Source organism: Cheilinus undulatus, linkage group 9 (assembly GCF_018320785.1).
Source record: "Cheilinus undulatus linkage group 9, ASM1832078v1, whole genome shotgun sequence".
NCBI classification, from domain to species: Eukaryota; Metazoa; Chordata; class Actinopteri; order Labriformes; family Labridae; genus Cheilinus; species Cheilinus undulatus.
Window position 1 is genome coordinate 38,872,437 of NC_054873.1, and position 135,645 is coordinate 39,008,081.

Here is a 135,645-nt window from a genome sequence, read left to right on the forward strand (position 1 = left end):
AAAATCTTCTGGGGCCCACCAAAAACCCTTATACAACCATAACATGATTCTTATCTTTTATTTATTATATTTTTGTTTCATAAAGAGGGAGTTTCAATGCAAACACTTTGCTTTTAGATACATCAACATTACTCAAAGTTTTTTGTGGGGTCACAAGGTACAAGTAATGAACCCTTGTCCTTTTGTTTTAATTAGGCATCTGCAGAGTCACTTAAATTTTCTTTTCTCATATTTTTCTCTTTAAACATGCTTTGTTGCAAAGCAGACTCTTCAAAGACACCGATTAATTTTTAAATTTAGGACTTAAGCAGCGTAGTAGAATGGTTAACACCATTTTGTTATCAGACAAAAATCTAAAAAAAAATGTAATCAAGTAACTTACAGTACAAAAGTTTAAAATGTGATTTTTTAAAATTTCAGATTTGTAGTTATTGTAAAAAATAAAAAAAAAACCTCTTGAAGCCCACATTTTGCAAAGCACTACTTTAGCAGATCTAGTACTGCTTTACATTAGGTGATCTCTTAAACATCTCAGATTTGCATCTTTATTCTTGTCAGCCTCATAATAAGCCTTTACCCAAATTTACACAATAAGAATAAACAAGACACATTCTACATTTTATTTTTATTTAGTTTGACCACTGATCCCAACATTCTGTTCTCCTTCAGTATGAAGGATAGAGACATCACATGTTCACATGACTGCCATCTATTCTGGAAATACATCAGATTTCAACTCAAATATATTTTTCCTAACCCATAAAAACACACAAAAATTGAATCTGCAAATTGACTAACATGCCTACTCCTTATATGAATGCATGTTTGTAAATACTGGCTAAAACTCAGAATAAAAGCAAATGCACACAACCAATTAACTGCAAAGCTCATGGTTGTATGGCAAACAGGTGCTGAGGGATTAAGTGTTCTCCTAGCCTTTGGTTACACACTACAGTTTACCTGGGAGGTGTGTGTGCTTAGGAGACAGACTAGTAAGGGTTTAGGCAGAAAGAAGATGGCATTTACAGATGAAAAGCTGATTGCAGGGTGAAAGAATTAGAGAACGGTGAGAGACAGGTAAAAAAAAAAAAAAAAAAAAAACAGGGCTATGGAGCTTAAGATATGAAGATCTATCTGGCCTGTGTGACCGTATCATACAGCTGTTTGGTTTTGCATAAGCACAGTACTATCATGTAGATCACGGCTTAAGGAGGCCACATTATGTCATTGTCATTATAGTGTTTGTGTAAGCCAGTGTATGACAACATGCTGTGATAATCAACTAATTACAGGAAGTGCACACAGTAGGCAAAGACTTCATATAGGAGACACATTGTTACCTATAGAATATGAGCAGGAATTCATGTTAAACTGATGGTGAGGAAAAAATGTAGTTCTATTATGTTCATGGTTCTGTGCTACTTTTATGTTTTCACTAAATCAAAAAAGCCAGTCATGAAATATAATCTTCCCTTACATATGAAGTAAGCAATTACTTTAAAATATGTATTTGCCATCTTTTCCGTATGTCTAAATGCCTGTTAGGATGTAGGACACGTTTGAGTTGAAGTTACTGCAAGAGTCTTCAGTTCAAAAACAGAAATTATTGCATTACTCAATGCCTCCCAGTAGTACAATAAATATATTGTACCTACCTTATTCCCGACAATCAAGTAAACCCAGAGCCTTCTCTCTGACCTTGGTTGCTACGGAAACATAACTGCTCTCTGCTTGGTAACCCAGTCTTTTCTAATTGCTGTTGTCTTGGCAACAGTGCAACCAATGTAATCCAGTAAAGGCCACAATCTTGTTTCCTGTAGCAGAACTTACCTTTTTTGGAGCAGTCCCTAAACAAACATTGACTTTCAATCAATCAAACAACAAATGTGTTCAAAAATCTGATATTGTGGTACATAGTTTGCAGCTTTGGATTTACAGTTTTTAATTTTGCAAGGGCTACAATGAAATACAAATACAGAGTGTAAAAATATATGTAGTCTAAGAAAATAAAGGTAAAATGTTATTTTTGTGGACACTAAATAGAAATGAGTGACCAGTTAGGAGGAACACTGAATGTCAATTTTCAGGCTCCCCTTGATAGTTAAACTCAACTTCATTTTGCCTGAGCCTAAATCTCAAGACATACCATAGCCTTAAATTTGCCAAATTGCTGCTCTAATGCATGATAAAGCACCTTGTGTTGTTGTGTCATGTATAGTTGTAGTAATAATGTATGGCTGTACAGACTCCCAAAGCACACCTAGACTTGCCATGACACACCATTTGAAAACCACTGGTTTAAACACAGTCATATAAAGTGTGTCTATCAGAGGTCAAACAGGAGTAGTAGGGAAAAACAAATGCAAGGAAAAGGCCTTGTTTTCAAAATATCTCGAGCAAGCAGATTTGTCTAAGAAGCTAGCTAAAAAGTAAAGTAACAATTTTGAGATATTTGCGCAAATAAATGACAGAGCATCAAAGATGTGTTTTCTCTGTAATAGTGAGCATGTAAAATGCAAATATTGGGGAAAAGATGTGTTTCCAATAGAAATTAACAATATTAAAATCATACATATCCCCCACAATATCAAATCTTTCCTTCATCACTAAAATAGCTGATAAATCAAGGTTATGATGATATAACAATAATCATGGAGAACATTTAATGCTCAAATTTTGAGGTGAATTGAACAAAAAATTGGTAGGGGAGAGTTTCAGTTAGTTTTGCCATTTCTGAGACATAAAGGTGCAAAAAAACTCATACTCAAACACTGTATGTGCATATGATTTGTTATATACCTACATTTTGAAATCTTGACTTTTGCTATAATACCAACATTGAGTTAACATTGCTTATAGATAAGGTTATATCTGACATGAATTCTCCTTTGAAAAGGCTCAACCGATAAATACAACTGACTTTAAAAGACCAATACAAACTGGCAAATGTTGCAGGCCTCAGTGTTTGAACAGAGGTGAGATTTTCTGAAAAATCTCAAAATCTGACCACTGGTGTCAATGGAAAATGATTTTTCTTTTGAACTTATTCTGTGAAATGAAATTTTAACAGAAACATTCCTAAATACTAAGACATTTGTCTTAGTAAGAATGTATGTGTTCTTAACTCTCTTATTCAAATCAGCAATACTAATACACTTTGGCTGAACAGCCCCCTACCTCAGGCCCTTCAAATCCCTTACCTGGTACCATATCGACCAACACAGTATTGTTCTTGGTTGTACTGTGACTGTATCAACATTTCATATCAGTGGATTAGCACTTCAGCTATCTGTCTGAAGGAGACCAGCTCTGCTTTTGCTGTCTCTTGTGGGAGCAGTGAAATCACACCACAACCTGAATGAATGGAGCAAGCTGACAGCACACTCTGAGGTATTAAGGATATAATCCAAATATTGTAAGTAAATATTTGATGTAAGGATATGGATGTCCCCCAGGCTCATAGATAGATGAGAGTTCTCAAACAGAACACCTTTCCTCTCAAAACACAACTCACAGTTTGACATTTTTCAGTATGAAGCAGTTTTCGACATCAAAAGACAGGGGTGTGTGTTTTCTGTGCTCACCAAGACACTGTCCTAAGAGCCTACACCATGTCCAATCAAATATGCAGCTTGACTTTAGTATGTTATACAGTATCTGTGTAGGTGTGTGACTGTGATTGTTTAGAAAGTTTAAAGATAATTTCAGACTGATTTCATACACACTCCATTTAGAGTCAAAAAGACTCTCACACACACAGACACACACACTTGGCTGATCAACAGTTTCGGGTTTAGGTGGAAGTTCACAGGGAAGGCTTTGTAGCACAACAAACGGAAATATTCTGGTGTCACTTGTGAATGTGCAAACACTGATACAGCAGCCCAGCTTACAAGGAGAACACAACAATGGCTTAAGAAACAAAAAAAAGTGTTTCAAAGAAAATATTACCATTGATTTCTGCTCAGAAAGTTTAAGTGTGTCCTGTTTCTGTATTCCTACTAGTGGAGTGAATATTTGTCACTAATCTGCCTTTGATTGTCAGTATCATTGTCTCTGACAATGAGGAAAACAGTCAAAGGTAATGGAAACCACTAAATGTTGTTAAAGAATATTCACTAAGAAGACTTTGTCCTCAAAAACTGGTCCCCTAAGACTGTAATGTCATGTTTTACATACAGAATCACAGCAACAGGTGATCAGAGGTCTCCACCTGCTGGACAAAAACATCAATTGCAACTGTTGCATGGCCCTTTTGTTTGAAACATCAACAATTTAACAGTCCAGCAGTGGAGAAAAGTTAATAATAACAATAATAATAATAATAATAATAATAATAATAATCATAATCATAATAATAATAACAACAACCACTAAAATATATGTCATGCATTGTTGGCTATGTATTATATTGACAATTATACTGATTGATAACATGCATTTTTTGAATAACAATAAAAGATTTTGGGCCATTTTAGTTCAGTTTTCTTCACTGTGTTTAGTGCTCAAGTCAAATTCCAGAAAACAAATGGATTTTCTCCACCTACATTGCATTCAGAAAGTATTCAAACCCAAATGGAAGAAATTTGGCACAACCAGGACAACTCCAAGATCTGGTCACCTTGCCAAACTGAGCAGTCAAGCATTGGTTCCTTAGTAAGAGAGGCGACCAAGAACCCAATGGTCACTCTGAGCTCCAGAGATCTTGTATGGAGATGGGACAAAGTTCCAGATGGACAACCATCACTGCAGCCCTCCACTGATCTGGGCTGACAGCAGAGTGGCTTGGCCTCTCCTCAGTGCAAAGCACACAGAAGCCCACTTGGCTATAATTTTGAGTCTTCTGCTTCCTCCGAGTGGGCTTTCATGTGTTTCGCACTGAGGAGATGCTTCTGCCTAGCCACTCTGCTGTAAGCCCATATCGGTAGAGGGCTACAGTAGAAGTTGTCCTTCTACAACTTTGTCCCATCTCCACACACCTTTGAATCTTTGAAGCTCAGTCAGAGTGACCATCGGGTTCTTGGTCTCTTAATAAGGAACCTTTTTTTTTCAATTGTAATTAGTTTGTAAAAATTTCTAAAACCATGTTTTCACTTTGTCATGAAAGGATAGGCTAATGAGTGTAGATTATCAAGAATGTTTGTTTTCAACTGCATCATCAAGCTGCTACTTTCTGAATGCACTGTATGTGTCAAACTGAGGATGTGTTTGTTTAAAGGGAAAAACAAGAATTATGTTGTTTATATATTAACAAACAACATGTCAGATTAATTCCTTATGTAATCTGCATGAAACTGAATATTTAGAATCAACTGGAGATTTTTTGTACATGCTATGAAGTAATTAAACAACATTAAATGGGTAATTTTTATAATTAATGAATGGATGGTTTTTAGCAACATTTTAATGTTTAAAAACATTATTAGCTATGTCATGTATTTTTAAACAAACTCTGTCTCAAAAGAAAAAAGATATGACATGATTTATTCTACCACACAAAAGCTTGTATTTGTCTTTAAATATTCAACATGGTCTCATATCTGGCAGATTGCTGATTAATTGGAAAATCGAATATTCTTCATTGGCCAAGAAAATCACCTGACAATCCAACCCAACGCTGCATGCTTTTCAGTTACTGAAGGCAGAGAGACCTGGTAAATGATCTCCAGGGAGGAAACTCAGAATTTCGTGAGGCCCATGGGCTGCAGATTTCAGGGGGCCATTGTCTGCAAAGGATATAAATCCAAGTATTGCAAACCGGTTCCGTTTTTTTTATAATGTCATTTGGCCACATAGTTTTGAGCTGCAATGGCTGCAATTCCTAATTTAAAATGCCTTTTTTTTTTTTTTTTTTTTTGTAAAACTGCAAGTCTACAGTTCTGTCACCTCTTTTATTTTATATCCACTGTAACAAATCTACGGAAGAGTATTAGGGCCACTGAAAAAAAAAATTTTGAGACAAATTTTTTTTTTTCAATTGTGAGAAAAAAGTCAGAATTCTGAGTTTAAAGTCAGAATTCTGAGATTAAAGTCAGAATTCTGAAAAAAGTCAGAATTCTGAGATTAAAGTCAGAATTCTGAGAAAAAAGTCGGAATTCTGAGATTAAAATCAGAATTCTGAGAAAAAACTCAGAATTCTGACTTTTTTTTTTCAGAATTCTGACTTTAAACTCAGAATTCTGACTTTAAACTCAGAATTCTGACTTTTTTCTCAGAATTCTGACTTTAAACTCAGAATTCTGACTTTAATCTCAGAATTCTGACTTTTTTCTCACAATTGAAAAAAAAAAAATTGTCTCAAAAATTTTTTTTTCAGTGGCCCTAATACTCTTCCGCACTAATCAAATTGTGTTTCTGACCAAATACGTACAGGTCTCACTGCAAGAAAGAACTTCTTAACTTTCTCTAACATAGCGTTAGCTGGTCTCTCTGATGGTATGGCTTCAATCCTCCCCTTATTCGTGAGTGCTTTAGATATAACGTGTGGAATTCCGCTGAAACAGCGGGCATAAAAAATGGTTTCCTCCAGTGTGCTACACTTTTTGCACATTCTTACTTATCTCATATAATTTTTGTTTATTTAGCAGCAAACAAATGTTTCCATATCATCAGAGAATAATAGAACATGGGCTACAGGTAGCAGATGAGGAGGAGGGGGGGCGTGACGTCAGAGGTCAGCTGACGGGTTTGTTTTGCTTGCTTGAGCTCATAAATACACAGCTCGAAGAAGGAAGTAGCGACATCAAAACATCTGTGATCTAGTTCTCCTCAGCTGTCCGGGTTTTTACCCTAAAACTACCAGTATCGAGTGCGTGGACACTTTTTTCCCTTGTATATATTTCTGTTTTGCTACAGCTGCTACCTTCATTTTCATCCGCTGCCAGTTGGTTGACTTGACGCAGTATGCCTTCAGAGAAAACCTTCAAACAAAGAAGGACATTCGGTAGGTGATCAAACTGCTTGTTTGACTGTTTTGCGCACAGTTCAAACGCCTTACGTCGCCTGTTATATATCGACTGAAATGTAAATAACAATGTTAGGCTACAAGCGGCAGTGTCTGGCCATGTAGTTTTTAAAATTCCAAGTGGGGAAGAGGCTATCGAGTAATTTTGCCATCAGAGCTATTTTACAGTTTTACAAAGGGGACAGAATAGTGGTTTGCCAATGTGCAGTGAGTTAGGGACTATATTCGGAGATGTTTGTGTTGTCAGCATATCTAACGGAATACAGATGTATGCTATAAACATAAATTGTTAGTCTAGATTAAAGTAATGCTATAAATAGGAATGAAGATGGCTGTTTGTTGCAGGCCCTTCCCCTTGGTTGGATTTATGTGCTTATGTGTTGTTGTTAATGCGTGCGTTTGCGATTTTTTGCTTTAAAGTGGTTAAGAAAACAAAGTGGTGTCGAAACGCAGACTGGAGGAGCTGCAGGATTGGGGGATGGGACACTTTAACGGCATAACGAAAATGGGGCGGTTTAAAAGAGGAAACTGACTCATCTGATACACAAAAGTGCGACGTTGGCCCTTACGTTTAGTTTAGTTTTAAAGCCTGTATGGCCTCAAGGCCTTCATTCCGTTATGGCCTCCCCTCTCGCAGATCTGAAGTGTCAGTAGTTTTTTTTGTTTCATCGGCTAATCTATAGGCTTACTTATTTTACTTTTTCATGAAACAAATTTAGTTCATTTTAATGCTTGTTGCCCATGTGCCTTAACTTCAAACAAAGATGGTAACTGTTGCCTGGAAATGTAGACTATTTCCCAGAAAGACCTGAGGTAACCGACTTCCGGTTCGACATCACGTTGTTGGTCCAAATGTGCACAACAGCGTACGTGAGGAGGCAGAAAACAAAGGGAAACATTGTAATGAAAATAAAATGTAAAACTTAGTTAAACTTTTTAAAATCATCTTTGCTTAATGTAACATCAATCTGAGCGAGAGATTCTAACTTTTGGTTAAAACTGTCCTGTTGGCAATTCTGAAACCAAAAGTGTATCTCTCTGAACGTTGTGCCCGTGTAAGCTATTTTTTTGTTTTAATTTTATCGTTGTGTTACTTTGTGTACAGTATAATCTAGGCACACATATTTAAATGATCAAATATTTACTTTCAAAGTGTTTAGCATGTAGTCATTTGCCCTAGAAGTTCAGTTCAATTTCTGTCTAACAGTTCCAGTTTCTAAAACAGGCCTATACATGACTCAACAGATCACGTGGAATCTTCCAGATGTGTCTTGTGTCACTGACTAATTCCTACATTATGATGGAACCAAATATTATTGGGAAAAAAAACCTTAAGAGTTCCCGGCTTCCTCTTTTATGTGTTTTCCCCAAATATGTGGTTAAAAATTATGTAACGGCAGATTGGGATTTTTTTAGTAATGAGTCATGGTCCTTTTCAGCAATTGCACTTTAGTACCACAATAAACCTCGTCTTTTTAACTGTCTTTTGACTTTTAAAGAACTCAAACAGCACCATCATATTGCTTTACCCTCCAAAGAGCTTTTAAGGTTCCTGACTGTAATGCAGTCACAGATAAATGACTGTTTTACAAACCATTAAGAATGAAAATGGTTACCTCAGGAAGAAAGACATTTGACTCTTGATTGGATTAGATTAACCTATCAGTCAGCACACAAGCTTTTTGGCAAACATTTTGCAAGGGCATGTCACAAGACTGGACTGCAGTAGCTCAGTTTCACCTTACCCCTGCATCGGAATGGAGAAGTGTACTTCCTTTGACTATATTTTTAATATAAGCTCACAGTTTTATGTCCACCATTATTATTAAAGCTTTAAATTTACTTAAGTCTGAAACCTGAAGGAAATAATGGAGAAGACTTTCTTTCCCTATTATAAAGTTTAATGATTCATGCCATAATAGTCTGGTTTATGTTGTCTGTACAATGCTCAGTAAGAAAACGCTGTTATCTGTTGTTTATTTTTGGTCCAGAATTAGGTTAACAGAAAAAAAACTCAGGAAGAAGGGTCATAGTCAGCCATAGTCTATCAACAAGCATGTGATCCATCCAGTCAACAGCTGACATGTACACATTTCATCTTTTGGGGTTCACCTTGGAAACCTAAAGCTGAAAAAGTCTTGAACAAAGAATCTTAGAAATGAAGACACATTACTTATTCAGCTGAGTTTTATTGTCTGTGTTGAACAAATCACATTTTTGTATCTGCTAACACATGCTGTATTAATAGGGTAGACCGTATATTATTCAGATTTTTGTCAATAATCTGCTTATCACAGTGTGGTCACAGCGTGAGTGGATTTTAGGAAAGCCCATTATAATTTCACCAGAGTTCATTCTTCCACTTAGCATTTAGTTTAACACATTCTTATGTTTTGGTTGTGTTGCAGACAAAGCCACAGAATTATGTTCTGATCTTTTTTTTTTAGCTTATCTTTCATGACTTAGTTTTAAGGTGAGCCTAATTTAAAGAAAACTTGGATACCAGTTACAGCTGAGACTTTATGGTGAGGTGTACGTTAACAGAGCTGTCAAATCTGATACTTTAATGATACATTTCTTTACTGTAGCTTCTAGTTTTGTATCTTCTGTGTCTGCTGTTTTTTTTTTTTTGACTTGGTTTGTGTTTTTTAATCCCCTGCCTTTTAGCCTTTCTGTCTTGTACAATACTGTTTACTTAAGTCTTTTATTTCTACTTCACAGAACAGCGGGTAGAAGATGTCAGACTAATCCGAGATCAACACCCTAACAAGATACCTGTAAGTTCAGACGTATATTTATTTGTAATGAGCTCATGAACATTAAAGGTTACGCAACAAATCTCTTTTACTAAAGCATGAGTAGCAGAAGTGTATCAGTAGGGTATGTACAAAAGCAGGAAACATCAGCGCCAAAATCTTTTACTTTGTTTTTGGAACCCTCGTTTCTGCAAGGTTCTCTGCATTTTGACTTCTGGTGGGATATAACATTGTTGATCATCATTCATAGATACATACATTTAAACTTTACTTTTTGTGGCACATTTCTGCCAACAGAAATTTTCAGTTTTTCGTATGACAATTGGGTGCAATTACATCTGCTTCTTGGTGAGATGTGAAGGGACCCCTAGTAACCACTAATAAACAAATACAGACCTCGTGTTTCACCTGCTCCTTTTATCCTTTTTAGACAGGCCACCCAGCCATCCATCTGCTGCTGAGTGAAAAGCCTCTTCTCTTCTTTGAAACTGTTGAGTGTCTGTGTGTTTATGTGTGGGGTTAGTCGGTGTACTCCTGGGGTTATAAAATGCCATGTCATGGTAAGAGCTGAGGCAATAGGCAGATGGACTGTGTCACTGTAATGTAACTCCATCCAGACAGCCATGGTGGAGCCTGTGGGGGATGGGGGAGCAGAATACTGTATGGCAGACTAACTCTGGCTCCAAGACCAGGCCCTGCACTTCCAGCAACATATCAGCTGCTGTGTTTAATAGAATTCAGTGCTCCTTGCACTGAACTACATTATAAGATAACCATGTTCATTTTATTGTTACTTAAATAAAGTAATAGTTAAGAATAACCTACCATAAAACAGATATTCTGTTGTAAACTTGCATTTTACACACAGTTAAAATAATATCTTTATGTCTACTTTTTATTTTTTCATCACTTAGTTTTCATAATGTGAATGTTGAGTAGACTGACTATCCTTCAGACAATTCAAAGTTCTTTCAAACAAAATTTCTTATTCATCCTTTTGCACAGTGATGGCTGTGCCTTTGAGAATAGTTCCAGGCTTTAGTATCTTCCCCGAAGGACCTTCCCATAGAGAGATGACCCACTCTACAGTACTACTGAGCTATAGTTCCCCCATTAATTTAATATCAGAAATCAGTCGCAAAAGATACAAATATTCCGCAACCCATGTTTACACTGAGCATTTTAAAAAAATAACAAATATAAGAATTACATGTCCCAAGGCCGTAGATGGTGTTTGATTAGGATGCAAAACAATAAAAGCTACTAATATTCACTTTCAGACTCTTATACCAAGAACATTTTCCTTTTTTTGTCTTAATAAAATAGAAAAAGTTACTAAAATTTTGCATGGTAGTTTTCAGTCTGTTAACTGATAAATTAATCAACTTATTTTTGCAGCTATCATTCAAAAAGTTAGTTTAATTTCCATTGTTAGTTGTGTGTGTTAAGGCAACCCAAAATTTATATACCAAATGTAAAATAAAGCATGGCATAAAGACAAGCATATAAAGTCAATAAAAATTACTCAGGTAAGTGATATAGTGTTTAACTGTCAGAATCAAACAAAGGCAGCCTAATTTGTTTAGCATTGGCACTGCATGGAATTTTCACTTGTCTAAGTGAAGAAGTGTGCCAGTAGTTAGCAGTTAATAAAGTTTCAATATCATATTAGATTCTGGCTTTACATGATGACAGAATCAACATAATCAAACTGTGCTTCACAGGATGCTCATTTTGCCCATAGGTTTTATCATGTGCTAAATGGAGCACACACCTTGTGCCCACCTCTACCAAAAGAGCTCTAACTAAAATTTAAGCGAGAAGCAGAAGGAGCTGATAAATTTGAAAAGCAAAAGAGCTAAAGAAGATGAAAGAAAAGCAGGTGTTGGCTAACAAAAAAAGGCTGAACAACCTTGGTCATATGAACCACGTCGGACCTGGAATTAATGCAAAATAACTTCCAGAATTTGTTAAACAGTAGTGGCTCTCTCTGAGGACAAAACAACAGTTTATTTAATCATTTGAAATTCAGACACAAAGTGGTAGGCTATATACACAACCGTGATTGCAATATGAATCAGAATAACGAATATGATGTTTGCCCTGATTGAGCTGCTCTACTGTGTGCTTCAGCTTTCATATAACATGTCAGAAGACTTAAAATCATGTTAGCTTGAACCAAAGATGAATGAATGGTATACAAGTCAGTCAGCTCAGTCTTGGTCCAGTAAATTTGGACTTCTCATTCACCAATACAATTCAGAAAGGCTTTGACCCTTAATACCCACCCCCACCCCAAATTCATATGCAGGGTTTCATGTTCAAGGTATGAGAGGAAATACTGTTCTCATAAAAGTGCAACCTCCAGAAGAAAATGGATGACTTGTCAAGTTTGTGTTTGTCTCCTGTAGGTGATCATTGAAAGATATAAAGGAGAGAAACAGCTTCCTATCCTGGACAAGACCAAATTTCTAGTACCAGACCATGTCAACATGAGTGAACTCATCAAGATTATCAGGTGAATTTCTCTCTCCTCTCCTGTATTTTCTTTTCTCATACCTTCATCACCCTATTCCTCAATTCTATATTCTTCTACATATTTCTCACTTTCTCTCTTATACTAGCCCCCCATCTTCTTTTTCACCTCTTCTTCTTTGCTCCACCTTTCTTTCCCTTCCTCCTCTTTCTTGACTAAGTTTTGACTTAACATTATATTTTTCCTCTCCTTTCTTCCCACCTGTTTTCCTTGAATTTTCAATTTCACATTTTTCAATCCTTACCTTTTCTTGATCCTGACATATTTCTTTCTGTTGTCCTCTCCTCTTCACTGCCATTTCTTCACTCCCCATTAGGAGGCGTCTCCAACTTAACTCCAACCAGGCCTTCTTCCTGCTAGTTAATGGCCACAGCATGGTCTCAGTGTCTGCTGCCATCTCTGAGGTGTATGAACGGGAAAGGGACCAAGATGGCTTCCTGTACATGGTGTATGCCTCCCAGGAGACCTTTGGTGCTGCCAGGACCACCTGGTGAATAACCTCCCATTGGGCAATTGTAGTTTTTATCCTCCCATGTTTCTTTCCACATACACATCTAACTGTTTTAAATCCAGCATCAAATATTTCCCAGCTCTAATTAGTTAAGGTTCTGTTTCCTGTATCATGACTGCTGTGAGTAAGTAGACTGAGGACCACCACTGTCCTATAGCAGCATAGCACCACAACAGTTGATAAGAGTGGCCATTTTTTAAAGTAGAGGAATTCCCAAATCTGATTGTATCTCAGGTGAATAGTCTTCTAGTGATTGTCTTTGCTTCTTTATTCTTTTTGGTGAATCATCTCTGTTGTCATGGCAACTTGCAGACTGTTGAAAGCTGTTACTTCAAGTGTAGTGGCAACAGGTGAGTTAATGTTAATGTATGTATACATTTCAGATAGTTCTATGACATGAAGGCTCAATGCTTCACCATGTATCGATGTATACATTAGCCAATGAACAAGCCAACCAAAATTATAAGCTGCTTGGAGACAGGTTGCAAGGGGAAGTAAAAGGTGTTTTGGGAACAAAGTATTTAAAAAAAAAAAGGCAAATACCACAGTTTAATGGCTAAACAGCAATATTAGTTTCAGTCAGAATTCTTTGCAGAAAATACAGCATGAAAAAGAGAAGTTTTCTCTTAATCATTACATCTGTTCTGTCATTCATTACCTCACTAGTTCCTTTTTTTAAAATCCCTCCGCCTCAAAGTCTCTATCATCTTCACTGTAACATAGAGATGTAAAGAAACTGCCCCTGCTTCGGAAAGGGATTTAGTTTCAAAAGAAAAAAGTATCAAAGCACGAATAACATTGACATAATGGCTTTCACTATAAAAGAGTTCCTATGAGAATGTAACCAAGTAGACCCTGGAACGCAACAAGAAGCATGGTATGACTGTTTGTGTAGATGAAGGCTGGTAGTGTTTATTGAAAGGCTGATTAGTTGACTGGTTTACCATTTCCTTCCTTTTCCTATAATGTGTATATATAAAGTTCATCAAGGAGTGAAGTATATTAAAGGAGTGAAATATAAAATATAGCGTGGTTAATCAGCTTCATGTCTGACTGTCCCTGTTTTGCCTTTGAACCACAGGGCTGATCACCCAGAGCTGTTTTTTTCAGTGTTACTGCACTGAATTTAACAAGTGCTGATATCATGAGAAATTAGTTGTGGCTTCTTAAGGAAGAAAATGGTCTTTCTATTGATGAACATTTCTGTTCTCACTTATTTTTCTGTTGCAAGTCTCCAGCTCCTCCCATTCTCTTAACAGATCTTGGAGTAGCTTTTTATATTAAAGTATTTTATCATTTTGGGTTTCTTTTATTTAATGTGATTTTATTTCAATGTATTTCATGTCTTTACTCTTCACTGTCTTTTCTGTGGGGTACAAAGAAGACTTTTTCTGACAAGTGAAAGCCACTGTTTTTTATGTAACAGAGGGCTGGAGCATTTGTTACAGTGCGTTTGTTCTGGTCTTCTACTTTGTTTTACATACACATCCACACTCAGCAATATCACACAGCTTCCTCTGATGTATTTATGTTGATATTTTGTAAACAATAAAATGAAAAAATAAAGAATCCTTGTGGCTCCTGTGATACATTACAAAGCACTGTCTTAAAAGTCTTATTTTGTTCTGCATTCAAGATGTGATCCTAATAAATCAAAACTAAATTGATATACTGTGTCAACAGTAACATCGCTAAATAGTTATTTAAAATATTCTACAGAATGGCATTATCACTGTTCCATCTCCAATTAATTGTAATTACAAGAATTTTTCTCATCATGCAAGACCCCACCTGCAAGATACCAAAGCCAATTGGCACAATCTCTGACAATAGTTTAACATTTTTAGGCAAAATGATGTCAAATCTTGCTCACTTCATCCTATGTTGTCAAATTACAACATTAATTTTCCTGCAGGAAATTCTCACAGACACCTGAGGGCATACCAGTGCTACTGAACATGGAGAAAACAGCACTGATGCAAGAATAATGAGCCTCATACATATGGACTCTGGACTTTACATACAGTTATGGACGAAAGTATTGGCATCCCTGGAATTTTTCCAGAAAATACAACAGTTCTCCCAGAAATTGTTGCAATTACAAATGTTTTTGGTATACACGTTTATTTCCTTTTTGTGCATTAGAGCAACACAAAAAAGCCAAAATTGACATAATTTTACACAAAACTCAAAAAATGGGCCAGACGAAATTATTGACACCCTCAACTTAATATTTGGTTGCATAACCTTGGGAAAATAAAACTGAAACCAATCATTTCCTATAACCATCAACAAGCTTCTTACACCTCTGAACTGGAATTTTGGACCACTCTTCTTTTGCAAACTGCTCCAGGTCTCTCAGATTTGAAGGGTGCTTCTTGCAACAGAAATTTTGAGATCTCTCCATAGGTGTTCAATAGGATTTAGATCTGGACTCATTGCTGGCCACTTCAGAACTCTCCAGTGCTTTGTCTCCAACCATTTCTTGGTGCTTTTTGAGGTATGTTTGGGGTCATTGGCCTACTGGAACACCCATGACCTCTGACGCAGAACCAGCTTTCTGACACTAGGCCCTACATTGTGGCCCAAAATCTATTGATAGTCTCCAGATTTCATGATTCCTTGCACACAGTCAAAGCACCCAGTGCCAGAGGCAGCAAAATAACCCCAAAACATCCTTGAATCTCCACAATGTTTGACTCTAAATACTGTGTTCTTCTTTGTAGGCCTCATTCCATTTTCTGTAAACAGTAGAATGACGTGCTTTTCCAAAAAGCTCTACCTTAGTCTCATCGGTCCACAAAATGTTCTCCCAGAAGATTGAGGCTTACTCGGGTACATTTTTGCAAACTCCAGTCTGGTCTTTTTTGGTCTCTTTGTCAGCAGTGGGGTTCTACTCAGTCTCCTGCCATAGCGCTTCATCTCATTCAGATGACCACGTATGGTCTGAGCTGACACTTTTGCACCCTGAGTATGCAGGGCAGCCTGAATTTGTGTGGAAGTTGACTGAGGATGTTTATCCACCATTCCAACGATCCTGTGTTGCATTCTTTTGTCAATTTTTCTCTTCCGTCCACATCCATGGAGATTAGCCACAGGTCCATGGGTTATAAACTTCTTGATTATATTACGCACAATGGAAAAAAGGAATTTCAAGATCTCTGGAGATGGTCTTATAACCTTGAGATTGTTCATATTTTTCCACAACTTTGCTTCTTAAATCCTCAGACAATTCTGGGCTCTTCTTTCTCTTCTCCATGCTTGGTGTGACACAGGTACACAACAAAAAGGCTGAGTCAACTTACACATTCTAACTGGCTTCAGATGTGATTTCTAGATTGCCAGCACCTGTTACTGCCACAAGTGAGTTAAAATGAGCATCACATGCTTGAAATAAAATGATTTACCCACAGTTTTAAAAGGGTGCCAACAATTTTGTCCAGCCCATTTTTGAGTTTTGTGTAAAATTATGTCAATTTTGGTTTTTCTGTGTTGCTCCAATGCACATAAATGAAATAAACATGTATACCAAAAACATTTGTAATTGCAACCATTTCTGGGAGAAATGGTGTATTTTTTGGAAAAATTCCAGGGTTGCCAATACTTTGGTCCATGACTGTATCTTGTAATAACAGAAGTCCCAGAGAGATCACATTACATTTTTTGGGCCCCATTTGAGTTTTGTAAAATCTGATAAAATGCCTAAAGTGATGCTTCTTGAGTCAGTGTCACTTTGGGCCTAAGTTTCATAAGAAAGGAAGCCTTATTTCTCTAAAAAACACATTTACATACATAGCTAAAAATGTTGCGCAAGGTCATGTAAAAGACAAAGGGGGCTTTCATTGGTGGGCTCCATACTGCCATTACCCTTTTACTTGATAATAAATTGTACACAATGTGTTGAAAAATCGGAAAAATTTTATTTCCCCAACAATTTTCTTTTGGTTCAGACAAAACACATTTTAAAACACAATAAGCAATATAAAACCTAAACAACAAATAAACTTAACAGAGCTATTTGAACAGAAATACCCAAAAGAACATTTTATTCAAAGAGTAAACAGCGTGCACACAAATTTAGGGTCATGCCTGGCTTTTCAGTAGACTTTCAGACTGAAAAACAAGCTGAACTTTATGACTAAATAATCAGAAAAGCCTTAAGAAACTGCTTTTTTGGTATGATACATTGTGGCAGTATTTTATCCAGTGCAACTTCTGGATAAACTGTTTCTACGCAGCCATGTTTATTGAGCGTTCCATTTTTGGAAACAGATCAGTGAACAAAAAGCTTAAAACCAAAGTTTTGTCTAGATGAAACAGGTTGTGTCTGCACTTTTTAAAGATTACAATAACAACATATATAATTGCTATTTTTTTTAACAACATTCAGAAGTTCTTAAACTTACCGAATGTTCATTATTCAGTATTTTAAATAAACATGTCCTATGCTGTGCTCTCCAGGAGCACAGATGAAACTTCTTTATCTAAAAGACCAGCTGTCCATATGTCAGGAAATCTCTGGGTCCTGCCCAGCAAATGTATAACTCTCAGTCAGAGACTTCAATAAAGTGTATAACATTATTTAACTTACTCAAACTCTGTACAATTCCGCGGCCCTGTAATTTCTTTGAAGCCAGCAAATTCTTCTCAGTATATCCCCTCAGCCCTGGTAACATAGTTCAAGAACACGTATGTGGGGCATGAAGTGTAAATAAGAGACAAGTCAGTGTACCATCAAATTGATAACTAAGTAGTTTTTAAAAGTAAAGAACATTAATCTGCTTCAACCAGTAACAGAGCCCACTCCTTTACGCCTCCCCTGAAGTGACTTATTTTTTCAAATAACTGTTCAGCGGCTCAACATTCATCTAACATGAAGAGTGAAACATTGTGAACTTGACAGAAAAAAATGGAACTCTGGAAAAGTCAGTCCAGTGTCCTATTATGAGACAAAAGCCATAATGGTTAGTATAGTATTTCAGTACTAAGCTTATATTGTTTTTATTTTTGGGCCATGACTATTTTTATGTTATGTGCAAAATACATTTAATTTCATTAGAAATATTACTTTTTAAAATTTTAGATATAATGTGTTGAATGTTTTATAATAATCTGCAATATTACTTTTCCATATTGGGGTTATCATGTTAATTATCAAGTGCAATATTCCTTTCATAACACTACCATGTGCAAAATTTGTTTTATTATAAAAGTACAGTTAAGTTTAATATTATATAACATTTTTTTCCAGGGTGATGTCCTGGCTCTCCCTGCTTATCTGTCACACATTTGGGTTGTAGTGGCCATTGGGAGCTAAATAGGAATTATATTGATATTTTTTATCAGCTTGCATTAATAATGCTTCAGATAACCTCATAATATCACAGCCATTAGTGAGGTCAATATTATCATTATTGATGTACTTGGCTTCCTTTGTTACTTAACTAATTTATCCTATTAAAGGCACAGTTTCTTTGCATTTAACCCTCAATCCCTAAAAACTGTATCACAAACTTGATGTTTTTGTGTGTTTATTTTGTGATTGATGTTGTTTTGTGTCACTCTTAACTTGTACTATAATATGGATGCAACCTGACATCAGAATTTCCTTTGGGTTCAGAGTTCTTTTTTGTCTTATCTTCTAAGGTCTAAATAAACAGTGTTTGGTTCAAAAGGTCATGATGAGGTAAGAGAGTCAAAGTTATTTTCTTTACATTGCGATAACTACTCAATAGAAATTCAAGTTTTTCAACATGACCTGTCCAAATACACTTGATTGTCTGGCTGATACTTTGTGATCTGTAAGTCATAAATTGGAAAAAATATGGAAGCTGACATTATTCCAGACAAGGTCCTCAACACAAAGAGTAACAACTTCAATCACCCCTGACAATGCCAAAATGCATTCAGTGAAAATAAAACAACTTTTAGTGAGGAATGATTATGAATTTAGATACACCTTGACCAAGGGGATTATGGAATATTTATGGTTTGGTAGTTATGGTAACAAATTAAAGAAAAATCTTAAGAAAATAGTAGTGAATGAGGCCCTTTTTCCTTACACACTGCATACCAAAACACTGTCATATCACTATCCCTGTGTGGAATTTACAAAGCCTGCTATCTTTGTGGTAGCAAAGAAGCATAAAATGTAAACAAACTAACACGGCCCTGACATGTTAATCTGTAAATCACACACACAATCTCCTAATTGAAGCAGAAAAATTGGGCCAAAAAGTCCTGTCATGACCCGGCAGTGTGAAGTGGGCCTTTGGCCTGGCATAATGCCAGCAGTCCTTGCTAGCTACAGTACATCCAACCACAACATTTCCCTCTAGAGGGGGATTTTAGCTCAAGTTGCCGACACTATCCTGCCAGTTTCCATCAAGAACTGCTGCAGCCTGGTCTATTGAGGGCACTAAAAATAAGGATCCTAGCATATCCATCATCTACCATCAGCGACTGTTGAATAACCCCTTATGAGAGCTTGTGTCACCCCAATGCCATTGCTCATTTTTAAAACTTTGTGCAAAACAGAATCCAGTTTACAAAGAGGATTCCAAGTTCTTCCAACTCTGAGGGTTAGCAGCCCCTGTTGAGTTTTTAATCCATCAGCACAGATATACCAGCACTTAACTTTCCAAAACATCCCTCACAGCAGGAATCTCCTTTTCTTACTAAAGCTATCCAGCAACTATGACTTCTTCTAGTCTTCAATAAAAATCAATTTGTCATCCTAACTGTATTTTTTATCAGTCTCCCTCTCAAACCAATCAGACTGCAAATAAATAACAGATTTACCAATTCTTGCAATCCTCATCAAGCCTCACATCTACCAGTCAACAACAGATGGGTGTAATAGTTCTCTCATCTGTGTCCACTTCTTCCTACTCTCCAAATGCAGTGTATCTAAACATACCTTTCATTCTGTATGAGACCTATTGTTTTTGTACCAATGTTGTTTGCTCCATGTTCAGTAGCAGTGTTATGCTATCTTGCATGGCCATTTTTGGAATCAATATATTGTGTCAGCTGAGCTGAAGCCTTCTTCAACAGTTCATGCACATATTGACACACTCTTGACAACGTATACCTCCCAAATTTTGCTGCCAGTGCAGCTGTACAATGCTCCCTACAGTATGTGGTACCATCTCATCCAGTCTGTTTGTGCTCCTTACAAAACCAACCAAATTCTCCAGCTTTATTGTTTGGGGCCCGGCTAAACATACCTCTGAAGCTAACTCTGTCAGCCCACCTTTCATTTCCTTGTATCCAACAGCACAGACATCAATGGCTGACACATTGTGAAAAAAGGGTGGTCATTGAATGGTAACATGTTCAAAAAGGCAGAGTGCTTGATTTTTCCCTCCCTTATCCTTGCACACTCCTGAGCTGGCTATTCTGTACTTTCCTGAATTTTATTTTTTCTCCCTATCCCTATTACTGCATACTTCCATTAACCCACAGCACGCACAACACAAATCCATTTCAGACTTTTGTCCTTATCAAAATGCACAACCGAAATATCCATCTGATCTCTCAATTCCTCCACACCCTGTGCTCCACCAAATGCCAACTTCTTTCACTCTTTGGCTTCCTTGACTTAATCTGTGCATGGTCACTCAAGGGGTGATTTCAACTGTGAGTCTTTTTTTAAATTGTTCTTATTTTTTAAAAAATGTCATAGCCCCTTCTCTTCCTCTCTTTCTTTCTATGGATAGTGTTAGTTGGGCAAAACACTATCTTTGGCTTCACATTTGGAACTAAGGTGCCTTATTTATAAGGAGTAATTGACTCATCTGACCTCTGGTATACACCAGTCTCTACTGGAGTAGGTTTTAGGAGTCTCTATTATAAAATTAGCCAACTTGCTGTAGATTTGCATCCAAACTGTTTCCCAAAACATATAGCATTGTTCATGTTTCTTGAATGCGAGAAGCAATGTTCTTACTTGCTTTCATCAGTTTTCTCATTTGAAGCTAACAATGTGATGTTACACAGTTTTATATTCAGGACAAGTAGAAAGCTATTGACTGAGTGTCCCCATAGCTATTATGATTTCTTTAATTGAAAGCAGATTCTGAGACTGTCTGGTAAGAACATCACCAGTAAAATGACTGCGTGTTTACAATATTAGTTCTGTGGATGAGGCAAAGTCCACTGTTATAAGGCAGTGCAAAGATTACAAATCTTTCCTGTGACTTCTGCTATTTATAAGGGATGAAAGCTAATAAAATTAAAAACCACTGTCATAGCCCCTTTCTCTTTTCCTCTTCTTTTTGCCATCTTACAGTGACACCTTTGCAAACTGTTTACCAGAATTCCAAAGGCGATGAGGTCTTCCTACTGTACCCATAGTATTCTTATTTAGTTCTGCAGCTGCTGAGTGATAGTTTGAGAAAGAACATGAGGTACACTTGTATCAGGAGCAGAGGAGTTCAAATCCACTGGGGTTTCCTGCTATTTATTCCCCTGAGTCTTTAGGGTCGGTGTGAGGAGAGTAATTCAGCCGAAAAGTTCCTGTGAAACACAATAAAGAAATGTAGCCTCTGTGTTAAAGCTTTGCAGGATATAAACAGTCCAGATACATGCATCTGAGTCCTTGTAGCTCTGAAAAATAAAGTCTTATATTGTTTTTTGTTTATTTCAAGGAAAGCCCCTTGAGAAGCATCATCTAATTTTCGAGGGGGTCCTTCTTTGGTACATGTTGAAAAAAGCCTACCTGGGCCTCAAAGTTTAAAAAAAATGTATATATATATTCATTTAATTTGATACAATTATCAGAAATGTTGTTCAAATTGAGGCTCAGTCTGCAGGTGGCTAATTAATATATTAGTTTAACAATATAATATATATTAACTTAGCGTTTAAAAAGCTTTTGTCACCAGTTGCCAGTGGCATGTCAGACTGCATTTTGTGTTGGACCTGTTGTCCAACACAAAAGGTAAGTATTAAGTAGCCTGATATGCTATTAATTTGTATATTTTTTGTATAAAATTTGATAAAAACTCTGTAAAAATCTGACTCTTTCTGACTACTTTTTTTGAATGATACCTTTCACAACTAAACACGTAAAAGTTGATAAAGAAAAAAATTCAGGTTATTTGTTCATACTTTTACTCACCTTGAGGTCCTGACTCCATGGAGGGCTGTTTGCACTCTTCTGCTCTGTGTCCATTGGCACCACAGTTATAACAAGACAGGTTCATTGATGGCCGTTTCTGGCTTCCATTTCCAAAGCTGTGGGACTGGTAAAAGGCAAAGCCCAGCTGCTGGTCATGTGAAATTGGGCTATTGCAATATAGGGGAGGTGGTATCATCATTGGGTAGGAGAAAGGTGCTCCAGTGCCAGAGGCACTTGATGAGGCGACCAGGGGACTAAAATGTAGAAGAGGGCCAAGTGTAAAGAGGGAGGGGCAGGCTGAGAATGACTGCAGGTGATCAGCCACTGCATATCCAGGCAACATCCCATAGGCACTACAGTTACCACGACAACCGCAGGAGCTGCAGACACACATGGACATGTTGTGACCTGGACTTTGATCCAATGAAGAGCCAGAGCAGGAGGAAGAGGAGGAGCTGGAGGTAGGCTGTGATAGGTAGTAAGTGTTGCAAGGCACTGGATGAACTGGAATACTGTTTGCTGTTGCAATGGGAATAAAGCCTCCACCAGACCCAGGGCTGCTAGATAGAGAGCCAGACTTAGTGGAAGGACATGAGGAGGATAAGAAAGAAGAGAAAGAAGAAGAGGCAGGGGAGGTTGGTGGGTAGGAGTAATATCCAGATGAAGAGGGAGATGAGGAGGAAGAAAGGTGAAAGTGCAGAGGGGGGTGGGAGACATGGTGAAGGCTATTAGAGGTAGAGGTCAGAGCAGAACTGGTTTCTACCATTAGACCCATGGCACCTCCTGCCTTTTCACAACAATTCACTGAGTCCTGTATTGTTGTGGAGCCATCCATTTTTTCCAGCCTCACACCAATCCCCATACTGAGCCCTTTACTGAAATTGGCATTGGTTGCAAGATGGCCAGAGCCTATTGGCTTTGTCCTTTCTTCATTGCAGAGTGGAAGAGGCCTTGGTTTACGAGGAGAAGTCAGGATGCGTGCTGGATTCGGCACTGTAGAGAGCAGTGTCTGGGGGTAATTTGCCTGTGGGTGGTAAGGAGACTGTGGAAGGCTGAGGGAGCAGGAGGGAGGAAGAGAGGTTGTTGGATCAGTTTGGACAGGTAGCACCTGGGCAGTCGGGCGGCTAATGCCAGAGGGGCAGCTTGAGGGTAGCACCAAGAGGCAGGATCGGTCCTTCTCTGGGCCAACTCCTGTTGTATCTGGACCTGACACACCTGTAACACAGACGTAGTGTTTTATAAGTCAAATTTATTTTCTTTCCTAACTCCCTGACTGTTAATAAATATAGAAAATGAATCTCTATCTTTTCCTGTTGCACAAAAATCAGACTATGATATCCCCTTGATGAAACTGACAGAGTGCAGTGGTTGGTTTGGAGCCAAGACATAAGCCTATTCCACAAGCCAACGCTCACAATGAACCTACAAATAAAATTGGTAAGATCCCCAGCTTAGTGCACTGATAGCAAAAAAAAAAAAAAAAAAACAATTATTGTGTCTTTTCGAGTAGCAGGTGTTAGCAGTAATGGGTAGTTCAGTGGACCCTATTTTGAGTCACTGTCTAAAACACACAGCAAACCGTGTTCCTGACTACATTTTGATTGTTACAATGCACACAATTGGGGTGGCAAGTGAGGCTCATGGAGCAAAGAGATTAAGTTGCTTGATTACACTGCGCATAAGTACTGTATGTTTCTGATGTAACATGAATTCAAGCAATTAGAGTGGTAACTCTATTACTTTAAGAGTCAGGTACACCTGTAGGTACACCTACATTTTTATTCACAAAGCAGATTTTGGTCTTTATTCCTTGATGGATGAAGCTTCAGCTGGCATATTTAACTTGTCATCTTTCATTGTGCCCCTGACACATGCAGATACACTCTGCATGATGTTGGTGACAGACTGAAGTTATATTTCTCAGATGCATGTAATGTTTCTTAAAAAAACAGAACCTTTCCAAATGGAGAGAAGCCATGAACATTTCTATCAGCATAGATTTAGTAAATACTCAGATCTCCAGAAATGCCAACACATTGTTCAACATCAAACAAAAGTGGGCTTTAAACATTTCTTTGTATTTTCTGCTGAAATCCTTTAATCTCTGATGCCTGCATAATGGACACTGCATAGTGTGTATCATTTATTTGTTTATTTATTGAATTAGCTAAATTAGGACAATGCATAGCATTGCATAATGTCCAAGTCTCTAGATAGGAATAAGCACTGTAGCTACACCTCATCCTAAACCTTACACGTACTAAGTACAAAAATCCTCATTTTTATTTTTTGGATTCAATACAGATACCTCTAAGCTTGATTGTTCAAAACAGTTATATAAAAGATTAATTATTCCAGCACTGCTGCATTTGAGCATGTGTGCTTCCGCATGTATAAAACAAAATGCACACTTAAGGCAGTGCACAAGATGAAGAGTTTGGTGTCTCAGCCGGAGTTTGAAGAGTTCTAACTGAGGCCTAACAGGCATCTACGAGGTAAAGGGGAGCATTTCCTTGTATTCTGACTTTTGTCATGAGACAAAAAGGAATACAAAGATGACAGGAGATGGGGAAAACAAGCACTCACTGTATTTCATTCCCCTGTCTTAATAAAAACTTCATTTACATCTGTCTGCAAGTGCAAAAATACATGTAGCAAACAAAGGAACCTCTTTGGTAAATTTACAGATGAGGACAAAATTATTAACCCCCCCTATAAAAATGTCAGCTGTTCCAAAATATTTTACAAGTGCTGTTAAACAGAGCAAGGGATTTTTAACACAGATTTTCCAAACATCTTAGCTTTATCTTGAATGCTTACATTATTTTACTTTGCCCACAAAATTATTTCACATAAAGTATCAGGGTCTGACTTATAAGCCCCCATGACACTAATAGTCAGTTGTATTTCTTTTTTACTGGATAACAGCCTTTGCAGTTTCATCAAGTCTCAGACATGTCTCCTGAGGAATCCCATCCCCTTCTTCTTTGTTTAATGTTCTTACATGTTTAATCTATCTGTCAAGCTCCTCTGGATTTGATGGTCTTCTGGCATGGAGATTGGTCTTCAGTTCATCTCACAGGTTTTCAACTGGATTTAAGTCAGGTCTTTGTGCAGGCCAGTCAATAACACTGACCTTGGTCTCCTGGAGGTAGTTTTGAGTCGTTGTTAAGTTGAAAGACAAACTGCTGCCCAGACCCAGTTTTGCTGTTGACTGCATAAAGTTTTCTTTAAAAATTTTACTTTTCATGAATCCTTCCACCTTTACCAGATTCCCAGTTCCAGACATACTGAAGCATCCCCACTTCATCTCTTACACTGCCGTGTTTTACTTTGGGGACGGTGTTCTGTGGGTTATAAGCCTCTCTCGTCTTTCTTCAAACGTAAGAAACATCATGCTTCCAGTATGTATAATCCTTCTCCCGGTTTCCTTAGCATACTTAAGTATGGTTTGAAGGTGTCTCTTCGGCACAGTGGCAGTTCTAGACCTACTTTTTAGGGGGGCCAGGCTGGGGCCAGTTGTGTAGTTGAATTAATCATTTTAAATTTTGACTAATTCTGCCCTTGCAGAGCACATTTAATGGCAAATTTAATTTTGTTTGATGCACACACATCACACTTTAAGACACACAACTGTAACCTTACTTTGTAAGTGAATTTGGTTTAAGAAAGAACCAGACATCAAGGTTGCTTTTAAACTTGCATCCTCTTTTTTTTTAGGTTATGACTACAAATATTGCACAGTCCTGAAACCTACGTCTGTGAATGTCTCTGGTCCTGTCATATGGGGAATCACAGCAAAGTGGTGTTCTGGGGGAGCAGGACGAGCTTGAGTAGCCTGAGGATGAGCTGCTGTCCTTTGAGACAGGCTGATGGTGCGACATCGCGTCCACATCCACTTGGAGCTCAACTGAAACACATATCAATCACATATCAGTTTTTCTTTTTATGCCCGGTCTCAACAATTAACTTTCATGGGCAGTGATAAAGTTACATACGCAGTAATAACCAGAATGTGATACCTGCAGTGGAGATCGAAATTGTTGAGTGTCCAATGTGACTGGAAGGTGTCACTCTAGCGATGCTGCTGCATGACCGTTTCTCCATCTTAATCTCCCTGCTGAGAAACACACACGGAGGTTTTATGCATTTTGTGGTGGATCTTACATTCCACCATGCATATTTGAGAGGCAAATTTTAGATCGTAATATAAATGATTTCATTAACTTTATGTTCATAACGCTGACCTACAATTGTTCATGCAATGGCTGGTTTAAAGGCTCAGAACATCTCATCTACTACACTGGAACAGAACGAAACTGGAAAACAACAAAAAAAATACCCAATTTCTGGCATTCATAAATTATAGCCCTCGTTTGTTTTTAATTGATGTTAGTTTGATTTCTTAAATTCTGTTTTGAAGTTAACCTCTCAAAATGTATGTCCAGCTGTTGAAAAGAGTGAATTTTGACAGCAGCTTGTGCCAACCATTGCCAGCAGGGGGAGATGTCTGCCAAGGATCCCAATGGCTCTTATTGATGGCATTAGAAGAAGTATCTCATGGAAAAACACTGCTGGAAATTCCGATTTCTTTGTCTTGTTTAAGCATGCTCACACACTCAAACATGCCTGATGGAAACCTGTTGAAACTGTGGTTGGATATTTACAGACACTCGGTGCAGGTTGATGTATGAGAGAGAGAGTTTTTAGGTTCATGTGTGTTTGTATGCACCTCTGTAGATGCTTGTATAACAGACAAGTCACAGCATACAGGCATATCAGTCTCCATGTCCATGTTTTTGAGTTTTGCATTTCTTTTTGTCGGTTGTCTTCACATAAGCACATCTTATCTCTGCAAGTCGCCAACAGCTGGTTAAACATTGACACCTAACGGCCTATTACTACTCTTTATTTACACTTGAAATCAGCAACTGATCAGTTGGTCTGTTAATGGTTAATTGGAAATAGCAATCTGATCATTTCACCAGACTAGGCCAATGCCGAAAGCCTATATTTTTTTAACATAATTCATTTTTATGCCTTACAGTTAAGATTATATATTTACTTTATGTTCCAACATAAACAACAAAAACAATAAAAATTTTAGCTCAGGGTAAAGATAAAAAGGAGCAAATTCTAATTTTGAAACTCGTCAGGACCATTTTCAACCCGATATTACTTTAATGTTAAAACAATCTTCTGGATTTTCTCTAATTTCATCAACTAAAACTACGGCTAAAAATGTTTGTCAACAGCCTTTTCTTCCAAGATGAAAATTTGACTAAGACTAGCCAAAGATAGATCTGTGATGACTAAAACTGACAAACAGGAAGTTTGGTTTTCATCAAGGTGACTAAAACTAGAAATAAATTAAATTAAGTTATCTGGACATTAGAAATTCATGATATTTCTCCGCTGTGGGTAAGTCTGTCAAAAACAATGCATCTGTATCTCTTTTGCCTCTTAGCAGTAGAAAGCAGGGACCCCAGGTTTGGCAAGGTGCACAGAACACACTACCATGATTTGATACCAGATTCAGGCAAGAGAATAAATGCTTTGACTAAAAGTAAAGACTAAATCTAGCTTATTCCGAGATCTTGAGAGACTGCACACTAAGCTTCTCAGTGTTTTAAAGGACACATAAAGCTCAAGAACTAAATAATTACACTGATTGTTTCAGGTTAATACAACAACTTTTGCAGAAACAAACTGTAGCTGAAATACATAAAAGAAATTTTGAACTTCTTGCATAATTACCCTAGAATATTGACTCTAAACTATTGACTTACTGGTTAAATCTTTATTGCATATTTTTTCTTTCAGTAATTCTTTTACATAACACTTGTTTCTGATTTGCTGATTTTTTAAATCTTTTTTTCTAGTTTTGGAACTTAATCTCTGTAAATAGTATTTACAAAGAGTGATGTGTACACATGCTCTATATGAAAAGTATCACAACAAACTGGCACACATTTCTCCACTTACATCTCTGTTAGCCTTACAAAATTTATTCTCATATAAATTTTCCATTGAACCAGTCTTTTTATCTAAAAAGACTAAGTGATGTTTATTTAAAGAAAGACATCACAGCTTAAAAAATGAACAGCCTCAGTATTATATGCATTGTTTGTTAATATAATTATTCATTGTGGGTTATTGCTAACTCAGTTTTCCATACTCATCACATAATAACAATATTGCAAATTCTTGAAAATAAAAATGACAAAACTTGTCATTTAAAAGCATCATCAATGCACCTCAAGATAAGAGAGTTAGATGTTAAAAAATACAGTATACTCATAGTTTGGGTCAGTGTTATTTTGGCAGCTGTTTCAAGTTCAGTCTTGGTCATCAGATCAAAATTCCTTTTAGTTTTAGTTATATTTTGGTCATTTTAACTCTAATACTAAATGTATTTTAGCTATCACTTTTTGTCAAAACAATTTTTTCCCTGAACTAATCCCATTAGCCATATTGTTTAATTAACACAAATGTCAATCACTTGTATTAACGCATCAATATTTTAATCGATAAAATACTGAAGATAATAGTGACCTCCTTTGAATGCTGTTCAACCTCATCTCTGCCTGTGTTTATGCATGATACGCACAGAGAAATATCCTGGTTTTTAAATGTCCAAAATTTTAGTCTCCTTGACAAATGGTTATCTTACCTTTTGCCAGTTTTGTTTTTCACAACAGTCTATTTTATTTATTATTTTGGCTAATCTTAGTCTTCCTCATGGAAAAATTTAGTCGACAGACATTTTAAGCCATACTTTTAGTCAACAAAGTATCACTGGTTTTGAAAACATAAAATACTAAACACAAACATGAAATAAGCACAACTTACTCTGCTGACTTCTGCAGCTCCAGCTGAGTCTTGAGTTTTTTCTTAGCTCCTTGGGTTAGATCATACTTGTTTAGGTCCTCCTCCGTTAGGGCTAAAAACTGTACAAAACACAGCAAAACAGGGTTACTACTTGACACTCTCCAAACTTACTGAAATCATTTCAATTTTCTGTGTACCATAGCTTGAAAGACAAGTCTTAGCTAGCGATAAAAACATCTCTTGTTTCATTTAGATTTTTACTTTTAGCTTACATACAAGTAGAATATAGGTGCATAATATAATATAATATACCACATGGACCTTAGTTGACGCACTGTTAACCTGAAATTGTTTGTGATCAAATAATTTAAGTAAATATTACTTTAAAAAACTATGTTTATTTGCATTACTTAAGTCATTTTGGTGTATTCTACTATTATAATGTGACTGTAGAGTGTACTCGTTGTTTTGAGTTGAATAAACGTAAAATTTCTATTTTTTTAACTTAATCTTTGGGTGTACTTATAATATCAAATGCTTCAAGGTGTTGAATTCTAATTAGCTGGTTGAATTCAAACTTGTCTTGGCTTGTTTGAAACAAAATTACTTAAAAATCCAACAAAACGATTTCAACTCTATTTTTATGAGCTGATAGAATTCATTTTAGTTTTAGAACTAAAACAGTACTCAAACAGTGTAAGTATTTATTGTCTGTATGCCACTGTTTTAGGTGACGTCTTATTATCAATGTACCTGTTGTTTATTATGTACTGTGTGAGCTTGAGTGTGTTTGATTTTGAAACTGTATTGCTGCCATTTTTGTCCAGGTCCCCCTTGAAAATGAGATCTTTGATCTCAATGGGGCTAGCCTGGTTAAATAAAGGTTAAATCATTTTTGCTATCATTTAAATTATTTGAGTTATTACAAATCTGCAGTTTTCCCATAATGCCGTTGGGCACTAAACCTTTATGCACTCTGTTTGCTGCTGCTGTCTCGGCCAGAACACTTTTGAAAAAGAGATTTTTAATCTCAAAGAGGATCTCTCTTGGTTAAATAAAGGTTAAATAAAATAAATAAATAAAATGCACCATGAGTGAAGTTGCTGTCTCAGTTACATAGGGGACGATGTTATTGTTATTAACGTCTATGAGTGTTAGATGGCACACTGACAATAATGAAATATCAACTACTGATTCCGTGGGTCACTAACAGTCATTGTAGCAAATGGTGGCACAAGTTAGTCCACTTTAGATGAAATGATAACTTCAAAGAACTTTTACAGAGAGTACTATCTGACGTTTTAAAGTAATCAGTTGACTATGATATTTTGAGTTCTGTCAACTTATCAGTGTTAACAGTGCACTAAAAATATTAGATATGGCACACTCAAAGTAGAGGATTTAGCCTAAGTCCTGCTAATTTAAATTCAACTAATTTTGTTTTCCAGTGTACACATTTTGAAAATATTAAGTTGACTTAATTTAATTTTCCAAATAATTTTCAATTAAATCAACTTGTAGTTTAGTGCAATGGACTTAAAATATTAAATTTAATAATTATGCAAAGCAACTGGCTCTGCAAAAGATTTTGAGTTAAATCAACTTGGCATTTAGTTTGTTGTACTTAAAAACTTAAGTTAAATTCACTCAAGTTGTCATTATGCATAACTTAAAATTTTTAGGGCAACCGGTTTCCTCAATCTTTTTAAGTAAATTCAACTCATCTGGGCTTACAGTGTGACAACAACTGAAAGGTGCACACTAAACCAGGACATCCTCTTCCATCTTGTTTAGTATGCTATTCATTGTGTATTGTGGTTGTTCCCCACAGGTAAGACTAGCTGTTTCTCAAAGCCAAGGAAGGATCCCCGAGTGGGGTTTTGGTGCCTGAAAACGGAACAATTTGGAAACAGGCTCCAAAGTGAAAGTTTCTCAAAATGCCCCGTCCCCTTTTGAACAGGGAAAACGACACTTTCTGAAAACACATGCACTACAGCTGCAGTCAGTTGTCAAGCGCGAGTGTCGCAGCTCTCTAGATAAAGGAAGCAGAGTCTAATCTGGGCCAGCAAGAAAATCAAAGAACAAGCCCACTTAGAAGGAACAAAATACCCTCAAACATATTAGCAAAGATCAATAACATGGCTTGTGCATTCAGTGAGCAAAGATTTCCTAATTGTGTTTTTATGATATTCCATGGTTACAAAATCCTCTGACTGGGTGACTCTAGGTCTTATGAAGAAGTAGACACTTTTGAAGCACATTTTCTGAAGATAGAGCAAAGTCAAGGAATCATGCACAAAATTACAAATAATTTATATACATACAGTGCTTAACAAATTTATTAGACCACCACCCAAAGTAAGGTTTATGCCATAACTGTATCATGAAGTGCTCTACTGTGGACTCTTTCATTTTCAGTGGGCTCTCCACGTTTTACCAATTTGAACAGGATTGAGGAATTTCAAACTGAATTCACCTTTTTATACCCAAATTTGAGCCGGCTCACTGGGCTTCTCTGAGAAGTCAGAAATTAATCAAGCATAACATTCCACCACTAAAACTCATTTTTCTGTTCATGAATGCAAGTAAATAACATTTGGGTAAAAGAGCTTCTACATATTGGTGTATTAACCATTGCAGAAACATAAAAAAATGATTTTGGTAATTACCAATGCTGTTAATTTAGGGCAGCTGTGGCATAAACCTCACTTTGGGTGGTGGTCTAATAAATTTGTTAAGCACTGTACATACAGACCAAATGCATAACACATACACATAATCACATTTCTGAAAACAAAAAACAGAATGGAAGGGAAGCTGACCCACCTCCTCCATGGTAAGTTGTTTGAAGACTGGGTAATACTTGTGGAGCCGAAGCCTACGAAGCCAGTCGTGGATGCCACTCTGCTCTGGAGTGTTAGGCTGGGACTGGGATGGTACTTGTATATTGGACTGGGAACGAGACTGGGAATGGGACTGAGAATGTGAGTGGGACACTGAATGGGAATGGGGCAGGTAAATGGACTGAGGCAGTGCACAGGACTGGCTGCTAGTTTGTGTTGGTAGGTGCTGAGAGTAAGAGTGGGACTGACCATGAGTCTGGGGGGAGGAGGAATCACCTCCACAAGCTATGGAGCCCTGAGTGGGAAGGGTGGGAACAGCGGCAGGAAGGAGGGACAGCTGGGGAGAATGATGGAAAGGAGGTAATGCGGGAGGAAGAGACGGAGGGAGGGAGGACATATGAGGGGAAGGGCGAGTCATGACAGAGCTGTGGTTGCTGATGACAGGCTGGACACTGGCCACTCTGTATATCGCCCTGAGATATGAAAGACAGTTCAATGGGGCAGTGATGTATAATGATGTTGATTTTTATGATTACACACATGAGCAAAATTAATGGTATCCTGTTAAAGAAAGAAAAACCCACAATGGTCACTGAAATAACTTGAAACTGACAAAATAACAAATAAAAATGTACTGAAAATTAACTAATGAAAATCAGACATTAATTTTGACTTGTGGTTCATCAGAGTCATTAAAAAACAAACTAATAAAGTTGGCCTGGACAGAATTGATGATACCCCTGGGAAAGACTGAAAATTAATTGAATACAGGGATATATTAAAGGTTACATATTTTACCCCTTAAAGACAACTTTAGATTGGTTTCAGAGGTCTCCAAACCATGCCTTTGAAGATTGTTGCTGAAAAAAAAAAAAACACTCCAGTATTGGATTTTTGCATGTCTAAATAACCCTCAGTTACAGCCCTGCTCAGAACAAGAAGTTTCTATGTCTGTAGTTTTAAATGTTGATGAGCTGTCTGACTCTGCCCTTGACTCTGCCCTTCTCAGGAAATGGATGTGTCTTAACGTATGTGGCTCATCTTGTCCTCCTCTCAGCTGCCAGCTAGTGATGTGCGATACAACTGATTTCCTTTTTGATCCGATACCAAGTAAAATTCAGGCTGGTATCACCGATACTGATCCGATACCGATACTTGCCGTGAATGCTAAATCTTATTTATATTCAGCTATGTATGTAGACTCTCAAAACAGCCAACCCTAAAACTAAAGAATTAATAGTTTTCATACACTTGCCATTTTATATGAAAAGCTATGTGACTCATTGAAATTGCCAGTAAAATACATGATTTAATGAAAATAAAATAAATGTCACAATAATTGCATAAGTTTGTCACTACCTACATTTTAAAATATTCAATTAACCATCAGTCAAAAAAAGAGACTGAAAATAATACAACAGAAATATTTTTATGGATACAATGTTTTTATCTATCTTATTTATAAAATGTTTTTCAGCTGTATTTTTTGTTTGTTTTTAAGCCCACAATGGCTGTTTTATTGCAAGTATTATGTATATTTTAGTAACACCTAGCCCACATTAAATGTTTTACTTTACAGGTAACCTTACCTGATCAAATCTGGGCCTACTGAATGGATGTGAGGGGATCTCAGGGACATAGATTTTTACTCCAAGCTGAACTCATGCAACTGTTTATCGTGGCATTTATTTATATCATTACTAATTTAATAACCATATTTAATAATGAATATTTGAATAGAATAGGATTCCGTAGCTTTAAGAATGCAGGTAACTCCCGTTGTTTGATCATTAAAACAAAAACCTAAGACTAGACAGACATTTATCACTTTCCAAATTCAGGGGCAATGCTACACATTGCCAACAGCCCCTTATTTTCTCGGTCTGTACCTGGATAGTGTCTGCCTGCAGCACCAAAGGACTCAGAGAGTGATGTATGTCTTGCCCTAGCAGCACCTGTCTCTCTCCTCTCCTGCTCTCTGGAACGCCTGATCACATTCTGTTTTATGGTTGATTCTCAGATGTTGAATGGGGTTTGTGGTGTTGCCACAACACTTAGCCGTCTTCCCACACACATCACGTGCCACATTGTTGCTGTGTGTCGAGCTGAAATAGCTCCACACATGATTGCGTTTATGTTTGGCCATGGCTGCCAAATGGACTGAGTGAGCAGTAGCGCGCTGTGAACCTGTGACACTCTTACAGAGCCGTATAATGCATGTGACTGACAGGCGGAAGAAGAAGTAGTTCCTACCAACTGGAAATTATTACAACAAGTTTTTGATAGTATTTTTACTTCACACTGTATTCCTGTTAATGGTAAACTATACATTTGCCCACATTTATTAAATTATCTATATTTATATATGAGAATCGATTCTAGAACATAAATCTCTGGTATCGGAGGGATCGATATTTCAGTATCGATCCGCACATTACTACTGCTAGCTAAGAGGAAGATAAGGAGATGTGGGTAAAACTTTCTTCCAAGTGGGGACGGCCAACCAAACCTGGGGGTGGTCCAAACTCTACACATGACATCATAAGGGGAAAATCTGAGAACAGATTGTTTGAGCACACATTTTCTGAAAGGTGGAGAAGGGGGTCTGCTTCTTGGGAGGATTGTGGACAGGTCAGGGGTACATATTTTTGCAAGAAAAGCCTAAAAAAGTGTATTCTGCATAATATGTGACCTTTAAAATAAGGTAACCTGTAATTTGCATTACAGGTGTCTTGAAACTTGTAATCAGTCAGTCTGCCTATTTAAAGGGTGAAAAGTAGACACTGCTTTTTGATATCATGGTGTGTACCACAATGAACATGGACCACAGAAAGCTAAGGAGAGAGTTGTCCCAGGAGAATAGAAAGAAAAGCATGTTAAAGGTAAAGGTTATAAGACCATCTCCAAGCAACTGTCTCTGTTTGAGCCAAAGTGGACTTAAGGGAAGACAACCAAGGAAGACTCAATGTTGAAAGAAAATCATAAAAATCAAGACAGGAATTTGCCAAAATGCATATTGACAAGCCACAAAGCTTCTAGGAGCTTTTTGGCAAGTCACGGCAGCTCTATGGTCACAGATGCAAAAATTAACAAAGAAAGAAACAATGGACTCTTCTGAAGCTGCCTTCTATGAGCTCTGATCTAAATCCTATTGAACATCTGTGGAAAGAGCAGAAACAGGTAGTCTAGAGAAGGCACCCTTCAAACCTGAGACAGCTGGAGCAGTTTGCTCACGAGGAGTGGGCCAAATACCTGGAATAACAGGTACAAAGGTCTCGATGAGAGTTACAAAAAATACTTGATTGTAGTGACTGCTTCAAAAGTTTGTGCAACAAATGTTAAGTTATGAGTACCATCATTTTTGTCCAGGCCAGTTTCATTAGTTTGTTTTTCAATAAATCTGTTCTCCCCATAATTCAAAAGCAATGCCTTATTTTCATTAGTTTATTTTCAGTTAATTTTCCACTTTTTATTATTTTTTGTCAGTTTCAAGTTATTTCAGTGACCATTGTAGGATTTTCTTCCTCTAAAAGAAGGGTGCCAACAATTTTGTTCAAGTGTTTAAGTGGTAGGAAGGCAAAGAAAGAAAAAAAAAAATCCTACCTGTTGGTGCCTCTGTGCTGAACCATGCAGCCAAGATCTAAAGATGTAAAAACAAAATGACCCTCAGTAACTACACAACATATTCAAAATAAAATTACTTAAGCAATCAAGAATATGGAAAAGAGACAATGCATCAAAAACTGTCATCTTTAGCTCCTTCATTGGCAAGAATTTATCTTGGTTTAATAATTACATTATAACAAGACCTAATTGTGTATGCATTTTCTTACCAAAAAATAAAATTTGTATTAGGTAAGGTAGCACAACATAGAGCAGGATATAGCTGAGGAAAAAAATACAACTCATTCATAGTTGAACTTTTCAAGAATTTACTATTGTTAAAAAAATCCCTTTTCAAAAGCAATCAGTTCAATATGGTACAAATTGTTGGTAATTTTTGTAGCTCTGACAGAAAAGCTTTTGATAACTGCATCCTTCCTGATTTTTTTCCCTATTTGCAAATAGTTATTAGCAAAATTCTGGGGGACACATCCATTAAAGAAATGTACAGCTTTTTGCATGTTTTTAAGTTCCAAAAATGGCAAAAAAGATAGCATCAGATCCATAGAAAACGCACAAAGGGGGAATACACACTAACTGCACACAAAATGCACGCACACTGCCCAGCCGAGCAAACAGTGCTCTGTCCCATTTACATGTATGTAAAAGAGGAAGAATATTCAAAATCCAGCGCAAAATTGCTCAACTCAAATGCAAATCAGCCTCATTACAAATAGCACCTAATCCACAAATGCCAGAGCTAACTGCTGCATGCTAAAAGTGGTGAAATATAACACAAAATTAAACCAGTATTAAATTTTGCATTATTTCTCTGTCCCTCTCTCTCTCCACCTCAGTCAGTCCTTACTGTGTACCCCAAAAGAAACTTTCGTAAACAACACTGCGCTGTGGGACCAAACATGAGCCCCTGTGGTATAAAACAGGTTTAAAAATGAAATACGTTATTAGCTTAATATTGACTCTGCTGCCATGTGTGCCTTTAAGAAAGAAAGAAATTATTTTGTTTGGGAAAAAGAAACATTCAGACAGAAAGTAAGATGAAGTCTTGAGCTTGAGATGTCATTTATTACCCACGCCGATGAAATCAGCAGGGGGTTATGTAAAGGGTTCCGTATCTTTGTTGTTTGTTTCTTTGTTTGTATGTGTACAAGATAACTTGAGAATGGAAAGTCGGATCTTCTCCAAACTTTTAGGGAATATTGGGATGGTGACAGGGAAGAATTGATTAGATTTTGGTGATGATCCGCACACCTGTTTGGTTTTTCTCTGACTTTGAAATTTTGAACACCATAGTAATCAATGAGAGCATAAGTTCCTCAGTGGCGCTGCTTTGGCGTGGATCTGCTGCATTCTAGTTTTACAGTATGGGATCAAACATCAGAGCAGCATGCGTTTATATCAGACACTTTTCAATAAATCAGCTGATAGAAAAAGGTTACAGACAGACAGTCACTTTACAGTGTACTTAGAGGAAGTTTATCTGTATGTGGTATAAGTCTTCTGTTACCACACCTGTTTGATATTGTTTGCCTGTGCTACCAACATGACTATACTATGCTGTCCCTGGCAGCTACTGTCTCACAGTGACAAAGCACTGATTACAGGTAGCGAAACCAAGAGACGATAAAAAACAGCCAGGGTAGACCATACTCTATCAAGTTAAACAACTATTAGTCGAAGCTGTGTTGAGGTTGAAAAATGGGTCGCAGAAACAAAATCACAGTTTAGGCATTAATAAAAATATGAGTAGCATACCACAGAAAAAAGTGATCAGACATTTGGGTTAAAAAACACAAAGAAAGCTTACATTCTAGCCAGGGACAAACTGACAGGCAGGATATACAAATCTGTACAGAGAGATTTTTATTCAGCACACAGTGCAGACAGACCTCTTGGATTATGAACAAGTTGTTCAGTGGCTTTAGAATGAATTATACTCACATTTGGTCCATAATTTGAAAATTATACTGATCAGTTCATCGTTCACCAGTATGAGCATGCTCACTGAATGTGTTAAGTTAGCATGTTCAGCAGGGTTAAACATTCATATTATCTTATTTCCCTGAAGTCTCCTTTAAGTCTAGAGTACACACACCGACACACACACAATGAGGGAAAAAGAAGTGACAAAAACTGTTTCAAAACTGACACACAGACATACACTACACTGGCTGCTATAAATACTCTGAGATGAAGTCACACTCATAGAATCAAACACAGACACACACACAGATGCACTCACACCAACATGAGGTCATCACACTCCAGGCCTTCCAACACAAATACGCCACGATGAATTCCCACACCGGACTAAAATAGACCCTGTCAGCCCCCTCCAACACCTCAAAAACACAAACTCAAAAGCCTACTTGCAGGCGCACTTCTCTCACCTATTTACAACCACAAACCAAACCTCCTGCCCTTTCCTTTAAATCTTTTTTACACCAATCACTCAATTAAAACTCCAAAATCCAGACACAAAGTCAGTCACTGAGCCTGGTGGGACAGAGCCTTTGCTATAGCTGCCCCCTTTCACTGGAAGTTACACCCTTTACATATTCAAGACTGCACTGATCCATAAACTTTCACATAATTTCCCATCTTTATCAACAAGCAGTTAGAGTTTTACTCAATCATTTTGGCTCATTTTTTGAACAGTTTTTACATTCTTTTGACTGCAAGTGCAACTGTCAACATTTTCATGGTACATTAAAACTCAATGGCATTTGCAAAAGGTAGTTAGCCACTGGAAACATTTCATTTATGGTCAAAACCAAGTTTTTGTGTCAGTTTATTGGCCAATGCCACCTAAAGGAAAGGTTATTTTGTTATTATTTCAGTCAAACTAGTTGATACTTTAGTAAATGCCACAACGTCACATCCTTGTGAAAAAGCAAATTCAAAGTCAGCAACAAAATGAAGACATCCTATAACAATGAAAATAGTGGCTGTTGAGTAACATGAAGAAAAAAAATCCACAAGACTTCTTGGAGACTTCATGGACATCCTGTTGTTCTGTCACTCTTATGTTGAGCCAGCTCACACTGTACAATCAGATCATTTACGATAAATGACTAATGCTCACAATGTACTCACGCTGTGGAATCAGATATTCATGCACAACCTGAATGCTCATAGTGTATACATGAAGTCAGGACAGACTGTGACAAATGGCAAAGACGTTTCCTTTGAAAAGTCTCACAGACAGTAACCGAAGTCCAATCTATGTTTTATTTGCTACAAACAGCATTAGTGCTCCCCCATCTCACACACACACAGCATCACCCACAAAGTCAACTAAAAGCTAAAGAACAACAAATATTTCCTCAGCTAGTGCTTGGAAGTCAAGCTCATTTAAGAGATCTGGATCTTTTAATTCAGCACAATGATAAGCTGAAATAATCGGCTCAACTGTTTCAGCTCCCAAAGAGCTCTACATCTGATACCATTTTTGCTTTTAAAAGGATCAGCCAAATTTAGCAATGCCATTACTGAAATAGGAGCATTTATCTATTGAAATTAATCATTATTATTCAACCAAACCATGGATTTCCCAGAACAAAACTCCTTTGAATCAGGTTTGATTTAAAATATTAATGATTTACCACCAAGAGGCAAGGTGTGCCTATGGCCCAGCAGTGTAGAATAAAGATTATCTATGAGGTGAACTTAATAAAAACTAAAGGCTCAGACTACACAATTCTTTTTTTAAATTCAAACTGTTAGACAACCTGGCCACACTACAGGTGTGAGCCTGACCATTCATTGTATGCTGACGTCACCACTGTCTCTGCAACTGTGTGCGAGTTCACAGGTTGTCAAGGGCTGGTCAAAGAGACTGAATCATAACTACAACAGAAACACCATGTGTGGTTTTAGCAGTCTTCTACTCTTTTCAGGGGAAAAACAAACAAGTAACAATTATGGATTGGATTATGGATAAAAATGATGGATGTATCAACAGGAGGACAAAATGAACTGGCTCTCCTTCAAACAGAACTTAAAGTACGCATGTGATAACATAAATAAAGTAAGATGTACACAAGAGATCTCCAGATGGAGAAAAAGTAGGGGCTCACTATAGTAAATAAGGATACAAAGAAAATAGCAAATGCTCTCCTATTGGTAGGTGTCAGAATTGACATCAGGTCAGAATGTCAAAGTAGATAGCAATGCAAGAAAAATTCTGACATGCTAGCCTCACCGAATCGTGGTTGTGGGGCATGTATGTCACACTACTGTTTGTCGTTCATGGCACATCAGGCCTGATTTTTTTACAATGGGTTGGGATGTTGCAGTAAGGCCAAAATCGATCTGCATTTGTCATGTTATGTTGTCATGTATGTTGTCATTCGTTTGTTTGTCCTTATACTATATTATTATATATTTCAACTATGTGCAGTGTTTTCAAGTAACTGAGAAGCACACTATGTGTTATTGCTGGTGCTTTCAATTGATTAAAAGATGTAATCAAATCAATGACATATTTTGTACTTAATCAGCACAATTAGTCACATATGCTGATAATATGAGAAAGACTGCGTTACAGATTACTACATAACCCTGTTTTTTTTTAGTTGATGATTTCTCTTTTACATATTGAATTGAATTGTCTTCTTTCTGTGTTATGGTAGGGCATGACATAACAATACAAAGTTAGAATATCAGACCAATATTTCACAATAAAACAGTATGAAGGACTTACTAGAGCTGGTTGTGAAAGGATATGTTGGGGCTACAGGAGCTGTAGGTGGAGAGGATGGTAATGGAGGGATGCAAGAGGATGAGAGGGAGGGAGGAGAGTTGGGAGAGACAGGCCTAGTGGAGGTGAAAAAAAGCTGGAAATTTTGGTGTTGAAGGACATGGCAGGGTAGAGAGGTCAGACACCTAGTTACAGGAAGACAAAAGACAGCAAGAAGAAAGACCAAAATGTTAACTGGATGTAAGAACTAAAAGACATGCTTTGAATTGGACTAAAATCCATCACATCTATCATATCAATCCTCACATCTACCAGCATCAAGGAAGTGCACTTTAAGATCTAGCTTTCTGATTATTAATGCACAACAATATACAAAGAGAATGAGATGGATCAATTAATAACAGGGAACGATCTTCTGAAAATCAAATTCCTTAACTCTTCTTAATCAGCAAATATCTTTCCTTGGTGAAACAAAACCAACACTTTTCAATAACAAGACAAACTATGGTGGATAAACTAACCTGGGGTCTAGTTCTGTAGACTGAGGAAGGTATTTTTCCAGTCCTTCATCAGGAAATGCTTTTGACAACTTTAGGAGAAAAGTACAATATTGAAAACAACTTTATTGATAAACTGTGTTTAGCAAAATTTGTAATTATCTGTCTGTGCTGATGAAGCCAAGCTTAAAACCTCTATCAAGCCTGACAGTTTTATTAGCTGAATTTTTTTTTTTTTTTTTTTATCAAGGTGACTAAGTCATGTATGGATACCTAAATTCAGAATCTTTTAAGCCATTTTCATTTTTATGTAGAATACACATTATAGAAAAGCACATATTCTGTCACTTTGGCATTGCTTACCTGGGAAAGCAGCTCTGTTATCTCCTCCTGAGTTCTGACAATGGAAGACACTAAACCATCCGACCATCTGGCCTGATGGGGAGTAGGAAGAAGGAAGGGTGAGGAGAAGGAGGTGAAATGAAATGTAACAGAACAGAATAGGTAAAAAAGCAGTTGCAAAGAAATAGAAAAACATGAGGGGATGGTGAGAGAAAAGTATAACCATGAGTCAACTGTGTGAGAATGACTGTTTCCACTGGACCCACCTCAAAGACATATTCACTGATGTCTTCAGATTTGTGTGCCACTCCTCTCAGAACTACACCCTCAATCACCACTGAAAGTAGCAGATTGGTTCAAATTAATACTGATTAATTACAGTTTTCACGCAGGTAACTTTTCAATTCATAAGCGTTGTCCAAAAGTGGTATTTAAAAGAACATTGTGCAGGAAAATTAAGAGTGAAAGCTTTAATACTCATATGCTTCTCCAAATCAGTGAGTAATTCTGACATTGACTTTTACCTTGCTTGTTCTGTAGTGCGTTTTCATACAGCTGTGAATATGATTTCAAATCGACATGTAGACTGAGTGGGAGTGAGGAGGCTCCACTTTCACAAAGGGCCAACCTGTGTCATGCCGCCTCAGCCATGTACACTGCTGTGAAAAAGTATTTGCCCCCTTCCTGATTTCTTATGTTTTGCATATTTGTCATACTTAAATGTTTCAGATTATCAACAAAATTTTAATATCAGGCAAAGATAACCCAAGTACGAAAAGGCAGTTTTTACATGATGTATTTGACTTCACTTATTAAGGGAAAAGCCCTCCAAACCTACCTGGCCTTATGTGAAACAGTAACTGAAGCCCCCCCACACACACCCCATTAAATCATAAATTAACATGGGTAAACAATTTTTTTTGAAAGCTGAGATAAATTACACTAGCGACACCCAGACCTGATTACTGCCAGACCTGTTGAAGCAAGAAATCACTTAATAGAATCTGACAAAGTGAAGTGGGCTAAAAGAGCTCAAAAAACAATTTCATTGGCATCTATCAGTCTGGAAAGGGTCAAAGTCATTCATAAGGCTTTGGGACTCCAGTGAATCATGGTTAGAGCTATTATCCACAAATGGAGAAAACTTTGAACAGTGGTGAACTTTCCCAGGGGTGGCCAATAAAACAGAAATACTCAAACAATAAGAAAGAGACTGGGCAAAATGGTATCCATGGTAGAGTTCCAAGGGCAAACATTTACCAAAACATCTTGTTGATTCCCATTTTCATGTTCGAAAACTCTCCAATATGGCTGAATAAAAACAATTCTGCAAAGAAGAGTGGGCAAAGATTTCTCCACAGTAATGTGAAAGACTCATTGCCAGTTATTACAAATGCTTGCTTCCAGTCGTTGCTGCCAAGGTGGCACAACCAGTTATAGGGTTTTTTTCACATGGGCCAGGTAGGTTTAAATGGCTTTATTCCCTTAATAAATGAAATCTTCATTTAAAACTAACCTTTTTTCTCAGGTTATCTTTTTTTCTAATATTAAAATATGTTAAATTACCTGAAACATTCACATGTGAAAAATATGCAAAAACATATGAAATCAGGAAGGGGCAAATATCTTTACAGCACTGTATTATTCATATGGTTAATAAACATCACATTCGGATGGTGTTAGAGTTGATAAATCAAGCTGGCGCCTCTAAATCACATAACAGACTCATTTCACTGTTTATGATCAATTAAGACGCACAAATAAATCCACATAACACAAATTAGTTGGGTTGTGGTAATCAAGGGCAAACCTTAGAACAGCATGAACCCTTCATATGTGATATAACACCATTCTTCCTCTATTCTTTTTTAAACTTCAGAGAAAGTGTATTTGTTGGTGTATTGGTTGCTTTATGGCACATTCTGCCTGGCTTTGGGTATAAAAGACTGTAAGGAAAACGTTGGGGCATGGTATATACATGCTCTGTGTGTAGATGTGTGTGGGTGTGTGAGTGAGTGTTGGTGACAACTATGTGATGTGGTATGAACATGGGGTAGTGAAATAGTTGAGTATTGTGTTACAGACAGATGCAGGGGACGAAGAAAACAACACACTTGCCACCAGAGGATCTTTGTGCACTGTCTGGTCATTGGATAATTTATATCAAATTAATTAAAATGGAGGGTGATCTGTCTCACTGAAACAATAATCAGTGTTAGTTCAACCTCCAATGCAGAAAAAAGAGAATGAACACACAAGACAGGGATTTCAGCTTTCAGCTTGTTTTCAGGTGAGGACAGAGAAGATTTTCACTCTTTTGCTTTGCCCCTGCTGAAATCCCCTGTGTGATGCATAGCTGTTGTCAGTATAGATTTATGCTTGTATCAAGTTTTTCATAAGGGAGGACAGTAAGCCAACATGCACAGAACAATGAATACCTGGTTTGGTGCGAATCTTTTGTTTGAACTGTGCATAAATGTCAAAACATAACCCCAAAGAGTAACCCACAGTTATATAACTTGTTAGAAAGAAAAAATAACATTATAGACGTGGTTTGAAGCAATCGTTTTTTCTAACACATTATAATTTCAAAATTAAAATCACACTTTAAAACAAATAAAGACAGTTGGTGTCTAGCCCAGCAGACTGTGCACCAAGGTCTTGTAAAATGTATCATCTTCAGGTATGTTACCATCATTTAACTGCCAGCAAGTTCTCTGAGATATACAAGCTTTGGGCCCTATTTTGGTGGCTTAAAACACTTAGTCTAAAGCATATGGCACACACCCATTCAGGGCATATCTTTCTACTTTTTGCAATCTTGATGGCGCACAATCCAGGTGCAAAATTCAATTAAGAAGCTTTTGTTTATAAAAGGATGTGTTTTGGGAGTGATATGAAACAAACTAATCTAAACATCAGCTCTCATTCCCTTTAAGATTAGGTTTGCATGCCGGCTGGTGCTTTGGTGTTATCGTCAGATTTTAGGTTCAATTAATATAGACTGAATTCCAGATGGCTGTTTTAGCTTCTTTCCTTTCCCTGTGCCACTACAAATATAGAAAACATATGGGACACTGTATTAAAGATGTTGCAATGGAGAAAGCGCACACACAGAGCAGAGCCGGTCAAAAGATGACAGGAAGAAAAGTTTCTGTCTCTCAGCTTTCCATCCCATTATAAATCAGAAATATCAAGTGGATAAGGTAAGCAAGCTGTGCGTGTGGGAAAAGATTAGTGTTTGCACATTCTTCAATGCTTCCTTAAGATATCAGAAATACAAAGTGTCACAGACTTTGATTTTAGACTGGGTTTTAGGTAATTAAAGGGGCAGCCATTTTCTACATCCTCACAACAGGATGGAACAACTGGTGTTGCGCTTGACCCCTCCATGTTTTAAGACACAGAGGGGAAAAAACTCTAAATGATAAATTCAAGCACCACTGTATTGATCCTAATAAAGGTCACAGCCAAAAAAATACAATGATTTAGATGATTCTCTTAGGAGGTGGTGAAGACAAAATTAAAATGAAAAGTTATCCTAACAGTAATACCAGTGTGCAAAAAAAGAGAAACACTAAAAGCAAAAATCAATCAGCTATTCGTGTACAGTTTGTTTGTATTTTCATGCTGATCTTTTTTTTTTTAATTATGCAATTTAAAGTTTAGAGGTTGTGGTTGATGATTTCTCTAAGGGATCGCTTATCCTGATATCATGCACATCCTTAAGTGACAGTTCATAGTGCAGCTCCCTTTCCCTTCTCTCTCTTACACACAAACCCACACACACCTAAGCCTAGGGGCAGCATTCTTTAAGCTTAGTTTTAGACTTCAGAGTGCCAGCATGCCATATCTTGTTCGACAAGACTTAGCTGGGTGTACAGCTTAACATTGAGACCTCAAATTCATATACACTCTTGGAGGGAGCTGTTAAGGCAATGCATACTAACATAAAAATAGTCAGATAGAAACAGTGTCATAATTGCTTTTGTAGCTCACCTTTTCCTGCTTTTCCCAGGTGAGTTTTGGTAGGTGCTGCTGAGTCAAGACTCTGCCCAGCAGGCAGAGGAGAAGACAGATGAGAATGAGGTGGCTGCAGGTGAGGGAGAAGAGAAGAAGGAGGGTCATTTGGTGGAGAAATGAGGTCCTGGCTAACCACTTGGTCTTGTCGTCCAGTAGTGACCCCAGATCCCAGCACTGCAACTGTCTCGGCCTCTCTGTCGTGTCTCTGTAATATATGATACAAGGATTGTTCAACAAAAGGGAGGTTAAAACCATGAAGCAAAACTCAGGTGCAAGTAGACAATGCAGACAAACATTGCAAAGACTAAATAGCTTGTTTGCAAAGTGTCCTATATTTTAGGTGATAGGTTTTCATTTGTTGGATCAACTGCAAAAGAGGAAACAAGTAAATTCTGCTTCCATCTATAAAAGCAAATAGAAACAGTTTCCCTGTCTTTTCTTCTAACAGTCACTTATGTGCACAAATACACAATCACTGCAAAATCTAAAAACATCTGGATGACACACTGCAGCTTTCTACTTTTACTGCATGGAAAAATAGAAACACCGAGGACACCTTCCTCCAGGGCTGAGCAAAAAAAAAAAAAAAAAAACACCTTTTGATTTGTGATTAACACATCAGCAAGGTGAGTTTTTTAAAATTCTACCTTATCCTCCTAATGTTAAATAAGTTGATCACTTTTACTATGTTGGCCTTGGCCCCTGCACCCACGTATTACTATGAAGACATAAAATTTTATGGTAATGATGCTTGAATGGGTTCATTGCATACACTCATATATATGGTAAACAGTGAACTGGGCTGTTCATTTTTCAAATAATTAAGGAAACGTGAGCACAGTACACTCTGTGGTCATCGTATGAAATGTTTAAATACAGTGCATTCAGAAAGTATTCATACCTCCTTTCCTTTTTTTAACATTTTTTTATGATGCAGCCTGATGCTACAGTTGTTTAAATTCATTTTTTCTCTTATTATTTTACACTCAGTAGCCCATAATCGTCACATAATACGTCACGTTTTGTTGCTCTGATTGGCCCGTAAAGATGTGACAGACAGAACATTCATCCAATCACACTCACATGAGATTTTTCAAATCCTCTGCCCTTTCCCAAAGGCTTAGTATTAAAGGTTTCCCAGGTGGATGTGTGAAACAAATCCATCTGGCGTGTCAGGTTACCAGAGGTGTTCATCAGAGTTTAAGTCAGGGCTCTGGCTGGACAACTCTAGGACAAGAACAGATTTGTCCCTACTATTGATGCTGCCATCAACATGCTTCACTGTTGGGAAGGTACTGGGTAGGTCATGTGCAGTGCCTGGTTTCCTCCAAGTGTAACATTTGGAATTACCATCAGTACATCAACTCATATCGGATTTATAATCAGTCAAAATAATTTAAATTATATATTTTTTCAAAATTGTTCAGCCTTAGTTTATCTACCAAATATTGTGTTTGTTGTAACCTTGAAGGATTTATTTCTTCTTTATTGAGAAATACATAAGATGAAGAACTGAAAATAACTGAATATGAAATCGCAATATTGGGGACAAAAATCACAATTGGATTATTTCCCCAAGTTGTTCAGCCCTAGTTTTGTGCAGAAGGAATATTGTGGTCTTAGTTAATTTCTATCCAATAGCAGTAGTTTTTCATAGTTTTAGCTTTTGTTTTGCACTGAGGAGAGGCTCCTGTCTAGCCACTCTGCAATTAAGCCTAGATGAATGGAGGGCTGCACTGATGGTTGTCCTTCTAGTACCTTGTCCCATCTCCACACAGGATCTCTTGAGTTTAGTCAGAATGACCATTGGGTTCTTGGTCACCTCTTTTATTAGGACCTTCTCCCCCCCATTGCTCAGTTTGGGTGGATGACCGGCCCTTGGAAGAGTCCTGGTTGTGCCACACTTCTTCCCTGTTAAGAATTCTGGAGGCCACTGTGCAGCAGAAACTTTTTGCATCCTTCTCCAGATCTGTGCCTTACAAAAATCCTGTTGCTGAGTTTTGTAGTCAGTTCCTTTTGACCCTATGGCTTGGTTCTTGCTCTGATATGCATCATCAACTGTAAGGCGTTATACAGAGGTGTGTGCCTTTCCAAATCATGTCCAATCACTTTTTTGACCACAGAATGACTTCAATCAAGGTGAAGATAAATCTCAGCAAATATCCAGAGAAATGAGATAACCTGAGCTATATTTAAGTGTTTTTGCAAAGGGTCTGAATACTTACTGTATGTCAATGTCATATTTCAGTTTATTTTTCATTTCTAAAATTCTGTTGTCACTCTGTCATGGTGTGGCACTGAGTATGGATTAATGAGAATTAAATGGGATATTCTGGAATGCAGCATCAGACAGCAACATTTTTTAAGTGAATGGAATGAACTGTACTTATAATATCCACCTTATTCCTGGTCTGCTGTAGTTATGAATGTGTAAAGAACTTCCAATACAATAACGTTAATAGCAAAAATATGTTTCTCCCAGTGACTTACCAAAGTGATTCGGTGCCAGTGGCAGTGGCAAGTAAATATTGCTTCATTTTTAAAATCAGGTATCACGCTAAATATCATTTTAAGCTGAAAGTTATAAGTTACAGTTTCTGAAATGCCTGACCCCTGTTGCTCTGTTTATGGTACTAATAGCTAGACAAAGTCAAATGTTTATCTAACAATGGTGTTTTAAGCATGCTGTTCACTGTTTGAATGCATCAAGAATTTGATTATTTTAATATTAATTTAATATAAATATATGGGATTTGAGATTTACCAGACTTAACAGATGACCAGGTGAATCATGGTAATTAATAAATTTCACACATTTACAGAGGGACTAGTTGGTGAAATAAGTATTTAATAAAACCCACAAACTAAAGAGAGCAATGTTAAAGCTCTGACTGGCCTCTACATCTTCTTTGACGTATACTAGGTCATGCCCCAACTCCTTTAACAAAGGCAATCATCCCTATTACAATGCAATTACTGCTATGAGGCAAAAACAAAGTTGGCTAAATGGACTAGTGTACCTCATCAGCGGCAATTTCTTCATTTTGTCCTCTCCTGTAGAAGGTGGAGAAATAATAATCCCATTTCATATTTACATATTTGAATCCCCAAATCATTCTAATAAACAAAATTAGTGTCCCATCACAACTCAAATTTCGGTCTGATAGAAGGGACCAAATGTGGCACCTACATTTTACACAAAGTATCATGGGGGGCTAGGAATAAGGTGGATAGCGGCTGTATTATCAGAACTGGACCATTTTTAGTGATTAAACGAAAAGCAAGGAACAACACTAAAGGCTTTTCATGTTGGAAAGATGTTTTCGCTCTCCTCCTGACCTGCTTCAGAATGAGTTTTTCATATTTACAGGTAGTCGTAGGTAAGCTATATACAATCGCTACTGGTGAGGCAATTGCATTAGCGCCTGTTTTATCAGAACAGGGCAACATTTCTTTATCAAAACAAAGAGCCACACTGAAAGCTTCTCTTGGCAGAGATGTTTTCACTCTTCTCTCAACTGACCTCAGTGTGAGTTTTATCCACCAACAAGCTCCACCTTTCGGCAGTGCATGCGTACATCCTCATTTTGTCTTGTTTTTTGTCTGATTGGCTGCTCTGAATATGACAGTCACATTCAATCACCTTCTAAGATTTTTTTTTAAGTCCTACCCTTCCCAAATGTTTTGTAACAGAGCTGAATGTTTCTAAAAGCCTAACTGGGGACAGGAGATGGATACTAGCAATAGCTATAAGCTCTATATGTGAAACATCAGTTACTTTTAGCTTTTTTGTAACAGGCTGAAGTTTTACCATGTAATTTGCATTGTCCCTATCAAATAAACTTTATAAATAAAATAAATGAATGTGACATATATATCCATGCAATGTAAAACAGTCTATCTTGCGTGTCAGGATAAATCACAACAAAGAAGCTAATCAAATGAGCCCTGTGCATTACACTTGAATCTGGAATTTCTTTCCAAACCATCTCAACATTTCACTTATTTGATTAACTGCACCAGTTCTAAAGTTCTGTTGTAAACCCTGACTGGATCATGCCAAATAAAAGTCTTGGAGGAAACTACTGTTTAAAAAATATGTCTTTAGTAGGCCTTACAAAAGAGTCCTTAACTGTAGTATATGTTTAGAGCTGCTCTGTTTTATAGTAAAACCTGTCATTCCCAACCAGTGTGCAGAGAAAAAGAAGGAGGGAAGAGAGGCAGAGTGAGAGCATTTATAACTTCCTGGGGATCCACTGGGGACCGACACACACACGCACACACATACAGGGCAACACACACATGCACACACACACCACAGAGGGTTGATTTCAGCAAAGAGAAATGTGCTGACCTGCACTAAGCAGGAGCCAAGGGCAACAAAACACTAAATACAAACGCTCCTGTCTAAGCTGGGTACTTTCCCTTCAATGCTCACACGTGTTTAAGCAGTGTGTTTCCTGCCTCTTTGTGAGCAAATAAGTATTAGTTTATTTGTGTGTGAAAGTATGGAACAAGGTACAGTCACTGCATTATGTCTAAATCTTTTGATTCCCTCCCCTCTCCATTTGACTGTATTGATAATGTGTACCTGTATGCCTGTACAATATTAGGAAAATGTATTGTACAGCTCAGGATTCACTGAGAACATGATGTGCAATAAGATATCTATGACTTATTGATCCTGTGTCTTCCTGCTTTTATTATGTTACAGAAAAGGTCTAAGCACAAAGTTGTTTACTTCTTGATTTGTGCAAATAGTAAAGTTGTTAAAAAAAACAACTCATAATTCTTTTTCTTCTGTCCTTTCATTATCAATTGATCTAGCATACCTCCATATTGATATAAAATCAATTAGTGCAGCTGACTGCCACACTTTAATTGGAAAACTGTAGCTGTCTCTCAGCTGGAAAGTTAGGAGTTTGATCCCTGCACTCAAATGTTAATTTGTACTAGGCTAGACATTTAACTGTAAAGTCTCCCACTGCTGCATCAGTAGCATGCAAAAGTGTATGGATGCTTATAAATGGATTAAGTAAATAATGATGTAAAATAGACTTAAGCTTGTACAGTGCTTTTCTCAATGTTTTTTACACTGTAGGTCACACCTATACATTCACTCTCATTCATAAACTGATGGCGAAGGAGCTATGGGGAATTTGCCATCAGTTTTAGCTAATTACATTCAAATACATCCATACCCACTTACATGCCACCAACGGAACAGTGGAAACAAATTGGGGTTATTGGGTTCTATATTCACTCATTCATTCTACATTCACTCAAATCACTGTAATTTGAGTAGTGTTTGGGTACTTACATTTTTTGAGAACATTTGAAATCAGTACTTTTACTTAAGTCAGTTTTAACCAGAGTCACTGTTTACTTGAGTACAATATTCTTGTTCTTTTTCCACTTCTGTTGACTGCACAGTGACACATAGCAAGAAAATGATTCCCCATCACATTCGTAAACAGCTGTTGTATAAATCAAAACCTGGAGTGTGGATATCTGGTTAAACATTTCTGAGTTGATTTTAACTCTCAAAGTGTCATTTGAACTACAAACTGAGTGAAATGGCCACATTGACAGTGGATCAACCAGTTAAACTCTGTAAAGAGTCAACTCATCTAAGCTCCGCCCACTATTTCAAATCTGGGAGGATGTGTGGGGGGAAATCCCTATCATGCCCTTGGGCAGTGTTAAGATGTGTTTTATTTGTGATTGTATGTTGCCTGTTGTACAGTGGTTCCTGCTCGAGTTCTGTTGATCATGTTTCTTGTGGATTGTTGTTTTTGATATGATATACATTTGCACCATGGGTGAAGTTATCCACTGAGTTAGAGTCCCCAGCTTGTGATTCTAAATGCATCTAAAGCTTATTCTTCATAAGTATGCATTTCCGTACTATTAGGTTGACTCTCCTCTTAGTTCTTGCCAGTGGAGACCCACCTTGCCACTGATTTCAAGAGTTACTACAGCCCAGTCAAAATATAAAATATTCAACACTTTCAAAAGTGTAGTTTACGTTTATGTAGAGTGAACCAATAAAAACATTTCTAAACTGTTAAATTTAACTTGATATAAATTTAATTAACACGGTCAACTTTGCTGTTTATTGTACTTTATTATAGAGGTGTGACTTAACCTGAACAACCTAGTTACGCATCTATTTTCCTGTTGTTCTTGCTAATAAAGGAAAGATCATATTTTACTGTACAACTCCTGAATAGATACTCAGCGCTTAAAGTAAACTTTAAATTGAATGATTTTTACTTTTACTTGAGTAGATTTGTAGATCAGTACCTTTACTTGTACTTAAGTAAACTTAAACAGTTACTCTACTTTTACTTGACTATAATAGCCATTCACTTTTTCCACCTCTGCCGAGGACACTGCGACATGTGACTGCAGGAGCTGGGGCTGGAACCCACAACCTTCCAAATTGTGAGACAGCTAACTCTACCTACTAAGGCACAGTCACCTGATGACCACTCTACATGGTAGTTTGTGAATGTAGGTCACTATGTGAGAACAGGTAAGTGTGACCTGTGGTTTTCAGAGTTATCAGACAACTAGAAATGCTTTAAACATGTTCCAGTCCAAATGAATGTACTTATGTGCAAAAAACCACACAGAATAAACAGTATAGAACAAAATTTGTTTTTCTTTTTTAATTATTGTTGTTTATGACACCTTTTAGGGCACACATTCTAATAACCATGACAATGGCATCATGTATTACAGTTAAGACCAAAATGAGAATTGGATAAGGTCGTAATAAAATTTCTTTCAGTACAAATGCAGTGCAGTGATACTGTGTAGATGGATGAAATGCTAATTGTAAGACAGGGCTAACGAATCGGTCAACCACTCATTACTGATTTTAGCGATAAAATCACCAAACTAGATGTCACATTTCTGAGGTATAAACATAGATCTGATGTCTATTCTCAAAATGACTAAGATGTGTTTTCTGCCAAATTACCAGCAAGTTGCTTTGCTCAGACAATGATGCCAATGATGCCACCACATATTCTAACCTCTCTTGAAACCTGTGCACAATGTGCTCTCAACTAGACACCAAAAATATCTGAATACTCCCAACACAACAGTGCACAAAATATGTAACATGAGGTTTCAACCTAAAAACAGAGATAAGTTAACTGTATTCTAAATTAAAACTGCATAGATGCGAGACAGCATTCTTCATCTCTTGTAGTTTAACTGGTGTTCAGCAGATGAAAATAAAACAGTCTCACTCATTAAATTACACCTCTAATGCAACATTTCTATTCAAAGAATTCACTGGAAATATCTCGCACAGTAAATCATCCAGTGATCAATTATGTAAGAATGTCATCTGAAATTACTTGTTTCTGAATGGTGTACATCTTCTTCTCAATTACCATAGTAATTTTTCTGAATTGTTTTTAATATTTTACAACTTTTCTTGGCATTACATTTACAAGATGACAAAACACAACAACGGGTAGTTTAAAAATATCATTTGGCCTTTTTGAAAACTATCTTGGGCTTGCTCTAAATGCACAAAACTGAATGAGACAGGAGACTTTGGCTGTTTCAGCCCCTACCTTATGCCAGCAGCTGCAGTGTATGTGGCAGGATTGGCTGACAGGCAGAGGCAGGTAAGAAGAAATGGGATCAGGCAAGGAACAGGCAGTGGGGGGCAAAGAGGCCAGTGGCAGGGAAGCAGGCTTGTCATGGCCATGGTGATGTAGCTGATTATAACAAATGGCTGCTTTATCATTGTTAGGGCCTGCTGCTGAAGCCTCTGCTCCTCTTGCTCCTTCACTGCTCACCTGCAACCATCAACATGTTCAATATAATACTAAATCAGAGACAGCTACATTAAGAAGTGACAGCTGTGACATTATATGTTCTTTTAATCTCATTGTTTCACTATAACTTCAAAAGTTTATTGATTACAAAGCAGGGAAGCCACCAGGCCTGTCTTCAGGCACACTTGCTTGAGTCAAGGATTGAGTTATTATTTGCTCAGGGCATATCTCATACTATCTCTCAAACTCAAAAAACTACCAACTAGTTTCAACCTTCACAGTGTCTTTATTAAGGCTGGTTACCACTACACTTTTTCACCTAATTTTTGACTCAAGCATGTGTGCCTGAAGGCAGCCCTGGTGGCTTCCCCTCTTTGACAGTGAATGCTTCATTCTTCAAGAACACCTGGCTTTTGCCTGGAAATCACCACATAACCAGAGCACATGGTAACATATCTTCTTTTTCTCAGGTGTTTTTTTTTTTTTTTTGTCTTTTACCAAGCCTTGTAAAAGTATAAATAGTCAGAAAGCAATTTCTTAATCGTGGTTATGTTTGAATTTCTGTAATAAATCACAATTTGTTGCATTTTGAAATTCCAGTTTAAAACATTTAAAACAATTGTGTTTAATTTGGGAATTTTGTACTGGGTAGGGTAATCAACTTCAAGTTTGGATATAAACCTGCTTTTATTTTGAAAGAAAACAAGGAACTTTGAGTAGATAGAAGATTTACATGAATGCTAAAGACTGACATGAACTTAACACAGAAGATGGAACTTATTATTATTCAAAGAGGAAATAATGGAACAGTAAAAATGTAAGTTTTTGATCCAAGTTGAAGATGACATCTGACTTGTCATCTGAGCTGTCTGTGAGTTTTTCAAATTGACATGAGACATTAAAAAGCAGATGTGTACTTATTGAACAACAACGTGTAGGGCAACGTTACAGTGGCTTGACCAAAGTGTGCCAATAAAGCATGCAATTAATCACGGTTTAAAGACCTTAATGATCTTTGTTAATGCCCTAATGCGGACAGACTTAGAGTTGAGTGATTTGTGCTACTTCCATCAGTTTCACAGATTCCTACCTCATGTGTTGTAGGGTTAAAATTAGATGTTCTTGACTTTTCTGTTTGTAACCTATAGTGATTTATGCTAAAAGGGTTAGAGTTAGTCCTTCTAACTGACTAAATCTCCTGACCGGCATTGATTTGCAATGACGTACAGAGGAAGTACAATCATAAAAGGCAACATAATGGACTTATTGTTAGCTATGGCAGAAGATAAAGAAGTGACAGGATTTCCAGTGCTACCTTAGTTTTAGTCCTGTGCCATTATTTATGTATTTTTACTTTTCTGTGCATGTATATGCCATGTGACCACTGCAGAGGCACAATATAGCTTGTTAATTTAAGTTTATTTTTCTTCATATACCAAGAATATCTCAGAGCCCCTTTGCTTAAAAAGTAGACCCATACTATTTGAAAAAATGTTTTTTCGGCAATGAAAACTAAAAAAAATGTTTCGAAGATTGCGCAAAAGCAAGAGGGAAGAATAAGAAGTTGCCACAGTTAAATGTGTTTCATAAATGTTCAGTTAATGTTTATTTGATTTGTATTATTTTGAGTATTGTACGTGGCACACTGTCAACACTAACAGTAAATGTTTCACGTGAGTTAAAGCACAGATTCTGCTTATTTCTGAGCCTTTAATTTGTTAAATGTAAAAGAAAAGAAATCAAAACTAGATGACATTTAAAACTACCACTATAAGGTTACAATATTAGGCTATAATAATGTGTAAAGCTGTATTTGTATGTCAGTGCTGGTAATACAAGCATCTGTAGTTTGTCATTTCAAAAGGATTCCACCAAAGGGTGCTTGAAATAGTTACATTGTGCAATTCACAAGCAGTTCTCCCTAAATATTTGACGTTCTAGCTCAAATTTATTCCAAGTATTCTGAAATATTCTATGCAATCTGACAGCTGTATGGCTACTCTTGGTAACCCTGTTGGCGTTTGTGTGTGCTTTCTTGTGGCTTTCTACTTGAGCATTTCTCTCACCTGTAGTATGTCCCGGAGTTGGCTGAGCTGTTGCCTCAAAGCTTGCTTCTGGTGGAAGCTAAAGGCAGGGTGATGAGATGCCATGGTGAAAAGTAAAAGGAACTGCTCATCGGCCCCACCATCGTTAAGCGCCAGGCCGTAATTATTGATCACGGTGTCAATGTGAGTCAGAGTCCGAAAAAGGACCCCCGCTGCCTCCCTATTGTCCGAGCCAAGCAGGGCGAGGGACACTAGCAACTTGCTGCGCACCACCTCGTCCGTGATGTTGGTGAGGCCAGAAAGGTCGGCAGGGTTGTTGGCTTTGATCTCTGCATCCCGAAGGGAGTGGTAATCCTTGCGGGCCAAGTCTTCCAAACAGGAGCCGAGGAAGCGGAGTTCTATGGGGACGCAGAGGTCCAGAAGGCCGCACAAGAACTCTGCTCGTTGGGCAGAGGTGAGAAAAGAGAACCAGCGGTACACCCCCTCCCTTTGGACAGAGGTTCGGCATTCCACCATGCTCATACATCCACTCAAACGCAATAACTGCGAGAAAATTGTCCAACTACACAAAGAAAACTTTTCAACAAGTTTGTATGCGAACGTAATTGCACGGGAGCGTGCAAGCAGCTTTACTCAAGAGGGCCATAAAGTTCGTCCTAATTTGTTAACTCTTAGTTCAGTCAACATCTGATTTTGTCTCTTACTACCTTTGATGTTTTTCACTTGGGCAGGCTACAGACATTTAACTAAAGCGACGGAGTACTGAAGGCCCTTCAGAACATTTATCTCAACAATGGGCCTAGGACGAAGACGTCGTGGTCGGGTTTGTGAAAGTACGGCAACTAGAGGTCCCTCCGCCGTGTCCTTCTCCGCCGGTCGGACCGCTGCCCCTGAGGGTACAGAAACAGCTCGTGTAGAATGACACAAGGAACTGAAAACACTCCGTCACATTCAGGGGTCGCTAATACAAACAAATGCTACTTTTCATTATGAGCTGCCCGTCCTGTACCACACAGCAGAAAAATTCCTTTCCGTTGAGTTGCTCCGTCCTCATGATTTCCATAGTTTGCGCGAGGAACCGTTGGCGTAAGCCTCAGTCACTAGCAAGACGGCCTCGGTTGAAGTTTATAAACAAAATAGTAAAAGCCTGAAGATGCTGATGCTTCCAGTGGAAATAACCTTATTGCATTTTCAATAGCCTACATTACCTCACCAACCGCTGATATGTCAAAAAAAAACCCACTCAGGTATGAATGACGCCGTTTTGATAAAAATCTATTTCTCTTTTCTCGCAACATGTATTTCGTTCCCTCTAATCTGCCTTGAGAGCTGAAATCGAGTAAAACAAAGCATTATCCCAACTCTGGAAGCAGGAACAGCCCACCATACAGAAATAACTTCTCTGATTGGCTGCGAATCCTTTCTATCTTCAAAGCGTCACTTGTGATTGGCCTTAAGGAATATTCTCTGCCTTTCACAGCTCTCCTCAAACATGTATGCTTTTTAAGGGTTACTTTCCGAACCTTTGAATGCTCGATACAGCTTAAATTTATTTCTGTGGTTGATACGACAAAAATCTCGTCCAAATCAGTTAGTAGCTTAAGAGGTTACTTAGTACTGGCATTCATCTTGTTAGTATTACAACAACACCGTTTCTTGTTTGTTTTTTCTTTGTAAAAAAAAAAAAAAATAAGATGATATAGCATCCACGTGCACCCAGACAAGGAATATGCTTGTTATTTCTACCGTTAGCCTAACAAAAAATAAGAAAAGCCAGTTAAAACCGTACATGTATCAGTAAGCCCATTAAAGTGTAGAATTATCTAATATAGGGTTAGTTTGTCCTGAGAGAGGGATGGGGAATGTATCTATATCCATTTGACTACATAAAGAGACATTATGACAAAGGAGATAGCGGTAATCTATGTTAAATATAACCCTGTATCTATATTTATTCCTCACTGTGAAGCCTCTTGGTGATGTTTCTTAGATTGTATCTATGACCAGACGATGGCACCAAATATCCATTTTGAAACCTAATGCAATAGTTCACATGCTGTAGAAGTAATCATGACACCCGAGCTAACCTCTTCAGAGTTTGACTAAGTAAGTTATTAAATAAATAAACAAAATATCGGAAATGTTCATGTTTAAATACTGACTAAATACAAATTGACTCCATGGAGCCTGTATTTGAGAAATACATTTGTAAAAAGAGATTTTTTTCATCTCAAGTTTTTTTCCTGGTTAAATAGGTCAAATAAATAAACATAAATAAAATTAAATAACACTAAAAAAATGTTAAACTGGCTTTTCTCACTCGTCCCATCTCTTCTTCATTACGCCTTCTCATTGAGAATAGTGGTCTGTGGAGGAGAGCGCCGCCTCAGTATACTCCGCATACTCCGCCCCTTTGCTGACGAAGGAAAATTCGGTTAAGGTTGCTATGGTAACCATACCCAACCCTCCTTACCAGACCAGTGCCACTCCCTCTCTGCATCAAGGATGCTACCTAATACGCTATCACACAACACAATACAGTTATGTAATGAAAAGAAAATACACAAAGGCCAAAAATCATTTTCTTTTAAACACTTTCATTGTTTTCTCCACATTACTCAAAAACAAAACAGAGTAACTCCCAGAAAAATAAGAAAGAAAGAAAGAAAGAAAAAGAGAAAGAAAGAAAGAAAGAAAGAAAGAAAGAAAGAAAGAAAGAAAGAAAAAGAGAGGACATTCAAACTATAGAGAGAGCTTGGCATGCTGTAGCATGCTGCAGACTATCAGGGTGGTGCAGGCTATCGTCACCAGGCTGGTGACATACAGCAGGGCTTCAGTTTGGGACCAAAATTAAATGAAAATGTTTTGTTCTGCCTCTGCAGGCACATTATTTGGTTCTCTTGTTATATTGTTGGTAAGCACCAGCAATGACCCAAGTTTGAGTTCCAATCCATATTTAGAGAAACGCTGTCTGACAGAACAAACAACAGCAAGTCTCTGCCCCCTGGAAGTTGTTACTGATGGAACCAGGTTCAGCCACTCTATCCAATCAAGCAAAAGAAAGCAAATGCACAAATGCACACACATGTTCGACCACTCTGATGAGCATTCATGTGCACATATGCAAACAAACACACTCACACACACACAGTGTTTTCTACAAAAATAGATAAATAGTGACTGGTATTTATGATAAAGTCTTTCTTTTTGTTAGTAATGATCTTTAAATTGTGTAGTGCTGGAGTAAAGGCTACAAAATGTGGAAGAGAATCCTCATGCCTGGCCAGTGTTTTCCAAAAAAATTAACAAACATATGTTTTTTTTTCTATCAAATACTTAAAAAGTTGTTTTTTTAATAGACTGCTGTAGTATCACTTACATATATGCAACAAGAGTTTAATTGTGTTCTGTATCCCACACAGATCAATGACGGTCTACATTAAAACTTTTGACTCTTCTTTTATTAACTCTGGCTTTATTAGTGCCAAATACAATTCTCTGCACACCTTTATCAAAATTTAACATGCACATGTGCTTCTGATTTTTTTGTGTTTTGTTTCAGCTTTTGCTCTCAGGTTTAACACACAGCCATAATACTAAAAAAGATATGCATGCATTTTTTTAATCAGCTTTAGCTCAACATAAAAACAAGGCAGTTGCTAACCAGTAAATTTGCAGGTCAAGTTTCGACGAAAGCTGTGGGAGACACAGATTTATCATTATATCACTGTTTAGAGCTAAATTTCTGATGCTTTACATGCAGACTTTGCTTCAATGAATGCATTATATTCTCTTAATACCCAAACTAGTAATACAGCAGGCATAGAGCTTTGCCATGAATTGTCTGTCTTGAACTTTTACCAACTAAGAGGAAGCTTGATAATTTGACTAGTGTGTGGGGGGATAGAGACAGTGTAGGAGGCTAAGACAAAAGGATGTGGATAAACAGTGGTTGTATCCTTATTAGATCTATAAGATCTATAGTTTATGAAAAGCGAGAACCAACAGTGATATATGCACAAACAAAGACATTGCTGCTGGATTAAGTAGAAAAAAGTTGCAAAACCCCATTTACATCCTGAAAACATTATGTATGTACAGTAGCAGAGGTCCTGTTAGTGTGCTCTCAGTTCTTTACTCAAACACACACTCACACATTCTGGTTTCCAGCACAAGATGAAGAGTAAGTGAGATGAGACAGACATCAGAGTGGGGACAGTGTGTGAGTGTGTGCATTTGTGTGTGTGTGCGTGTCATAAATTCCCTGATTCTTATACTGACACTCAGACACACAAAACACACTGTGAGGTATCAGTAACATTTGCAGGGCAGGTGGAAGAACCAAAATTCTGGAGTTAAAATAAGAGGGTCACAAAATAAAGAATATTTCCATCAACATACTGAACATGAGAGAAAATAGTAATAAATAAATAATAAGTTACAAATCTGATTAAACCTATTTGAACGTAAAAGTCTGTCTTGTCAGTCCTGTCTGCCAACAGTGGAAGCAGACTTTTTGCTGTAATGCCAGCTTGGCTCTTATGGCCTGGGGATCAGACCAGTTCAGCCCATTGAAGCTTATAGTATGTGAATAATTGAAGATCACATCACTCCAGTTTTAGACTATATTATCTCCCCTTGGTCCAGTTCACTGGGTTGCTTTACTTCTCTTCGAGCTATACACTTTAGCAACGCATAAAACAGGATCAAGTTTTGCAGGTGTTAGCCAGGCTTAGCTACCTTGAAATGATAGCAGAGCCTCCTTTGGCCCTGGTCTTCCATCAGCCAAAAAGTAAAGGGGAAGCAATCATAATACTCAAACTCTTTAGCTGTTGGATTGCAGATGGGCTGACTCTGAAAAGAGGTGCTGTTGTTAAATAAAAAAGTGAATAAATAAAATTGCCACTCCAATGTTGAGCAGAATCACCATGACAACCAGGATAGAGCTGTAGGCCTGCGTGGGAGAGAGAGAGACAGAGAGAGAGAGAGCGTGTTAATAAGAAGATATTTACATAACGCTCACACACAAGGCTGTTTTCACACAGTCATTGTAACCATGCTGTTAATACACAGTAACAGATATTCATCCCATTTTTTTTTACTAATAATTTTAAATAATTTATAGGGGAAGCACTGTTCCAGATCAACACCCTAGGGCTGGTGAGGAGACAGTGCCTTCCAAGACGGCACTTCAGCAGATGCCTGCTGGCATGTGTTATTAGTGAAGGCCGGCCTTTCTGATTACCTATCCACTCTCCATATATATCAAATTATTTAAAGTATGTTTGTACAGCAAATAACAAAGTGTACAAGACTTACGGTTTCAGCAAGTTAGCTTTGAATAATTTCAAGAGTAACTGTATTGGGAAAGAGATTTAAAAAAAAAAAAAATTAAACTAAAAACACTTGATACTGATATAAAGCTCAACTGTAAAACATTGTTTTTAACAAATCTGTCAACAGTGAATGGTAGGAATTTTTTGCTGAACACTGAACACAGACTCATCATGGACCTGTGTCATATATTACCCTCTTCGATCTCTGTTTAGTAAGATCTGTTGCTTTTGGTTGATACCAGACAGGAAAAGACAAAAAAGGAGGTGCATGTGACCCCAACAATGATTGTTTTTTTCGGTCAGTTTCAACCTGGCTTTGGTGGTGAATAGTAGCCACAAGGCTAGCACTAGCTGGTCCATGTGTTGATTATTACATCAGATCTGAGGATAACCCTTTAATTGGACCAATGAGGAACCTAGTAGTTTCTTTGTGCAGACCTGCTTTTACACTTGGCATTCTACTATTACAAGAGGCTTGTTAATAACAGAATAATTTGATAACCAGAAGAAATACATATCTGAAGATGTCAGATTTATAACTGCATGGCATGAAAAAAAAAAAACATTTGAAAGAGCCAGGCCATCTGTGCCAGCGTCATGACTTAGATTAAGTTAGGGTAATGGCTTCTGCAGTAGTCTGTCTAATGACATTAAAGTAGATAGATCAAAAACTCTAACTTTGAGGACAAATATTTGTATATTGAAATTTATGATTTTCACTTCTGGACACAAATCAGTAAAACTAGGTTTTCCTTCTAGCAGTTAGTATGTCCTAAACTGTAATTTGATCGCAAAATTTAGATTATGTTTAAAGTGGGCACATTTTTTTCACCATTTACCTAAAAACTCTACTACTCTTGTCTGACATCTTGCTTTTTCACTTTTTCTTTGAAGCTGTCTTCATCAACATATCCTTTAGTCTCCTTGCCTTTGCCAAGATGTCTATACTCCAAATACACAGTTTAGACGGGCAGCAGGATAAGTTTGCCTTTAATGCTCTCTATGAAAAAACACTGATTTATAACCATATACATTTGACACTGAAGACCTGCTCAACTCAAATCAGAGAGCAAGAACAGGGGTTCAGAGCATGGGGCAGGTATAACACAGGAAATATTCTCCATTTTCACAGAGCAAAATGACTTTGGAGCAACCATATTAAGGCCAAAAATGTTACTTAATTTGCTTGAAAGCTGCTCTGTTAGTTTTGAATTTGTTATACATACAGTTAAACATGGAGGTCTGAAGTTTGAACTGCTTTGAAGGTTTGTTAGAACAAAAGAAATACTACATAATAACATCACATTTGCAAGGAACACAGTTCAGTCTTTATGTGACACATCAACAAAGCAAACAAAACTGAAATACTGTGAAACTTTTAAGCCACAGACACTTAAGAAAGATATGTCTCTGTTGAAAGAACACAAACACCAATATGCTTTTGCTCCCTGGCCTCACTTCTCACTATCAAGTTAGCTAACTTGTTGCTATTTGCTGAAAAAAAGGTCACACTTTAATTACTTTTCTCTTACTGATAGCCCTAAATGAAATAAAACTTAACAATTTTTCATTTTTTTGTCTTGCTCTTCTTTTCTCAATGCCATTTAATTTGCTGTATAGGCAACTGAGGGTATGTATAAAAAAAGCATTACAATTATAATTTTAGCATCTTCAGAGGATAATACATAGTTGTGTTAGTTGTTGTACATTTCAAGCTGAATGTAGCATGCTATCCCTGGCTTTTTGTGCTAAACCCAGCATATTTATTGGAAAAATACTACATTTGGAATTTAAGCATGCAATGTGTATAATACATAATCCATGTTCTCTAGATGCAGTTTTAAACTGGCTTCTGTCATGTCAGCCTTGAAGACACTATGCTATCCATTAATATTAGTGGCCACCTTTGCTCACACTGATGTAGTCCAAGTCTCCATCAGCATCATAGGCTAAATTCGTGTTAAGTGTCATTGGTAGTTTCTGAAAGCCCCCTTCATTTACTTCATTTACTGCTTGCATCTACAACCAAGACAAATAAACAAGCAAGTTGTCCCATGTTTCTGGAGCTGATGGCATTAAAATGTCATGTTCATGTCATCTTCTTTCTTTACTTCATTTTTTTAATAAAGGCCAAAGCTTCAGTCATCTGGAGAGAAATCTTACTAAGGTATTGTTATGATGATGACTTTGTGCTTTTGTGATGGGAGAGATTTTTCTCCATTCTCCGTGTTGATAAGTGTTTTATGTGTGTGTGTGTGTGTTCAGTTCTATTTTTGTAGAGACTTGATATACATACAGTGACATACAGTAACCCATTGGTTTGTTCTAGAGTGAATTTAGAAGAGATCCACATCAATAAAGTTTGATAAGCTGATTGATAAAAGAATTTCTGGGTAGGTTTGGCTTAATACATTGGTCTCTCTGAAGCAGCATTCTCTTTGTGTATTCGTCTTAGTGTAATTGTGTCTGTGTGTTCTGTGAACCTCCTGAACACGAATATTCTGCTACTATCTGTATATGCTGTAAACCTGCCTAACACAAATCTGCTGCAAACACACAAACACACACACCCCACCTCCAACCACCCTCCATCTCCCTGTCACTGACACATGCCCGCTGATTGGCCACCATTGAAGCAAGGCATAAGCTGTTCCCTAGCAACAGAGTGCTGGTTAACCAATAGGGGGCCTTCTGAGAGGATGGGACTAGTTTGCCAGTCGGCTGTTACTAAGGTGCAGAGAGGATTGCTGGGGTTCTCTCTCTGCTTGTGTGTGTGTGTTGGGTAGGAGTGGGAGTTTGTTCTTATAATGTGCTCAGTGCTCGTCTGTTGATTTCATTCACTACTGCTGCGACCATATTATCATCCAGGATTAGCATGGTCGTGGCTGTTCACCAGCCAAAGTCAAGACGTAGCCAAAAAAAAAATTATTACAACATAATCCCCCTGCTTGCTCATAATGCAAAAACAAAATCTTTCTTTATTTCACAAGGTTAACCCTTGTGCCTCTCCCCTGGATTATCTTAATATGTGGGATAACACTGTGTTATGTCACTGAGGATGGAAAGTATCCTCATGACAGTGAGCAACAAATCCTTTTAGCCAGATCAATGTGTGGCAGTGACATGACAGATATGACAAATGCACCATAGAGCTGCTATCTAGAATGGATGAACAAAACTATGCAGGAGCTCCAACTGTTCAAAGTGGCAACTATCAAAAAAGCTTTATATTACAAGTGAATTAAAAATGAAACAGGCTGCTGATGCTGATGAATCCATGACAGCATTTTCAACAACTTTAAGTGCCTGAAAGCTTGACAGTGTTATTAAATGTTAGCACTCTATTCAGTTTCCAGCAGCAGTTGTATTCTCTTTGAAATTTTAAAGAATGTTATTCAGATATGCAGAGCATGTGCAAAGAAAGTGTCTGTACTTCCATTTCTAATCCAATTTAGCTTGTAAGTCATTTATACTTTTCATACTTTTATTTTTACACATTAAATATTAAAGCTTTGGAATGTAATTGTGAATGAAAAAAAATGCATGGCAATTTTTAATATGATTCCAGAAATGTCTTTCAAAAGAGTAAAAGGACCAAGGCAACAAAAAGCCAAAATGCTAAAAAAAGACATCTGGTGGTAAATCTCACCATTAAAAAAGTAAGCTTGGTTGGTAACATGGTTGGTTTAAAATAGAGCACCCCTGAGAGTCCTTCTGAAGTGAAAATCGTGAGGGATTCACCACGGTGAGAAAGGCTACTCTGACAATTTAACAATAATGTTTTTAGCATAACTGTAAAGAATCTGGGCATTTTATCACGTACACAACACAAAACTAGAAAAGCACTCAGAGAGCACAGACCTCCGCCATTAGCCCTATCTCCCAATAGTGAAGAATCCTTTAACAAGGTTCCTGGAGGGGAGCAGGTTGCCTAGGGGTTAAAGGCGCTCCCCATGTACGCCTGGGTTCGAATCCAGCCTGAGGCCCTTTACTGCATGTCTCACCTCCACTCTTGACCCTGTTTCTGACTCTATCCACTGATCTCCTCTATCTAATAAAGTCACAAAAAGGCAAAAATGCCTGGATCCAGACGGTGATCCGGCTCACTCTCAAAATCTAATTCGCCGATTACTCCCTCCCCGGTGGGGTGGAGACACAGTGAGGCAAAGCATTGGCTTCGCTACGTGTGGAAGTCGTGGCAGAGGGTGAATATTCCCTTATTCCTCCCAGCATTGTGAGTGTTCTCGCTACAATTCGCTGTCTTTCTCTCTGTTATGCTCCGACTCGTGCCCTCGACCGGGCATGCCTGTTTCAAACCCTATAAACTCCACAATGTTGAATAAGTTACTCATGTCCGCCATCTCCTGGTGTAAAGTGGTAACAGTGCAGACTTCTGCCATTAACCCTATCTCCCAATAGTACAGAATCCTTTAAAAAATTCCTGGATCCAGAAGGTGAACCAGATCACTCCCAAAATCTAATCAGTTCTTCCTTATGCCATTTCTGACATTTCCTGAAAATTTCCTGAAATTCCATGTATGACTTTTTGAGTTATGTTGCTAACAAACAAACAAACAAACAAACAAACCAACAAACCCACCCGATCACATAACCTCCTTGGCAGAGGTAATTATTCAAGATGAAGAGAATAAGACAAATCTGCACATAAGGGAAAAAGCCATAAACCAGTATTAGATGGCTGTGATCTTTGGGCCCTTACAAAGCATTGCCATGAAATCAGACACGATTATGTAATGCACCTCAGAAATATCTCCAAAAACCAGTGGGCACAGTTCATCACCGCAACCAAAGAGGAAACTTAATAAAGGAGATCCAGAAACATCAATGTCCTTTAAGGGCCCAAGGTCATTTAAGTTTTACCGAGGAGTGAGAAACTGACCTGTGGACTGAAAAGTCAAAAATTGGAAATTCTGTTTGGACATGATAAGCACCAAATCCTCAGATCTTCTCATCAGTGCAAAGTTGAAAAGTAAGCATCCGTGATGGTGTAGGGGCTATTTGGGGTGCATAGGACAGGAATCTTTTATAATTCTGAAGTACCATTAATGCTGAATGCTATACAGAGGTGCAACATAATGTCAGGTAAACTGCGTCTTTTAAAAGGCAGTTCTGCTTATTTTAACAACACAATACCACATCCTGTAAGTATTACAACAGCATGGCTTGTGCTTTTTCTTTTTTTTTTTTAGCAAGGTCTGGTTTCTCATTTAAAAAAGAAGATAAAACATAAACTTAGAGCTACAAAAGGCACTTCTTTGCTTACAAAATGTTGCAGGTTTAACATATATAGCCTAAATATTTAATGGCTTTTTGTTGTTCGTAGTCGTTTGTGAGGTAAGGGCTTTGATAATCACAATACAAATGTTTTTGTCCTGAAGTTTAGCTTAAGCTTTACTTCAGGTTTCAGACTTTGGAAGTTAGGAAGGACTTAGGAAATTCTAAATAGCTATGTTGAGAGTATCAAAGTCATGATGTGTGTAACAGAGTTGAGTGAGTCGTTTATGTGTCTTACCGAGTTGCATTTTTTTTGCAGAAGGTTATGGTCTTGTTGCTCTGGTGTGATGGGGGAGGACTTTAGGGGAGGGGAGAGTGTTAGATCCCGCCGTAGAGGCCGTGATTCCATCTTATCCACTGTTTTGTCCAGTTTGTGCGCCAAGTCTTTACCCCCCTCCCGCCCTTCTTTACCCTCTCTTCCTTCCCTCCTCTCCTTCCCATCTCGGTTCTTATGCCTCTGTCGTTGCACTGTGTGCGAGCGCCCTTCTCCTTGAAGATGACTGTGCCCATGCCTCTCTTCCCCATGCCCATGGGGCTTGTGGGTAGCTGAGTCTCTGGGCTGTAAAGGCTTCATCTCCATCTCGTAATTGCTTATTTTTTCCTCATCCTGCTCAAGCAGCCTGCCACTCCTGCCATGCACACCCCTGTGCCCTGACGTCCAAGAGGCAGAAGAGGACGACTCTGTCCACTTGTCCCTTCTGGTCTGTCTATGATTTGATGACCCATGCTCCCTGGACTTGTGATTGGAGGAGCTATGTTTGTGGCCATTGGTCCGACTTGCTCCTCTTCCACTAACCCCACCAGACTTTGGAAACATACCTCTTCTCTTGTCCTCATTCCACGTGCTGGCTCTTGGATACTCTCCCTTTCCTCCTATATGAGCCCCCCCACTTCCTCCCTCCATTAATACCTGGATCTCTGTCTGCCCCCCTCCCCCACTCTTTTCAGCTTTTTCAACCATATCCCTTCCCCTGTCAGTGTGGTCCACAGCACTTTGTCGGTGGAAGCGGGCACTCTTGCTGCGCTGTGTAGGCCGAGCTGGGGGAGGAGGGGTATGGGGGGGTGAGGAAGAAGGGGGACTGAGGTCAGGGGTGGCAGCATCATTAGAGGGATCGTCCGAGCCTGTGCTTTTTACATAGAGGTCTGGGCTGTCTGCCGTGCCAGCGCTACTTGACAATCCCTCCCCCTCCATCTCACTGGACACCTGACGTTTTGGACGCTGGACCTCCGTGCCTACACAAAGCAGAGGGAAACAGAAAAATGACACAAGTGATGGAGATCTACTGTACCCGCATCAGTTCAGCAAAGAGCTCAGAGCATGGGGGCTGAACAAAACTTATGTTACAACTAAAATAATGTTTTTTGGCTCTGTCTTTGGTACACAGTGACAAGTTGAATGTTGTGACAGCTACAGAACAAGTGACAATCACTAGCACTAAGGCTGCTGGTAACATTTTTTTGCCCTTTTTAGACTGATTTTGATATTTAAAATTACATTAAATAAATCAAAAGCTGTCATTGACTTATTTGTACTGTGGTAAATAGCAAGCACTGGCAGTTGCATGGTCGTGGGCATGGGAAACAATCCCACTGAGTACAAATGTAGCATTAATAAATGAAAAGTCATTTTGTCAAAACTTTTAATTTTGGACTGAATGCAAGATTGATTCTGGGATTGGCTCATTGGTTCCAGGCCTATTGCTTTTCCAAAAGATTGAAAACCCTGCTTTTTACATAGAAAAATAACCAAAATTTATATCCATCTCTGGGGTAATACTGTATGCATCATCAGTCAGCGAGCGCATGTGTACCATTGTGGGTTGGCCACCCACAGAGCTGTACAGGTTTGACTGACAAAGCCAGAAACTCAAAACTTGAAGGTGGTGTACACTGACCTTTTACATCAACCCACACACATACACACAGCAGCATGCATGCATTTAATTATGGAGGTAGAAGCACACACAAACTGTTGTCATGTCTTCAAGGCTGAGTTTTCAGGTTATAGCTAGGTGCTGATTATTGAAAAAATGTATGATTTGATTTTGAGAGTGAGTGTGCTCACCATTTCCTGGGTGCTGGAAGGAAGGAGAAAATTGTTTGGCGGTAACCCTTGCCATGCGGCTCTCATCTTGGGCTTTTTGAGCTGCTCCTACTGCTGCCTCTGCTTTACCCTGTGCATGAGCTGTCCTAAAAACAGAAGACAGGAAAGCAAATATGTGGTTTTCAATTTTTAAATTAATCTGATTTGCAAAAGGAAGTACATCAAAACAGCGTCACAGTCAGTGGTTTATGAAAGTGCTAAATCCAAGAAAATGTAGGAAACAGAATGGAAAGTGGGATATTAAGCAATATGAACCCTTTTTATATTTGAGAAACACAGGCATAACTTGTCTTGTATACATGTCAAATTCTTCACAGAATATGGATGTTGTTTAGCATCAGAATCAGGAATACTTTTATCAGCCCAAGGGAGAATTAACATTGTTTGTTTTGCTTAAAGACTGCAAAAAAAATCACTATCATTGTTTTGCTGCATAAGAAGAACACTTTATACACTAACATGAATCCGCTTTTTTCTCCCTTAGTCGTCCAACAGAGTAGAAAAAAATTATTTATGGGAGCTTGTTACTGGAATCTGTGACTTTTCTGTTCAAACATAAACAACAGCCACTTTATTAGGTACACCTGCTTGTTAACACAAATAACTAATCAGCCATTCAAATGAGAGCAACTCAATGCATTAAGGCATGTAGACGTGGTAAAGACAACTTGCTGAAGTTCAAACCAAGCATGAGAATGTGGAAGAAAGGGGATTTAATTGACTTTGAATGTGGCATGGTTGTTGGTGCCAGACAGGCTGGTCTGAGTAATTCAGAGACTGACGATCTACTGAGATTTTCACGCACAACCACCTCTAAGGTTCATAGAGAATGGTCCAAAAAAGAGAAAATATTCTGTGAGTGGCAATTGTATGGATGAAAAAGCCTTGTTGATGTCAGAGGTCGGAGGAGAATGGGCAGGCTGGTTTGAGATGATGGAAAGGCAACAGTAACTTAAATAACCATTTGTTACAACCAAGAGGTGCAGAATAACCCTCTCTGAAGGAACAACATGTGGAACCTTGAAGCAGATGGGCTGCAGCAGCTGAAGATCACAACGGGTGCCAATCCTGTCAGCTAAGAACAGGAAACTAAGGCTACAATTCACACGGGCTCAACAAAATTGGACAGTAGAAGATTGGAAAAATGTTTCTTGTTCTCTGGTCTTGATCTGCGTCTTAAATTCAAATGCGACATTCAGATGGTAGGGTCAGAATTTGCTGTAAACAACATGAGAGCATGGATCCATCCTGCCTTGTACGGTTCAGACTGGTGGTGGTGTTGTGATGTGCGGGTATATTTTCTTGGCACACTTTGGGCCCATTAGTACCAATTGAGCATCACTGAAAACAACACAGCACACCTGAGTATTGTTGATGACCAAGTCCAATCCCTTTATGAACACAGTGTACCCATCTTCTGATGAGTTCACTGTACTCCAATGGCCTCCACAGTCACCAGATCTCAATCCAGTAGAGTATTTTTTGGATCTGGTGAAATGGAAGATTCGCATTATGGATATGCAACAACCAAATTTTCAGTCTCTGGTGATTGTTTCCAAGACCTTGTTGAAACTATACCACAAAGAAGTAAGACAGTTCTGAAGGCAAAAGGAAGTCCAACCTGGTACTGGCAAGGTTTCCCTTATGTGGCAAATGTTTTAGTGCTCATTGTTATGCTATGGCCATAAAAGTGATCATTTTGGTTAATTCATTGTTACAAAATAGTATCAACTTTATATTTTTGTTTTCTCTCATTTATTACCCGCACAGATGAAATCAGCAGGGGGTTATGTAAAGGGTTCCGTACCTTTCTTTGTAAAGGGTTCCATAGCTTGTTTGTTTCTTTGTTTGTATGTGTACAAGGTAACTCGAGAACGGAAAGTCAGATCTTCCCCAAACTTTCAGGGAATATTGGGATAGTGACAGGGAAGAATCGATAAGATTTTGGTGATGATCCGCGCAACCGTTCGGTTTTTCTCGGACTTTGAAATTTTGAACACCATAGTAATCAATGGGAGCGTGAGTTCCTCATTGGTGCTGCTTAGGCGTGGGTCTGCTGCCTCAGACGGCCATTCTAGTTTTTATTCATTTATTTGAAAGCATTTAGAGCATTGAAGTTTGAGAAACGCAAGTGATACAGACATTGTTAAATTTGATTATTCTTATAAGGAAGACTATTTCTAGACAGGCAAATCAGTGCTTACACAATGCATGTTTTTTTTTTCTTATATATGCATCTAAGACTTGTGCAAAAGAATACTTTGGGGAATAAGAAATAAAAAATATTTTTTTCGGAGCGCAGATGGTCTAGTGGTTTAAGGCACTACCCATGTATGCGGGTGGCCCAGGTTCGAATTCGGCCTGTGGCCCTTTACTGCATGTCTCTCCACACTCTCTTCCCTGTTTCCTAGTCTATCCAGTGTCCTTACTCTATCAAATAAAGGCATGAAAAGGCCCGACAATAAATCTTTAAAAAGAAAGAAAAATAATTTTGTAGGGAGGTGGAGGTTTACTGAAAAGTTTTACAGGGTTTTCTGAATGAAAAATAAAGGCAGAAGCAGAGAACCAGGAAAAAAAGGAACTCACATGATGATTATAGAAGCACAGAGACTTGACAAGAAATAAGAGACAGGGACAATGAGTCTAATCTAGGACTCATTCTAAACTCTTTCTTCATTTCTGTAATCATTATAAACTAGCTGATTATGATTACAGGGATGATGCACACCTGTAACGCTAAGGAGATTTCCGGTAAGTGTGTGTGCATGTGTTTGTGTGTTAGACCTGGGGCTTGCTGATGAAATGAGGACAGAAGATTGCAGTGAATGGCTCTGTCCACAAAGCACAGTGACTCACTGGTGTGTTTATCTAGGGCCAGCTAATCACAGGTAGCCTGATGCCTCATCAGTTACATCAGCACAAATAACTACAAGCCGGGTGAATCACTTTCTTATCATACAGAAAACTAGTATTGATTTTATCATCAGGTAAATGGAAAGCTGATGGGTTTGTTTTTTAAATTCTGAATCTGACCTTTGACCTTTAGCTCACACAGATCACACTGAAAACCTCCTTTTAATATCTTTACAATGTCAGTCTCTAAGAAAATTGGATTAAGATCCTGAGCCTTGATCCTGATTACCGTTGTGCTCTCATGCATGCGTTAAGTTGCAGCAAATTGTCACAGTCTTTCTTCTCTCAGGGATTCACAAAATAAAATAACTAATAATGATTAAAAAAAAAGAGCACAAGAGCACAAGCTGCCACATATGACCTTGTTTGTATAGGATCATATCTGTATGCTTGAGGTCTTACTGCAAGATACAGATGAGGACAAAGGACAAAATTATTACCCCCCCCCCCCATGAAAAAAATATATGTTGATGCTCACATAGCTCACATACCAAGTGTCAAGAACTGGAGTGAGAGGAATCTTCAAGAAATTTAGTGAGACCCACACAGTACAGAACAAGCCTGGCAGAGGTTGGAAGAGAAAGATTTCAAAGAATCTGGAAAGAAAATGAGTGGGAGATGTGTCTAAAGACCCCAGAAAAACTGTAAAGACACCTTAGTGAATGACTTAGCCAAGTCAGGAATTGTAGTCTAAGAGAAGACAATCACTAGAGCCCTGCATAGGAACTGTGAGGCTGCAGACCAAGAAAAACTCCACTTCTTCAGAAAGGAAAACTTCAAGATGGACTGAAGTCTGCTAAAGACAATCTGGAGAAAGATGATCTATACTGGAATCATGTCCTTTAGTCAGATGAGACCAAACTAGAGTTCTTTCCCATAGATTTTGTTTATGTTTGGAGAAAGGGAGAGGCATATCACCCAAAGAACACCGTCCCCACAGTAAAACACAGTGGTGGGAGTATTGCTGTGGGGATGCTTCAGTGTATCTTGTAAAGATGAAAGGAATCGTGAAGAAAGAAGAATATGTGAAGTTTTGAAAGAAAACCTCAGGCAGTCAGCAGAAAAAGGACCAAAAAAATACGTGGCTCCTGCAATGCGTTTGGGGGCAGGTTAGTATGACCTAGTGTGCTCCTGTTTCTTACTTAGAAATTCTTGCCAATGTAGTGTACAAGAGGAGATTTCTTGCATTTCTTACAACATTGCATACTATGAAATAGGATAATGCAACATAAAAAATGTGATGTCATATTTAGTATGAAAAGTATGAGGGTACTGGTTCAGGACAGAGCCAAAGGAAGCAGTCAGAAGGCCAGCCTGTGACTGAGTTATCTGGAATCTACACAGGAAATCATCAAGAAGCCTCTTTAGACTTGATATCGTTTTGTGACTGTTTATCCATGTTGACACTGCTGCCTATCCCCTTAGACACTTTCTGGTGTCTTGTGGAAAAGTCTAGAGACCAAAAAAAGTCTGCTTCCCAAACTTTCCACCGACCTCTGATACAAATGTGAATCAGCATAGATATCAACATTTTTGTGCATGTGTATAAGATTGCAATCCCACTGTCTCCTATCAGTGGCTGTACAGCAACCACAGAAATAAAATTATAAATAAACAAATAAGTAAGATTATTTTTCTTGGTGCAACTGGATAGTTGGAGAATACAAAATGGTTTTCAGCTGTTGTCCCAGTCATTCCCAGCTGATGTGTAACGATTTTTAAAAAGTTCAAAACACTGCAGTTTTCATTGCAGCTTCTTTAAACACTGCAGCAAAACCAGTTTTAGGCTGCAAGAATCTCAGAAAGGCTTCAAGGGACTGATTAATGATTATGCAAGCCTGAAGAGAACTATTTGCTACCTAAGATTTACTGAACCATTATATTACCAGGAAAATTTCTTTCCAGATATAAAATCTTGCTCACATGGGAGTCTTGCCAAGACAGTAGCACAGAAGTTTCACAGAGAAAATAAACAACTGAACACAGCAGATATAAATTACATCAGGGAATAAATTAACAGCATTAAGCAGTAAGATGTGCAAACACTTGTCAAATGATCTTGTACTCATGCTGAGTAAAGCTTTCATAAACTTTATTTTTCTATATAACTATCTCTACCTTACTTCTTAAACCACATGAATAACAGAGGTATTTAAATAAATGAATGACTCTTTTGAACTAGAGACAGTCTTCATGGATGAGAAATGAAGCCATTGCCAAAGTGCTGAAAACTGCATTTCTTCAAATCATATCTCGATTTAAAGTCATGTATTATTAGGAATGATGGCTTTGAGTGAGTGGTGGTTGCTGCTAGCTGTCTCCTTGGCAACTGTAGTGACTGAAGTTAGCCTCTTGACCATGTTTAATGCTCTAATCTCACAGAGATATTTAATGCAACAATTTAATAAAGCTTAATTTGCAGGTTTCAGTTTTAATATGTCATCAAGATGTTCTGCTCTTTTGTCAATTGTAGGAAACACTTGTAACATTTATGGCCATTTCTATTTTACCACAATCACACCTGGTTCATTAGCTCGTTATCTTTTTGCAGCCCATGCGTAGCAGTAAGATGTCATTGGCTTTCCTGACCACTGGCCATAATTCAGAGTAGATCAGGAGGTTTAACAGCAAGGCAGGATTTTTGGCCATCCAGGTAACTTTTGGGTTACCTCTGGTTTTCTGTACTATACACTTCTTCCCTGGTTAGATCACCATGGTAACACATGCTTAACACCAGACCTGCCCTAAAGCAGGTCCTTTCTAGAATGAGTGATCAATCTGTATCTAACTCCACCTACGGACCAATCAGATCTCTTGAAGTGAGAGTGAAGAGTGGGGGGAGACAGACAAACATTGTGTCCTTTACTGTATGATTGTTCTCATGGAACATGTGCTCATGAGTTCTTATCTTACAGCAGATACTGATCAAAGTATTGAATGCTTCTACTTTTTGCATGTATAAGATATAAAATTGGGCATAATGACCACTTTCATTTACGTTTTCATATTAATTTCATAAGCTCCACACTGCTCTGTGCAGCTACTTTGGGGCTGCATCTGAAATATTACATGTCAGAGATGCCACATGAGAAAGTACACCGCTTTCCACTTTATTATGCAAATGACATTTTTCTCTTATTTTCCTAAATATTAATGCAAATGACAGCCAGAATATTTTTCAAGCCATCAGCCGTTAGAGCATAATTCAAATGTTTTTGAACAAACTTCATAACGATAACCACTATTTTAAAAAAAATAAAAACCTCAAAATGCACTGTTCCACATTATTATGCAAAACATAATAAAATGGTCATTTGTTGAATTTGCAGCATTAGGAGGTCATATTTACTGAAATCAAAAGCTATTTTAATCAAAAACATCTTAAGGCAAAGTTACATGTTAACATAGGAGCCCTTCTTTGATATCACCTTCACAATTTTGCATCCATTGAACTTGTGGGTTTAGGCGAGTTTCTGCTTGAATCTCTTTGCAAGATGTCAGAATATCCTCCCAGAGCTGCTGTTTTGATGTGAGCTGCCTCCCACTCTCATAGATCTTTTGCTTGAGGATGCTCCAAAGGTTCTCAACAGGGTTGAGGTCAGGGGAGGATGGGGCCACACCATGAGTTTCTCTCCTTTTATGCCCATAGCAGCCAATGACACAGAGGTATTCTTTGCAGCATGAGATAGTGCATTGTCATGCATGAAGAAAATTTTGTTACGGAAGGCACGATTCTTCTTTTTGTACCATGGAAGAAAGTGGTCAGTCAGAAACTCTATATACTTTGCTGAGGTCATTTTCACACCTTCAGGAACCCTAAGGGGCCTACCAGCTCTGTCCTCATGTTTCTGGCCCAGAACATGACTCCACCCCCTCCTTGCTGACATCACAGCCTTATTGGGACATGGTGGCCATCCACCAACCATCCACTACTCCTCCATCTGGACCATTCAGGGTTGCACGGCACTCATCAGTAAAAAAGACAGTTTGAAAATGAGTCTTCATGTATTTCTGGGCCCACTGCAACCATTTCTGCTCGTGAGCACTGGTTAGGGGTGGCTGAATAGTAGGTTTGTACAAGACTGCAAGCCTCCGGAGAATCCTACACCTTGAGGTTGGTGGGACTCCAGAGGCACCAGCAGCTTCAAATACCTGTTTGCTGCTTTGTAATGACATTTTAGCATCTGCTCTCTTAATCCGATGTATCTGTCCATCAGAAACCATCCTTATTATGCCTTTATCTGCATGAACCCATCTGTGCTCTGAATCAGCCACAAATGTCTTCAATGTTAACATGTAACTTTGCTTGTTAAGATGTTTTTGATCGAACTAGCTTTTGATTTCAATTAATAGGCCTCCCTAATGCTGCAAATTCAATGAATGACCATTTTTAGTTCTTTACAACCTATAAAATCTTTTCAAACTCTGTTTTGCATAATAATGTGGAACAGTGCATTTTGAGGTTTTTATTTTTTTAAAAATAGTGGTTATCATTATGGAGTTTGTTCAAAAACATTTGAATTATGCTCTAATGGCTGATGGCTTGAAAAATATTCTGACTGTCATTTGCATTAATATTTAGGAAAATAAGAGAAAAACGTCATTTGCATAATAATGTGGAAAGCAGTGTAATTATAATAGAAAGAGACAAAAGTTATGATACTCAGATGTATTGTGATTGCATTTGAAGTATTCTGTTCTTTAATTTCCAAGTTTTAAACAGCATTTGTTGTTCAAATATTTAGATTAAGTCAGGTCGAATACACTTTGCCTCAAATCCCACACTGAATAAGTTGATGGTGTGTAAGGTAATATGCTCAGTTGTTTGATGGTTTTTATCCAAGCCATTTAGTTATTTTCAAGCCAGTTTGGGAGAAAATCTATTTTTCTCTGTTACTTTATGTTCGAAGCACATTAATGCTTTTTGTCTCCTTCTATAAATCTTTATCTTTGTCATCTCTCTTTTCTAATTCTCTCATTTCACACGTTTGTAGTTTTCTCTCGGCATTCAAGCCTTAACACTTGTTGAAAAAGTAAATAATTTCTTGAGGTCTAAAACAATAAATGTACAGTTATTGATCATGCTGTTGATCTGTTCCAGCTGCTTATCAGAAAGCCAAAATTCCACTTTTTTATACACAAACTGCTATCAACCTATTTTATAATGCCATTTTCATACTTCAGTCATTTCAATTTTAAAATAATAAGGATGATAATAATAATAATAATAACTATTATTTTTGATTATTATTATTATTAGTAGTAGTAGTAGTAGTAGTAGTAGTATTGCTATTATTGCCGTTGTTGTTTTTGTTCTTATTATTATTACTGTCTATTAGGTTACAATAATGTCAAAATGCATAATCTGTTTCTTTCCAACTGCTAAAAATTTAACATGACACTTTTCAACTTAGATGAATCTTCATCCCAGCATAATTAGACAAGTAAAAAATAGGTTTTTAAGTGCAAATTAGGTAATTTCATCCATGTTTAATAAATGATTTTTACATCACATTAAACTGCCTCAGATATTCAGTATTGGCTGCTATTTCTACCACAGACTTTGTTTGCAAATAATCTGGCAAGTCATCCATTGATCTGTTAGAAAATCTTGTGATATGATTGGCCATGGGGGATTCAGCAGATGAATACTCGGTTTGGCTGAATAAGATGCAGTAATTAGAGGAGCTTTCAGTATGGGACTGCCTTTGACACTGCTTGGATGTGATGGGTTTTAAAATGCACACTTCATTGGCTGCAGCCTCTTAAATGGGCCTCTTGCAGAAATGACCAAGTACTTAGTGCTTTTGGTGTAGTGAGGGGTTACGGATATAGGATTTTCCTTCAGGACATTCTTTCAAGTGTGTTGCTATTGTTAAGAGTCCAACTAGAAAGTTGAGAGCTGAGGGCTAGATGTATGATGTCTCACTGTGGTTAGTTGTGATATAAGCACTTTCAGAAAACACGTTTTTTTTTTTTTTACATTTGTTAAATCAAAATAGTTGTCAGTTGACCTGCTACCAGAGCCATGAACCCATTACTACAAATGAAACCAGAAAGCTTCTCACACCAAAAACTTCTTTATAAAACAGATCCACAAAGAATATGTGCCCAATAACAGCACCAGGATTTACACAGAATGAGCACCTACCGTTAGCCCCCACTTTTACTCCACAACATTTCTACAGACCCTCTCGTTACTCACTACTTTTTCCTCTGAACTTAGCAGATGACTTTTTTCCACAGTCTGATTAGCAAGATAATAATCTCTGTCTACATGGAGTTGTTGTACCTGTATTATATCAGGCAGCTCCAGGGCAGAGCTAGCACCTAGAAAAAGACAAACGACTCTGACCAGGTCAGAGACAGAGACAGACTTTAAAAGCTGATAGTTCCTTGAATCTTGTAGTATGCACCTTTAATCTAACAACAATAATCAAATGTTAAAATGCATATTCAAACCAGTAGGACTAAAGCTAGTTTTTCAAGATTAAAAGGCAACATCATGTTACATCATGATGTGTAAAAGGTTTTAAAATGACAGATGAAGGCAAACAAAATGCTTAATGTGTTTAAATGTAATTTCAAGGAATTTTAAGGAAATGTAAGTCTGGGTCAGAAAAATCAATGAAAACAGTTGTTAAGATGCAAAAAGTTATCTAAGCAGTTTTAAATGATTTAATTGGTTGATTTTTGCAGATGGGTTAATGTTTTGGCACTTGTCTCTTTCGCATCATTTGCACTATTTAGGATGTTGAATCAGCGTAATTCTTTCCAGCATTTTGATAACTGTATATATTACTTGTAGTTGCACTGGTCATTGAGAGGATTTTGTACTGTTCTACTGAACTATTTTCGTAAAAACACATTGACTTAATGAGGGCGACTTTGTACTACTTTCATCAGGTAATGCTGCCACCTGTATAAGGCCCACTTAATTACTTAACCAGCCTTGATTTAAAAAAAATTGTAAATGATTTCTAAAAGAAATAAAACTTAATATATCAAAATGTACAGTGATGTGATCTTTGACTGCACTTGAGCAATGTGAAAATTCCTTTTAAAATTTTTTAAAGAGTACTTTGAATACTTAAGTATTTTTTTTTAAAAACAGGTGCTCCAGTAATTTACCTAAGCTAATGAATAGACTGAGCTACTTTCACTTGTATAGGAGTAAAATTTGAATAGGAACATCTTTACTTTTACCTGAGGTTAAGTACTTAGACCACCACTGACCACATCCTATCTGCATGAGAGGTTTTTCTTTGTACATCAATATACGCTGTTATATGCGTTAATGTGTAGGTAAGGGAAGAGGGACTTGAAGTTCGAAACCTCTACTTTAAATGATCAAATGTCATTTTAAATTCACCAATACTCCTCAAATACTGCTACTCGCAGTCAGCTGGAGGATTTTCTTGGACAATACATGTAATTGCTTTCTGATAAGAAGTGTGGGACACGTGTGGCAGCAGTGTATGATATGTTTGATATACCTAATTTTTTATACATGTTCTATTGAAAAGGAGTTCATGCCAGGGCCCTGTGACACTAAGGTACATGGTTGTAAATTAAAAAGTCATCTAATGACTTGAACTAGCAACTGAGTAAGTAGAGAGAGGAAAAGATAGAGTAAGAGTGAAATTGTGCACATTTAATGCATACTGTAAGTTTCAGTGACATTAAATTGCACCAACTTTACACCCATATTGGTGCTGGCCTTTATGAAGTAGTTGCTATGCCCAACAAGGCTTATTTGCATAAGAATTAAACAGTTTTGCTCAATTTAATGTCATCTAATTTAAGTGCATGCAAATTAGATAGGTGCAGCTAGAATAATTTGCACTGATTCACCTTTTGATTAGCTTTGTGGAATGTACCCTTTTTTTTGTCTCAGGTTTAGCGGGTGTAAGATTAGTACAATCCTTTTGTGGCTCCAGCCCAATTCTCGTATAGAATCTGTAAATAAAATGTGAGATTCTCTTGATGTTCTGATGTCATATCAGATGTGGTCTCAATCCACGAAAACAAAAACAGCAAAACAGAAAAAAAGCAGTTGTTGAGTTTGTTTTGCTGTGGGAAAAGCTAGATGGAGGATGAAGGATGCACATAAAGTTTTTTAATCATACCGCTTACAAAGTTTTACTAATAATCTATTGTCTCTTGTCAAAACTAGCTTTTTTGTCGCAGAATACTCCTGTCCAAAAGTTTGTTGGTGCAATCATGAAGGTAAGAGAAACTCACTGATATCATAAATCCAACCATGCTCATTGTTTTAGTTTAAGAAAGAGTTATAATGACAGCACACACTCATTTCCTCTCAGCAGAGCAGATTCATTATAGTCTGAACAGCTCCTGATGGTCTTGCTTCATTTGTTGTTTCCCTTTTCTTACCTCTCTCTTTGTACTGTAAGTCTGTATTCCAAAACCCACAATCTCCTTCTACAAGGTAATTACAGTTCCTGAATGAGTGTGAACATCTTAAAAGATACCTATTAAACCCCAAACTGTACTAAAGGCATCTTTCTTTTTCTCTCACACATCTTTTCATCAGATTTCCTGTAGACTTACTGATATTCTGAGTGAATTATGCTCTTTTAAAAAATTCTCAAAGCAGCTATTCAGCTGTTGACACTGACAATCACTCCAGCCATAAGCAAATGAATAATGGCTGTATAGTTGTTACGTGTGAACTGTCATTCATTTATGCTGACTGACTGTTGTGTGCAGACAGTTGAGCAAATGAAAACAAATGTTTTAAGCAACACCCACACAGTTTTGAGAAATTGTCAAAACAGCATGATAATGACTTCCTTGTCAACTGTGAATGCAAAAGCAATTTATTCCCATAGAAGGGGTTCCCTTGGAAGATAAGGTAAAATTACACAGCAAACACCTTAACTGAAATTATCAGGTGTCTTTTTTTGTGTTGAATTTCTTATTCAAATTTTCACAAGAGGTAAAGCCATAAAGACAGGTCTTACACAAACCAATGGCATCATTTAACTCTATCATTAACACATTATTGCCTGGATATTACCTGGTAGTTTACTTTCTGCCAAAGATTTCTTTTATTTGACAAGATGAGGGTGGGTTTGAAAGGGAAGGAATAAGGAAATGATGGGTCTCTACATTACATTTCCATGCTTTATCAATTAAAGTTGAAGATCTTTCTAAAAGCAACATCTTTTTATTAATTTCTTTATCAATTCAGGGCAAACCAAGAGGAATCTGTAAGATAATAGAGTAAGGTGGATTATTTTCTGTGGAGCTCAAGGTTCTGTCTGCCAAGGTCTTAGGCTTAAGATTAGTTCATACAACTTTCCTGAGTAGTGCATGAAAATGACTTGCTGCTGCCAGCCCTGGAATAGATACACAGAAATAGATGGAAATCAGAATGGGCTCAGGCAGCCAGAACAGACCTTAAAGCCTACAGTGAAATGTCTATTACTCTAGTATAATTCTCAGATGACTTTCCACATCCTCTTCCTCTACAGCAGTGCGTGGGTGGGCAGTGCCTAAAGAGAGTACATTTTTAGGGGGACAGGAGGCCTAGTGGTTTAAGGTGTGGCCCATGCATGTGGGCAGCCCGGGTTCAAATCTGGCCTGTGGCCCTTTACCGCATATCTCTCCCCCGCTCTCTCGTCCCTGTTTCCGACTCTATCCACTGTCCTCTTCTATCAGTGAAGTCACTAAAAGCCCAAAAATAAACCTTTAATAAAAGAGTACATTTTTAAAGAGCTGCTCTCATAATGGCAGGGTGAGGCTGTTTTTGTTTTTATGCTGCAATGAAAAGTTAGAGGTTCCAAAACTAACATATATTAGTCAGGCATGCAGTGTGGAAGATCTCTTACACTCAGCCAGAGTTTTTGCAAATTGGAGGTTCAATCATTTTAAAAGATGGACAGCAGTCTAACAGAGGATTTTAAAGGGTTTACATGAGTATTTGGTGGATAAAAGGGTGAAGGCCATCCCCATGGAACTTGCAGGGCTTACTTCACGCTCAAATGCTAGAACATGAACAAAAGAAACTAACACTGCAGGTGTGCCTGTAAAGGCGAACTAGGCAATTGCCTGTAGCGACAATGAAATATGCATGAGAAAATATACAGAATGACCAACTGCAATTCTGCCAACTCTATACAGTATGAATTCTGTAAGCACAAAAAAGTGATAAATATGTCAATCAACTTACAGTTGAAGCCAGAAGTTTACATACACTATATAAAAAGGCACATAAACTTTTTTTTCTCACCGTCTAACATTAAATCAGATTAAACTTTTCCTGTTTTTGGTCAATTAGGATTACTAAAATTATCTATATTTGCTAAATGCCAGAATAATGAGAAAAGGATTTTTTTAGACAATTTTTATTACTTTCTTCAAAGTTAGAAGTTTACATACACTAAGATTACCATGCCTTTAAACAATTTGGAAAAGCCCAGATGATGATGTCATGTCTTCGGAAGCCTCTGATAGGTTTGTTGACAACATTTGAGTTAATTAGAGGCATGCCTGTGGATGTATTTTAAGCCACACCTGAAACACAATGCTTCTTTGTGTAACATCATGGGAAAATCAAAAGAAATCAGCCAAGATATCAGGAAGAGAATTGTGGACTTGCACAAGTCTGGGTCATCCTTGGGTGCAATTTCCAGATGCCTGAAGGTGCCACGTTCATCTGTTCAAACAATTATACGCAAGTATAAACACCATGGGAATGTCCAGCCATCATACCGCTCAGGAAGGAGACGGGTTCTGTGTCCCAGAGATGACCGTGCTTTGGTCCGAAAAGTGCATCTCAACCCAAGAACAAAAGCAAAAGACCTTGTGAAGATGCTGGCTGAAGCTGGTAAGAGTGTGTCATTATCAACAGTCAAACGAGTCCTGTACCGACATGGGCTGAAAGGCCACTCTACCAGGAAGAAGCCATTACTCCAAAAGAAACATAAAAAAGCCAGATTACAGTTTGCAAATGCACACAGGGACAAAGACCTTAATTTCTGGAGACGTTCTGTGGTCTGACAAAACTAAAATTGAACTTTTTGGCCATAATGACCATTGTTACATTTGGAGAAAAAAGGGGGAAGCTTGCAAGCCTGAGAACACCATCCCAACTGTGAAACATGGGGGTGGCAGCATCATGTGGGGTTGTTTTGCTGCAGGAGGGAGTGGTGCACTTCACAAAATAGATGGCATCATGAGGAAAGAACATTATGTGGAAATACTGAAGCAACATCTCAAGACATCAGCCAGGAAATTAAAGCGTGGGCGCAAATGGGTTTTCCAAATGGACAATGACCCTAAGCATACTGCCAAACTGGTTACAAAGTGGCTTAAGGATAACAAAGTCAATGTTTTGGAGTGACCATCACAAAGCCCTGATCTCAATCCCATTGAAAATTTATGGGCAGAGCTGAAAAGGCATGTGCGAGCAAGGCGGCCTACAAACTTGGCTCAGTTACGCCAGTTCTGCCAGGAGGAATGGGCCAAAATTCCTGCAAACTATTGTGAGAAGCTTGTGGAAGCATATCCAAAACGTTTGACCCAAGTCATACAGTTTAAAGGCAATGCTACCAAATACTAATGAAATGTATGTAAACTTCTAACTCTCAAGAAAATAATAAAAAATTGTCTAAAAAATTATCTCTCTCATTATTCTGGCATTTAGCAAATAGAAATAATTTTGGTAATCCTAATTGACCAAAAACAGGAAAAGTTTAATCTGATTTAATGTTAGACGATGAGAAAAAAAAAGTTTATGTGCCTTTTTATATAGTTGTATGTAAACTTCTGGTTTCATCTGTATCTTGCAGCCTTATCCAACCCCTACTCTGCCCCAACTCTCACAAGCCAATGTCTACTGAGTCTACTGAGAAAAGCATAGGTTTTATACAATGCAAGAAAGTTCTCCACTTTAACATTTTCAAATGACCCAGATTATCCAGATATGGGCAATACCAAAAGGAAAAAAGACTTCTAAAACAAAGAGATACGTTCTTAGGTTATATATGGTAATGACATTAAAAAATCCTGATTACTCAGGCCTCACTGTTACGGTGGCAGGAGCAGCTAGCACAAGCTTCACTTAAGCACATGCTGCCAACAAGGTCCATGTTTTGTTGACAAATCAATAGAACATCAATCGTCACTTAAACTCAAAGATAAGTTAGCGACACCATATCAAAATCTAGCCTTCCATCAAAACCACCTTCATGTCCAGTAGCAAGTCCTGAGCATACTAGCAACGTCCTGGCATCACTCCTCAAGAAGCACAAAATGAAAACAGCTGCAAGAGCAAAATCATGCCTGTTTATGGAGAGTGCAGTTTTTCATATCTCAGACTGATAAAAGATAAATGAATAGAATAGTATCTCATCATTAGTACAATGAAACAAGAGAGATTTAAAAGACAACGATCTCCATAGAACACAAACTGGCTCAGAAAACAAATATAGATGGAACTCTGTGAGGGCATGTAAGCTCACTGTGTGAAATTTGGTAGTTTGATAGTTAAGACTTACTCATTTGAAATACAGCAGCTGCATAGGAGCATAACTAAACTTAGAACAAAAGGTGGTTAATCCGTGTTTGGTGGATTATTTTGTTGTTGTAACAATGCTTCTTGGCAATAATTTCTATACCTTTGGAAAACCTGTTTAATTCCCTTTTAAATGGTGACACATTTTTCAGAAACATGCATTTGTGGGATGAGCAGCAGGGCTGGGTATGTGGGTTGTACCCATAAAAAATTTGTCAAATCTTGTCTGCCAATGAATAGTTTATAATTATTATTACTATTGACTCTTGTTTGAGCTTCTGGTACCACCAGGTGCTGACAACCAGTTGCCTGATTGTCATCACTGGAGGCAATATCAATGCAGAGAGATGAGATTCTGCAACCAGTGGTAACTCCATATCTTCATAGTTTGGGACTGAATTCTAGCCTTTGAAATGACAATGCCTCACACCCACAGAGTGAGGTTTATCAGAGACTACCTCCACAATTTGGGAGTGGACAGGATGGAATGGCCTGCTAGCAGTCCTGACCTCAACCCCATTGAACATTTGTAGGATCAGCTTGGGTGTGCTGTTTGTGCCGGAGTGACCAACACAACCGCATTGGCGAAGTGTATGACCAGGCTGGTATCCAGCATGAGGAGGGGCCAGGCTGCTGTGGCTGTGTATGGTTCTTCCACACTCAACTGAGGCTCCTGTTTGTTATAAAAATACATTGTTAAATTGCCAATATGTCTTGTTTCTTCAGACTTCAATCATCAAATCCACCAAATAATATCAAACAAGAGTCAAAGGCAGAATAAGCTGTCAAGCTTTGGCAGAGAAAATTTGGCGAATTTCTCATGGGCACAACCCACATACCCAGTTCTGTTGCTCATTCCACACATGCATGTTCCTTACAAATGTGGCACCATTTGAAAAACAGGCTTTCCAACAGTTTAAGATTTATTGCCAAGAAGCACTGTTAAAACAAAGAAATAATCTACAAACACACCTTTCCATACGTTTTGTGCTAAGTTGATACAGTGCAGGCAGTGTGGCTGCACTGGAGCCTGTGATGTGATGGGGCCCATGATGTGAGCATGTAGTATCGGTTAAAAAGAAAACTTGTACCTGTACCGCTGTACCCAATTTGCTCCCAGTCCTGTGCTAGTGGAATGTGAATGCGTATGGACGAGTATGAATGAGATTATTTAACACTTACAGCCACTCTTCATAGCAGCCTGTGGCATCAGTGTATGGATGTGGAGTGAATGGCTTTGAATGAGTAGGTGTGACCTGTGTTGTAAAAGTGCTTGAGTAGTCAGACACCTGGAAATGTGCTATACAAGCTCCAGTCCATTTACTACTTATACTCATGCAATGATAATTGCTAGGTAATGTGCAGTAGTAGGTATATGAACATATACAGAGCATATCCACTTAATTTGCAAGCAGAATGATGCAATTCCTCCTCAGATGGAAAAAGGCCTTGCTTTACGCCACCTCTAATTGGCTAGTCCTTCTTATTGCCTTCATTGGTTAGTTGATTCATATGGAGACAGTGCTACTTTCTATCAGACTAATTGTTAGGTGTGAAAAATATACAAAGGAAGTCAACAAAGGCCTTTGTTGGATGGGTCACTGAAAATATCTGGGCATAGCGCTATCCATGGTTCTGAATTCTTTCTACTACCCTCCGGGCTTTGCCAATAAACCAGTAGGCTTGGTCACACATGGTCCTTGCCCACTGAGTCCATTCCAGTTATATGCTTTCTGGATGTTTATTTAGATTGTTCTTTAAAAAAGAAGTAGCATTTTTGCAAACGTGTATGCATATGTGTATGTATATCTACTCCTTAAGGAGCACAAGGGCTTGCCCTGGTATATGTCATTACTAACTTACACCACTGCTGCTGTTCATGTTTTTCTAATTCTGTGGTACAAATGTTTCAATCCACTTTTTATAGTTATTGTGCAGACTTCACAGATGGATCAGTGTGCGTCTGACTGACTTACTGAGTGACTATACTTTCAGAGCCGTACATATAGAGTTGCACTTTGGCCAGGTTTTAGTTGTACTGAAAGCCGTCCGTAATGGCTGCCTCCACTGCTGTAAATACCTCAGATATAGCTTTAGCTTTCGTCCGTTTTACTAGAACTGGACCACATATCTGTATGAAATAAAGAATTAAATAAAACCCCTACAAGCTTCTCATGTTTGAAAAGATGTTGCTTCGGCATGAGCATGTGATAGGGAGGGAAGGGTTTCTTGTTGTGTGAATACTTGTATACAATGGCTGCTAGCAGAGTGATTAGCTCAAACATAGCCACAGCAGCACTTTTGTCAGATCTAGACAACATTTTTTATAAAAACAAGAGAGCTCAGAGCAACACTGAAAGCTTTCTGCAACAGAAAAGATGTTTTTGGTCTTTTGCCAACCTGCATCGGTATGAGTATGTTAGTTATGGGGAAAGGGTTAGTTGTTGCAGGTGGTTGTATACAATGTCTGCTAGTGGAGCGATCAGCTCAGACCTAGCCACAGCTGAATTTTTGTCAGAATTATTGAAAGAAGCACAGAGGGCAACACTAAAAGCTTTCTGTGGCAGAAAAGATGTTTTTTTTCGCTCTTATCCCACTCTGTTTCAGCATGGGTTTCTGAACCTTACAGTGGGACTATCCGGTGTATTCAGGGGCTGCTGCCACGGTGGCCGTTAGCTCGGATGTAGCAGTAGGAAAGTGGCAGTGTTATCGGAGCTGGCCTACATTTCTTTTTAAAACAATCGTAAAGAGTCACAAGCTTGTCTTGGCACATAAGCTCTTTTTGTACATCTCCCAAGCAGTCTTGGCATCAATTTTAGCCTGTCATAAATGTGACTGACAGAACGTTCCTCCTATCACCTTCTGAAGATTTTCTGAAAAGTCCTGCCCTTCCCAAACACTTTCTATGGGTGCATTTCCATATGATTGTGAAATATATTCAGTCAGTCTGGCATGTCAGGTTCGCTGCCTCCTGCTGACATGTTTTAAACTTGAGGGTCCTTCAATTCTTAACCCACAGACATCAGGGACAGCACAATTACACATCTCAAACACTAATCACTCTGCCAGAACACAGTATACAATTTAGTCTGGCACTTACACAAGCGGACTCTAAATTGGCCGTAGGTGTGAGTGTGAGTTTGTCTGGTTGTCTATGTCAGCCCTGCAATTGACTGGTGGCCAGTCCAGGGTGTAACCCACCTCTTGCCCAGTGACAACTGGGATAGGCTCCAGCCTCCCACCCCACCCTGCAACCCCCAACAGGATAAGCAGCATAGAAAATTGATGGATGGATGATAGATGGATGGATGGATGGATGGATGGATTTCAACAGGCATCCCAGATAATGGCAGACAGCCATATACTAGGTTTTAACATAGTCTTGTTATCTATTTATTTATTTGTATATGGATAGCTGCTAAAGGCCTGTATGTTGACTAATGCTCACTTTAATACAGCTGACAATATAAGCACACTTAAAAAGCAAAAGCCTGTTTGTGTTTTTCTGTTTCAATGCTGTCTTTATTATTTTATTTTTTGTTTTGTTATACTGCATGGGAGAGGCATCATAATTACCTCCCTCCCAGAGTGGCAGTATTGCTCATGACAGGCCTGGAAACTAGTCACAGGATCTTCAATTCTATAGACTCATCCAGAAGCCCACTATCACAGATTAACACCCTGAAATGGACCAGATCATAACAGCAATCATAACAAACAGAAGAGGGGTTATATAGTTTAACATTACAACTCTAGTCTAACATTACAACATTACTGGACTTTTTTCTAATTGTGGCAATGAATGTATATTTGAAGCCTGGTTATTATTTTAAATATGTACAATTGGTAAGTGTTTGTTCATGATCAGAACTTTATGGGCAATTTTTGATGTGTGATTGTAAAATTCATATAAGCTCACATTTTAATTCAAATTTCTAAAATCAGATCAGTACTGGAGGTGATTGGATCGCACAAAAAAAAAAAATTTAAACACATTTAACCTTGGCTAAAATCTTGGTCATTCCACAGAGCCCTTCCAATAGTTTCTGAATAAAATTATTTCTGGATTTTACATTGAATGTAAAAAATAAAGCACTGTGGCTCTTCATTCTCCTTTTGCATTGCCTGCAGGGACAGGCTGTTGATGAGTTTTCAGGCCTCACTTCCCAGGGATTCAAACAGTGGTCTGTTTTAGGTCAGTCAGTTTTCATTATTATCAGTATCGTCCTGTATTTGTTGTTGTTAGTAACCCTGTTTACTCTATTGATGTATATATAAAAGAAGAGAAGAAGATGTCAGACAATCAAAAAGCTCTTTCCTAAAGTTAAAGAAGATTTTGCAACTGTAGGGTTATCAAAAAGGTGAGATGTGATCATGATTTCACATTCAAACTCATTCACAAACAACCATAAAGCCCCTACCTGGAGAGGGCAATCTCAGCCTTTTGCCGGGCAATGTCAGCTGACTTCTGAGCTCCCTCAACAGCTCTGTCGACCTTCTCTCTGATCTTACTGGCCCGGAGAGGGATCAGATTCTTCCTTTTGCCACTCACTAGGATGTTTTGTTTGTACTTTCCCTCTTCTTTTGTGCCGTCAGGAAAAGTGGTGCAGCCATAGCCATGGCGTTTGTTGCTTAGCCACTCCCCCTCATATTGCAGCCCATCAGACCGTCGACTCACACCAAATCCAGTCCGCTTGTCATTTTTCCACTCTCCACTGTAGGTCTCTGTTGCAGTGGCGTCCACTTCATCATCGGCAACAGCCAAATCTGTGTCTGCATCTCCAAGACTGGAAGGTGGAAAGGTTGCATTGGTTCAACTGGTATTGGTTCAACAACCCTAAATATAACTTACATTCATTATATAAAATTTAACAAGAACACAAAAAGGTTATGTTCAAGGAGGAACTATAAGAGCGCTTCCATTATGAAAAAGTTGGCAGAAATATGACTAAAGTGTTCAGCTGTAGGCCACATTTGAAAAGGCTGCTTTACAAACCATCAAAAATGGCTTTTTAAAATGTATATGTATGTGCTATTTCTTTATGCAAGTAACTCCCATGTGCTGTCTACTATCAGTAAAATCCATAGGAATAATTGCTGCAGCGCATCACTGACACGCCCCATCCCTTTTAAAGATGTTAAAAACCTTTAAGGTATCTGAAAATCAAAACATCATTTAAGCAAACATCATGCAAGAAAGCTTTTTCAAAACAAATGCAAATGGTGCAAAATGTTTGCAACTTTTTCTTAAAAACTTTATATCTTAAACAAAGCCTAATTTGCTTCACACAAGTAAAAAGATGAATTCCCAAAGCATAAAGTACTTGTGTTTACTAAACTCATATGTTAAAAAAGGGAGCTAAGAAGGACCACAGAACTTCCAGTTTACCTGCTGACACATGAAACTGCGAATAGAACTGATTAATATGATTTTCTTGATGACTTTTTTCTTCTGTAACATGTTTAGCCTCATTATATCAACTACAGATTTGGTAGCCTAAGTAGAGTTGACTTCCTTGACATGGAAATAATGTAACAATCACAGTTGGGGTGTCAAATTACTGTAGGTTGCTACAGTACATATTTGATCATAAACAGATACTTCACCACAGGTCCTTGTCCCTGAATACTGATAGTAACAATTATGTATTTTATTTTATTTTCAGTGTAATGTATTAGCCATTACAGAAGCTTTTCATGTAAATTTGAAAATAAGAAGACCAAATAAGATGGCATCAGCCAACTTCTTGTAAAACAGATCCAGAACTGCTGGTACTTGTCGTGTAATACTGTTGCTGTTAAGAGAATGCAGCTTAATACTTCCACTTTTTGGGATGAGTTTATTAAATTTGTTGGTTTCCCAAGTTTACATTGAAGGTGTTGATATTTATTAATAAATTTATTAAAGGCTTTGGCTATTCTTATGTAAATCATCTCTGCCCAGTAGCATAACTACACTATGATTCTGTACTGGCGTGTCACATTAGATTGATAAAAACTGTCAAAGAAAAGCAGACAGGGCAGCAGTGTAGCAGGGAGACTATGGTTGCATCTACACTGCAAGCTCAATGTAATTTGGTTGCTCGGATCAGATTTTTGTCTGCATTTTGAAATGTGGCCTGTATCAGAATGATGTGTTCACTTCAATACATTCACATATGAAAGTGGCCCCAGTTCAATTTGAAGAGATCAGATTTCTTGTTCCATGAGCTTTTCAACTGTTCTAAAAAAAAGAAAAAAAAAAAAAAAACACACACACACATTCCAAGTCACATAGAAACAAGAAAAATCTGACTCAGGTCACTTTGACCTGCAATGTGAATGCATCCTAAGATTAAAGCCGGCTTACCACTAGTAAACAGGAAACTTTTTATCAGGGACTGAGCCAGCTGAACCCTAAACTGACCTTTGTGCTTTTAGGAATGTAGGACTGTTCCAATGCCAATCCAATTTAAAGACATCCAAGCAGGACAGGTCCTTGTTGTTGCTTTGATGTCCTTCAGTTAAAGGGCATTTTGATGCATTTATTTTTTTCTTTATAAATTTGAGGTTAAAAATACTCTTGAATTGTCATTTATTGGAACTGGTATTTGGCTAAAAGTGTAAGGTACAAATCTTGTAAAAAAATATCATCATCATCTCCTCCATCACCCTCTACTGTTGTTACCTGATAGTAGAGTTGATATCAGATGCAGCAGATGAAACAGTACTCATCCCAGCCTCACTTCTGAAGGAGCTCTGTTTAGACCTCTGGGAGGCCAAAGAGCTTCTGGATTCTGACTTCCTCAGCTTTAGCCCAGACAGAATAGACCTCCGGAACAGCCCACCTTTCCTTTTCCCCTTCAGCAGTTCGGCTTCACTGTGTGCTGTTAGCACAAAACCTCCACGAGACACAGCAGGACTACTGCCACTGCTGCCTGTGCTGCACATGGAGACACTGGTTGTCAAAGTTCCAGGAACAGGAAGGGGACCAGGAACCACTGCCCCAGTCCGGTCCAACAATGCTGTACCATTGCTGTGCTCTGAACCAGAGCGGAGAGAGTTTATAGAGGTGCGGAGTGGAGAGCGTATGACAGCTGCCATGCCATATGGGACGCTCTGACGAACTCCGTAGCCATGCCGCATCCCACCAACCCACTGGCCCTGAAATGTTCCTACAAGGAGGGGACAAAAACAACTGCATTTCAATGAAACAGTTTCTCTTTAAATTGATGATGTATATACAATTAGACTTAAATATGAAACCTTTACTACAGGTCTCTTAATTACCTGCTGATTATCAAAGGGTTAGTAAAAGAATAAATTACCCTAAGTAATTAGGAAATCAACACAGAAATCTAAATTATTCAAATAAAATTATTTACACAGGGTTAAATTGAGAAGAAAGTTAACTAATAACACAACTATAGTGATATTGATTTGAAATTGGTTACTTTAATATGCATGGCTTCAAAAGGATTTATTTTTAGTGATGACTGTATGTACAGAGGTGAAAAGTAACTAATAATATTTACTCAGGTCACTGTAATTGAGTATTGTTTTGTGTAATTGTACTTTTTTGAGTAGTATAAGAAATCTGTCATTTTAATTTTACCTAAGAATATTTTTGGGGTGTGTACTTTACTCACTTACTGAGTGAAAAAGTAAATACATATTGTTGTTTGTTGTATGTTGTTTGTTTAATAGGTACATTGCATTCAGAAGCTTTAGGCTGTAGGGGGAGATAACACCTATATCCCACTTAACCCTGTTTCTAAACGCAATGGAGCACTCAAAGAGTGAGACTTAGGAGTAAAGTTAGAAATGGGACTGAGCTGATGACCTATTGGTTTAGGTCACGCCCATGTATGCAGTCAGCCCAGGTTCAAGTCTAGCCAGTGGCCTCTTTCCTTCAATTCTCATTCTCACTCTCTCTTCCCTATTTCCGGCTCTACCCACTATCCCTCCCTCTCAATAAAGGCATAAAAAGCCAAAAAAAAAAAAAAAAAATCTTAAAAAGTTTCCCCATCCACTGCAATCTGTAAAAAAGTATTCCGCCTTTATCACATTATATGGTCATGGCTTATATTCCCTTTTTTTTGTTCACATTAGGAAAAATCACATTTAACTCTTCAAAAATATAAAAATTACTACTTAGTACACAGTGCTTTGAGTAAGCTTTAAATAAATTACTTTTTACGCCTACATAGATATAGACCACTTCTACCTAACTCAGTTTTAAACAAAGTATACATTTAAGTGAGTGCAATATTCACTTTTGTAACCTTAAGGGCTTAGCAAGCAAAACAGGTAATTGTTGAAAGGTCCCTTCCATATTTGTTTCTGATTTATTTTTTCTTCTTATGAATCAGGGGCAAGCACAGAATCAGCCATGTCAGTATGATTTTTAGTTAACATGGAAGTATTGTATATTATTAAATGACCCTTATTTCAGCATAGCTTTCTGACTGTAACCAGTCATTCATATCAGCCACATATTAAAAAATATCTGTCTCATTTCATATCTGCCAAATCATTCTGATTGATCAATTCAGCTCCCACTGACTTGATTTTTTGTCCTACCAGAGCCAACGCACCAATGGTGCAGAGGCCCTTTCCTTTATCTTTGGAAAAAAAAAATTCCAAAGTGGGAAATGAAATTAATCCCACTTTGAGGGTCTAAACATGCTCAAAAGTCTTTGGACACAAAGACAATGTGGTGACAAGTTACATTCTATTTTGATCACACAGATGGGTATTGCCTAAAGCCTCTTTGGCACTGTATAAACATTTTTGATCAAGTATGCCATACGCGATTCAAAAAAAGTTTGGACATTGTGTGTTATGTAAATATAAACTAAGACAAGGTTTTGCAAGTCCTCTTCAACCTATATTCATTGGAATACAGCAAAATAGACGCGATGTTTAATGTTCCAACTAATGAACTACAGTTTTTTCTTACATCCATACCATCACAGATGCTGACAATAACAATCTGGATGGTTCTTGTCTTCTTCAGCCTGGAGGACTTAATGGCAAATATTTAAAAAAAAAAACCAATTTGAAGTATGGATTTGTCAGACCAGAGCACACTTTCCACCGTGAGTTCAGCCATTTTAGAGAACTCTGAAACGGCACAAAAATCCCCATACTTTTGATATGAAGTTAAAATTTAGGTGTATACTTGCCCATTTTCAGAACTTTTGTTTGTTTGTTTGTTTGTTTGTTTTGGATGGACTACTTGTATGGGATAAAATTGATAATGCTCAAAATAGGTGTACAGGTAGAGCAGACCTGAGTGGAAACAACATACTAAACAAAGAAGTGAAAGACCTGCTGGGAAACAACAAAACAAACTGCCATGAGATAAAGAATTAAAGAAGGTAGGAAAACAATGATGACAGGAAAAAGCAAAACAAACAAGAAAAGTGGATTTAATGAGGAAACAAGAAAACAGGCTTGGAAACTTGGAAAAATTTACCAGACACAAGGAAGTGAACTAAAACAATGGATCATGAATCAAGTTTAAAAAAAAAAGGAAAACAAACTATGAAATGAGAAGATAATGGTAATAGTAAGAAGACCAAACAAAATAGGAAACTATTGGGAAAACAACAGAACTTGAAAAGATGCTGACTCAAAAATCAAGCAAGCAAACAAGAAATCCAGCAACAATAACAAGAAACAAGTTAGGAAAGAAGAAACTGAACTAGAACTCCTACGAAAACAAGAAATTTTCCCTTTACCCTTTTAAGTAAGCAAAGAGAAAGGTGACAAGGAGATTTGCACATGTGAGGTCAAAAGTATTTGAGCTCTTATTTCAATTTCCTTTCTATCAACAATCCTTCACTGGTCAGTCTAACGGTGTGAAATGACTGAAAATGGAACTGAGATAAGCACTTCCATCGTGCCAAGTACCTTATATGTCAAACATGGACTTTTAGTTCTACAGGCAGGACACCCTTACTGAGTGGGAAAGTTCACTCATGCCTAAAGGTATTGTGGGAAATTTCTGAAGATTAAGGGATGATTGATTGATGATGACTGAAGGAAATCGAAGTGGAGAACCCTAATGGCCCATGAGACGTCCTTCTATCTGCAGCGTCACACGAAGCAATGTCAGTTTGTGATGACGTATGGGCTGATCATTAATCAGCTGTCAGGACGTGTCTGCATAAATTTGTGTAGTATTTATTCTAATAAAATATTCACATTTACAGTGTTTGGCCTCAGTGTGGGCTCTCACTTTTTGGTCTTCAAATCTCAGTCTTTGGTTCTCAGTCTTATGTCCCGAGACCAGCTAAGGACCTTTGGGCCTAAGACCGAAGACTGATAGATTAGCAACTTGGGATGCGGCTATGCTCAGATGGCTCAGACCATAGACATAATAAACGTAAGCGTCTCATTGACTGGCTGGCTGTACATCGACGTAGCCACTATATTGGGGGAAGCAAGTCCACTATTTGAGGCAATACAAGTAGATGAGGTGTATGTGAGTTTTCATAATAAAATGCACAAACTATCTCATTAAATTGATTTTAATGAATCATTTTATACTCAGTGATCTACATTCATGTGAGCACCAACAATTAAAACCACGCAGACAACAAAAAAATGAGATTTTGAGAGTAAAACACAGAAGCAGAACTTTCTTATATTAATGCTATAAAATGACAGTTATACTCAATGATTAAAAACCATAGCTTTATTGTGAGTTGTACTATGGATGGATGGATGTCTCTTTAAAATATGTTATCCATCTTTATTTGTCTTTAATTAACAGACACAGTTTATTATACCTCCATAGCATAAACCAGATTAGCTAAACTGACTATATGTTCCCTTTTTACCGTAAACTATTACTATTCGTAAACTTAGCTTAACACCCACCAACTCACATGAAGACTTGTACAAACATTGACAGGCTTTTTACAAATTCAGCCATCAGTTCAACAATTTTTCTAAAAATAGTTTAACAAACTGAAAAAATAATTAAACACATTAACCTGACACTAAGGAGAACAAAGTAACCAAAAAATTTTTTATCTATCTGTCGATATTAATTTATATATTCACTGCTTACTGTCAGTTGAAATGTTTTTTTACAGACCTCGTACATTTTTTGGTTGCAGTGTGTCATTACAAATTACAGATACATGAATGTAGATCATTAATCCTTAGAGCACAACTGGCACAGATCCGTGGTAAATTGCTTTATAACTTTTGAACCGTAAATCATAGGCACTTTTCTCCTCTGACAGTACTCTGTTGTGTCTTTCTAATGACGCTCTCCGTGTGTTCAGAGCTCTGACAGAATGTTTTCTAGCGAGCCTGGAACTTGGCTGACTTCCCGGGGTCTAAATCCTCAGATACTGGACGTAATTTATAATCCATTTTTGATCATTCCTGCTAACTGCAGGAATGATCGGCCAGGTAACCCGCCACCATATTGTCTGTTTGTATCCTAAAATGCATTGTAACTGGGTTGTGAGAACCAATGGGGAGCTGTCATGTTTTGCTGAACAGCTCATGTGTACCAACTCAGAAAAACTAAAGAGAGAGCCTGAATGACTCAAAATAGAGAGAAATAAACACAGGGGAGCCGTAACATGTCCCTCAGAGTCACTGCACTTTAAAATAATGACTTAAATTCCCAAAAGCACAGACTTTTTTTTTCTTTTTTTGTGAAAATGTGAATATTTTGAAGACTTTACACAGCTTGTTACAGAATGATTATTTTATAATTCTTTAGTCCCAAATAGATGGCAGAGCAAGTTTGCACAAAAAAAGTTCTTAGTCTCTCTCTTAGTCTATCATGTTTACTGTGTTTAATACATAAAAATCTTTGAGTTTTAATTTCCAATTTGTTTTCTGTTTTGTCTTCCTAGCCCCATAATTTTTTCGAAATTCAAGTGATATTGCTGCAGCACACATATTCTTAAAGCCCAGATTGTTCTGAAGAAACTGATGTTTAGAGCTTGACTGTGCATTGGGATGATGTTTTACAAGCTTTTTAAACAAAAAGTCCAGACGAGACACAATGATTAAAAATAGCTGAGAGGTCTAAGGGTTAAGTACAAAAGCAATTAATCAAAATCTGTTTGATGTAACTCCTCAAAAATATCAAAAATAACTACTTAGAACACAGTGCTTTGAGTAATATTTTAAAAAATGATTTTTTACGTCTACATAGGGATAGACCTTGCTTCTCAATATGGCGAACATGTTGACGTTTGGTGGCAAAAACAGTCAATAGGACATCTACATATACAATGTACATGGCTCAGACTGTGAAATTCTGTCGTCTTTTCTGCTCATTTGAATATTGATTTAACCTGGATACTGCCACCTATGGTGTGAATCTGCATATTAGCCCTTTACTTGCTTACTTTATTTCTATTCGACTTTTTTCACCCTGGATATTAAATATTTCTTGATAAAATCTAGTAATTAGTACATAGACTTGGCTATCAAGCAGTCTCTCTCTCTATGCTGCTGTATTATTAGTTTAGTTTAGTTTTTATTTTGCCAGAATGCTTTATTTTAGTTTAGTTTTCATTAGTTTTGTGTTAGTTTTAGTTTTTTACAGATAGATGTCAGGGCTGAGTGAGCTTAATACATTTTTAAAAACATATTTAAACAGGCTACTCTTCACTTATCATTGTATTTACTTAATGATGTTTGAATACAACTCCAGACATAAAACTACCACTGTTTGAAGTCTTAACCAATCAGATCAGGCAATTCTACACTCCCCAGACTCGGGTGTCGGTGCCAGTCAGTATGGTTGTGTCAAAGACTAAAACTAAGGATATTTTGTCTCCATTTTTATTTTATTTTAGTTAGTTTTGTAAGAGCACTATACAGTTTTAGTTAGTTTTCCTTTTTTTTGGTAAAACTTAGTTTTTATTTAGTTTCAGTTAACTAAAATGAATTTGAATTTTAGTTTTAGTTATTTAGTTAGTTTTAGTTAACTATAACAACCTTGGTGTGTGTGTGTGCGTGCGTGGGGAGGTTTATTGTGTGTTTATTCTTGTTGGAAAAGTTTTAAAAGTAACAAAGTTTTTGAGGCCCTGCCTTTCTCGAAAATAAACTGTCTATTTTCTTATAAATCATTTTAAAATTTAGCAGAAGTAAAAAAAGACTTCAGAATGGCACACAAGACTAACTTCCTCATGTCTGCCTAGCCATTCCCTTTGATTCACACCATGTCTCTTCACTACCCCACACATATTGCTGCATAATAGTCCTTACATCCCTGTGTTGCTGAAAAGTAGGGCATCTGAGTGTGTTTCCGTCATAGTGCTCTCTCTCCCCCTTTCTCTATTACTCACACACAGAGGCACACACATAAAATGGAAATGTGTGTTCCAATAGGAATGCAAGAGATCCATCCTGCCTGCCCATACCTCTGATGTAACAGCACTCTGATTCATTCTGTAGAAAACGCACTTGCTCTTACCGAACTAAATGACCATAAAAGGACTGCAACAACGCTCCCCAGCTCTATCCCACACAAATGCACACAAACATTCCCTTCATGGGCTCAGGTGTCAATGAAGTGGGAAGCAGTGAATTAGGACAATATTATAATCAGATTCTTGTCTGGGATTTAAGACACACAAAAATGACTTGTGTGTGTGTGTATGTGTGTGGGTGTGGGGGTGTGTGTGTGTGTGTGTGAAACAAGGTTTTGTGTCTGACTCTGCCTTGGTAATAACTGCATGATTCCTCTTATTCTTCATCCACACACAACCACACCAACTGAAACAGCGTCTGTGCCATTGACAGCTGGCCAGCACATCTGGCAAGGCCTTTGTAATCATGTTGGTACACAGCTGTACAACCATATGACAGACAGATCAAAGAACAAACTTTTTCACACGCACATGCATGCACAAAATCACCAACACACATAAACACTCCAACACTGGAGTGACAAGATTACCATTTTAAATGGTATCTGAAACAGGGGATAGAGATAAGTAGAGGAGTCCAGCGACAGGGACAGGAGGAGCATCACCTTTGTTTCAAAATGGAATCCGTTGTCATTAAAAGAAAAAGTAGACAAACAAAAAACATATCGCATTTTACAGGTAACACTTAAATGTAACACACAGTAACAAAATCACTGAAAGTTGATGATATTATGAGGGGGAAAAATGAAAATTGTTTGCCACACAAGCTAAAAATAGCTGTCTTTAACTGAAACTCCACACTATATTAACACTTTTAACTCATAGGCTGTTAATAAATGTGGAAGAAGTCTTAGTGGGGACATCCATTTGCACCAGCGCTGTTTGCTTTACTGGAAATACTACTCAACATAAGTTTCTGACAAACTAACTATGGGCAAAGAGCTGGAACTGAGGTGGTCCTTAAGCCTCCTGGATAACAGTGCTCTGCTAGCATGCCTGCAAGGTCAGCCATGTGTCTTTTTTAGGAATAATTCTTATTGAACAGAAAAGAAGAGCTCTGAAAAGTTTTTAAAACTATGCCGTAAACATGTTGATTTCTGCTGTAAAACAGCTAGTTTTGAATGGGTGTGTATGGGGACCCGCAGGTTTTTGCACTTTCACATTGGCAACATTTCCAACAGTGCAGGTTACCACTTGTTTAGAATACACATTGTGTAAACACCTTAAAGTGACCATAAAAAAAAACAACTCAACTCGGTATACATTTTAAAAACGACAATAAAATCAAAGAAAAATGATTTTTTTTTGTTCTTTGTCAGAAAAGCCTGTGCTCAATAGAGGCATTGCTATAGGTCTTATTATATAACTGCAAGGGAAGGTCAGCTGAGGTGAACTATCTGATCAATACAAAACTAGAGTCAGCAGCTGTTTTGCTTTGCTTCAAATTGAAAAAAAAAACTGCTACCTTGCTCTTCCAAATTCATCCACACTAGAAACTTAAGCTCATTAATTATATGGCACATCATGAGATCAATTCAATGTTTTAGCATGTTCCCTCTAACTCTCACCGACAACTGTATGCTCATTCTTTGTAATGTGTTGAATTTGAAGATAATTTAAGTTTTGCAACTACCTGTTGGAGTAAATATGCCTTTTAAAAAACACCACTTTTGTAAATACTGTGACACAGTCAGACAACAGACACCACACAGCCTGACCCAAAGTTAACCTTACAACCTTCCAATCAGCCACATTTCTTGCCAGGCTTATCTGCAGGCAGTATACTTGTGAGGTTATGCATTTCTCTGTATTTTTGATTATTCTTTTTCAAACATATACTCTTAATCACTAATGTAAGAGTAAAGCAAACCAGAGGTCACATCTCTGCTCTTTGATACGAGGCTGAACTCTCCATGGTGCTGAAAAGTACAGTAAGGGGTGGCTGTTGTTGGCAATGCCACATTAGAATCAAATGTAGACAGTTTTCAAATGAAATTCATACACCCAGTTAAAACTTATACAAAACAATCTACTGATGCAGGCACACAATGTAAGGCCAGAAAGATTCTTATCTTGTGACAAATTTGCACTTTTGAAAGAGTTTACCAGCTTTGTGATGAGAGGCAACAATACCATATGATTTCTATTGTATTGTTGCCTCTCATCCAAAAAAAACAAACAAACAAAAAAAAAAAAAAAATCATGCCCTAGGTTTCTGTGCAAAAGGCAACTGCAAAAGTTAAGGGAGGAACAGCAGACATTGGATTATGCCTTTACCCCCAAGTTACTCTTTAATACAGAAAGTCTTTCCTCTATTTCTGAGGCTAAACTATCTGTCTCTTAGGGTCTTTCTTTGTTTTTAAGGATAAAGCAAAAGAAGACTTCTGCTATTTTGGTTAACTCTTCCATTTCATTGGTCTTTTCTTTTTTTGTATTTTCACTTATCCCAGTGAAGGTACTTCAAATGTAATTCATTTTGTTTATAGTATCCTTGATATGTGTTTCACATATCAAAGTTTTGATTTGTGAAGCATAGCAGTAAGAAAAAGATGGCATGGAAGGAGACAGCTAGGGAGGAACTTCAAATGTGTTTTTACACCATCTTAGCGAGCTAGACAGGCATCTGAGGAAATGGGTAGAGAGAAGGGACAACACAAGCAGAAGTTTTCAACCTCTTCTCCTGCTTGTCAGTGCCAGGAAAGAATACCAGTAGAAGTGTTATTAATATTATTATTAATTTCATATTTTTGCATCTCAAACCATAAAAATGTCAGGTGGTGCGTCCATCTGAGTTAATGATCAGATTATTGTCTTTATTGTATTAAAAATTGTATTTTGATGGTAAGAAATTCAAATTAGAATACTCTGGCATTATTTTACAGTTTAAATCTTTGAAATAAACACATTTCATTAACATTTGTCAAGATAAAGTAAGCAAGCTCAATCCAAAGACTTTTGTCCTGGAATCTGCAAGTTCTTAAATGTCATGGTGGGGCAACTGTAATCACAGGACTTTATTCTAAAATAAGGTAGTAAAAACAGATTGTTGCATAATTTAACATTTATTTTCAGTCATAGGTGGGCGCGAACACTTTCTTTCAGGTGGTACACCCAATGTAAAACAGTTAGAAATTAATCTTACCACAAAACTCTTGATTTTATTTCAAAAATATATGTGTCCACTTTCTAACAAGTTGTCTGTTTAATTTGAAATCATTTGCAAATGTCAGGGGGTGCAACTGCAGTCAATATTTAAAATAATCAATAACTTCTAAAGGTAAATAAATGAGGTAAATGAGGAATCACATTAAAAAATCGGATTACCGTTTTGCTTGGGTGAGCAGATACACTTTCCATGTCGCCTGGTACCACCAACATAAAACAGTAAACTTTGATTAACCATAAAGATTTAGATTTTATTTGTAAAATGTATGTGGAAACTTTCAGTAACATGCTCTACAAGTGTTTTAGGAAAAACTCCCTCTTAAGCATGTTCAGTTAGCAGTGGCAGTGGTGCAGGGCTGACTTCCAAGATAGAAATGAAGAGTTTTGATATTTCAGGCAGCATCCAAACCAATCCCAGTACCTAATCTAATGCCTGCAGTGGGGTTGTTGTTGGTGGTAGACAAGGTCTGTATTAAATGGCCCTGAAAAGTAAATACCAAAGAAAAATCTTAGGCACTTTCAAATGTTCTCTCAAATCTCTATTTGAAGCAAACTGAGAAATATTCAGGTGAATGGATGAAAGCTGGGGAGGAACCCTTTTGTTGTCCGTATTGTTTGTGAGAGTAGTCTGATGTGATGTTTTGTTTCAGTGTGCATTCAGTTAAGATGGAAAAGTCCAGTACACAACAGGCCAATATGTTATTTAACTCTTACAAACTTGTAATGCATTCTGCTGTGTGATAGATTCCAAAGACAGAAAATAGTCACATTTGCAGGGATCAGGTAACAGAGACACCAGACAAGAATACAGACTGGTAGGGTAAACAACTTGACAGACACATCGCAGTTATGCTGGACAGGCAAACAGACTGACAAGCTAAACACTGCTCAAATCACACTCACACTAGAAGCAAGGGGAAGTCAATTCAAAGCTAAACCTCTGCCTGTGTAAATCACTGTGTGGGACTGTTATCCGTTTAAGAGATTTTGCTTAGGCCCTTTCCTGTCTGAGCCTTTCAGATTTCCATTTAAGGATTATTTATCTGCTAAGAAATTTCCCGAAAAAGACCCATGATATCATGGTGTTATGTTGTTGACATTAACATCTGAAAATGTCTGCCCTCATATGTCAGTTTTTTATCTGATCGTTCCTGTGTTGATGACACCATAGCTTTGTGTTATTTGTCATTTTGGGCAACTTGTTCCATGATACAAATGTGTCGTTTTAACTTTGTTTTTCAGTCTGAACCTAAAATAAATGGAAAACAACCAAAGACAGGGGCTTACATGGCTTCTAAGAGCACCTGCAGTATGAAATAAAACATTTCAGTTGAATCAATATGTTTGACCTCTAAGATGACCAAATATTCAGCAGCTCTCTGCTGGCCATCTTTAAAACTATTAAAGGACTATTTTATCCAAGAATGGTTTAAAGATACTCTGAGGTGCTTTCAACAAAACACATTTTATGTTACTGGAGTCCTGACTATGAAGCAAGATTTGCCGAGAGCAACTTAATATCAAGCTTATTTCTGGGTTTTAGTACTCCAAAGATTAGCCTTACTAACTTAGATCAAAAACAAACAAAACATAGTTTCATTTAAAGCAAATCAGGAGTAACTATAATTAGATCTTTGATGCATTAATGATAGGAAGTTATAATCATTTGTGCATTTACACTAAGCGTCAGATCCACTAAGGTTTTTTGCTCTACTGATTTCAGAGTGAGAATTGTGCAAATAGCCCAAGTTTTGCAGCTAATCCACTAAAGGATTTGCGCTGACACAAAACCGCCTACAATTTTGCCAGCCAAGTGCATGTAGTGTTTTTTTGCCACTGGCCGAGTGGTGCATCAGTGGCTGTGCACTTAGATCATCAACATCACAATGACAGAGCGAGACAGAAAAAAGAAACATACAATTTTCAGATCAGACCTCTCTTGCAGAAATCTGCACCAAACACACACCTGTCAGCACATTAGATGATTATTAGATATGTGTGATTCAGAGACTAGAAAAAAGGAAAAACACAGTGAAAGCAAATAAGTACCTCTGCTGTTGTTACTAAATTAAACACATTATTATTAGACAAACTAGTAGGTTTAGAAATCCTTCACTAGTAAGTTAGAGCTGACAGAAGTAATTCTGTATGAGGTCAAACTTCCTGCTGCATAAACTGACATTTTAACAATTAATTTGAACATTCAGGACTTTTTTTTACCCTGAGAAGTAACAGCAGCCTAAACCTGAACAAACTTCACACCACACATATACACAGACATGGTCTTTAGTTAGAATGAACAGAGCAGTAAAGAGATATTTATGTGATGAGAGGATGAGACAGGGATGATGACACACAGCTATTACTGACTGTTACACACATCACAGCTGCTTATATGAGACAGCACCAGTCTGTTATTAGGCGATACAGTGTTCTTTACACTCTTTTACAGGTTAATCTAATTATTTTTTTAGGACCGATGTGTTTATTTTGACCAAATCTTCATGTATAATGACAATCCCTCCATCATCCATATGCACCCATTCTCTCCCTTTCAAAAAATAATACAAGAAAACAATTAAAACACTGGCGAAATGTCTGCCTATTCTGCTTCTGATCTGTCTGACAGCAGGATTAAATATCTTGTACTAATTTTGTGCTGGAAATCAAAATATCTCAATGCTGAACATGCAAGGTTGGAATCTTTTCCCTGAACAGAAGCATAAACAACTGACAGTCAAACAGGTGTGGAAAATAGATCAACTTCTTCTATGTACAGTGTTAGGAGAAGAGTCTGTAAACTTTTTCTATGAGCTGATTTATTAGAAGGTGTCCCATGTGAATGCACATCAGTCTGATGTTAAATCACATACTGTAGAATAAATGATGTGTCAAACTCATTACTGCTCCTCTAATACTTTAGCTCATTTTCTGTCTGAATTCTTCTCCAAAACAAAATAATTTATGTCTTTCTGATAGGAGATGAGAGCCACACATGACAGCAGAGTCAGATGTTTGGCTTAAACATATGTTTTATTCTAAAGTGGCTCATGCCGAGTTCCTACCCATTCCATAGTGTATTGTTGTTAACAAAAGTTATTTTGGGGTACACAGTAATGACTGACTGAGGTGGAGAAAGAGGAAAGAAATCACGCAGATTTTAACACCAGCTTTGATTCAGTGTTAATGGCACCACTTATAGCGCCTGTTTACTGTTACATTTAGAGCTGGACTTTGTTGATTAGGTGCTATTTGTAATGATTTTCATGTCCGAGGAGAAATTTTGTCTGAAATTTCAATATTCCTCCCCCTACTCCTCATTAAATACATGTAAATGGGACCACATGCTGTTTGCACATTTGAGCAGTAAAAGAGTGCTGCTATGTTGTGGCAGCCATTGCAAACAGCTAGTACAACAAAACCCTGCCCATAGCTACCACCTCATTCTACTCAAATGATGCTGATTGGTTTGAAGCTTGGACCAATAAACCCTGTGGATTGGAGCTTTTCAAGATGGATTTGCCTGATGATAGACATGGAGTCTGGCAAATTCATCTGCTTTGCAAGGTTAACATGTGATGCCCAGTGAAAGAATTCTCTAAATCAGCATTTAGGTGTGCTAAATTCCTGCATTTAAGTTATACAACACAACAGATATTGCAGCTTCTCTTGAACATCTTGACCTCTTGTCTGGAGAAGCTAGCTATTTTTCAGTGTACTAATTAAACATACACTTGGCACTTGAATGTTGCCAACACTTGCTTAAATTTTTTATATGTATTTTACATTTACAAAAATCCCTTTTGGAGCATCTTCTGAGGAGTCATGCCTAGGGTCCTATGACATGTACAGTGCTTAACAAATATATTAGACCACCACCCAAAGTAAGGTTTATGCCACAGCGGCCTTAAATAACATCAATGGTAATTACAAAATCATTTTTTTTTGTTTCTGCAGTGGTTAATACACCAATATGTAGACGCTCTTTAACCCAAATTATATTTTTAATGCTAAAATATCATTATTATTGTTATCCATGATTTTTCAAATTTACTGATTTACAAAAAAAAAAAGAAAAAATAGTAAAGCACATCATTATTTCTTGATTAATATGTCAAATTATAGTTATTTACTTGCATTCCTGAACAGAAACATGAGTTTTAGTGGTTGAATGTTATGCTTGATTAATTTCTGACCTCTCAGAGAAGCCCAGTGAGTCGGCTCAAATTTGGGTATAAAAAGGTGAATTCAGTTTGAAATTCCTCATTCCTGTTCAAAATGGTAAAACATCGAGGGCTCACTGAAAATGAAAGAGTTTGCATTTAAGCACTTCATGATGCTGGATGGTCTCTGAGAAAAATATGACAGGTGGTCTAATAAATTTGTTAAGCACTGTATATAGTGTATTTGGGTGTCGATTGGGGTGGAAAAAGTGCCTAACTATTGTATTCAAGTAAAATACAGTGACTCTGGTTAAACTCTACTTAAGTAAAAGTAAAAAGTATCTAATTTAAAGTTTACTTTATGTACTGAAAACTGAGAAGCTACAAGAGCTGAACAATTTTTGAAAATAATCTAGTGGTATTTTTTCCCAATATAGCATTTCCAATTTGACATGCAACTAAGTTTTTAAGTCTTCATCCTATGTATTTTTGACAAACAAATACCATAAGTCTTTCTGTATTACAGCCAACATAATATTAAACAGATTTAACATAAACTGTCCTTTTCTTTAGGGGGGGTGTATATGTTACAATGATGCATGAATCAGAATAAATGACAAATGTTATTTATCCACTTTAATCACAGTGGGAAATGTTTTTCACTGAAAGTCTGCAGCAATCATGAGAACTTGGGCTGAACAATTTTGAAAAAACATCTGACTGAGATCATTTTGAGATATATTGCAGATGAAGTGTAAATTGTTGAATTGAAATGAATGAGCATTTTTATGTCACTTTCATTTTAAAAGAAAAAACACCTACAAAAATAGGAAAAGTAATCGTTGCAAACATTAATTTGTAAAGACATCTCTGCTGCAAAAAACTGGATGAAACTGGATTTTGATACACATTTCAGGTCAAGGAAATATCGCAACTTCTGCTTTTTAAAAATTGCTCTAGGATATATTGCAATGGAATCAAAATCCAATTAGTGGCCCAGCCTCAGTACCTATTTTGGAGTTTTAAAGTTAAATATAAACTTTGGTTATCTGCAAAAACAACATGGGAATATGGATCACTACAGGGATTTTTAGGTAAAGTAACACCACAACAATGAAGTATAATATAATAGCTGGTTTGGGATGTGATGTGGAATCTTTTTCTCTCCGTGTGCTAGGAAACAGAGGTGGAAAAGTACAAGACCATTGTAGTAAAGTAAAAGTACAATTACTCTGGTTAACTATACTTAAGTAAAAGTAAAGTACTGATTTAAAAATGTACTAAAAAAAGTATAAGTGCCCAAAAAACTACTAAATTCCAGTAATTTGAAAAAATGTAATTAGTTACTTGCCACCTTTGGAGTAGATGTGTGAATATATACATATGCATACATATGCATGCAAATATGCATATTTTTATGTATATACTGTGTATTTAAAGATCTTAGTAGAAAGTATATTACTGAGTAGCTTTGTCTTTCTGAGAAGCCTTAACCACTTTATCATGGAGGTTGTACCTGCACTGCTTAGCATGCTCCCTGTTATTTAAGGTTCAGCTCACTACGCTGAAGAATACAAGTCGAAACACGTCCATTGTCGAAACACTGCCTTGCCTAGGAATAAAAATACTTAAAAGGACATTTTTTGAGCACTGACTCTTCAGTTTTGTAACTCAACAGATAAACATCTGCAGCTGACATCGGTTCATGCCCATATATTTTGCCAATGGCTGATGTTTGTCAAAGGAGACAATATAGGGTGATACCATTGTTAAACCACACCTGTGCATCCCTAGTTCATTTTACAGATTTAGCAGCTCCACTTGAGTGCTTAGTAAAGCCATATTTGATCAGGTAAGTGAAGCCAGATGACCAGTCCAGGGTGTACTCTCTCGCCCAGTGACAGCCGGGATAGGCTCAGGCCCCCGCGACCCCCAACGGGATGAGCGGTGTGGAAAATGGATTGATGGAGGGAAGTGAAGCCACATATTCAAAAGACCTGAATATTCAGAACTTGCTTCATAGTACATTCTGGACGCCTCATAATTATGGTGAACATAAACATCAAAGCCATTTTTCCCAAAATTCAATCCAAGATTTTTGATACTAGTTAAACTTTTACATTTCCTGCTCCACTGTAGACATACCAGAGAGCTTGGTACTGCACACAAGAGTGAGTACTTAGCATATACACAATAAATAAACAAATAAGGGGCCTATTCATAAAACTACTCTGTGGTGAATACGGTACCAAACTTGTCTATAAACACTCCAAAAGGCCTATTATGCCAATCAACAGTAATTTATCAGCATCAACCAAAAACAGACATTATCTACATATAGACAAAACATGTTTTTGAATGACTGTTCATGGATATTTGTCACCCTGGGCCATGTGAACTTTAATCTTTTGATACCGGGATACCGGTATGCATAATAGTAAGTATCCACCTTACAAGGACCTAATTGCTGTAGAAAAAAGTCATAATTAAAATAGTGTTCTAGTTGAAACAGTAGCATGACTGCTAAGAAAAAAAATCAGTGAAAGCGGCTACACAGAGAAGGTAATAAACAATTTAAAGAAGACATCTAAAAGGCAGCACAACCTGCCAGCTCCTCTTCCTCCTCTTCTTCTTCTACCATTGTGAAGATTCTCTTCTCTCCTCTTTAGACTGAGATTGCACTGCAGCCTCAGCAACTGTTCAGCGACACACACACAACCTCACAAACCACACAGTAGGATCACCATCCTATCCATGCCAGGCAAGTGCTTAACAGGATCATCTTAAACGGAATAAAGGTATTAGTGAGAATTCAGCTGCAGGAGTAGCACGCTAGATTAACAAAGAGGGATCCTGTACAAATTACAGCCCTGTGTAGTGACATTGTTAAATGATGGAATATTGCTTTACATTTTAGAAGTAAGCCTGTCTTTTGGCATGAATAGAGAGACTCCATGAAATACTTTATGCAGTTGTGTTTTATCTGTGTTGTTTAAGTATAAGGCATTGTCCTGCAAAGTATCCAGGAAGAGCTGCTGACAAATGCCTTTGAGTTAAGGCCTGAGGTCAGGAGGGTCCCCATGTCTCTTTTGGTTTGCTACAACAAACAAGAAGTATAACTTGGCACAAGATTTAGGACATAGAAGCAAAGTTTAGACGGAGGTGAGAAAAGATGTGTTTCAGGTGTATTTAAACATAATCAAGGAGTTTTTCATGTAAGCTTGGATAACAAATTTGTAATAACTGCTCTGTTCTGATAGCAGCACAAAGCAAGCTCTAGCAATATGCTGATGTAAAACAATACCAAATTATTGTAGCATTAATGACAAAAGCAAAGGGACAGGCTGGAGCTTCTTTCATTTATGTGCCTTTAACTGCATTACATCAGAATTTTAGTAGTCATCACTTGAGGTGAAACAAAAGAGTTTTTGTGTACATCGCCCCATTTGTGGAGAGTGTTACAGGCACAACACTCACTTCTGTTATAGCCCTCAGCTTTTAATCATGGAAACAGTGACAGCTGTAATACCTGCCTCTCCTTTTGTGACTCATTTTATCCCTCGATAAAATGACTACCGAAGCTGTCTTTTTTGGGTTTTTTTCTACTTTACCCCTTCTTTCTCTCTTTCTCTCTCTCTCTCTCGCTCTCCCTTGCTCTCTCTCGCTCTCTCTCTCTTCTCTCTATGTGGTAAGTAATCAGTCAGCTTAGCTCTTCATCTCAGTAAACACCATTAGCCCGGAAGAACAAGAACCAATCAAAGCTCTGTAGATACAACTGGCCAGCCAATAGCAGCTTGGAACACAGAGTCCCTCGTGACACCTGACCTGCTACATGTCTATGAGCGTTGCTATGGAAACCCTACTGTACAGAGCGGCTGAGGAAATGCAATCGAGCAAAGGAGCAAGGGGGTGGTAGGAGCAGAGGAGAGAGAAATGCTGGCAAATGTAGGAGAGAACAGAAAAGCCAAACAATAGACATAAGATTTGCTTCTTATCTGCCCAGGGACTACAGATGGAAATTAGCTAAGAGGCTAAATCTGGTTCATTAGCAGGTAAAGCTGGACTTTTTCAGACTGATGTTATTTCTTGCATTGTCCCTGATACAAATAAACTTAACAAACTATTTTTTTTTTGTAGGCATAAGATGAAGATGGAAGGGAATATAGCATTTGTTTTACACTCTGTGAAATGGAGCTGGATTTCAGGTGCACAGCATATTGGAAATGTATGTGTGCAGCAGGTTATCTTTAAGGGTACTGGTTGCATCTTATTGCTTTTAAACAAGACTCCTGAGATTGTATGGTAAACTGTTAGCTTGAAGTCTATAGCCAGAAAACATTCTACATTCTTCCTCTGTGTCTAGGGATTCTTTAAACCTAAATACCACAAGAAGACTGATCATTAAATTGGAGATCAAGAAGGGATTTTTCATGAAATTCTAAGGTCTACTCATTTTGTTCTTTATGAACAAAGTCAAAAATTTTTAACAATGTTCAGTGCAACTATAAAACAACTACACCAGCATTTATGCAGCAAAATAAGTATGGGACTGTGGTAGATCAAGTGCCCTGTAACAGTAAACCTGGTCAATACCTTCTCACCTGGGGCAAAAATAACACAATTACTTAATGGGTGGGGGTGAACAGGGTTTTTATGACACTAAAGTTTTATTCTTATAATTAGAATCCACAATGTCTACCTAAGGCTCAGAAAAACTGTGTTTTCAGGTGAGTTTAGAACCATCAGCATTACTACCACCAATATGAAACCTTCAAACAACTGCATAACCATAAAATACTTAAGATATAGTGTTAGATGAATAGGCACCACACAGGATTTCTGCCAGACAACTTTATACATGAACTGCTGCATAAACAAAAATCTGTCAAAGCAATTTGACTGAAACTTTCTTTCTCTAATGCAGGAGTGGGCAACTGTTAGCCAGGGACCACATGCGGCCCTCCACCTCACTCAGTAAGGCCCCAAGTCAGTTTGAAAACCAGTAAACTATAAACATGAAGAAAACATGACATAACCTGCATGAAAACATAAGAATGGAAATATTTCTCTTCTAATCTTACATTAATGGTGTATATTTGGCTCTTTTAAAGGAAATTAGTAGATATACAGTGCTTAACAAATTTATTAGACCACCCTAACCCTAACCAAAGTAAGGTTTATGCCACAGCTGCCCTAAATTAACAACACTGGTAATTACCAAAATCATTTTTTATGTTTCTGCAATGGTTAATACGACAATTTGTAGAAGCTCTTTAACCCAAATGATATTTTTAATGCTAAAATATAATTATTATTGTTATCCATGAATTTTCAAATTTACTGATTTACAAAAAAAATAGTAAAGCGCATTATTATTTCTTGATTAATATGTCAAATTATAGTTATTTACTTGCATTCCTGAGTGGAAACATGAGTTTTAGTGGTTGAATGTTATGCTTGATTAATTTCTGACTTCTCAGAGAAGCCCAGTGAGTCGGCTCAAATTTGGGTGAATTCAGTTTGAAATCCCTCATTCCTGTTCAAAATGGTAAAACGTGGAGAGCTCACTGAAAATGAAAGAGTCCGCATTAAAGCACTTCATGATGCTGGATGGTCTCTGAGACAAATATGACAGGTGGTCTAATAAACTTGTTAAGCACTGTAATTGGCTGCAGTTGTTAGCTGGCACCTCCTCCTTGTTCTGGTCACCAGCCTGGTCTTACAATGCTGTGAGATGGCATCCCATTCTTCAACTAGAATTTGTTGCAAGTCAGCCAATGTGGTTGTGTTGACCACTTGGTGGTATTGTTGGTTGAGGTCAGGACTGGTGGCAGGCCATTCCATCCTCTTCATAGAGGATAGAGTTTGGTCCCAGACTGTGGAGATATGGGATTACCACTAATTGCAGAATCTCATCTCCATAAATGTCTGCATTGAGATTACCGCCAGTGATGACAAGCCTTGTTTTTCCAGGGAGGGAGATGTTACCCCACACTGTTACACTGCCTCCACCAAAAGATGTCTACCTGTGCAGCAATCAGCATAGTGATGTCAATGTCTTCTTCACACTTTGACCCTATGCCTTAGTCAGAATCTGGACTCATCGCTGAACATATCGTTCCTCCACATGTTCATGTTCCAGTGCATGTGTTGCCAGTGCAAATGGGCCTGATGGTGAAGGGCAATGGCAGGATAAGCTGTTTGGCATTGGCAGAGAAGATCTGGCACATTTTTAATGGGTGCAACCCACATACCTAGCTCTGCTGCTCATCCCACAAATGCATGTTCCTTACAAATGCAGCAATGTTTCTGATAGTTTAAGATTCATTGCCAAGAAGCATTGTCACAACAAAGAAATAATCTACAAAACAAAAATGTCCTTACTTTTTGTGCCAAGTTATATCAAAATGACAATTAACTACCATGATCACTGCATTGAAAAATTAATTGGATTCTGTGTTTATCTCATTGATAAACAATTCCATTGCACATTTCATTTGTACTTTGGTTTAATAAAATAAATGATGGAATAATACATGATCATGAAAGCATCACACCTTCATTTAATTTAAATATCAGAAATCCCAGTGGTTAAACTGAGCATATCTGACAACTATTTAACATTTGGCCCTTTGGCACTGAAAATGAAATTAATGTGGCCCTCTTGGGACCCAAGGGTAACCTATGCTTTTATTTACTCACACACACATGCTCATACACACTAACACTAACACATCTACAAACACACCTGGACACACACACAAAGTATGCACAAAAACCTAAAATAAAATAGTTTATGAAACAAACAAATAAAGGGCTTACAATTCTAATCTAGTTTTAGATATTGTTAAAAAAAAAAAGCTAAGTAGATATAATCTCCTGATTGTTGTTATGAACCATAACCATTGTTTACAGTCACTGCAATCAAGGCAAGCCAGCTAATGCATGGACAAATCTAAACTCTCTGACAGTTCCTAGGGATGTTTTAGAGCAGAAGACTAGAATCCATTTCCTGCTCTGGCCAACAAGCACTTACTTTCTACACTTTTAGAACTACAGGAGTGAGTATTAACTGAACATGAACATTGAAATTACTGCATTGAACATGAAAGAGCAGAAAGACATAAAACTGTGAGTTTATGGGCTTTTTGTTGTCTTTTTTAATTCACTAAATGAGTTGGTCCCTATGCCGACGTGCAAATGTCAGCGAGCCTTAATGACTTTGATGTGTACGAAATTTTTGTCTTATAGTTCTGCTGTTGGACATACCTGTATTACTGATTCTTTTCCTCTCCTTCTTTTTAAATCTTCCTTCTCCCTCTTCCACTTCTTTCTCATGAAACATCTAGGCCTCATTTACTGCTGATCAGCATCAATAGATTTAATCTCTCATGTGAAATAATACTGTTGTTTTTAATCCAGGTGATTCAGCTTGATTACACTGTCTTTTAAAAACATTTAGCTTTGTGCACACTTAGTTTAATCGAGATTCATAGAAAGAACAAGTGTGCTCTGTTAAGGACACCGTGTTCTGCTGGAGCAGGATAAACATTCACAACTAGGCCATTCTCTGCTGCTTTGACAGTATGTGGGTTCAACAATATACAGAACCACAGCCAGCGGGTCCTTCTCTGGAAGGTTCCTTTTCCCATCTTCTTCTAGCAGTTAACTTTAGTCTTTCACATCCATCTGTAGTTACATTACTTCCCTATTAAGAAAATGTCTTTTGGTGATAATAATCATTGTATCTATTCAGGAATATTTCCATTATCTGTTCATTATTTCATTGATTCATTGATTCTTCAATCTCATCTATTGTCCAGTCAATATCTCCTCCCTCTGTCCTTCCATCCCATCTGGCTGGCTATTTATCAAGCCAACTTCCTCTGCCTTGCCCTGATTTAACCCCTTAAACCAGTCTCATCCAAGGGGTTTTAAGGGGCAGTTTGGGACGTTGTGTGCATCAGCATGCATCAGTGTGTGTGGTTTGGAGCAACACTGTGAAACAGCCGTACAGTCATACAGTTATGTAACAAAGCTTAAACTGTATGAGAGCTACTGCTAGCTCTGTTGCATGCACAATGTGTATTGTTTTCTGTGTGTTTTTAGTCTCTTTTCATCAGGGATCAATAGAATTTGTTTTAATCATAGTGACTGATCTGAGAACTTGTCTGCAACCTATAGGGCAGTCTAGCATCAAAGATGGGTTTGACTTTCATTTCTGGTGAGTTTCAAACTGGCCAAAAGTATTTTCAGAATATTAAAAGTCTTGTTTCTATGGGACAATGGCCTTTATTTAAAACTATATGTCTTATAAACATTGTTTTTTTTCTGTTGCAGAAAACAAATATTGCAGTTTGCTGTCAAGCCAAAGAAGAAAAAAAATAGTGATAAAGGTTTTAACATACTTAACAAAGCCCCAAAATTATGGAAAACTTTTGGATATGTTTATTTCCCAAAATATAGCATTGGCTGTGAATGCAACAAGACAGACTTCTGGACATTTTTAGTGGAGTTTTTGAGCTGTGCCAGTTGCCAGGGGCCTTTTGCACTGAGGGGCCTCTGGGGATAGGGAAAAAGCGTTTCAAATAAAAGGCAAAAGTTTGAAATTATTGCGTTCATTGAAATATGTATTAAGATGGTAAATAAGGTACCAAGGTTGCATAAAATAGCACTGAAATAGTGACTCTATCTGATAGTCCAAAATTCACCTGAAAGGAACGCTGGACCACTGATTTTAAGCCCCTTCAATAGCCTTCCCATTAATACAATTATAGAAAAGAAGATCTATACAGAAATACAAATCCATTAAACAGTGGATTACTGTGTAGTAAAATGGCACAAAATAAACTGTTACATGATATCAGGCAGAAAACTGAGGTGACACCTGTAGTGGAGGAAATAGCTCATTTCTTTAGGTTACACTTTGCCCTTAAGACATGTGAAACAACTGCAGAGACTTTGGGTTTTATCAATACACATAACAGCAGATGAAAAATTATTGCTCACTCACATTTTGGTATGTGTTAGTTATGGCTTAGAAATGCTTCCAAATGGGGCGTGCTGGTAGTCAGGTGGTTAAGCAGTGCACCATGCACACAGGTAGCCCGGGTTCAAATCCGGCCTGTGGCACCGTTTTCCACATGTCTCTCCCTACTCTCTTCCCTGTTTCCAAGTCTATCCACTGTCCTCCTCTATCCAATAAAGGCCCAAAAATAAACCTTTAAAAAAGAAGAAATGCTTCTAAATAATTGTCTCCCCTCGCTGTCATTACTATAAGAAAAATAGAGAGCGGCCTCATATTGCTGTGCCTAGGCACTCCAAATTACAAAAAAAAGAAAACCCCTATATATGACTCTATGACAGCAAGTGGATGGATTTGCACAAAATTATAATTGCAAAATTATATTGACACAATGACCTAAGGTGATAACAAAATTGAAGGTGTACCAGCTCAAAACGTTCATGAATTTCTGTATCAAAGGGACAGTATGTAAAATTTTGCCACCAGGGGGCTCTCAACCAAAACAAGACCACAAGATGACCAGAACAGACCAGCGGGGCTCAGCTCTGCCATTTCGTTCTTGTTGAGTGGAGGTTTCAGTCCAATAAAAATGGCACCTCATAAGGTGTATTTAACAGACAAAAAAAATATAAATTTTGTTTTCTTTCATAAATTTCTCATGATTCATCTAAAAGTGCACTTCCACATTTACACTGGAAGCAGTCCCGGGATGCGCATATGCTCTGGGGTAATTTTCAGTGCAAACACACTCACTTTTTAAATTCATGTAGATATTTCAGGGAAAAAAAATTATACATATTTTATCTTTTAGAATGCTCGCCTCACAGAGGAACTTATTCCTGCAGATTTTCTTGCCTGCCAAGGGGTAAGTTAAACCTCAACAAGCATTTTATTCCCAGTGACAAAATATGTTCTAAAAAATCCTGCTAAACTGAATTTCTATTGCAAAGTCCCAGTTTTTTACATGGACAGTTTTTAAGAATATTTACACACTTAAATTGAATGCAAGTCAAATGCAATCGGGATATAAGTTTAGATTCAGTGTCTGTTAAATAAATCCCTGTTGTCTAGGGACATGAAACTTGGATGCATTTGTCCTCCCTCGATATAGCTAAAGATAGGAGTGACAGCTTTAAGGAAAGAAACACAAGCAGGGTGTAAAAGGAATTCAGAGATATTTCTAGAGAATGCTGAGAATAATTTCAAAGTTTGTCCTTATTCAACCTCTTGCAAGTCTGTGTGTGGGTGAGATGTGTTTAAGTGTAACTGCATGCATGTGTCTGTGTATGTGTGGGGGATAAGAGGACAACAGAACAAAGAAAGACCCAAGACCCCCTCTGGAAAAACTCCTGTTACCTCTGGAAGTACAATTTCCCTGCCAAATATTCTCTAATAACAACTCATTGTCAGAGAGAATCATTATCAAGCTCTCTTAGTAATCTCACACCCTGCCTGTCCTGTCTGGTTCACACATGCTGACTGAAAACCCTTCCTTTAACATACATCTGTGTCTGTCTTCAATCCCTCTTACCTCCATCTGAGTATGTTTCTGTTCCATATCCGTCCTGCAGCCCATTGCTCCAGGTTCCTTCGTACTTTCCACTCGTCCCCATGCTCTCACGCACGCCGTAGCGTCCCTTAAAGCCATGCGTCCACTCACCCTTGTACACCCAGCGGCCCTTATTCTCAACACCCACACCATGTCTCTTGCCCTGAGCCCAGGTGCCCTGGTAGGTGTTTCCGCTGGGCCAGGTGTAGACACCCAGCAACTCAAATCCATGGGCCCAGGAACCGCAGTATTCGCCCTGGCCTTTGGGCCCTGTACAGATCCCATGGCCATGTGCCTTGCCCTCCTCCCACCCGCCGCAGTATGACCCCCCATCGTCAAAGTTGAACCTGCCTCCAGTGGACATGCATGAAACAGGTCTTGGCAATTCTCCTGAAGCCTCGAAAAAAAGAAAAAGAAAACAAGGAAAAAAAAAAGAAAATGAAGAAAGGAAGGAAAAAGGGGACAGGTGGATGCTAGAATCAATCCATGGATCTGATTTTGGAGGCTGGTTAGGTCAGGGGTAAGGACTATGTAGGAGTGGGAGAGGGGGAGAACTTGAACTCAAATTAAGCCCAAGCTCCACTTATTTTGGGGGATTAAGAGGAGAAAAGGGGGGGAAAATGGTGCATAACAACACTTGACCCCTTCCAGGTGCGTCAGGGGTCTCCTGGCTTTGTGGAATGTTGATGTTGTTTACATCATCCTCCTAGTATCTGCTTGGTAGCACCAGCTAGCCCTTTCCAGCTTTACTATGGCTGATGCAGGAGAGAGAGGAGGAGACTGGGCACAGAGTTGCCATTATCCTCTCTTAGCAGGAGTTCTAACCCTTGGCCAGATCCATCAGCCTGCCAATGGCCTGCCTACACAGTCTATGACACACATGCACAACTCCTCCACCTACTTCTTTCCTGCTTTACACTCAAGCGCCCGCGCTCAGTGGCCTCCTACCTGATGATGCCTCCACCTCTCTGGGGTGTTCTGCCAAGAATTCTCCTCTGTTGCAGCCCTTTAAACCTCAACACCTCTAGCAAAGAAGTCACCATCTGGCTCCTTAATCAGTACAAAGCCCAAACTGGTTGTGACTTCTTGTGTGATTGGGGAAAGAATCTAACTATTCTCTCTTCCTCCTAAGTATTTGATTTTATTCAAGCCTGCTTACACCAAAAGGGAACCATTTACAGTCTGACTCACTTTAGGCTTCACCATCCTCTTTTTATTCTCAGTCTACACATTACACATTTTGTCTGGTTGCACCACAAAGGAAGGCGCATAGAGAGGAAGAGACAGAAAAATAAGGTTATCTGCTTGGCTGCCTTTGTTTTTTGACTGTCCTGTTTTACTGAAGAGCAGCAATGCAGGTTCCTGCCTTATGCATGCACACAAGCAGACATACACAATCTATCTAACAGAAAATGCGCACAGACAATGAAAATAAACATCTGAGTTAATAAATCTCCTACTCTCTCTCCCCCTCTCCCTCTCTCAGTCTGTTTGTAGGTCTTTAATCCACTGCGTCCATAAGTGGTTTATCCTCTGCGTGGGTTGTCTTCAGATTGCCTGCTTGATAATACAATATCCATTTTTATGATCCAGCTACGGTGTGGTCTGTCCTCTCCAGCATCTTCTTGCTTGTCTCCATAATATCCTGTGAAGTGCCGGCTACCACACAGCCAGCCTTCCGGTCTGCTGTCGTGGTCTACAACCTCTTCAGCTCCTATGGCTGGATCACTGTATTTCTCTCGTGTGTGTATGTGTCTCTCCCAGATAATCTGCTCATTAAAGAGGACTGTTCCAACGCACCAAACCATCTCCCCCCCACCCTCATGCTCAATAGCACGCTCCAGCTCTTAAAGAGACACACACTCCCTGATGAATGCAGCAAGGGGTGTCTCACTTTTTTGATTTTCTCCTGAAGCTTTTACCATTTACTTCCCCTCTGTCTTAAATGCTTGTTTTGATTTAAGAGTCCAACAAAGAATTATTGAATTATGAACAATAAATTATTGAATTGTTAAAAGAGTAATTGCTTAAAAAAAAATCTTAAATTGTAATTATGGGGAGTCATACTTAAAAATGTGTGTGTGTGTGTGTGTGTGTGTGTATATATATATATGGGCTGTTAACATTAACTTGTAAATCTTGAAACCATAATGTGTTAAAAAAATAATAATGCAAATATGACTTAGTTTGACCACAACTTCCTCCCGTAGTTCTCTAACGTGGATGTTTACGTGCCTGAGGGTGAAGAGATGAGAGCCAGGTCAGACACAGCCAGCAGTGACGAGTGAGGAGACAGACCCCTGTCTGCTTGATGGCAATGTTCTTTTTAAAAAGCATGCAAACGGAAGTTGAGATAAAACGAAAATTGTGAGTACATACTGTAGTGATGAACTGTCTTTACACCGAAGCACAACGAGTCTTAAGTACCACCTTGGGGCAAAGCACATTTTTGCTAAGCAAAGATGCTAACAGGGGATCAAGCCATGGTCGTCAAGCTACACTGGTGGAGTCCAGCAGACCTGGATTTGTCCACACAAAAACGTCTAACGCAATCGGTAACTGATGACTGCAGACCATCAACACTGTTGAAGACAAGGGGCTTCGAGACCAGGGATGTGGATCAATACCGGTTCTGTGTTGTTGAAATACCCGAAAATCAAAGACCTACTGCTATTGAGTGTCACAGGCTCTGTGACGTAACGTCATTTTAAGATATAACTGGTGTAACAAGTACATCAGTTCTTGCAAGGGGAACAGCGCATCAATACTGTGCATCACATTAAACCAGAATGTGCTGCCTGCAAGTTGGATGCAATCATATCCGCCTACGGATGCCCTCCTACCACTCTCTTGAGCTGCTTCAGTACATTTTTCTTCTTCAGCTGCTCAGATATGTAGCCCGGTGGTAAATAAGGGGTTAAAAGATTTAATGTTTACATGCATGTAATGTTTAAATTAATGTAATGTTTAAATAATAGAAATGCCACAGAAAAAAGGAGAGAAAAGAAATGAAAAATTGAATAAACGTCATAAACAGAAAGTAAAAAGAGAAATAATTATAAAACAAATGTATTTTAAGTATTTTTGTGGAAAGATGTGAAGTAACGAAAAGTGTCACAAGAGTGGACACGTAATTTTGTTTTGTTTTATGATTGGTCAGTAGAGATGGTCAGTTCAAGTCTAGCTGTGACGAGTGAGAGGGAGGGAGGAGATGAGAGAAGAAGAATGGCGGACAGCAGCGAAGCGGGCACATGTTCCTTGTTAGCCGTGTTAGCATGTTTTGTAGCTTTATTTCGTGCTTGAGAAACTTGAAGCACCTTTATGAAAAAGATGCTAACGCACATCCCTCATCTAATCTGAAGTTAGTGAGGCTGTAGTTTGTGTGTGTGCTTGAGAGACTTTAACTAGAACTAAGCTTGAGGTCCGACAGAGCCGCTAACCAGGAAGGACGTAGAGGACTTTCCAATGGAGTTGCACGCTGTGTCTGTGTGTTGTTTCCATGAGGACCAGTGAGGATTGCTTCTGTGAATTGTGAGTTTCCCACGGGCTGGGCACCTGCTCCACGACGAGAGGACTGTATCAGCTGCAGCGGTGAGCTTACCTGTGTGTTTCTGCCATGAGAGGAGGAGACTGCATCAACTCTGCTGCGTGTTACCTGCCGTGAGGAGAGGATCTTTCCCGCTATCAGTGAGTTGGTTTCTCTGGACTTCTGCTGCGCAAGGAGGAGAATCCTGGAGTTGAGGGTATGTGACTTTGTTCTTCTGTTACGGAAAACGGTGGAGTCAAATCGTCCGCAATGCATCCGTGCATCACAGGCCTGCAACGTTTTTTTCTTTAAGTGTGTGCGTGTGAATGAGTGTGTGTGGGGGGCCCATATATGTAAAGAGTAATGCTGGGCATGGATTAATTTTTTTAATCTAGATTAATCTCACTGCAATCCTGTAGTTAATCTAGATTAATCTAGATTAAAATGCTAGATTTGAATTTTGCTGAAGACATTTAAAAAATGCTTGACCTATCTAAATATTAAGGAATCACAGACTGCTTGAGAACACCTCGCTTGCTCACCACTGAACCCTCACTCTAAACACCAGAGTTTGCTCATTTATCATGTAGATTTCAACCATGGAAATATAGCCAGTGCTTTAAGTGGAAAAAAAAAAAGTGCCGGTACTCTCTTCTCACACAATCCCAGAACAAATTTGGGCAGTATGGAGCAAAAATCATATACTCATATAAATCATATACTGTACATAAAAAATAAAAGGCCTTTAAATGATATAAATTACAAATATCAAATACAGTGAGTTTAATAGTTGTTCTTTGTCACCAAATGTAGAGATTAATCAGCACCTCCCCTCACTGACACCCTGAGTGTCTGCTCCGTCTGTGAGCGCTCTTTGTCACTGTATATCCAGCCTTTTTGTCTTTGTCAGTGAGTTAGCTGTTTTTTAAGCAAAACTACAGCCCTTGATACTTTGACCAACAGTCTGCTCGGCCATTTTAAATACTGTTACTGAATATTGTTTCTGAGGTCTTGTTCAGCGGCGGTAAGAACAGGTGTCAGTGGAGCATCAAGCTCCGTGGAGCAGGGACTGCGCTCGCGGCTGCATCACTTTCCAAGAGAGGTGAACGATATAATCTCTGGTTTCCCTCCAACAGTGGCAGGTGAGCTCACCTGGATTCTTGTTCAGATAAAAACTTCACGGTACACAGCGGGAAGAGCGCTGTGTGCCACAGAATGCATCTATTTAGATGCAGTCATGAATCATCCAGTAAAGCTGTCTGCTGTGGAGAGGACAGGAGAGCGTACCGGTACTTGCCAGTAAGCTTGAAGAAGTCCCGGTATGCCAAGGGGCAAAATTTAGAAGTGCTGGTACTGCATACCGCTGCATACCGGCCCACTTAAAGCACTGGATATAACAGATAGATGGGTGAATGATGATTCAGATCAGCACCTGTTCTCTCTTGCTCGCTCACCATAACCCGACTCTCCTCTCTCTCCGTCTCTCTCTCTCTCTCTGTGAACCTCACTTTAACACCGTAGTTTCCATGATATCAGTCATGAAAATATAACAGATAAAGGCGTACGTTTGTAGCCTACTCACAGGTCATAACAGAGACAGAATTAAAAAGTTGTTCTCTATCTCTCCAACTTGTCTCAGCGCTGTGACGAGCGTGTGCTGTATGAAGCTCTCTGTCAGGATGGATCCAGCGGGATTTTAAAGGAGTGACGGACAACAAAAAGTCCAGCGCAACCTCTGGTTTGTGCTTATGTGCAAACAACATGTAATATCGACTACTGGTTGTAATCACACACCCAAGCATCCACTCTCATTAAAAACAGACATTGTCCAGTTCAGCATAGAGCGACACAGCCGCTCGGATGTGACCCCTCTGAAACCACACACACACACACACACACACATACACACACAGCCACTCATGTCATGGCGATGAATTGCAGAGCGACACGTTCCCTCGACGCAGAACTTCGAATGGTCAACGACAGCGTTGCAACGCAGAAGTATAAACCAGGCTTAAGCCTGCTCACAGCAGACCCAAACCTCCGCCCTCCTCCCATTGGAAATGACTGGAGGCGTGTTGGTAGCCTACTATATGTGCTCGGCAGTGTGTCTGTAAGCCCCTTTAGTGAATAGATTAACGTGTGATAATTTTCTTATCGCTTGATAAGAGTCTCGTGTTAACGGCCCAGCAATAGTAAAGAGTGTATAATAATTCATTAAGTGGTTATAAAGAGTCAGGGACAGTTAGGATTTAACCTGTTAAAGTGTTTGCTATATTTTTGAAGGTAATTAAGAGAGGTGTTTTGTTTTATTAGTGTTCATTCTGATCTAAAAGTGGCTTTAAAGAGTACTTAAACCATTTAGAGACACTTAAAAGGAGAGATTCAGGTTACAGGAACTCCCAGAAAGTATTTTCTGCTGTTTACAAATCTAAACAGTGTCATATTTTGTACTTTGAAAAATCTTTAAGTAAACTTTAATATTTTTCTGTTATTAAAATGTTGTCTGGGGTCAGTTTATTTTAATATAGTGAGTCAAGAACACATTGTGGGTTTAAAGTTTATCTCGTGGTTTGAATATGAGTGCTTTAAGCTGCAGCTACAGTTAAACCTTCGGATAGCTACCTTTAATCAAAAATGAACCCAACCTCCCCATCATTCTAGTGAGGTAGTATTTCACATCTTTGACAGATAGAGTGGTGGGAAGGCTAGAGATAAATGCTGAAAAGTGCTCCAAAATTTTGTGTCAAGTCCTGTTTGTTTAAAAAAATTGATCGAGTGTAGACATCTGTGGTGGAATCAGCAAAACTGAGGTTAATTAGCGAACTCAAGGAGCTAAAAAACGGAAAATGTGATATGTTCATGTAACGTCAGTAAATTAGACAACTGTATTCTATATGTGTTCAAATGTCACAAAAAAATGGGAAAATTTCGTTTTTTGACAAGAAATTTCAATAAATACAGCTGTGAATATGAAGAATGTGTTTATATTTGAGGGATAAACAATAGATGTGACAGACTGAATCATAACTTTTTAATTCAAGCACTACTCAGCTAAGACCACTTGTACTTTAAATATTTGCCCTTATTTTGTCTTTCCACCAAACTATAGTAAGTATTGATAGTGGTATCGATAAGGACTCGGATCAATAAGGAGTATCAATAAGGGTATTAACATCAATAAAAATGAACAATCCCCATACCTATTCAAGACATCATCCAGATCGCCTCAGATGATCTGTACACTCTTCTGCTGGGCTTTTTTGCAGTTTATAAATGTTATTGCTCAGTTCATTAAGATATTCTAATTTACAAACCATAACAACCATAGGCGTCAGTTTAGGGGGAGACAAGGGGATGTGTACCCCCCACTTTTTGCCAAGGGTCATTTTTGACCCCACTACACACAAACCCTTCATGTGTAAACCATTGCAACCCTGGTTATTTTCAGTAGTATAGAAAATTCCGATGCTCCTGAACACACCATCCACACGCGAGAGTTGTAAAGAGACCCAGCAGACCTCTGCGAGGTAATGGGCCGTGCTGCTGCTGTAGATCTGTGCCAACCAGAGGTCGCGTTGACCGAATATTCTTCGTCACTGACGGGTTTTTTGAAGGATAACGGAGGATTTTGAAGGCGCACACACACAGACAGATGCACCTTTTCCATTTAGAACACATGGACTATCAAGGTTTTTTAATCTATTAAAAATCTTGTAGCCAGTGGGCTCTATCACTTACCTCGACATCATATTTGTAAAAGTGCGTTGGTCTCCATGCTGACAGCGCATTGAGAGGTTGCTGCAGGTGTCTCAGTACACAGGTCGACATTCAGAGTGTTAAGGCCTTTGCACAATGAGCCTGTTTCATGTTCTAATCATGTCTGCACACTGATGCCGAAATTGTAAATATAACAGAGAGATGGGTGAATGATGATTCAGATCAGCGGCTGTCGCTTTATTCTCTCTAGCTCGCTCACCACCGCCTGACCCTCTCTCGCTCTCTCTCGCTGAAACTTTACTTTAAACGCTGTAGTTTTCCCATGTATTATGTGGATATCAACCATAAAAATATAACAGATAAAGGCATATTTTTGTAGCCTACTGACGGGTCATAAGAGAATCAAAAAGTTGTTCTCCATCCCTCCAGCTTGTCTCTGCGCTATGACGCATGAGCATGTGCTGTATGGAGCTCTGTCAGGATGGATCCAGCTAGATTTTAAAGGAGTGACAGAGACACAGGCTCGCAGTACGAAACTATTTGCCACATTCCACAAATTTTTTGCAGTCAAGGCCAATTGCACCGGACTCAGTGTGCAAGGACGCTTTTTCGGATTAGACTCCTGTGGTGCAGACAAAAATGTGCACAGCTCCACAGTGCAGCCTTTTAACAACTTGTTGCCACCTATGGTCATCAAACTACGACATCTTGAAATTTAAAATATCCTCAAAACTGTGCCTGATATCTTAAATGGCACAGTTATATGTGGCAACTCAGGGGTGAGATATTAGTTATACCATAATTGATTCCACTACGCATTTACCATGAATGTATAAGACCAACAACGCCACCTTGGGAGTTTCACCCAAGGAATTAATGCACTCACAGTAAGGACACAGGTTCGTTCACTGAGCAGGCTAGAGACATGGTTCCAGTCAATAAAAATGTTCTTTATTACAAATTTTTAATAACATATAATAATGACTTAGAGCTATAAAATGGGGAAGATGGGGGTGAGGCCAAACAGAAGCTGAGGCTACCAGGAGTAAAAAGGGCTGATGTGAAGGGAGGGGTATCCCAAAAATAACAGAAAATAAGTCACCCCAGACGCTCGTGCCAAGCACACACTCACTCTCATGGCTGTGAAGGGGGGACCTTAACCAGGGGAACACAGCACACCAGAAGGGGCACACCACCACCCAGGACACCAACTCCTCCACCCGTGGCTCTCCACTCTGAAAGGGGAAAAAAAAAGGAAATTAGATGGGCCAACAAACAGAATATGAAACAAAACAATTTTCCAAAACCCAAATTACTCAATGAGGAAAAGAATAACTAAATAAACAAACTTAACCAAACAATTTTAATTGAGAAGAATAATTAATCACCTCAACTGATGCGTAAACAACATAACCAAAGTAAATCCAAATATTCAATTTACGAAAGAAAAGATTAAGGTTTAAGGTTAACTCAAAGAAATATACCTTAATGTAAATTTCCGATATCCCAAACATGAACCCCAAAAGAAATATTCAGAAATAAACCACAAAAGAAATAAATTACCAAAACAAACCCCAAAAAGAAATAATTAATGGAGTTACAGAAACAAACCAAATAATTCACAAAACCAAAGTGTTAACTATAACTCAAATGGTCCAATACAATCCCCAGACCCCATAATCATTAAAAGGCTTCCATATGCCAGTTCATATTATGCGCATGCAAAGAGTCCATCAGCATGCGGGTCTAAGTGTAAGCCACGTGCAAGCAAATTAGACCAGTAAGCAAAGTCTTCACAGAGCAAAGCAGGGCAAAAGCGCATGCAGACAAGCAGTGGGAAGCAGCACAAAAGCTTTGTAGAACCAACGCAGATCCAGTAGAGCAATGCAAAGCAAAACCAACAGAATAAAGCACATCCAGCAAGGCAAAGCAAAGCAAAGCAGCCGTATTTCTTCCACCTCTGTGGCAGGCATGGGCTCTGACAAATAATAAAAATAAACTAATTACAATTATCATAAAAGCTAAAGGCTGTAGCAATAAGGACACTGCTAAGAGGGTTACCTACCAGTCAGGCTGCATAAAGGATTGCACACCCTAGGGATAGGGACGACGTAACACGCTGGTATTCCCTATTCCATTGCCATCCTCACAGGGAAACCCACACAGGAGTATCTAAAAAAAGCATTGTAAATTTCTGCAGTCACCGGTGTCAATAAAACAAAATAAGTGAGTAAAACGGAGGCAGCTAACCGAAGCCAGATGCCAGGTGAGCAGGATGTGGGCGGAGCCAAGGACCACCGAGCAAGAGGGCGACCAGAGGCTTCCCTACCTCTCTTTATAGAGTGCCTCCAGGTGGTGACTGGCTACCACACACCCCATGTATACACTGTGGATCAGAGTGGCCGACTCTCATCCTGCTACATATAGTTGCTTGCTTAAAGACAGGGATTGCTGCTCCACGGTCACTGCGTAAAAATGAGGAGGAGTAAGCGCTGTGCTGCTGTGTTCATCTTTCTCTCAGTGCCATTTAAAAATGCAGAACCTCAAAGATTGTTTTTTGATTATAAGTTTAGAAATGGTGCTTCATTAATTAAACACTACCAATAAAAATATACTGAATTATATCATATTACAGATATTAAAGAGAAAATTATAATGACGGATTGTAAAATGGCATGACGGAATTTTTACAACCCTTTCTGACAATCCTGCTCTGTGAACATGTTTTGTTGCTGTTTCAGTACTGATAGTAAAAAAAAGTGATATTTCACTTAAAACATTAAATAAGCTTATGCCGCAGATGCATTTTATAGTAGCCTTACCCCCCGTCAAACCAATTAGTCATTATCCCCAGCACTTCTCAAAAGTCACTTTTGCTAATATTTATTGTCACCCCACTTTTCAAAACAAACTGACTCCCTTGTGCAACTATGTTGGATATAAGCTCTGTGTACATTTCTTGTACATTTTTTGCAGTTTGTTTGCACAAAGTGCTAAAGCTCAAAAACCATAGGTTTTAAACAGCCTTAGGATAATTTATTAAAATCAGTATTAATGCAAAATCTCAGCTCCTTCTTGTAGAAATCACAATGTTTCAAAGTCTATGATGATACTGACTGTAATGGCTATCTTTACACTTCTTGCTTAATCTTATGCTTCTAAACTTACTTCTTTCATAACCACTTCATGAGTGACGACATGGCAATGTTCTACGCGTTGAGTCGGCATATGGCTACGCACGATCACGGTAAAACAACCGTGTTGCTCCGCCGCCGTCACTCGTTTATTGACTTCGGCAGCATTTCACAATAAACACTTCACTTCCTGTGTACATCACATGACTACGGAAGTCTTAAAGCATAGCAACAAAACTTCAAAATAAGATATTGGAATAAATCACAGTAAATATTCAACAATATTCCTCTCATCTTACTGAAATTATATTCTCTGCTTCCTTTTATCAAACTGTAATATTAAAACAATACAAACACAGATATTACTGAAAAATGGCGCTTACATTCCGGCCCCTAATTGTTACTGCTAAAGCATAACAATTACATCTTAACATTTTAAAGCGGCATTTAACTTCAAACCAGAAAATATATGATTTCCTTGTTTTAACACAACTAGCAGTTTCCTGTTAACTTTAACTAAATGTTTCAAATCCACCTTTAATAAACTCAAAAATCTTGCATCACAAGCAAAATGTTAAATTATGCACTTTAAGCACATGCTTATTACTTTAAAAGTAAACCACACTTACTCCTCCATTTCAAGCAATAAACACAACTTATCAATTGGTCTTTCCAAAACATTAGTCTTAGTTTTGACAAACACACGTCCTGACAAATCCATTTGGATCAGAAACTGTCTTTTCAACTTTTCCCATTAACCATGAACCTCTGGGTGCACTCTCATCAACGATGAGAACAACATCTCCTAGTTTCAGATTTCTTCTGGGAACCAACCACTTTTGTCTTTCTTGTAGAAGTGGCAAATATTCCTTAGTCCATCGCTTCCAAAAAATGTCTGTCAGGTATTGCACCTGTTTCCACCTTTCTTGCATACAAATCTTCCTTTTGGAACACTCCTGGGGGAAGAACTGGTTGTCTCTTGAGAAGAAGCAAATGGTTAGGTGTAAGTGCTTCTAAATCATTGGGATCAGAAGAGATCTTTGTTATTGGTCGGCCGTTTACAATTGCCTCAACTTCACATAATAATGTGTGGAGACGCTGTCGTCATCAAGGGGTTGCTGATTCAAGATCTGGGTAAGAATCTTCCTCACAGAACGAATCTGCCTTTCCCAGACTCCACCAAAATGCGAACCAGCTGGCGGGTTGAATATCCAGGTAATGCCTTTCTGCATGAGTGTCTCTGAGATTTTTGACTGATTCCAACTTTTGATTGCTTCACGCATTTCCTTTTCTGCTCCAACCAAATTAGTACCATTATCTGACCTCATAACAGATACTTGACCTCTCCTAGCTATAAACCTCCTGAATGCATTAATGCATGAATCGGTATCAAGAGAGTGGGCAACTTCAATGTGAATGGCTCTAACAGTAAGGCATGTAAACAAAACACCATATCTTTTGACTTTACTCCGCCCACATTTAACCTCAAAAGGTCCAAAATAGTCTATACCTACATTTGTGAATGGAGGCATGTCAGGTGTCAGTCGATCTGGAGGCAAACTTGCCATTCTTTGTTCACCAGGTTTTGCAGAGGTTTTTCTACATGTTACACATTTTGACAGGACTTTTCTTACTGCAGAGTCAGCTTTTGGAATCCAAAACCTTTCTCTCAGTTTTGATAGCGTGTAAGTTCTTCCACTGTGTCCTGTTTCTTTGTGAAAATGTCTGAGGATCAATGTAGAAACATGATGATCTTTAGGAAGAATCACTGGATGCTTAACATCTGCTGGCAGTGAAGACTGATGTAACCTTCCTCCTACTCTTAGTATCCCATTCTCCAAAACAGGATCAAGTTTCACGATGTGACTGCTTCTTTTAAGCTTGTCACCTTTCTCAAGAGTCGTAAGCTCATCACTGAAGCTCTGACTTTGACAAAATTTGATGATCTCATTTTCTCCATCTGCAACATCTTTAGCAGTGAGGAATAATCCTTTGATAGTTGATCTGAATTTCTGCATTTGTCTTTCAACCATCTCAATGTTCTTTTCAAGACTCAGTCTATCACTTGCTTGTAAGAGAAGAGACTTGCGATGTGTGCTCAGCTTGAGAAGCAACTGCTTGAACTTTATAATCCACGATACTGCTTTTTTGAGTCTGTACCAGTCTGAATAATGACACATAAACTTGTTCAGCAGATTCTCATGCACATTTGTAACATTCACACTTGCTGCTGCTTTGATTTCTACATCATCTTTCTGTATTTCTCTTATGTTTGGTGATACTGGCCAGTGACTTTTGTCTCTTTTCAAAAACTCTGGTCCACAAATCCAGTTTTGACACTCTGTGAACTTGTCTGCATTCATACCTCGTGATGCATGGTCAGCTGGGTTTAGCTGGGAGCTGACATGCATCCATTGACTTGGCTTGGTATTGTCTCTGATGAGTGACACTCGGTTTGCTACAAATGTCTTGAATCTTACATTCTCACTGGCAATATATCTCAACACAGTAGTGCTGTCGGACCAAAACACAGAATCTTCAAGCTGCATGTGCAGCCTTTCTCATGAGCCGGTCCATTTTAACAGCAACTGCGGCTGCTGTTAACTCCAGCCTCGAATCGTCGTTCGCTTTGAGTGGTGACACTCTTGACTTGCTGATGATGAACGCACAGTGATTTTCTCCTTTCTTGTTTGTTATAAGGTAGGTAACAACTCCATAACCTTTCTCGCTCGCATCAGCGAAATGATGCAACTGTGCTGATGTGATTGCTCCAAACCCAGTCGGTTTCACACATCGTTCCACTGTGAAGCCATGAAGCTTTGTAAGATCTAAAATCCACATTTGTGCTCTTTTAGCCAGTTCAACAGGGATGTCCTCATCCCAGGAGACCTTTCTGCCACAAAGCTCCTGCAGGATCAGTTTAGCTGGAAGGATACCAGGAGACAAAACCCCAAAGGGTCATATATGGCACTCACATATGAAAGGATACCACGTCTTGTCTGTGGTACATGTTTTGCATTAATCCTGATCTTGAAAACATCTGTTTCAGTGCACCAGTTAACTCCTAGCACTCTTTCATCAGGCAACGCATTGTGACTTAGATCCAAGTCTTTGACCTCTTTGGCTCTTTCTGTGTCAGGAATGGAGGTGAGGACAGCTCTGCTATTACTCATCCACTTTGTCAGATGAAATCCTCCACTCTCACACACTGCTGTTAAGTCTTTAACCATGGCACATGCTTGTGTTTCATTTGACACCGACAAAAGACAATCGTCTACATAAAAGTTGTTGAGAACAGCTTGAACTGCATCAGGTGCCATTTTGTCTTTAGCATCTTCAGCTGTTCTTCTGAGTGCAAAGTTGGCACAGCTGGGCGAGGAGGTCGCCCCAAACAAATGCACAACCATCTTATATTCTTGCAGTGGTTCATTCAAGTTTCCTTCAGGCCACCAGAGGAATCTCAAGAGGTCACTGTCCTCAGGTGGTACTCTTACTTGGTGATACATTGCCTCTATGTCTGACATTAAAGCAACATGATCATGTCTAAATCTTGTTAACACTCCAACTAATGAGTTGGTTAGATCTGGGCCTTGCAAAAGCTCACTGTTGAGTGACTTTCCTTGATAGGATGCTGCACAGTCGAAGACCACACGAAGCTTCCCTTTTTGCGGGTGGTACACCCCGTGATGAGGTATATACCAAACTCTCTTTTCAGTCACAGAATCTTCATCTCTTACTTTAACTGCATATCCTTTGCTCAACAGGTCTGACATGAAGCTTTGATACTCTCTGTGCAACTCTTTGTTCTTGACAAGTTTCCTTTTCAGGTGTTCTGCTCTTTGTTCAGCCACACTGTGGTTGTTGGGCATTTTTGTTTCTTTGTTTCTTAAAGGGAGACCTACACTGTAGTGTCCGTCAACCTTTCTTACTGTTGCATTGACCAAGTCCATAAACTGCACATCTTCTCTTGACATTTCCTGCTTTTCTTCACAGGCTTTCTCTGGGAAGTCATGGTTAAACTGTTGCACCAACAGGTTCTCTACATCAGCAACAGAAATGCGATTCACAGAAACACAAAGCTCACTTTCATGTGGTGCATTGTAATCCTTTCTCCTAAGAGGACCATTAATAACCCAACCTAGGACTGTTCGTACTGCATATGGTCCATTGTCCTCACTGTGGATCACTTCCCATGGTTCCATGGCTTTGTACACATCACATCCTATTAACAGTCCAATGTCTGCATCTGTCTGTGGCAGCTGAACTTTGTGAAGATGCGGCCACCTTTCTAAGTCCTTTTGCACTGGAATGTTCTCTTTGGAAACAGGAATGTCTTTGTGAGTGTAAATCTCTGGCAAGTCAATGTAGATGTTCTCTTTCAAACCACACACCTCTAATCCTGAAAGGCAGTAGCTTGGTTCAAGCTTTTCCTGACCCATCGTGAAGCAGGATCTGAGTTTTCTTGCCTTCCATGTCAAGCTGCCTCATTAGCTTTTCGGAGCAGAATGTGGCTTGGCTTCCATTATCCATGAATGCATAAGTCTCTACTAGTTTGTTGCTTTTCTTTGACTTTACAAACACAGGCACAATTGACAAAACACGACTGTCTGTTCCGGCCCCAGTGGCACCACATGTCCCACCTAAGACATTTGTGGATTCATTTGTTGTAGCTCTATCAGTGTTTTTCTGACAACTGTCAACTGTGTTGCTGTCTTCTTTTGTGTAATGAAGCATGCTTGGATGTTTCTTAGAGCAGTATTCACATGAAGCTCTTTTTCTACAGTCTTTACTTAAATGTCCTGATGTCAAACATCCAAAACACAGACCTTTTCCTTTAAGCAACTCAAGTCTGTCCTTATAAGGCTGATTTCTGATGTTGTGACATTCTGCCAATGTGTGATGTCTTTCACAGTGCATGCATGGTTTCTGAAAAGCAGCGCTGATGTTAGAAGAGTTAGAATCTTTACCATTTTCAGGTGACTTTTCGTTGTAACTGGTGCTACACTCATGGCAAATGCACTTCCTCTTGGTCGAGATGCTCTTGTTGTTTTCAAGTGTGCATAAGACTTTCCCTTATCCTCAGCATCCTTTATGTCACCAAATACAGGATCTGCAGCTATTTTAGCTTGTCTGTTAACGAATCTGACCAAGTCTGAAAACTTTGCTCTTTGTCCACTTGTCTCTTGAATATCAAATGCACAGACTCTCCACTTCTCTCTTATCTTATATGGTAACTTAGAAAGAATGGTTCTGAGGTTTGTAGGATTCTCCATTTCTTGAAGCTGACTAATGTCTTGCATTGCATTGTTACACCCAGTGAGAAACAAGGAGTAACTCTGAAGAGCCTTAGCATCATCTGGTTTAATCTGTGGCCAGTTGAATGCCTTGTTCATGTAGGAAGTTGCAATTTTCAGTTCGTTACCATAGTGATAAGTTAGCAGCTGTCTTGCTTCTCTGTAGCCTTGATAAGGACTCATGTGTACACAACTTCTTACCAAGTCTCTGGGCTTACCTCTTGTAAACTGCTCAAGATAGTATAACCTATCACTGTCGCTGTCAGATTTGTCGTGAATGGTGTGATCAAAAGCTCTTATGAAAGACTTGAACTCAAGTGGATCACCACTGAAGACTGGAACATCTCTCTGGGGTAAGTGTGACAGTCTGTGTTGTTTGACCAACATCTCAGTGATGTCATTTTGTTTCAGCATTACTTCACACAGTTCTATTGGATTATTGCTGGAATTAGCTTGCTGTGTGTCATATTCTTGCTTCACTTGATAATCAATAACATTTAAATGTTCAGTGTGCTCAACCTTTGTCTTTGGATGATGATTCTCTTGCAGTGGACTGTCTGCTGAGCTTACCTCAGGATGAATAACTGCATCACTTTTGCAACTTTCATATTCAAAGTCTTCCAGCACCTTTATTTTTGCAGTAGAAGCTGCAATGGCAGTTTCTATCTCAAGTTGTTCCTTCTTTGCCTTCAATTTGTATTCTTCAAGATCCAATGCTTGTCTTTGTTTCAGGGATGCTGCTCGTGCAAGTAGGGCAGCACGTTCTGCTTGTTCCTTCCGTCGCACAGACGATATGGATGAAACTCTGGATGATCTGGACGAACTGCTTGTAACAGCGCTTTGTGCAACACTTAACACAGATTTCCTATTCACTGGTGCATCAACAGCAGACACACTGTCATCTGGGTTTATGTCTTCTTGGTGTTGCCTTGCTGTGGTTATCCATCTTTCAGTCTCTTTCATGAAGTTATCAAACTGTTCATATTTAGGCTTAAACCAGTAAGACTGATCTGCCTCCTTTTCTTCTTCAGGTAACAGTGACAATACTTCATCATTTGAGTGAATAAACTCCTTTAGTAGCCTTGAGCATTCATTTAAATGTTTATTGACAATGTCTGGATTCTCATTAGCTGCTGTAAGTCCATTAACTTTGTTCGTTTTAGCTGTTAACTGTGTTAGTTTGGCTCGTCTTGTATTAATATGCCTGTTGAGGTGCTCTTCCAAACCCTTTTCGGTGTGCTTTGTCGCCCTCTTGTGGTCAGCTCTGCCGCCGCAGCGCTGTGCTCCAGGTCCGCTGTCGTGTGCGCCGTCATCTGCCATTGTTCCATTTACACAGCTTCTTATTCACCAAATGTCCATAAATGATGGTCTATGACACAAAGCACGGCTAGCTTTCTTAACAAGTGTCATCGTAGCGAGACCAACACTTCCTTGTCGTCTTATTCTCTCGTGACGCTGGGTATCTTACTGTTGTTCTTGTGCTGTCTTGTTAGCTTCTTTCGGTGTCATGGCGACCGCCGTCGAGCTCCGTGAGCAGGTTGTTTTACTTAATGTAATGGCTATCTTTACACTTCTTGCTTAATCTTATGCTTCTAAACTTACTTCTTTCATAACCACTTCATGAGTGACGACATGGCAATGTTCTACGCGTTGAGTCGGCATATGGCTACGCACGATCACGGTAAAACAACCGTGTTGCTCCGCCGCCGTCACTCGTTTATTGACTTCGGCAGCATTTCACAATAAACACTTCACTTCCTGTGTACATCACATGACTACGGAAGTCTTAAAGCATAGCAACAAAACTTCAAAATAAGATATTGGAATAAATCACAGTAAATATTCAACAATATTCCTCTCATCTTACTGAAATTATATTCTCTGCTTCCTTTTATCAAACTGTAATATTAAAACAATACAAACACAGATATTACTGAAAAATGGCGCTTACACTGACCCATAGCCAAAGCTATCTTTTTAAATAATCTTTGACACTACAGTAAACCTGAGGAATACGTATAATGGACATTATCTGTTTTTCGAGATCCGAGTAAAAACATTGTCATGGTGTTTTAAAATGTATTGCTGGAATGAGTAGCCCGAATTAATTAAATATGTAAAAGAGTGCAACCATACGCTCGGCAGTTTCAGCCGGTCCAACATGTTTTGAAACACAGCTAGACTTAGCTGAACAGTTATCCTGCTCCGGAGCAGGCTCGTTCTGAAGTCTAAATTCCTAGTAAAATAAGCCAGACTAACTGAAGTAAGCCAGGCTTAAACCTTTATCCACTTAGGTGGAATACCCCTCTGGTCTGCAAAAGAGAGAAAACATTTTTTGTCATGAAAAGCTTTCAGTGCTGTTCTTGCTGTGACAATTACCTACAAGTTAAACAAAAGAGGACCTAAATACTAAGGCACAAAATTCAAAGTCAGACAAGAACAAAAATGCTAAAATACTACTTGAATACTCACAAAAAGTGAAAAAGTCAAAACTAGTCTTCTCACAAAAACAAACAAGCCAACTGAAAACTCAAAAAGAGAAGTACAATGAAGACACAAGGAAACACTGGCAGCTGAAGGACATACACCATAGAGAGGAGAAAGCACAATGAAATGACAGACAAGGAAAAACACTAAATACATGGGGGATGATCAGACTCAGGTGTGACAAGACACAGGCGAATCTAATGATGTGCAATCAAGGTCACAAGGGGAGAGGAAAAAACAGAAATCACAGACAAGGGAGTTAAACTAGAAAATAAAACAGGAAACTTTGAAGAGTTAGCTTGAGAATGAAAAAAAAAAACACAAGAACACAGTAAAAGAACAAGATAACATAACTAGAAACTAGGGTTGCCAACTGTCCCTTAAAATATGGAATTGTCCCTTATGTGGCAGTTAAATAATGTGTCTTGTTTTGAGTCAGTTCAAAGCGCAATTTGTTCCGTATTTTTACTCCTGATATCCTACTCTGCCGCTGATTGGTTAATACCTGTCGCATTTTTCAGTTAGCTCGGTCGCAAGGACATAGAGCCAATCAGAAGCAGTGTCAAGTGTTTGCTGTGGAGCACAGTGGGCTGACGGACGTAAAAACACTGCTGCAGAGAACAACACAGACACTGGACTCAAAAGAGTCAAACTGTGGTGTCGCGGTTCGGTGTCGTGGTTCTTAATTATCCAAACATAGTCTGAGACCGATACAGTAATAATAGCCTTTTAAGACTGTTTTGATGTGAGTTCTATTCGTGGAACATCAGAAACTAAACCAGGAAACATACAAGTGTAGCAGCATCGAAATATATTTATTTCTTTATGCAGTGTGCTGCTTCACTTAATGGAGCGCCACTGCTGGCCAATCATTTAACTGGGGGAAAGTATTTAAGCGGTGACTCCCCCCCACTTCCTCCTTCCTGCACATTCACCACGCTATGAAATAATAACGTATACTTATGTAACATTACGACACATGAAGCAAATACTTGGAACTATTTCTTGAATAAACCACTGGGCGGAGTGACACAGTGCAGCAGCCATGTCTGGAGTGTAGTTCCAGCTTTGCATTTAGCTTTAAAACATCTCTGTCTCGTAATGTTCCATGATTAATTCATAGCGTGGTGAATGTACAGGTCACAACTTGTCCACGAGAGCGTTTTGGAGTTGTTGGATTGTGTATTTGATGAGTTTGATGAGGGACCAGTCTGCACTGGCTGTTTGGCCTCTTCGGTCTTTAGGGGAGACGGACGGCTACATAACTCTTTGAGTTTTAATCACATTTTAATGGTGTGACAGAGTGGTGGGGAATATTTATCCCTCTTGTTTAGATTAACTTGTATAAATTAATCCCTTTTGTTTAGATTAATTTATATGAGTTTATCCCTTTTTGTTTAGATTAATTTGTATCAGTTTACCCCTTTTGTTTAGGATTATTTTGATGTAGTTACACTACCTGTTCCTTAGTTCCCTTACTTGATTTTTGGGGTACTTTGCAGGTTTTTCTTTGGGGGTGTAGGTAGTTTTCTCTTTATTTGATTTTAAAGTTGTCTTTGTTTCATTTGGGCAGGTAATTTGTATAATTTGCTTAATTGGTAACCTGCCAATTAGTTAGTTAGTATATTTTTGTTATTTGTTTATTTGCTTGATTGTTTTGCCCCCACTAAATGTTTTATTCCTTTTCAGTTGCTGAGGGCCGGTGGTGGTGCTGGTGATCCGGGTGACGGTATCCCCCCCCCCCCCCGATGTGTGTTGTGCTCCCTGGGATTTTGGTTGCTACATGACTGTGTCTCTGTCACGTGTGCCTGGTGATTTTTGGTTTGTTTTGGTGGATCCCTCCCCCCTTTACTAGCCCCCTGTCTATCTGGTAAGCCTCAGCACCTGATTCGGTCCTTCCCTAGCCTCCCCTTGTGTGAATGGTGTGTTTAAAATGACTTTTAAAAGCTGATTGTAAAATAAAGTTTACACCATTGTTACTACTTGAACCACGTCTCTGGCCTTGAGTATAACGAACCTGTGTGTCTTAAGTGTCTGGAGGGGAAATAATTCTCTGGGTGAAACTCCCAGAGTGGCGTTGTCTGGCAACTCAAAAATCTCATTTGAGTGGATAACTGTAAAATCATTGAGCAACTATTTTATTAATGCTTCCCCACTTCGCTGTAGCTGCCACACAAGGATAAGGCAGATTTAAACAACAGAAACATAATTTTAAAAAATAAAACAACAACACTAAAGAAAAAATGAAACCTTGACACATTGCTCTACTGTCACTATACTAGCTACGTACATCAGAGCTTAATGCTACTCAATCATCAGCCACTGCTAGCAGCTTCCCACCCATAGCTACCACCTCATTCTCCTCAAATAATGCTGATTAGTCAGATCTGTTTTCAGACTTGGTACAAACATTGTAGATTGGAGCTTTGCAATATGGATTTGCCTGATGACAGACATGGAGTGTGGCCAATCCATTTGCATTGCAAGGTTACTGAAGTCAAGTACTGGGAAGGAGACTTAAGGGTTTTCCTTTTAATGAAGTAATAAGAACCTTAAGCATTACAGAGAGCCTTCTGACTACCTTGAATGACTTAACAGGATTCTTAAGTTTGAGTGGGGGCAACATTCTATTAAATTTTTGCAAAGTTTGATTTATTTCTGAGGGGTTCCATTGAAATAGCCTCTATCAGTTAAATATCTTTGTTTTCCACAGGGGCAGTCAAGCACACTCACACACCAACAAAATGATAAAGCTTTGCACTTAGAACAATAAGCTTGTATTGAGAAATGGGATTGAATTCAGTTACTGGAATCGCTTTCTATCTTTTAGCAGAAAGACTTCTGTTTATTCATATCTATCATCAGGCCATGTTAGTATGTTACCTGTTGCAAGCTGGAGCTGGAGTGTTGTCTATTTAACTGCTTGTTGATAACCAACTACCCCAGAGCATGAAAGCTGAGGTAGAAATGCAAAAAAATTCAAATTTCATATCAGGTTGATCATTACCTAAATAACACAGTTATCAGAATTACTGCAGTATTGTTACAATTTGCTGAAAATAGACAAAGCCCACATTCATCGTTTCAAGTCATTTAATTAAATTTGATACAAAAACACTAAAAGCAAGATTATACACTTTTAGTTTCAAGAAACATAGTAAACATGAAACTTTATCAGATGTGGTTAACAAAGGTCCTCTGTAAACAAGGTTGTCAGATTATTCACGTTTAAAAGGACAGAAAAATACCAAATGAGAAACAAAATTTCAGCTAATTCCCCTCTGAAAGGCCTCACCTGGCAGTGTTCCAAGATTACATATGTGTTAAACTTTCTCTTCTTCTCAAGATTACTCCAAGACGTGGCCAAATTAGTGACGCTGAAGTCAAGGTGGCCGA

General features: G+C 38.3%; 3 protein-coding genes across 9 annotated transcripts; 1 reads left to right on the forward strand and 2 right to left on the reverse strand.

Moving 5' to 3' along the window:
- The first annotated feature begins 6,688 nt into the window (after window positions 1–6,688).
- On the forward strand, window positions 6,689–14,338 carry map1lc3b (microtubule-associated protein 1 light chain 3 beta). Its single transcript, XM_041795648.1, has 4 exons — window positions 6,689–6,943; window positions 9,686–9,741; window positions 12,132–12,238; window positions 12,573–14,338. The coding sequence occupies exons 1-4, from the start codon at window positions 6,904–6,906 to the stop codon at window positions 12,748–12,750; spliced, it is 381 nt and encodes a 126-aa protein (XP_041651582.1). The 5' UTR covers window positions 6,689–6,903; the 3' UTR covers window positions 12,751–14,338.
- A 2,329-nt stretch (window positions 14,339–16,667) lies between these two features.
- Window positions 16,668–55,918, reverse strand: zcchc14 (zinc finger, CCHC domain containing 14). Of its 7 annotated transcripts, none has more exons than XM_041795165.1 (14): window positions 54,622–55,918; window positions 52,349–52,576; window positions 44,730–44,823; window positions 40,997–41,067; window positions 40,752–40,823; window positions 40,413–40,480; window positions 39,895–40,076; window positions 35,169–35,205; window positions 31,549–32,038; window positions 28,744–28,841; window positions 25,914–26,011; window positions 25,649–25,801; window positions 21,892–23,106; window positions 16,668–21,287 (listed from the first exon to the last, which is right to left on the reverse strand). In XM_041795165.1, exons 1-14 carry the CDS (start codon window positions 55,120–55,122, stop codon window positions 21,232–21,234), a joined length of 3,363 nt encoding a protein of 1,120 aa, XP_041651099.1. In that variant the 5' UTR covers window positions 55,123–55,918; the 3' UTR covers window positions 16,668–21,231. The 7 variants fall into 7 exon arrangements, with proteins under 7 accessions (XP_041651099.1, XP_041651098.1, XP_041651097.1 ...); XM_041795164.1 differs by having other exon boundaries at window positions 25,914–26,008; window positions 44,730–44,958; XM_041795163.1 differs by having other exon boundaries at window positions 44,730–44,958.
- Window positions 55,919–59,167: 3,249 nt separating this feature from the next.
- Window positions 59,168–114,455, reverse strand: jph3b (junctophilin 3b). The gene is made up of 6 exons (XM_041796041.1): window positions 114,071–114,455; window positions 89,457–89,943; window positions 87,211–87,576; window positions 67,297–67,421; window positions 65,470–66,464; window positions 59,168–59,554 (listed from the first exon to the last, which is right to left on the reverse strand). The coding sequence occupies exons 1-6, from the start codon at window positions 114,450–114,452 to the stop codon at window positions 59,474–59,476; spliced, it is 2,436 nt and encodes an 811-aa protein (XP_041651975.1). The 5' UTR covers window positions 114,453–114,455; the 3' UTR covers window positions 59,168–59,473.
- Between the last annotated feature and the right edge of the window lie 21,190 nt (window positions 114,456–135,645).

Coding starts and splice junctions, on each gene's coding strand:
- map1lc3b (XM_041795648.1), top strand. CDS start 6,904: ATGCCTTCAGAGAAAACCTTCAAACAAAGAAGGACATTCG. Junction 6,944..9,685: donor CAAACAAAGAAGGACATTCG/GTAGGTGATCAA, acceptor TCTACTTCACAG/AACAGCGGGTAGAAGATGTC. Junction 9,742..12,131: donor AACACCCTAACAAGATACCT/GTAAGTTCAGAC, acceptor TGTCTCCTGTAG/GTGATCATTGAAAGATATAA.
- zcchc14 (XM_041795163.1), bottom strand. CDS start 55,122: ATGAGCATGGTGGAATGCCGAACCTCTGTCCAAAGGGAGGGGGTGTAC. Junction 40,077..40,412: donor TCTACAGAACTAGACCCCAG/GTTAGTTTATCC, acceptor TCCTGTAACTAG/GTGTCTGACCTCTCTACCCT. Junction 21,288..21,891: donor CATGGAGTCAGGACCTCAAG/GTGAGTAAAAGT, acceptor TGTGTTTCACAG/GAACTTTTCGGCTGAATTAC.
- jph3b (XM_041796041.1), bottom strand. CDS start 114,452: ATGTCCACTGGAGGCAGGTTCAACTTTGACGATGGGGGGTCATACTGC. Junction 87,577..89,456: donor GATATCAACTCTACTATCAG/GTAACAACAGTA, acceptor TCCACCTTCCAG/TCTTGGAGATGCAGACACAG. Junction 67,422..87,210: donor GCTGAGATTGCCCTCTCCAG/GTAGGGGCTTTA, acceptor TTCTGTTTTTAG/GACAGCTCATGCACAGGGTA.